The sequence below is a fragment of the Panicum hallii genome, chromosome 9 (assembly GCF_002211085.1).
Source record: "Panicum hallii strain FIL2 chromosome 9, PHallii_v3.1, whole genome shotgun sequence".
Lineage (NCBI taxonomy): Eukaryota > Viridiplantae > Streptophyta > Magnoliopsida > Poales > Poaceae > Panicum > Panicum hallii.
Window position 1 is genome coordinate 5,702,866 of NC_038050.1, and position 138,862 is coordinate 5,841,727.

General features: G+C 48.0%; 16 protein-coding genes, 2 long non-coding RNA genes and 1 pseudogene across 22 annotated transcripts in view; 6 read left to right on the forward strand and 13 right to left on the reverse strand.

Moving 5' to 3' along the window:
* Positions 1–7,627: 7,627 nt before the first annotated feature.
* LOC112876195 (50S ribosomal protein L7/L12-like) lies at positions 7,628–8,448 on the reverse strand. Its single transcript, XM_025940247.1, has one exon. It carries the CDS (start codon positions 8,372–8,374, stop codon positions 7,871–7,873), a length of 504 nt encoding a protein of 167 aa, XP_025796032.1. The 5' UTR covers positions 8,375–8,448; the 3' UTR covers positions 7,628–7,870.
* Positions 8,449–10,356: 1,908 nt separating this feature from the next.
* On the reverse strand, positions 10,357–10,902 carry LOC112877882. The gene has a single exon (XM_025942257.1). The coding sequence runs from the start codon at positions 10,854–10,856 to the stop codon at positions 10,593–10,595; it is 264 nt and encodes an 87-aa protein (XP_025798042.1). The 5' UTR covers positions 10,857–10,902; the 3' UTR covers positions 10,357–10,592.
* A 1,241-nt stretch (positions 10,903–12,143) lies between these two features.
* LOC112877224 lies at positions 12,144–12,791 on the reverse strand. The gene has a single exon (XM_025941457.1). The coding sequence runs from the start codon at positions 12,623–12,625 to the stop codon at positions 12,332–12,334; it is 294 nt and encodes a 97-aa protein (XP_025797242.1). The 5' UTR covers positions 12,626–12,791; the 3' UTR covers positions 12,144–12,331.
* Positions 12,792–15,764: 2,973 nt separating this feature from the next.
* LOC112876594 lies at positions 15,765–46,372 on the reverse strand (annotated as a pseudogene).
* Positions 46,373–48,169: 1,797 nt separating this feature from the next.
* On the forward strand, positions 48,170–52,796 carry LOC112877967 (folate transporter 1, chloroplastic). The gene is made up of 11 exons (XM_025942342.1): positions 48,170–48,467; positions 48,558–48,637; positions 48,951–49,027; positions 49,231–49,324; positions 49,580–49,673; positions 50,305–50,378; positions 51,064–51,174; positions 51,554–51,625; positions 51,717–51,737; positions 51,855–51,922; positions 52,424–52,796. The coding sequence occupies exons 1-11, from the start codon at positions 48,338–48,340 to the stop codon at positions 52,554–52,556; spliced, it is 954 nt and encodes a 317-aa protein (XP_025798127.1). The 5' UTR covers positions 48,170–48,337; the 3' UTR covers positions 52,557–52,796.
* A 275-nt stretch (positions 52,797–53,071) lies between these two features.
* On the reverse strand, positions 53,072–53,643 carry LOC112877968. Its single transcript, XR_003225617.1, has 2 exons — positions 53,444–53,643; positions 53,072–53,353 (listed from the first exon to the last, which is right to left on the reverse strand). It is a non-coding gene; the product is annotated as an uncharacterized LOC112877968 (long non-coding RNA).
* A 971-nt stretch (positions 53,644–54,614) lies between these two features.
* On the reverse strand, positions 54,615–55,433 carry LOC112877250. The gene is made up of 3 exons (XM_025941493.1): positions 55,358–55,433; positions 55,108–55,275; positions 54,615–55,018 (listed from the first exon to the last, which is right to left on the reverse strand). The coding sequence occupies exons 1-3, from the start codon at positions 55,431–55,433 to the stop codon at positions 54,798–54,800; spliced, it is 465 nt and encodes a 154-aa protein (XP_025797278.1). The 3' UTR covers positions 54,615–54,797.
* Positions 55,434–55,824: 391 nt separating this feature from the next.
* Positions 55,825–56,539, reverse strand: LOC112877551. The gene is made up of 2 exons (XM_025941878.1): positions 56,422–56,539; positions 55,825–56,314 (listed from the first exon to the last, which is right to left on the reverse strand). Exons 1-2 carry the CDS (start codon positions 56,465–56,467, stop codon positions 56,103–56,105), a joined length of 258 nt encoding a protein of 85 aa, XP_025797663.1. The 5' UTR covers positions 56,468–56,539; the 3' UTR covers positions 55,825–56,102.
* Positions 56,540–57,411: 872 nt separating this feature from the next.
* Positions 57,412–58,527, reverse strand: LOC112877790. The gene is made up of 2 exons (XM_025942158.1): positions 58,440–58,527; positions 57,412–58,305 (listed from the first exon to the last, which is right to left on the reverse strand). Exons 1-2 carry the CDS (start codon positions 58,483–58,485, stop codon positions 58,106–58,108), a joined length of 246 nt encoding a protein of 81 aa, XP_025797943.1. The 5' UTR covers positions 58,486–58,527; the 3' UTR covers positions 57,412–58,105.
* A 10,695-nt stretch (positions 58,528–69,222) lies between these two features.
* LOC112876727 lies at positions 69,223–70,047 on the reverse strand. The gene is made up of 2 exons (XM_025940895.1): positions 69,919–70,047; positions 69,223–69,742 (listed from the first exon to the last, which is right to left on the reverse strand). Exons 1-2 carry the CDS (start codon positions 69,971–69,973, stop codon positions 69,540–69,542), a joined length of 258 nt encoding a protein of 85 aa, XP_025796680.1. The 5' UTR covers positions 69,974–70,047; the 3' UTR covers positions 69,223–69,539.
* A 2,793-nt stretch (positions 70,048–72,840) lies between these two features.
* On the forward strand, positions 72,841–77,079 carry LOC112878295 (endoplasmic reticulum oxidoreductin-1). The gene is made up of 10 exons (XM_025942743.1): positions 72,841–73,188; positions 73,292–73,423; positions 74,376–74,631; positions 74,729–74,839; positions 75,324–75,442; positions 75,533–75,637; positions 75,756–75,958; positions 76,046–76,169; positions 76,515–76,679; positions 76,761–77,079. Exons 1-10 carry the CDS (start codon positions 72,856–72,858, stop codon positions 76,770–76,772), a joined length of 1,560 nt encoding a protein of 519 aa, XP_025798528.1. The 5' UTR covers positions 72,841–72,855; the 3' UTR covers positions 76,773–77,079.
* A 26,487-nt stretch (positions 77,080–103,566) lies between these two features.
* On the forward strand, positions 103,567–106,861 carry LOC112876339 (GRF1-interacting factor 1). The gene is made up of 4 exons (XM_025940428.1): positions 103,567–103,889; positions 105,340–105,416; positions 105,929–106,013; positions 106,120–106,861. The coding sequence occupies exons 1-4, from the start codon at positions 103,797–103,799 to the stop codon at positions 106,552–106,554; spliced, it is 690 nt and encodes a 229-aa protein (XP_025796213.1). The 5' UTR covers positions 103,567–103,796; the 3' UTR covers positions 106,555–106,861.
* A 928-nt stretch (positions 106,862–107,789) lies between these two features.
* Positions 107,790–112,233, forward strand: LOC112874906 (zinc finger BED domain-containing protein RICESLEEPER 2-like). Of its 3 annotated transcripts, none has more exons than XM_025938491.1 (2): positions 107,790–107,982; positions 109,399–112,233. In XM_025938491.1, the coding sequence occupies exon 2, from the start codon at positions 109,433–109,435 to the stop codon at positions 111,737–111,739; it is 2,307 nt and encodes a 768-aa protein (XP_025794276.1). In that variant the 5' UTR covers positions 107,790–107,982; positions 109,399–109,432; the 3' UTR covers positions 111,740–112,233. The 3 variants fall into 3 exon arrangements, with proteins under 3 accessions (XP_025794276.1, XP_025794275.1, XP_025794274.1); XM_025938490.1 differs by having other exon boundaries at positions 107,791–107,978; XM_025938489.1 differs by lacking the exon at positions 107,790–107,982 and adding an exon at positions 108,003–108,217.
* Positions 112,234–113,091: 858 nt separating this feature from the next.
* On the reverse strand, positions 113,092–114,636 carry LOC112877056. The gene is made up of 3 exons (XM_025941260.1): positions 114,498–114,636; positions 113,546–113,644; positions 113,092–113,449 (listed from the first exon to the last, which is right to left on the reverse strand). Exons 2-3 carry the CDS (start codon positions 113,637–113,639, stop codon positions 113,307–113,309), a joined length of 237 nt encoding a protein of 78 aa, XP_025797045.1. The 5' UTR covers positions 113,640–113,644; positions 114,498–114,636; the 3' UTR covers positions 113,092–113,306.
* Positions 114,637–115,208: 572 nt separating this feature from the next.
* Positions 115,209–116,232, forward strand: LOC112877229 (STS14 protein-like). The gene has a single exon (XM_025941461.1). The coding sequence runs from the start codon at positions 115,332–115,334 to the stop codon at positions 115,938–115,940; it is 609 nt and encodes a 202-aa protein (XP_025797246.1). The 5' UTR covers positions 115,209–115,331; the 3' UTR covers positions 115,941–116,232.
* Positions 116,233–117,881: 1,649 nt separating this feature from the next.
* On the reverse strand, positions 117,882–118,646 carry LOC112877302. The gene has a single exon (XM_025941552.1). It carries the CDS (start codon positions 118,644–118,646, stop codon positions 117,882–117,884), a length of 765 nt encoding a protein of 254 aa, XP_025797337.1.
* Positions 118,647–122,907: 4,261 nt separating this feature from the next.
* Positions 122,908–123,501, reverse strand: LOC112876480. Its single transcript, XR_003225332.1, has 2 exons — positions 123,169–123,501; positions 122,908–123,086 (listed from the first exon to the last, which is right to left on the reverse strand). It is a non-coding gene; the product is annotated as an uncharacterized LOC112876480 (long non-coding RNA).
* A 2,618-nt stretch (positions 123,502–126,119) lies between these two features.
* On the forward strand, positions 126,120–128,316 carry LOC112876127. The gene is made up of 2 exons (XM_025940177.1): positions 126,120–126,375; positions 127,942–128,316. Exons 1-2 carry the CDS (start codon positions 126,221–126,223, stop codon positions 128,015–128,017), a joined length of 231 nt encoding a protein of 76 aa, XP_025795962.1. The 5' UTR covers positions 126,120–126,220; the 3' UTR covers positions 128,018–128,316.
* Positions 128,317–132,685: 4,369 nt separating this feature from the next.
* LOC112877513 (BEL1-like homeodomain protein 4) overlaps positions 132,686–138,862 on the reverse strand; it is a 9,967-nt gene continuing 3,790 nt past the window's right edge. For all 3 annotated transcript variants that reach the window (XM_025941831.1, XM_025941830.1, XM_025941829.1), the window contains 3 exons: positions 138,597–138,862; positions 137,296–137,356; positions 132,686–133,771 (listed from right to left, as the gene is read on the reverse strand). The exon at positions 138,597–138,862 is cut by the window's right edge and continues 120 nt beyond it. In XM_025941831.1, coding sequence (XP_025797616.1) covers positions 133,247–133,771; positions 137,296–137,356; positions 138,597–138,862 — 852 coding nt within the window. In that variant the 3' untranslated portion in view covers positions 132,686–133,246. The remainder of the gene's footprint in view (positions 133,772–137,295; positions 137,357–138,596) is intronic.

Consider the following 138,862-nt stretch of genomic DNA (forward strand, 5'->3'; position numbering starts at 1 on the left):
CCGCCCTTGCCATGTGTACGGTGCTAGCACACCGACGCCCGGCGTTTCATCCCCGTACGTGTGGACTCCGTGGAGGCGCTGCTGCGACTGCTGCGCTGATCGGCTGCTGGGATCAAGGACGAGGAGCTCGGTTCGTGGGACGTGATCGACTACTTCCTCTACATCGATGCGCGACTTCTTCCGCTGCGCTGCGCGTCTAGTGGTAACGATCTATGATCTTCTACTCGCAAGTATGTTGGATATATGCGGTAGTGATGCTAGCGTAGCCTGCCCGTTAAGGGGAGATACATTCTCGATAGTGCTGTTACGCTACACGAGGTTCTGCTTGAAATGAGACAGAAAAAGCTGAGAGGTGTGGTCTTGAAAATTGACTTCGAAAAAGCCTACGACAGCGTTAGATGGGACTTTGTGGAAGAGATATTGGACCGCAAAGGGTTTCACCCGACATTGCGAAACTGGATCGTGCAGCCTGTGAGAGGGGGCAAAGTTTGTATAAACTGTAATGGGGAAAATAGTCCATACTTCAAAACCCATAGAGGTCTGCGGCAAGGGGATCCGCTGTCACCTCTTCTCTTTAATCTCGCTGCTGATGCGCTTGATTGTATATTAGGAAAAGCAAAACAAAAAGGGCACATCAAGGGGGTTGTGCCCCACCTGTTACCTGGAGGCCTAACACACATTCAGTATGCGGATGATACGGTCATCTTGATGGATCTTGAAGATGTTACTATTAGAAACACAAAGTTTTTGCTATACTGCTTTGAGTGGATGTCCGGATTGAAAATCAACTAACATAAAAGTGAGGTTTTGGTTTTTGGGGCAGATGAGGAGGAGAAGATGAGGGTTGCTAGTATGCTTAACTGCAAGCTAGGTGTCATGCCTATGGTGTATTTGGGCTTACCCATCAGCAGCAAGGTGGTTTGGTTGGGGGGGGGGGGGGGGGGGGGGGAGCTTTCGATGGTATGGTGACCAAAATGAGGAATAAACTACAACCATGGAAAGGGAAGAACTTGTCTTCGGGTGGTAGGCTCGTTCTCATCAATTCCTCGCTTAGCAGCATGCCCATTTATTCGATGGGAATGTTCTTGCTGAATGAGGAGACCCACCATAAGATGGATTCCATTAGATCTAAATTTTTTTGGAGGGGGGACAGAGACAAATTTAAGTATCATATGATGAAGTGGGAGAACGTTTGTCTTCCAAAGGACTTCGGTGGCTTGGGGATGACGAACATTAGGATCCTGAATGAGGCCTTGCTTTTGAAATGGGTGTGGAAGTTATATAATTCAGAGGGGGGCTGACCTTTGCTGCACTATCCTCAGAGCCAAATATCTTCATAATAAGACCTTGGCTAATTGTAAAATGGGTGTGGGCTCTCAGTTTTGGCGTGGCCTAATGAAAGTCAAAGAGAAATTTTACTTGGGAGCCACTTTCCAAGTGGGTAATGGGGAAGACACGAGATTTTGGATCGATACTTGGAACGGGGAAGTGCCCTTGAAGCTCGAGTTCCCCAGGCTGTTTGCCTGCTGCAGGGACAAAAATATCACGGTGAGTGATTGCTGGGGGGATGAGGAGTGGGATATTGATTTCAGAAGAACCTTTGGTGCAGAAGAAGTCGCTGAATGGGAGCAGCTCTTGCTGAAGCTAGGGGGTGTTCAGCTCAACGACCTACCTGACAAGACCATTTGGAGACTTGAGAAGAAAGGTATTTATACCACCAAATCGATGTACAGATTCCTGACTTTCGGGGTGTGCTTGATAAGAGAGCAGCAAAGCTTTGGAAGAATAAGAGGCCAATGAAGCTGCGAGTATTCGTTTGGCAAGCATCCCATAATAGGCTGCAAACTGGTGAAGCTCTGAAAATGAAAAAAGTGGAGAGGGGATGCCAATTGCCCACTGCGTGGCACTCTTGAGACTGTGGATCACATTTTCTTCCAGTGTGCCATCTCTCGCTTTATTTGGGCTTGCTTCAAAGAGGCCTTGGGATGGGATAAACAACCTCATAACCTGGGGGAGGTTTTCAGGGACTGGATCCCTTTAGGGGTGTGCTAACTATGACTTTAAACTGTTTTCCTTCGCTATCACTTGGTGGGCTTTGTGGCTAACAAGGAACAGGGGGCGGATGGAGCGGATATTTCCCAAGCATCCGAGTGACGTTTTGTTTTTGATTCCCTCCAAATTGCAGAGGTGGGGGATTCTACTGCGCTCGAAGGAGAAGGAGCTCTTTGACGAGCAGAGATTGAAGCTGGAAGCTTGGGCGAAGGACTTCAGCAAGACCGTGAGCATGGATGTTGGAGTTTAAAGTTTTATGCTCCTTTCTCTTTGGTGTGGTCTGTTTCTTTTTTTTTTCGTGGAGGCTGCGTCCTCATGGTGCTACTGTTCTGAACTGGTGTCCCCAGTTGGAGTTTTGCGTGCGTGAGTTGTACCCCTGGATATTTGCTTTCTTTTAAGAGCAGGATTAATTCTCCTTTTTTTTAAAAAAAAAGAAGTCAGATTCAAAAGAGAATGAATGGGTACACATCCACATGGAAAACATCTTGAAATCGACAACAGAGCCAGAGCCTTGCTCCAAGAGTCAACAGTATCGTTATGTGTCCGTATACTAGATCATCTACAATTCCTTCATCTCAAACAGAAACGTGCCATGAAACCGTCTATGGCGTATAGTAGTCTAGTAGCACGAGCACACACAGAGATGCTCTGCTAGTTCAGTGTTCGGGATGGAGCAGACAATGAGGGAACTCTGTACCTGATCTTCAGTGTTCGAGTAGTGATGATATCCATTGCTTGGAAATTGGAACCAACCAACCAACACGTTCGCCCCATATGCATGGGTGGATTTGGTTCCCGATCATTATTATCTTCAACAAGATAAAAATATCATCTCTCACTCTCTCATGCCCATCCAACAAGCGTGCAAACCGTTTACAAACCAGACCTTTTTTCCCCATATAAAACAATACCATAGTGAGAAGTAAGACAGATCGAGTGGATGCATCACCTTCCAGTATAATCTGTTCCATACCATGGCCAAGACCAGATGCATGAGGAATTGAGGATGCACTCAAAATATAGCTGAAGCTATTACTCACAACAGAGGGGGGGGGGGGGGGGGGGGAGGGAGGGAAGAGAACATCCACAAATTTGACCATCTGACCAATATATTCAGCTGCAGAAACATCTATCGTACGTCCCAATTACATCAATGGACAGCCCATCTAAGAGCTGAACAGAGGTGTAAGTGCGTCTGCAAGTCCTTATCTGCTTTCTAGTAGTCTTTCCTTACCTGCTGAACAATATCTCATCTTCATGTGTTTTAGAGTTTTAGCTCGCTAGGGAACACCGCCTTTACCTTTCTTGGACTTCCCATGTGATCTTCGTGATCGCGTCCACGTGATCAACACAAAACCAAGGAACTCTTGGAGTTTGAGATGAACAGTTTTTTGAAAAAGGATCAACCCTGCTTTTGTAGAAACCATATAAAATGTTGGTACAGCAAGATGAACAGTATAATGTCGCAGGTATATTCCTAGAACCATCTGATGAAACTTTTGTGCCTTGCCTGTGATAATGGCGGCGATGGAGCAACCTGCACTCTCCCCTGCACTCAAGTTCTATGCATGATGCATGTGTTACTTGCTTCAGTAGTTCAGTAAGTTTTTTTCGGCACACTGCAATTTCAGAGATCTTCAGATGAAACAGCGTGCGGAGCCCGAGAGCAGCATGCTTATCATTCAAAGAGCCGCCTCCCATCAGCAACGTAGTTTAGAGTTTACTGACGAATTCAGAGCAAGCAGCAGCGAGCTCCAGCATCGATGACGATGAACGCGAGCACAGTATGCTGTTACGATTGGCTCAGTGCCGCCAAAGGTCGATGCCTGGCGCTGTGACGCCGGGAACGACAGGCTGACTGCAGGAAATCCTCAACCCTGAACTGGCCTTGCTCTCGACGGCCAGCAACGCGAGCGAGCACCACATGCGGCACAAGTGTGCAGACACCCCCGCGATGGCACCACCCGCCGTACAATGACAGGCACGCCGAAACTGAACTAGCCGTTTCGTCTCGCACGCCCCCACTGACCTGACGGGGCCACGGGGGCGGCTGGTCGGTGACTCGCGACATCGGAGCCGGGGAATCTCCTTTGGACCAAGAGAGGCGGAGAGGCAGGGTTTGAAGGGGACGGGATGGGATGGAAGACCTTTGCGATTCCACTGCACCGGAGGTGCGGCGGCCGTCGGCGCCGGCGAATCGTCGAAGGGGAGAACGTAAGTCGAATGGAGGAGGAAGAGGGCTTCGTTGCAAAAATATCTATACACGATAGGGGGTTTATGAAAAATATCGGATCGCGATTAATAATCGCGATCCAATTTAGGGGGTTTTGTGAAAAATTTTGGACCGAGATTTGGATCACGATCCAAATAAGGGGTTTTTCTGTAAAATATCATCGGCCGGAAAAAATGGCCGCCGACGAGGCCGCGCTGCCACCGCCGGCCGTCATCCCCAGCCACTTTCCTTCAGAGAAGGCGCCCGTCCGCGCCTTAGTCCCCAGGCGCGTCGCTGTCTCCTTGCAGTTGGCACCGAGCCACCGCCTTTCAACGAGAGCCGCTCTCGCCTCGACGCCACCATGGACGAGAAGTAAGAAGCGACAGGGAGGCAAGCAGCGCATCCATCACCATGGCGGCCCTGATGTGCACCTATCTGATCCGTGCATTCAACCTGTCCCGCCGTCCGAAGGTGGAGAGCACGGGTTGGCCTCCTTCAGAAATTTTTCGAAGATTGCAAATTCAGAGTTCGGAGATGAGGCCCAGATTTTGGCCGTTTACATGACAGGTTCCCGGCGGTAGAGAATTGCATGTTCAAACCCACCTCAGGAAAGCTCTGCTGATTCAGTGTTCGAGATGGAGCCGACAACGAGGGAACCCTGTACCTGATCTTCATTCAGAGTTCGAGTGGTGATATCCGTTGCTTGGAATTTGGAATGAACCAGCATCGTCGCCATGCGTGTCTTCCTGAAGCTTTCCATCAAGCCTTTGAAGTTTGAGTCGATCTGAATCACGCGGCGAGTTGTATTCTCTTTTTTGTTTTGAGGAAAAGAGTTGTATTCTCTTCACTAAATAAGTATGGCATTGATGTTTTTTCTTTCTGAAAACTCGTGTCCGTGAATTGATGCAAGATCTACAAAGGAAGAAAAGAGTGGCGATTATTTGACTAGACCATCTTGGATTCATATTTCACTTATGTGCAAAGTCAAAAGGAAAAGCCAGCAAAATAGACGCAAGTTAGATGCAAATAAAGCCAGATTTTCCTGACTTGAGTACTATGACCCACCTTCACACAAGTAATAGATCGTCAATCTTTTTTTTTTGTTTCCTTTTGTGCTACTGCAGGTTTTGAACAAGCATCTTATAGATAAACTTCACTCTTGCAGACAGACCACATGAACAGAAGCTACAGAACATGGCCACCATCAAGCTTGCTCTTCCAGTGGCTCTCCTGCTGCCTCTACACCCTCTCTTCTTCCTCTGGTTTGCTCTCTTTCTCCATTATGAATGGTGTTCATTTATTCATGATACAGGGCTCATAGTATTGGCTCCGTTCCGAACACGGACGCGAAAGATGTGTACCATGCTCTGCCTGGACGCAAAGTACATGACATGCCCGTCCACAGGCAGCGAGCAGCTGAAGCCGGCATGCCACTGCTGCCTGACCAACGAGAATGGCTGCACCATCTAACTTTAGGGCGGGGAAGAGTGAAGAAAGCCCTTGAAGAGCCTGATCAAACTCTTGCATGGCCAAACAATAGGATAGGTGTTGCTGTTGAATAAAAAGGTTTTGCAAACCATTATTGGAAGTACATCTGTTGAATGGACGTTATCTTGCCAAAATAAACGAATTGCATAATAAACATAGATTCAGTAGTTGCACATGATTCCATGGGATTGAAAGGCTTGAAGGTACGTTGCAGCATTTCACGGCTACATTTACATGATCACGGAGAATGAAACCAAAAATAATGAAGCTGCAGAGCTAATTCTGCTTGAAAATTAACTTCCAGCTCGATACAGTTGAACACACATCACATTGCTACCAAATCCCATAACTTTGCAAATTGCGACACAACACATTGCTAAATGATGGCAGGTCACAACCAGAACATACACAATATACAACAAAGGTGCAGTCCACAGAACTTTATTCAAAATAGCTTGTTGATCATGATAATTCACTTGGACCATCAAAATGTTATAACACGATACAGCTGAGAGCATAACTCCCTTTATTCAACAATACCCAATTCTTTATAGACATTTAAATCTCTTTGCCACATAGAAGATCCAATAGACCAATAGAACAAAGTAATATTTTTCACGAGTATTCTCCAAATTTAACTCACAGTTTTCAAATAGAAAAACTGTGAGATCTACAATCCTAGTTATTCTCATGTCAGAAAATTTAATTTTGCCTTCAAAGCAAAAATGTATCAAGGCTACTATTCAAAAGAGATTATTTTTGTTTGCCTAATCCTGCAACCTACCAGGTAGTATGGTAAATAAATGAGGTTTGAGGGCACATATTTATGTAGGATCAGAATAGCGTATGGAGAATAATAATCACCACATTAAAAAATCCAGTTAGCAGATCTATATTAGAGACATCTCACTTCATTTGATTCATAGCTTAAGTATGAATATTTTCTTCAGAGTTCACTGTTCTATACAATGTTGTGGCACTTGCAATTTTGAAATCTTGATGGGCAGAAATGGTTTCTTATATGTTTCCCCTTAAGATGCTAATGTTCTGCAATCTATCTACTGAAAATTTCTCACATGCTGCTCGACCATGCACTCTAAGGGGGCTTTTTTTTTCTCCAGCGGCATTCTCACCCCATTATCTGTGCTGAATCTTGTGAATCATTTCAGAAACTACATGGCACTACTGTATACAGAAGAATTAAGAGGCCTTAACAAATAACAGCAGCAATTTCAATATTTCTGCTAGAGCCATCAACTGGATTCACAAGCCATTGTCGTAAACCAACCAAAATTTATTGTATAATAAATTGAACCCTTTCAAGCATACTGAACATACATGATCAACTGCTAAGCAGTAAGCATAACCATTTCCTCTACATTCATAACACTCACTTGGAACTAGCCTGATCCTCTAACATTTTCAGAAGTTGCAACCTTAGCAAAATCTCACTTTTAACCACAACATAGCAACTTCACATTCATATGCACACTTGACTACTTTAGCTGAAACATTTCAAAATCTCATAAATATCTTAAACTGTGGTGCACATCAAAGTAGTCTAACTAGGACACAACCATTTCACTAATTACTCCCCTCTAGATCTTATTTTTTATAGTGATCCAAATTTGAAAACAATGATGCGAGCAATGTTAACAACTCTCTAAAGTACCAGTTTTGCCCCACTGCAAACAAACTTTACACCACCCTGGTCACTGGGTTGCAAAAACTTACCTAAAACTACCCCTTCCCCTTTTGCCCAATCGCAACAGCCACACACTGATAGGTGAAAGCCATATCACTGCAATCCTCTTCTCAATAAATAATATAATCCTAAGATAAAACTGTAGTGTTCATCAACGAATTGCTCCATTTCGAGTAAAAGAATATCTTTTTTCATACCATAAAACAAACAATCAAGATACAGAGCTCGAAGCAATATCGCTAAATCTAAGACAGTATTCCCCAAAGCCCAATTGGCATTTCCACTGGCAATGAAAATATCTCCACAGTCAATCTCACTAATTATTGCTTCCTTGTTCCAAAATTCTATCAGTTTCTTCGTACAAGAAAGATAAAACAAATCAAGAAACGAGGCCATACAGAGCTCTCGTCGTCTCACTCGAGAACGATCTTGGCGCCGACCGCTCGCATCTTCTCAGCTATACTCTCCGCCTCCTCCTTGGGCACTCCTGCCTTCAGCACGGCCGGCGCCTTCTCCACGAGCTCCTTCGCCTCCTTCAACCCCAAATTCGTAAACGCCCGGAGCTCCTTGATGATCTTGAGCTTCGCCGCGGCGTCGAATCCCTCCAGCTTCACATCGAACGCCATCTTCTCCTCCTTGGCCTTCGCCTCCTCGCCGGCCGCCCCGGGTCCCGCTGCGCCGCCGGCGAGCGGGACGGCGCCGCCCGTGAGGATGGCCAGCGGGGGGAGCTGGTCGACGCCAAGGCGGCCGCGGAGGGCGTCGGCGAGGGAGGAGGCCTCGAGGAGGGTGAGGCCGCAGATCTCGTCGACGATCCCGGAGACGCGTGGGGTCGGGGTGACGGCGGTGGAAAAAGCGGCGACAGGGAGGGTGGGGCGGGGAGGTAGGAGGCGGCGGAGGTGGAGGAGGCGGGACGCCATTAGGGTTTTCGCGGGGAAGAGAGCGGACGCCGTCACGGCGACCCGGCCGGCGTGCAGCAGATCACTTGAAGCGAAGGGAGGACGTTTCGTCACTTGAAGACGTGAAGGCGTATTTTCGTGGATTACGTAATGAAGTCAAGAAGGCACATAAATTTATTAATGACCAATCCTCGAGATGTCAAAGTTTTACGCTATTGATATATTCTCTGGAAATACGAAGTTTTGGAAGATGTACAGGTGCTTTTACTACTTTACGATATTAATCCAGGCCTAAATGTAATATGTCTTAAGGGTGTGTTTGGTTCAGCTGTGAGCTGTGAAAAAGCTGCTGTCAGATGTCTGCTGTGAAAAAGCTGCTGTGAGATGCCTGCTGTGAAAAACTGAAAGTCGTTTGATTCAAACTGCTGTGAGTTGTCGACCGTAAAAAAGTTATATATTGTTTTTATGCAAATTGACAGTATACAATATTTTTTTGTGATGACCAAATTATTTTTCCTTTAAATCTTTATTTTTATATATATGAAAATATTCGGAGTTAAATTTTTTGTATTCTTTTTTATTTTCATTTTCTTATATATGAAAAATCTTTATTTTCTTATATATGAAAAAGAATTGAAAGGATATATATGTGACCAATAGTAGGTATGTAGTTTTCACAAATTCGGAAAAGCTGCAAAAGCAGGGTACAACCTGCTTTCAAAATTGTAAGCAGCTTTTTCAAATCAGCTGCAGAAAAGCTGAACCTCTTTGGTTCAGCTTCTGCTTTCTGAAAGCAGAAGCAGGTTCAGAAAGCTGAACCAAACATAGCGTTATAGATATTTGGAATTATTGAACACATATGATTTACTTCAGTATTTTAAATGACGGGTTGTAGTCGTACTATAACATTTGCAGACTACAATGGACTATAACGGTGCTAATAGCGGTTGAGAACCCGACACTAAATCTTATAACTCGCTATTTAAAATATTATTGTTCTATGGTAGGTCCAATTTTGTATTCAATATGCATGGTCATCGGATGGATCTAGGATTTCAAGTTAGGGATGATTCATCCCCTTCTTCCTCCCTTCTCTCATTTTCTTAATCGTCATTCTTTTTTTCTTACTCTTCATTTATGGTTGAAAATTATTGGAGAAACTTGAGAGACTCCATTCGCCCCATGAGGGTAGGAGGGGTTCCAGTTCCCCTTCCCCCACACTGAAGTTGTCCCTGATGATTATAGTTGGTCTAGCAGAAGTGCAATGGTGCCAAGCGATGTAAGCACGAGTGCTAAGGTAGCACGGCACCGATGCTACAGTTGCTATTGGTGCTAAGATGAATCCTAGTAACAAAATTCGTTTGATTTCAAAAATCTTGGTTAATATTTCGGTGTTTAAAGTTGTGAGTTGACTTTTGCGACAACTAACAATGGTTGATCACTTGATCTGTCATCAGACTGTCATGCAGACGATTTAAAGCGGTGTCATGGCGCCAATAGAATGAGAGCTGGTATGGTATGGTTGAGTGGAAGCACACAATGTGTTGCGTGCCGAAATGCGATTAATAGATTATGAACGTTGAAAATTCTCATTACTTGATCGGAACAGCGATGATGCCGTTAAACTTTCATCTCCTTCCCTTTCCCCTCTGCTTCACCTAACGCGATTCAGAATGTTTCAGCAATGTCCCCGCTGGCGTCCATCTTGGTCAAACAAAACAATACTGTTTATAATCTAGACTTCTGAACCGTCAACCTTTGCAATTAGTCCGCCCAAAACACGCACCGTACCCAACTTGCGCAGCCATCGAATGTTCTCGTCATCTAGGTCCAGTGACTGGTTCACTCGCTAGCTTCGTTGAACCTGTCCCATGCCTCCATTCATATTCCAAAGAGCGTACAGGTTCCAATCTTCCTAGGTGTCGTGTGCAAAACTTCCAAAGTTTCAACCCGTCCATGGTTGGTCCAGGCCTCCATTGTAGAGCAGGGGCACGAGCATAGCATCACTTCTAATCTCGAGTCACCATTGCAATTTCGTCCAGTATAATAGTCGAATTCTACGATGAACCAAAGAATAGAACACCCATCGTCATCATATCATTAGAGTGATCTTTTCACGGACTTGATCGATTCCAAGTTCCATTCCAAGTCCAAGCCGTCGAAGAATCGAGCGTATGTCTATACTACACGTATCATGTACTGCAGGTTTTCCCAAAACTTGTCGCAGCAGAATCTCTCCTCAGATAACCTCGTACACGACGGCCTGCGCGGCGTCGGCGTCGTGCAACTGGGACCCCGCCGAGCGGCCGCCGGCGCCAGCATCCGCACGGAGACCGCCGGAGCTCCGTTTGGCCCTGGCGTCGTCGCCGGCCGAGGAGGAGGACGACGTCGCCGCCTGGGTCTGCGGTGGCTTGTAGTACATGCGCGCCGTCTGCGGGCAGTGCGAGTGGAACCTCGCCGCGACGCGCACGCCCATGTCCAGCATCTCCGCGTACCGAGACATCTCGATCGGTGTCTTCTGTGCCGCCGGCCGCCGCGCACGTTGTGCTCTGTCGGGAGCGCTTGGGGGCACGAGGAGGGCAGGAGGATTCGCGGCCCGGCTATATACCTGGCGGGCCGCCGGGCGCGGCGCGAGGAGCTCCTGGTCCTGGCTGTGCGACTGGGTGGCGCTTCCTGTTTCGCGTGGCTTTCGTGCGGGTCTGGGTTTCCCCGCGGCGAGGAGTTGACTATAAAAACGTGCCCTTCTGCGTTGGGGTCGGGGTGGCTTCCGTTCCCGTGCGTGGGCTGCTGGCGCGCTAGCTAGCTCCGCCCTCGTGGGTCCTTGCCGGCGACCACGTAAAAAATGGTGGAGGAAGCGTGGTCGCAGCGCCAGCGCACGCACTCGGCTGACGGCCGGAGCGGACGGAGGATTTCGTGGCAGCCATGGGGGGCGGCCGAGCGCGACCTTTTTGTTGGGATGGCCGGGTGGGAACTAGCTTCATGCGGTGACTGTGAAGGGCAGTGGATGGACTGGTCGTTATCCTGCGTCGCTGACAGAAAGATTTCAGGTTTCAGAGCAATCGATCGTATCGCACGGGCACGCTACTCTGAATCTCTGATTTCCTGACTTAACAATTTGTGGTCTCGTGCCCGCATATTTGTGTCCCGCTCCTGCTCTCGTGGGGATCAGAATGTGTTGTCTTTGAGCACTGGAGCTGGTAGCTAGCACACCTAGCAGTATCATCTTTTAGCCCTGAAAAAAGAGGGGCCATTTCCATCTTTCTGTGCACACAGGAAACTTTTCCTAACAAAGAAGATCCACGAACAGTAACAGCAGTCAGCAAATGCTCTACTGAATTGGACTTTGTCTTATTCTTCCGATCCGTTTCCCTCCAACTGCACCTGACGCTCCAATATAATGCTGCCGCTGCTGATCTCCATCTTGGTCTCAAACGCTTCTAAACTCGAATGTAAAGCATATTGAATCAGCCTTGCGGCCACCCAAAACACGCACCCAACAAACTTCATGATCCACCGAACTGTTCTCGTCGTATAGCAAGGTTCAGCAACTCCGTTGAACCAGTGCCGGCCCGTGCCTCCATCCAAACAGGCAAAGAGCATCCAAGCTCGAATCTTCAGTCCATTCCAACTTCCAAAGTTGCAATCCATCCCTTGGTGGTTGGACCATGGTACCGCATCAGCATGAGCGTAGCATTGCTCTGAACTCTGATCCGGTTCAACTTCGTCAGTCTATTCGATCGATTTCAGAATACGAACCAATCAACCAAAGGAAAATATAAAACACTCATGATGTTTGTTCAATGAATGATTTTTTTTCCGTGTTGAGTGAGTGTTCCTACACAGGCTACAAATCAAAGAATAGACTACTACACATGTACAAATTGTTTTCCGTTCTCCAAAGATCTTATCATCTCGCAAGAAACCTCTCGCAGCACTTGCGGAAAGCCGGAGACCTCGCCCTCTAGCAGCCTCCCTCCCTCATATGACCTCGTACACGACGACCTGCGCGGTGTCGAAGTCGTGAAACTGACGGCCCGCCGGCCGGTCGCCGGCGCCGAGGTCCGCGGCCGCCGCGAAGGGCCGCAGGACGGGCGCCGCGCGGCGGCCGCCGGAGCTCCCGGCCCTGGCGTCGTCCTCGGCCGCGCCCGACGACGACGACGCCGCCTGGCTCTGCGGCGGCTTGTAGTACATCCGCGCCGTCTGCGGGCAGTGCGAGTGGAACCTCGCCGCGATGCGCACGCCCATGTCCAGCATCTCCACGTACCGAGACATCCCGGATACGATGGCCGCCGATCCCTTCTCTGCCGCGCGCCGCCGGCCCGTCGTCGGAGAGAGTAGCCTTGGTTCAGCTGGGGTCGTGTGCTCCGTGGGGCACGAGGAGAAGGGGAAGAATCCGCGCTCGGTTATATAGCTGGGGGCAGGCAGGCAGCGAGGCTTGGCGCTGGCTCGGCGTGGCGGAGGAGGTTGGGCTGGGTGGGTGGCGGTGGCGGGGCGACCGGGTGGTGGCGTTTCGCGTGGCTTTCGTGCTGGGTTTCCGCGGTGGGGATCGGAGTTGCCTGGGAAAACGTGACCCTCACTTTTCGGGCGCGGTTGGGTCGCCGCGCATGGCCTTCGTTTCGTGCACGCGCCTTGACCACGTAAAACAACGGAGGGAGGAAGCGTGCTCGCAAGGCACCCGGTCGCCGGAGTGGACTGCAGTTTTTTTTTTCTTTTGGGAGATTTTAGGGGGCGTTTGGCCACCCAAAGCGACCTTTCTTGCCGTTCCCCTGCTTAAGTGCTTCTGGCCCTTTCACCGCTCGGTGGCCGGCGGCCGAGGATGTAAAGAATGTGTTTCTGGCTGTCCAGCGGCGGAGCTGGCAGAAATTCACGCCTAGGACCACTAATCAAAGCACTAAAAATACTTAAACTGGTGCACATGCTGATAGCTACAATAGCAATAGTCTAAAAGCGCTTAAATTGCATGATCTAGAGTACATCCCCAATTCCAAGTCTAATTGTACTACAAGCTCAATAAAAATGATTTCAATTTCCTAGGCCTCATCATTGAGTAATTCTAATATACAAAATGGAGCTTAAATAAGCTAATCTGTTCGATTCGAGAAAAAGAAGGGATTGCCTCGCCGGATTAGGAATCCAAACTGAGTAACTGACTATGTGCTCCTGCTATTGTGCTTGCAGCCTTGAAGGAGCTCCAGGATGAGCCTCCGGCCCCGTGCTCCGGCTGCAGCCTGCTGCCAGAGGAGCCGCCGCCTAACCGCGCCGGCCTCCGGGCACGGAGGTGCCGCCGCCCGCCGATCCGTCTAGGGACTGGGAGCCGAGGGATTGAGATTCTGAGAGACAGAGAGAGGAGAGATGCCGCCGGCTGCAGCCCTCGCGCCAGGCCGCTGGCGCCGACGCGCCGCTAGCCCCAGCCGCTCGCCCGCTCGCTAATCGCCACCTAGGGTTCAGGCGCGCGTAGCGAGTCGAGGCGAGAGCAGGGAGGGGCGGGCGGCCGCTCGTTCGTCGGGCAGAGGAGGGGCGAGCGCTCGGCCATGCTTTTCCCAGGCCCAGGAGGACGCAAGCTCGAGAGGGGCGAGCGCGAGTTGCTGGGCTGTGAGCCCGTCATGGAGTTTGGGTCGGCGGCCTGCTGATAACATGGGCCGTTCCACAGAAGTGGTTGCTGAACCATGGAAAAAAAGAGGGGTATAAGAGGTTATTTGGGCCACGGCCCTAGTGGCCCAATGCCCTGAACCCTATCCGCCGCCCCTCTGTCGTTATCGCGCGTCTCACCGAATCGCAATCCACACGAACGCGTGTCTGTAGCTTCACGGGAAAGCAGCTGCTTGCTGACAATATTCTTCTCGTGCCCGGCGCGTGCTCCTGCAGTTACGTTAGGTCTCTACGTGTCGCCGGAGCGGTCTGAGCGATCGATGGTGACGTCGCGTGGGACCCGCTCGAGAGGGGATCGATCCGATCCGAGGCTAGGTGGTTGAGTGGGGCCAGCGGTCGGAGCGGCGCTTTCGGCTTGGGCGCCGCTGTCGCGTACGCGTAGCGCGTCGCGGTGCCACGGAAACGGAGGAGCGAGGTGCGCGCTTGGCTGCGGTGTGGTCGTGTGACGGCCAACGTCGCTGGACGCCTGGGCGGCTGTTGCGGGCGGGCTGGCGAGGACAACGGCGTTTCGACGGCCGCGGACGGGAAGAGCTGCGCGGCGGGCAGGACATAATATTTTATATAATTAATTTATATTTATATTAAGTACGCGACTAACTTGCTCGCCCGGCCTGATTAAGGAAAGCATAGATGCCCTTCTTTGCAGATGAATGTTTCGGGTTCCTGCACGCTAGCCTTTTCTTCAGATCTAACTTTTTCTTGATTTGCTTTTCACACGCACCTGGCTGTGCCATCAAGGCAACGGATGCCGGAGGTCCTTGATTTGCTAGATCTCATGGTGAGCCTGAGGTAGCCGAATCAGGTGGGCAAGCCGACGGCAGCAGTGCAGCACAAGCCATGGGGAAGGGCTCGGGGAAGAGTTGTCGTCGTGAATGGGATGAGTTTGGGTAGATGGAATTTCACGGATAGAGTCACCCCTCATCCTACAACAGCACAAATCAAATCAATGTAGAACCGGGGTCAGTTACATTCATTGGAGATGCTCTAACGCAGGCAACTTGGAGTAATATATAGCAACGAGTATGGTTTGTGTTAGGGTTGAAAGTGGTGAGGATAATTTCCGCATCCAATCCGAATTTGAATTTTGCAGAAATGGGGAAGCTTTTTTTTTATATCCAACTGATATGGATAATCCAAATCTGATTGTGCGCGGATGCGTAGTAGGATATGATTTTAGAGAAATCCGACGGATATGGATTATCCATAAATGAACGCGGATTATCCGAGGTTTATAATAGGATATCCGACTATTAAGAAGAATAAAGAGGCTTAATTATGAATCATTGTTTTTGTTTTACGTGCTCGTTCTATACTCTTAAATACTATAAACTATTCTCTTAGGTATGAACTGATATTACAATAAATTTTATTCAATGTCAAGTCTAAGTATCAGTATGGACCACTAAGATCACTTTTGATATGATTTTTGAACCATAAAGATGAGCATTTTTTGTATTATGTTGCTACTTTATGATTTTATTTGGGGGATTAATCACCATAAAAAACTACACAAACATGTATTATTTGACTATTTTAATCCACATTTGCTCCGACACCGATTCAACTCCGCACCAGTTTCCGCATACGTAACCGCATTCGTGTAATATCCACTAGGGTCCGCATCCGACAAAAAAAAATGGATGAGGATGTGGAAGAGGTATTATCCGCTCCGATCCGATCCGCTTGCATCCCTAAATTATGTTGCAAAACGAGCATGGTTTATGTTGCAAAACCACCAAACCAGGTAATGTTCATTGGCATAGTCATTTCAGAAGTTCAAAAAGTCACTAGACGTTTATGATACCAGGGCAACTAGAGAAGTTGAATTAGCTTTTTGAATGGGAAATTATTGCCTGGCTAAGGTAACTATGTTCTTGCGCAAGGGTAAAAACATATGCCAATAATTAAGAATCCCATATTATAAAAATAAAGCTGTAGCAGGAGGAAAAGCAGGCACCACCACCAATCCACCAAGGTACAGGAGCCGTTTACGCCTATCATAATGCAAGAAGAAAAGTCCGTGACTATGCCAACTAAACCAATCTGATAGAATATAATAGTGGAAAACACATGCACGATGAAGTATTCAGATACAAGACACATGCCTAAATAAGTATATAAGCAAAAGACAAAAACGGGGTTATTTCAAGGTGAGGTCAGAATATCATTTGGTTTGCTTTGGTGAACTAATTCCAATGAGCATACTAAAAATATCCTTGTACAACTTCTGGAAGAACCATGTCAGCACCGTGTTTTGACTCCCCAATAATACAAACACTTGCAAATACATCCTCGCAATAAAAAAAAACTTTTGCTTTCTCTTTGCCAATTAAGTCCAGCGCTAACAAACCGAAAATCTTGCATGATGACAGCTCATCGTGATTGCAACAGGGGTAATGTTGCGATCATAAATAACAACCAAGACTAAATTTCAAGCAGCACTAATTGTGGCTACTATGCTTTGCAAGGCAGTAAGAAGACAGCGCTTTCAAACATAGATGGTCACCATGCTCAGGCAGAAGGATATGACTGATCAAATTGTGCTGTAGTTTCGTATCAAGGTCGTTACTCCTCCTTATGTAGCTCTAACCCTGCATCTAGATGGGTGCAGCTAATATTGCATACGGTTGGTTAAGTGCAAATGCAAAGCTGAACCAGGAAAATTTAAAATTCATCACTGAGTACATTTCTTTCGTAGCCCAAAAAACACTAAATGTAAATAAAGTAACCTAATAGTTCATCTTATGCATTATAACAATATAGCCGTCACTAATATAAATAAAGCCCTTTTTACTATTTCATCAGAAAATGGGCAATCACCACAAGTAGTGAATACAAAGACCAGTCTAGATGCGAAACCAGCATAATCATTTGGTTTGCTTTGGTGCGCAAACTCTGCAATGAACATCCTAAAACTATCCTTGTACAACTTCTGGAAGCAACATGTCAGCAGTGTGTGTTTGACTCCCCAGCGATGCTTATATTGCAAATACCTACGTCGACCGTAGCCAAAATACATTTGCTTTCTATTTGCAATTTAAGTTCAGCACTAACCGGCCAAAAGTCTCAAAGGTAATACTCATAGTGCCATTGTAACAGAGACAGCGTAGCAACTACAAATGACAATGGCAGCTAAATAAATTTAAATGATTACTAACTGTGGCTGCAATCTTGGAGTGGTAGCTAAGAAGACGGGTGCCCTGAACATAGATGCTCTATACACTTAGGTGGAAAGATGGCTGATTGAATTGTATAGTTCGAGATCAAGGTCATCAGTGTTACTTTCATGTTGTATTGGTTACAAATGTTTTCCATGAAATTTTAGTCCTACTTTGTAGCTCTGTGCGAGCACTCGAGCAGCTGTGATGGGACTAACAGACCACAGGTGTGAACGTGTGGTGAAAAAGTGCAAATACAAAGCTGAACCGGGAACATCTTATCTTCCTCATTGGAAACGTTTCTTTTGTAGCCCAAGACGACTTACTAATTGTAAATAACTTGACCAAATAATTCATGTAACACTATTACTATAACTGTAACCAGCAATAAAAAAAATTAGTATTCCTCGACAAAATAGGCAATCACCACTATTAAATACAGACAAAACTTGTAGCAGCTTACCAAGTTTTACACACCCCACACTACCAGAATCTACGAAGGTACCGAGTGCTTCAGTCTGCGCCGAGTGTAAATTATCGGGCACTCGGTACAGATCACTGTCTACCGAGTGTGCTCGGCAAACCGTTTCACCTCTCGGCAAAATCCGTCTGTACCGAGCGCTATTTTGTACACACTCCGCTCATTAACTGATACTCGGTAGCAATGACCTCCTAACGGTGCGGTAACGTGACAGCCGATATGTACCGAGTGTTTATTTGTGTAGCCACTCGGCAAAGGCAGCACACTCGGTAGATATAACCATGTACCGAGTGCTTCCTTCCCTAACACTCGGTAAAGGTATAACACTCGGTATATGTAGAAGTAATTTTATATCCAAATGGTTTCAAATATTTTTTGTGTAGCATGGTCCAGAGAGTTTAGAAATGTATCCAAGTTTTGTAAATTTTTAAGCAATTTTCCTATTATTGCAAATTTAAACACTTTTCTTTGAATTATTGTATTTAGTTCCAATTTGTACTACAAGCATGATAAATACTTATCACTTCTTTCCGCAAAATTCATATATGAGGACAACGACTATGTACCTACTTTCATTCCAAGTGGGATTTAAAAATTAATATATTTGTATACTCTTATATAGGTTTTAATTTGTCATCAAACGTTTCAAAAATTTAGTAATACACAAATATTGTCAAAATATTATAATTTTTTGAGTGTTACCAATTCATGTTGTAATAATGTCCCCATAAAAATTAGTTGATAAAAATCGAAAGTTATCTCAAAATTGTTTGATTTGGTAATCATATGAGTGAGTAGTTTCATGAACATATTCAAAGACACCTCATGATTCAATAAGATGATACATTTAATTTTGATTTTTTTGCAGCAATTTTTTGTAAGCTACATTTTGCATTTATATTAGTACATGTATTATTTAATTCTTATTTTTCCTTGTTAATTGTTTTTAAAATTATTTTTGAAGTAATTTTCAAATTACTTTACCGAGTGTTTTGTAAAATAACACTCGGTATGGACTTTTCACTCGGTACAATTCTCTTCACGGGCTCTAACTCGGCGAAATTTCGTTCCGCGGGCTGAAGCTAACGAAATTTTTGTTTTCGCGGCCCAACACATGCTGCAGGCAACGTATAGGGTTCACCTGCACACTCGCAAACTCCAGACGCCGCCCCACCCACCCGGCGCCGAAGCTCCGCCCCCCCCCTCCCGCCCACACCGGCGCCGGCATCGCGGGAGCGCCCCCCCTGTCCCCACCCGCCGACGCCACCCCCAGGCGACGCTCCGCCCCGCGTCCCTCACGCTCCGCTCGGGGCCCCGCGTTCCCCCAGGCCCCGCGCTCCGCGCGGGGTCCAGCTTCCCAAGCCGTGCGCAGCGGCACCGACCCCCCCCCCCCCGGCGACGCCCAGTCTCGGCGCGGGAGCCCCTGCCCGCGCCTGAGCCCCCCCCCCCCCCGCACCCCCGCCAGCGACCAGGCTCTGCGCTGGAGGCCCCCCCAGCTGCCAGGCAATCCAGCTCGATCAAGGTACAGTACATTGAATTAAAATTGCTGTGAATGCTTTGATTTTTTGTGATGAATTAGTGGTTTATTTGCATAAGTTACCATCGATTGCATTAGGATGAATGAAGATCGTCGTTGGATGTACACTGGTCGTAAAAGCAAACATGATATTTCTTCCGAATGGGTTGAGAAAACAACTGAATTTTTGGATTATGCTTTTGCAAGAGATACTGGTCATTATGGTGTTATGTGCCCTTGTAGCCTATGTGATAATATGCGACCACAAATTAGGTCAAAAATGATAGAGCATTTGGTCAAGCATGGATTTAGACCAGGCTACACCGTGTGGTTACACCATGGTGAGCGTGGCCAAAGTCGATCAGATGTGTTACGCCAGCGCACTAATAATGATTGGGGTGGTTACAATGAGAATAGGATTCCTAAAATGGTTGATGATGTGTGCAATGCATTTGAGATACCTTTAGAGGAAGAACCAGAGCCAAGCACATAAGCTTTTTTTGATATGCTGACTGCTTCGAACCAACCATTGCATAGTCACACCAAAGTGTCCCAACTAGATGCTATTACACGTCTACTTGCTGTGAAAACTCAGTTTAGTGTAAGCATTGCTTGTTTTGATGCATTCTTGTCAGTTATTGCCACCCTTCTTCCAGATGGTCACAAGCTGCCCTCCAACATGTATGAGTCAAAAAAATTATTGAGCGCACTTAAAATGCCATATGAGATGATACATGTGTGTCCAAAACAGTGCATGCTATTTAGGAATGAGCATGCCAACGACAAGTATTGTGTTAAGTGTGGCAGCTCTAGGTATATTGAGGTGGATAGTGGTGATGGTAACAAAAAACAGCTAACTGTGCCTGTGAAAGTCCTTCGCTATCTGCCTTTTCTACCTAGGCTGCAACGGTTGTACATGTTTGAAGGTTCAGCCAAACAAATGATATGGCATAAGCATGGACACCGATACCATCCTGAGAAGATGGTCCATCCATCTGATGGTGAAGCCTGGAAGGCCTTTGATTTGGAGTATAAGGACTTTGCTAGTGATGCTAGGAATGTTAGAGTGGCAATTGCAACGGATGGGTTCAATCCATATGGTATGGGGGCTGCATCTTATAGTTGTTGGCCTGTTTTCATCATGCCACTCAACCTTCCACCTGGTGTTTGCATGCAAAGGCAGAATATTTTGCTCTCTTTAATAGTCCCTGGACTTGAATACCCTGGAAAAAACATGAGTGTGTACATGGAGCCTATAGTGGACGAGTTGATGTTTGCTTGGGAAGTAGGCATATTGACGTATGACCGTGCAACAAAGCAGAACTTCACTATGAAAGTTGCATGTCACACATCTTTGCATGACTTGCCAGCATATGGATTGTTCTGTGGCTGGTGTGTTCATGGGAAGATGCCATGTCCGGTCTGTAGGGAGGTTTTGCGTTGCCTTTGGCTAAAGAAGGGGGGAAATTCTCTTTCTTTGACCTTCATAGACAATTCCTGCCAGCTAGCCATGAATTTAGAAATGATCCAAATGGTTTCAAGGCTGGTGTTGTTGTGCATAGTGAACCGCCTCCTCGACTAACAGGCCAGCAAATCCATGATCAATTGAAATCATTGAAACCTAGTCCCGATGGAAAGGGTTTTGAGGGTTATGGGGAGGAGCACAATTGGACTCATGTTCCTGGATTGTGGCGTTTGCCCTATTTCCATAAGTTGCTGCTTCCTCATAGTATAGATGTCATGCATAATGAGAAGAATGTTGCTGAAGCAATTTTTAGTACAATATTTGATATTCCTGAAAAAACCAAAGACAATGTGAAGGCCCGAGTTGATCAACAATCACTTTGCAATAGACCAGCTCTAAATATGCACCATGATGTATCTAGAGATAAGTGGCAGAAGCCAAGAGCTAATTTCTGCCTAAATAGGGCTCAAAAGAGGGAAGTTTTGGAGTGGTTTCAGGAACTTAAGTTCCCTGATGGCTATGCAACAAATTTGCGTAGGGGTGTTAATTTTGAGACTATGCGCATCAATGGGATGAAGAGCCATGATTATTTTATCTATAGCCATTGGATTGAATTAGGAGGGGGCAAGAAGCGTAGAAATCCAAGTGGTGTTGTCACTCTACTTTTAAAAGAATGCTTCCCTGGGCTTGTCAACTACAATGGAAGGATAGAACCTCCATGGACATGGGAGCATTATGCTACTGCTCCAGATGCTCCTGATGAGCATGGAGTTGAATACAACAATTGTTTAGAGCGGGTGGAGGAAAGATTCTGGGTAATTTTTTGCTATCTCTACCTGCTTTTCCTGGACAATTATTTTTGCAAACTTAGCAATAACTGATGAGTATTTTTCTACTGTTATGCATGTCCTTCCTAGCAATATTATCGATGGGCAACTAATATCGAAGATACTGAAGCTGAAAAAGCACGGAAGGAGCAGGAGGCTAGGAGAGTTTTGCGTAAAGTTATCGAGAACAAGATGGGACAACTTTACTATGAAGAGCGTAAAACAGTTGTGGTCTTTTATTATGCACGATTTAAAAAGGAGAAAATAACTAGGACGCAAGCTTGCGGTATAAGATTGGCTAAAACTCAATATATGCAGGTAATTCACTTGTTTCTACTTAAAAGACTTGAGAATTTTAAATGGCTGCTTACTGCAACAATCACATTTTAAATTTATATGCTTCAAATCAGATTTAAGAGTAGGGAATCTGCTATGTTGCTAGGTCCATGTTTCTTTAATGACTATTTTCGTTGCAAGTCATATTTAGAGCTGCAAAGTTTAAATGGCCGCTTACCGTAACAAGTATTTGAAATCTGCTATGCTGCTAGGTCTCTGTTTGCTTAATGATACTTAGCTGCTAGGTCTCAAATTTTCTAATGATACTCCTCAATCTGTAAATAAGTAATTATTACTCTCTTTTTTTTCAAATCTATGTCAATTAGGCAATACCATCCTGGGCAGCCCCTTACTCTGATTGTTGGCTTCAAATTGTGCGACAAAAATGGTGCAATAATGAATGGCACGAGAAATCTAATAGTTGCAGAGGACGAAGATCCTTGATGAGTGGGCCAGCACATCGTCAGGGAAGTTGTGCCTTTCCTCGTTACAAAATAAAAATGGTAAAAAAATTACCTTCCTGCTGTATGACTTATTGCTTGATAAAATGTTGCTTCATCAAAGTATCTTTATCATGAAGGCGGAGAAAGAGAAGAGACCTGTGGCAGAACCAACCTGAATTATACCGGCTCAAGTACGCGAGTCCACTTCCGAGGGCTCCAACGTGCTTCAAACGGTATGATCCCTTGGCCTGTCGGGTAACGTCCCGATAAACCACCGATACACAGGATCAAATAAGGTTACCTCACACGAAGGTGAGTCCAGAGATACAATCACCATCACATTTTACATCACAGAGGAAATTACGTTACAAGGGTTTCCAAAAGAGGTACGAAGATTTAAATTCAGAGAAAATATTACAAGTTGTTAAAAACTATGGTTTTTAGCAGCGGGCAACATACGCGATGATTACAACTCGTCGATAAGACGGATGTCATGCTAAGCCCGAGCACGACATCGCTCGATATCACCAGTGCTGGCCGGGAACGGATCCTATTCCACGGACCAAACTTCTGAAAGAGCACAGGGCCAGGGCAAGGGAAGAGTAGGGTCTCCAAGACATTACCTGCAAAACATATAACTAGCAAGACTGAGTATACTAATACTCAGCAAGGCTTACCCGGGGTTGGGTATACTTAGCCCATAACTAGACTTATGAAAGCTTATAATGGTTCTGGGTTTAGTTTCAGCTGAAAAGCAACAAAGAGTAGATCCTTAATTTCAAGTTTTAGCTTTCTGATTCTAGTTGATAATCTATTCTAGGTGAGCACCTATAACTACTCAAGCATGGTAAGATCTTTTGCCAAACATCATCTTTAATAATCATAACATTGCTCTTGTTACTCTATGTGGTAAAGGGATCAAGCAGTCTCAATCTTCATGAGAAGCGGATGATTCGAATCGAATTTAACCTTCCAAGGTGAAGCGTCCCCCCATCAGGGAAGACTTAAAAGTGTTGATTTATCAGTCCCAGGAGGCTGATAACACTTTTATTACATCAGATGGTACATCACCGTACAACTCTACGCGGTAATGGGCAGTGAAGCGCCACTATCGCGAGGATTACTACCAGAACCCACACAACTACACTAGCTACGAACAAAGGGTCATCAGAGTCTTGCGCCATGCAGAATCCAACGGTGGCCTCAACCACAGGCAAGACTGGGTGCAGGACGAAACCCTACTCGTTGTCTTCGGGGATGTAGTCTGGGTCTTCCACTGTAAAAGTAAGAGAGGGGTGAGTACAAACGTACTCAGCAAGTCCAATCACACCCACGGAGGGGGGGTATAACAGTAATCATATGCACAGGACAGTCCAAGGATAGGTTATGGTTCATTTGTGAAAAACTCATTTGTATGCAAGGGTTCGTTTAAAAACAATTTCCAAAACGAGTTTTCTGGCACCGAGAACACACGATGTTGATCCACACAGGATCCAAGTTTTAAACTGCTACCGGACTCCCCGTCCGCCGTAGCACACGGCACAACTGCCGGACACTTTCCAAACAACTCACACCAGCCCATACATTCCCAGAGATAAACACTAGTTATGTGACCACACCATAACTTGCCCAATACCGTGGGCACGGCTATTCGAATAGATTTTCAACTCTGCAGAGGTGTGCAACTTTACCCACAGGTGGGGTACCACAGCACGAACACCTTAGTGCCGGTGCAGATCCCAACAAAGCCATTACCCACCTTAGCTAGACCTGACTAGCCACCACGGGGTCCATCAAGGGGTCATTCGACCTATCACCGAGGTTTAACCGGGGTATAAGTCACACAGAGCTTATCCCGTCTCCTTGATCACCCGTTGCTCTCAGCTCTCCTGATGGCTATCAGGCTAACTAGTGGGATTTATGCTAAGCCGTTGCCCATACAACGGTCAAGTGGTTCGCACGACAAGAAGCTAGGTGAGATGTCACATCAACTCGGTCCTTAGGGGTGACAGGATGGATATCTCCCTTCCTCGCTCAACCACACAGGTACGAGCACACCAACGGCAATTCACACAGAAATGCCATCCATCCCGTCTAACTCGTCTTTCAAAACCACCTTGTATCCCTTCCCACACACACACGTTTTCTTTATAAAATCAGGTGATCAAGGTAGGGTTATCTCAAACAAGGGTGGCTATCCTACCATGTTTTCAGCACGCAAAACCATGCAATTTTATAAAACAGGCCACTGGGTTGTGTTTATAAAAACTAGGACAGAAACATGCATCAAAGGGCGGAATTGAACTTGCCATCGTCAAATCCTTGCGGGAGGTCCTGATCGTAGCACTGTCCCTCGGGCTCGGGGTCGCAGAACTGGTCCTCGTTCGCTTGGTCACAGTCGGAACCTTCCTCGTTCACTCCGTGTCCTACGACGCAAACAAACAGGCACACAATCAAGCACGAGAACTAAAAGCTTTTATCGTCGAGCTTGAATCGGAAATAATTTAGTTACGGAGGTCGGGGCAATATCTCTGGGTGGTTTCTTAATGGCACGGCTAAAACTATACTAGAAAGGGCGTGGTAAAGTTTCGGGTCGATCGGAGGTCGTTTCGCACATAAAATGACGAGGTAAAGGGAGATCCAGGGGTCAAACGGGGAATCCAGGGCTTATTTGTAATTATCTAAAGGGGGTAAGAGCTTATTTGCTAATCCTAGAAATATACAGGCACGCTAAAGGGTGTCAAATACAAATGGGCTCGTGTAATGGAGGGTTTATTTTGAATTATTAAAAAGGGCGAGGTTTCTTTTGCAAAGAAAGGGTGGATAGCTCTTAAGGGGGGGTTTTCTTTGGGAATTGCAGGGGAGGCCAGGGGGTTATGGGCAAAATGCCCTTTCTTCTTCCTCCTACCGCAGGAAACAGAGAGGGGGGGGGGAGAAACAGAGGGCTCGACGCCGGCCTAATTCCGGCGGCCGAGGCCCGGGGCAGCTCGGGCGCGTGGGGGAAGAGGGAGAGGGGAAGGAGGGGGTTCGATTCCCGCCTTCACCTTGGGCCGGGGTGGCGCGTGGGGGCCGGTCGACAGCGGGCAGTGGGCGGCGGCGGGGCTACGGGCGGCGGCGGCGCTGCAGCTCGGGAAGGAAGGGTCCGTGCGGTGGGTGAGGTCGTGGGGAGGGGCGGCTGCGCGGGTGGTCTATTTATAGGCCAAGGAAGGCGGTGGGCGGTGGTGGCCGGTGAGGGGCCATTAATGGCGCCTCGGTCGCACGCTGTCGTCGCGACGCGGCGTGGCGGGGAGGGCGCCGAGCTCCGTATGTGGTGCTGTGCCGGCACAGGAGCGGCGCGAGCGGCAAGGCGGGGTGCAACAGCGGCGGGCGGCGCGGCCTCGTGCGCGTGCGGGGCGGCGTGGCGCGGCCAGGGGCGCAGCGCGTCGCGCGGATGGCGTGGCACGGCGCGGGCCAGAGCGGGGCGTGGGCACGGCGCGGCGCACGGCGCGGCCAGGGGTGAGCGCGTGCGCGGCACGGCAGCGCACGGCGTGCGGCGCTGTGCGGCGCGAACGGCGAGGGCGGCGTCAGCGGTAGGAGGCACAGTGGCGCGCGCAGGGGAAAGGCCGGGGCGGCGCAAGCCCCGTCGTGTGCACGTGGGGCAGCAGCTCGGTGCCAGTGGCGGGCAGCGCGACGTCGCGGCCGAGCGACGCGGCGGTTGACGCGGCACGCGGGGCGCGCGGGCGGGCGCGTGCGCTCGGCCACGGCAAGCGCGTGGCCGGGTGGCAGAGGAAGGAGGAGGAAACAGGGAGGAGAAGGAAGGAGGAAAAGAAAAGAAGAGGAGAAAAAGAAAAGGGAAGAAGGAAATAGGAGAAAGGGAAAAAGGGAATAGGAAAAAAAAGGAGAAAAGAGAAAAGAATGGAAAAGAAAACAGGGAACAAGAGGAGGAAAAAGAACGACGCGTGCCGGCGGAATTCGCGGCGGCGACCGCGCGGCGAATTTCACGGCGGTGACCGCGGCTGGTCGGTCACGCGCGCGCGGCGCTCGCGCGCTGTACGAGGGGAAAAGATGGCGCGACTGCGATTGGATTCGGGTGCCGGGAAATTTAGGATTTCGGTGGAACGGTTCTCGAAAACGAAAATCTTAGCGCGTGATTTCTGGGTAAAATTTTCAGGATGTTACAAACCTACCCCACTTAAAATGAATCTCGTCCCCGAGATTCGGCTAGCCCCTAAACAAATGGGGAAACTCCTTCTTCAGAGCATCTTCGCGTTCCCACGTCGCTTCCTCCACTCCATGCCTGCTCCACTGAACTCTGCAAATCCGCACTTCGGAGTTCCTTGTCCTTCTGGTGATAGTGTCTAGAATCCTGACCGGCACTTCCTGGTACCGCAGATCCGGTTGCAGGTCTATTGTTTCTACCGGCACGTGTTCTCCCTCGGGTATTCTCAGACACCTTCTTAATTGCGAGACATGAAATACTGGGTGTATATCCGACATCTCTTCTGGTAACTCCAGTCGGTACGCCACGGCTCCGACTTTCTTTAGAACCCGATACGGCCCAATGTATCGAGGGGCTAATTTTCCTTGTATCTGAAATCTTCGTGTCCCTCGAATGGGTGAGACTTTGAGATAGACAAAATCTCCTGGATTGAAACTTATTTCCCGTCTCTTCTTGTCTGCGTAGCTCTTTTGTCGGGACTGAGCTGCTTTCAATTTCTCGCGGATTTCCGCTACTTTTTCCTCTGCTTCTTTTATGAGTGCGGGTCCTACTAGGGCACGTTCCCCAACTTCCGACCACATCAATGGAGTTTTGCACTTTCTTCCATAGAGAGCTTCGAATGGCGACATGCCCAAGCTGGCTTGGTAGCTATTATTGTACGAAAATTCTGCATAAGGCAGACTTTGCTCCCAATCGTTTCCATAGGTCAGGACACATGCTCTCAGCATATCTTCCATAATCTGGTTTACCCTTTCGGTTTGACCATCCGTCTGTGGGTGGTATGCGGAGCTAAAGTCTAGCTTAGTACCCATAGCTTTATGCAGGCTTTTCCAAAACCTAGATGTAAATTGGGTCCCTCTATCCGAGACAATTCTGCTGGGCACTCCATGTAACTTCACTATATTTTCCACGTAAAGTTTTGCCAACTTTTCTCCGCCATAAGTGGTCCTTACGGGTATGAAATGTGCCGATTTAGTGAGTCGATCCACAATTACCCATATGGAATCGTGTCCCTTTTGTGTTCGGGGCAGTCCTACTACAAAGTCCATCCCTATCTCATCCCACTTCCACACCGGAATAGGTAGGGGTTGCAGTAATCCTGCCGGCTTTTGATGTTCGGCCTTTATCCTTTGACAAGTGTCACAATGAGCCACGAATCTTGCGATATCTGCTTTCATTCCATTCCACCAGTATCTTTGCCTTAGGTTCAAATCCGGTTGGGTGAAGATATATTTCAAACTCTTATGGTCGGTGTAAATTTCACACTTATTTCCAATCAAATAATGTCTCCAAATCTTAAGGGCATGCACTACGGCTGCTAGTTCCAAATCATGGGTCGGATAATTCTGCTCATGAGTCCTGAGTTGGCGGGAGGCATATGCAACAACCTTTCCGTCTTGCATCAGTACACACCCTAATCCTTGTCGGGATGCGTCACAATAAATGACAAAGTCCCGATGAATGTCCGGTAGGGTCAGCACTGGGGCGGTTGTCAGTCTTTGCTTCAATTCTTGAAAACTTCTTTCACAACCTTCCGTCCAGGCGAACTTCTTCTCCTTCTTAAGAAGTTCCGTCATGGGTCGGGCTATCTTGGAAAATCCCTCGATAAATCTCCGATAGTACCCGGCTAACCCAAGGAAGCTCCTGATTTCACTAACGTTAGTTGGTCGCTGCCAGTTGGAGACTGCCTCAACCTTCTCTGGGTCCACGGCTACGCCTTCCGCGGTTAGGATGTGCCCAAGGAAAGCTACTCTCTCCAGCCAGAATTCGCACTTGCTGAACTTGGCATATAGCCTATGTGTCCTTAGCTTTTCCAATACTACTCGCAGATGTTGCTCATGTTCCTGAATACTCTTGGAGTAGATAAGTATGTCGTCGATAAAGACTACAACAAACTTATCCAGTTCGTCCATAAATACCTTGTTCATGAGGTTCATAAAATAGGCAGGGGCATTGGTTAGTCCGAAGGACATTACGGTGAACTCAAATTGCCCGTAGCGAGTGACAAAAGCTGTCTTAGGGATGTCACTTTCCCTAATCTTGAGTTGAAAATATCCTGACCTTAAATCGATCTTGGAAAAGTACTTGGCTCCTTTTAGCTGATCGAACAGGTCATCAATCCTGGGGAGGGGGTACTTATTCTTAATGGTAACTTCATTCAGTGCCCGGTAATCCACACACATCCTCATGCTCCCGTCTTTCTTTTTGACAAACAGAACCGGGGCTCCCCATGGCGACGAGCTTGGTCTGATAAAACCAATCCGTTGTAGTTCTTCTAGTTGCTTCTTTAATTCCGTCAATTCCGAGGCCGCCATCCTATAGGGTCTCTTGGCTATAGGGGAGGTTCCGGGGTTAAGGTCGATGACGAATTCTATATCCCTGTCTGGTGGCATGCCGGGAAGTTCCTCGGGAAAAACATCTGGGTATTCGTTCACTACCGGGACTCCTTCTAAGGGCTGGGCTTCCATGCTAAACACCATGGGGTCAAATTTACTATCCCGGGTATGGCAGATCACTTGTACTCCTTCAGGGTTTGTTAGGTGTACCACTTTGTCAGTACAGCCTATGAGACCATTGTGTCGGCTTAACCAGTCCATCCCAAGAATCACGTCTATTCCCCCAGACTTAAGTACTACCAAATCTGCTAGAAATTCTACCCCACTTAAATTGATCCTTACCCATGGACAGCCTAATTGACAATTGATGTCGCCTCCAGGTGTCCGGGTTAATAGGGGTGTATTTAGTAGTACTGTGGGTATTTTGTGTTTTTCCACAAAGCTTGAGGATATGAACGAGTGCGATGCTCCAGAATCAAATAATACTGTTGCTAGGGCTGAGTTGACTAGGTACTCACCGAGCACTACGCCCTGAGCTTCTTGAGCCTCCTGCGCGTCGATGTGATTGACGCGGGCTCGTCCAAATGATTGCTGCTTCCCCTGCTGGCTGCCGTCGTTGTTGCGGACGGGCACTTGGTTAGCACCGGTCAGGGCCGGTCTGGGTCCATTCACCGAGTTGGAGAAGGCTGATGTGGCCGGCTTGTTCTTGGCATAAGGGCAATTGGCAATATAATGCCCTATCTCACGGCAGTTGAAGCAGGCCCTAACATTGTTGTTGTCGGGGGCGACCTGGCTTGTATTGCTCTGCGGGGCCCTTGTGGTATTCTGGCTCCTGGGTGGGGCCTGTGATCCTGTCACCTGAGACTGGGTCCTATACTGCATCGGGGCCTGTGATCTTGGTGTAGTGTAGCTGGAGTTTCTCGGCTTTTGGAAACGGTCCTGCTGGCGGGCCTTGCTTTCCAGGAATTTGCGTTTGTTGTCCTTTCTTTCTTCAGCCTTGGCCCTTTCCGTAAGAATGGCCTTGTTCATCAGAGTGTTGAAGTCAGGGTAGATCTGAGGGGTGAGCAAGGTCCGGAGTTCTGGGCTCAATCCTTTCTTAAACATATCTTGCTTTTTGTCGTCATCGTTCACCTCTTCCGGCGCGTACCGGGCTAATTCTATGAATCGGTGGGTGTATTCTTCCACCGACATACTTCCCTGTTGTAGTGCGCGGAATTCATCCGCCTTGCGCTTCATGGTAGCCGAAGGAAGGTGATAGCGGCGGAACTCCCTTACGAATTCTGCCCAGGTGATGGTAGAGGCATCTTCGGCTGCGGCACAATAGTTTTCCCACCAGGATAACGCTGTTCCGGTGAGCTGATGGGCTGCCAGAAGGACTTTATCCCGGTCCTGACATTCGAATGGTTCGAGCTTCCTCTGAATTACTCGCAACCAGTCGTCAGCATCCAACGGGTTGCAGGATCCGGCGAAGGTAGGTGGCTTGGTCCTTAGGAAGGCCGTCAGCTTGTCGTTCATATTATGCCCTCGTGGCTGCCGGTTAATGAGGGCATTCGCCAGTGTCTCCAGAATGAGGGTCTGGTTATGGATGATCTGCGCCAGGTCTCCGAGAGGTGGGGGTGGTGGTAGTTGTTCTCCTTCTTGACTTCCCCCTCGGTTCTGGCTTACTTCCTGTTCTCCTTGGGGAAGATCTTGTTCAACAGGATGTGCTCCGACACTAGCAGCTACGGGGTTCCGGCCACGGGAGGCCCTCGCGACGTTCCGGGGGGTCACCTGTTGATTGGGTAAATCGGGGTTACGTTTATGTGATGTTTAAGTTGTTTAATACGTATATGCGGCGGAATCTACTTCCTGCCAGTAGTTATATAAACAAGCAGCACACAACAACACAGCACACAATCATCACAAACAACAGGCACAAACACTTTATTACTGCGGAAAGGGGGTACAGCTTGGGGTAGGGCTAGGTCTCTCACTACTCGTCCAGGGTCATGCCCGAGGGCACGATTTAAACAAAAGGGGCTGGGGTGTACACCGCTAGGGTGGCGTCGGTCATTCTACTCGCGGGGCAGGCCTTCCTCTGGGGCGGAAAGCGTGAGTGATCCTTGGTCGCCATCCTCTGGATTTCCATCGGTCGAGGGTTGCGCCGCCGCATTTTCTTTAGCGGCAGCAGCGGAACTTTCAGGGTTCTCGGGTGGGGCTTGTGTGTTTCTGAAGAGTGTCCCCCATCCTATGACGGGTGTCCCGAGTAAAACATGGTCTTCCCCAATTGCCGGGACTGGTGTTCCACTTTGGGTCCAATCTTGCATACGCCGGTCTCGGGCCTGCCTGAGGCTCTCTTGAGCGACTGCTTCGTTACTGACCGCGGCTGCGGCTCTTGCCTCGGCATGGGCGGCTCGGATCTGCTGTATCCTCACCGCGAGCTCTGCTTGCTCGGCTCGATGGGTCTGCTCCCTTAGAAGGTTGGCTTGCTCATCAAAGAGTTGGTCCAGGGCGGCTAGGTAAGTGGCCACTTGGTACAGGGGGCCTTCTTCGTGGCGTCGTCGCTCCAGGTTTCTCATGCGTGCTTCCCAGACTGGGGTCCTGATGGCCGGCGGGAAGAACTTCGCTGGCGTGGGGGCGAGGTGTTCTTCAAAAATCCGGCACAAATAACGGAGTGCTTTTCTGATGGCCAGGGGGTAGGTATCTTGGTGTCTAAATCCTGTGGCGGTCGCTCGCCAAGGCTGGGTGTCGGGGTAGCGGTTGCTCCTGGCGATGACCAGGATCACCCTGCAGCGGAGGGTACCATGGTGCTCGTACTCTCGGCTGTAGTACCTTGGACGCTCCGTAACGCCAAGGTCTTCCAGGGTGTTGATCAAGAGGCTGGGGAATCCAGGCGCAGCTTGGCAATCGCCCTGGGTCCATCCTTCCTCAGCCATCTGAAACAGAAGTAGGGTAAACAGCCTGGTACAGGTGCAAAAGAGAGTAGATGATATTTATTATTACAACAAGGGTGGTACAGTTTTCATGGATACGTGGTCATTAGGGTAGGGCTTTTGCTAGGGGTGCTAATCCTATCATGGGGATTCTTCCTCGGTCCTGATGGAGCGCTTCTTTATTGGAAGGAACCGATCCATCTCGTTTTCGGTCTGTGTACCCTTATCCCAATGGGTCTCCATGGGTTCTTCTTCTTCTTCCTCTATCCATCCACCTATTCCGTTGCGGGTCTCGTATTCTTGCATCTGGACTTGGAGGGCGGCTAAGGAATACTCGGCGGTTGCAGCTCTTGTCCGTTGTTCCTCCAGCTCCTGGGTTATCTTTTCAATCCCCTGGATTAGCTTCTTCAGTTGTGCCGACTGTTCGCGGCAGAGTGCATCCAAGCCAGTGAGGTAGATGGACAGGTGGGAGACCGTGTCTTCCAGGTCTTCTTCTTCTCGTCCAAGTCCCCTCATTCGGGCAATCCAAGTGCGCCCTCTTCCCTCAGCGGGTGGGAAAAATCCCATAGGAGTCCGCTGAAGGTGGTGCCTATAGAGCACACGCAGTCGGCGTAGGGCTTTACGGGCGGCCTTCCGGTAGGTGTCGGGGAATCGGAAGCCCTTTGGTGGAGATGAACCAAGGGTCCACATCAGGGTGGCGGGTGCTTTTCTCCACAAAAACCATTACGTCGCACCGAAGGGTGCCTCCGGCGATGTACTCACGGTAGGCATACTCCGGTGGTTCCATAATCCCGACGCGTTCCAGGCTGAGCAATAGTAACTTGGGGAGGCCGGGCTCTGCGTGGCAGATTCCGCTAACCCATCCATTGCCAGCCATCTGGAACAAGGCAAAGACCAGTGGTGAGTGTTTGTGCAGAAAGTTTCTAAACCAGGACAAGTTCTAGGGCCTAAAAAGGGGTCTCGCTCCTAGGGTCACATCCTACGGCCAGCCTACGGCTCTGATACCACCTGAAGCGTCCCCCCATCAGGGCAGACTTAAAAGTGTTGATTTATCAGTCCCAGGAGGCTGATAACACTTTTATTACATCAGATGGTACATCACCGTACAACTCTACGCGGTAATGGGCAGTGAAGCGCCACTATCGCGAGGATTACTACCAGAACCCACACAACTACACTAGCTACGAACAAAGGGTCATCAGAGTCTTGCGCCATGCAGAATCCAACGGTGGCCTCAACCACAGGCAAGACTGGGTGCAGGACGAAACCCTACTCGTTGTCTTCGGGGATGTAGTCTGGGTCTTCCACTGTAAAAGTAAGAGAGGGGTGAGTACAAACGTACTCAGCAAGTCCAATCACACCCACGGAGGGGGGGTATAACAGTAATCATATGCACAGGACAGTCCAAGGATAGGTTATGGTTCATTTGTGAAAAACTCATTTGTATGCAAGGGTTCGTTTAAAAACAATTTCCAAAACGAGTTTTCTGGCACCGAGAACACACGATGTTGATCCACACAGGATCCAAGTTTTAAACTGCTACCGGACTCCCCGTCCGCCGTAGCACACGGCACAACTGCCGGACACTTTCCAAACAACTCACACCAGCCCATACATTCCCAGAGATAAACACTAGTTATGTGACCACACCATAACTTGCCCAATACCGTGGGCACGGCTATTCGAATAGATTTTCAACTCTGCAGAGGTGTGCAACTTTACCCACAGGTGGGGTACCACAGCACGAACACCTTAGTGCCGGTGCAGATCCCAACAAAGCCATTACCCACCTTAGCTAGACCTGACTAGCCACCACGGGGTCCATCAAGGGGTCATTCGACCTATCACCGAGGTTTAACCGGGGCATAAGTCACACAGAGCTTATCCCGTCTCCTTGATCACCCGTTGCTCTCAGCTCTCCTGATGGCTATCAGGCTAACTAGTGGGATTTATGCTAAGCCGTTGCCCATACAACGGTCAAGTGGTTCGCACGACAAGAAGCTAGGTGAGATGTCACATCAACTCGGTCCTTAGGGGTGACAGGATGGATATCTCCCTTCCTCGCTCAACCACACAGGTACGAGCACACCAACGGCAATTCACACAGAAATGCCATCCATCCCGTCTAACTCGTCTTTCAAAACCACCTTGTATCCCTTCCCACACACACACGTTTTCTTTATAAAATCAGGTGATCAAGGTAGGGTTATCTCAAACAAGGGTGGCTATCCTACCATGTTTTCAGCACGCAAAACCATGCAATTTTATAAAACAGGCCACTGGGTTGTGTTTATAAAAACTAGGACAGAAACATGCATCAAAGGGCGGAATTGAACTTGCCATCGTCAAATCCTTGCGGGAGGTCCTGATCGTAGCACTGTCCCTCGGGCTCGGGGTCGCAGAACTGGTCCTCGTTCGCTTGGTCACAGTCGGAACCTTCCTCGTTCACTCCGTGTCCTACGACGCAAACAAACAGGCACACAATCAAGCACGAGAACTAAAAGCTTTTATCGTCGAGCTTGAATCGGAAATAATTTAGTTACGGAGGTCGGGGCAATATCTCTGGGTGGTTTCTTAATGGCACGGCTAAAACTATACTAGAAAGGGCGTGGTAAAGTTTCGGGTCGATCGGAGGTCGTTTCGCACATAAAATGACGAGGTAAAGGGAGATCCAGGGGTCAAACGGGGAATCCAGGGCTTATTTGTAATTATCTAAAGGGGGTAAGAGCTTATTTGCTAATCCTAGAAATATACAGGCACGCTAAAGGGTGTCAAATACAAATGGGCTCGTGTAATGGAGGGTTTATTTTGAATTATTAAAAAGGGCGAGGTTTCTTTTGCAAAGAAAGGGTGGATAGCTCTTAAGGGGGGGTTTTCTTTGGGAATTGCAGGGGAGGCCAGGGGGTTATGGGCAAAATGCCCTTTCTTCTTCCTCCTACCGCAGGAAACAGAGAGGGGGGGGGGAGAAACAGAGGGCTCGACGCCGGCCTAATTCCGGCGGCCGAGGCCCGGGGCAGCTCGGGCGCGTGGGGGAAGAGGGAGAGGGGAAGGAGGGGGTTCGATTCCCGCCTTCACCTTGGGCCGGGGTGGCGCGTGGGGACCGGTCGACAGCGGGCAGTGGGCGGCGGCGGGGCTACGGGCGGCGGCGGCGCTGCAGCTCGGGAAGGAAGGGTCCGTGCGGTGGGTGAGGTCGTGGGGAGGGGCGGCTGCGCGGGTGGTCTATTTATAGGCCAAGGAAGGCGGTGGGCGGTGGTGGCCGGTGAGGGGCCATTAATGGCGCCTCGGTCGCACGCTGTCGTCACGACGCGGCGTGGCGGGGAGGGCGCCGAGCTCCGTACGTGGTGCTGTGCCGGCACAGGAGCGGCGCGAGCGGCAAGGCGGGGTGCAACAGCGGCGGGCGGCGCGGCCTCGTGCGCGTGCGGGGCGGCGTGGCGCGGCCAGGGGCGCAGCGCGTCGCGCGGATGGCGTGGCACGGCGCGGGCCAGAGCGGGGCGTGGGCACGGCGCGGCGCACGGCGCGGCCAGGGGTGAGCGCGTGCGCGGCACGGCAGCGCACGGCGTGCGGCGCTGTGCGGCGCGAACGGCGAGGGCGGCGTCAGCGGTAGGAGGCACAGTGGCGCGCGCAGGGGAAAGGCCGGGGCGGCGCAAGCCCCGTCGTGTGCACGTGGGGCAGCAGCTCGGTGCCAGTGGCGGGCAGCGCGACGTCGCGGCCGAGCGACGCGGCGGTTGACGCGGCACGCGGGGCGCGCGGGCGGGCGCGTGCGCTCGGCCACGGCAAGCGCGTGGCCGGGTGGCAGAGGAAGGAGGAGGAAACAGGGAGGAGAAGGAAGGAGGAAAAGAAAAGAAGAGGAGAAAAAGAAAAGGGAAGAAGGAAATAGGAGAAAGGGAAAAAGGGAATAGTTAAAAAAAGGAGAAAAGAGAAAAGAATGGAAAAGAAAACAGGGAACAAGAGGAGGAAAAAGAACGACGCGTGCCGGCGGAATTCGCGGCGGCGACCGCGCGGCGAATTTCACGGCGGTGACCGCGGCTGGTCGGTCACGCACGCGCGGCGCTCGCGCGCTGTACGAGGGGAAAAGATGGCGCGACTGCGATTGGATTCGGGTGCCGGGAAATTTAGGATTTCGGTGGAACGGTTCTCGAAAACGAAAATCTTAGCGCGTGATTTCTGGGTAAAATTTTCAGGATGTTACACAAGGTAAACCTAACACACATGCTTGGAACACCACAGGGTCATTCCAAAGCAACCGTTTGCCTCTCATTCCGACTCGTGGATCAGAGCCACCACAAGCGACTGCAGGAACATACGCACACCCAATGTGTGCAGGACATACGTCTGTAGCGCGACTACAAAACCCGTATTCCTGGTTGCCCTTGCAACACGTATTTCCCCAGTCGAACCAAGTAACCAGAAGAACCAAATACATGTGGTGGGAGGTATGTCCACTCCTCGGTCCGATTGGCTACTAGGCTTACCGCTTACCCATAACTCACGGCATGTGGCTAGTACTTTCAAACGCTTAACCTGCACTACCACACACTGCGACCTTATCAGATTCATCAACACAGACGGGGTATCATCTCGACCATGATACCTCATAAAACTCCCGTCCGGCATCCTTATAGTGGTAACAGGAATGTAAACATTACAATTACTATATCGCGCGAGTGACAGGGAATCACCCGACTTCTACCGGTCCTATTAGCGGAGCACCTATTCGTTAAGGACTCGGGAACATTACATTGGATTCCTAGGATTCATGCATCTAGGGTTTCACTTCAATTCCTAGACTTAATGCAAGATATAATATGATTAAACATAGATTGCAGTGTAAATAAGGTAGTGGGATATGTCCGGGGCTTGCCTTTACTGGTGGGGCTGGGGTTAGTCAAGTTAATAACGTCCGAACTTTGGTTCGGGCCTTCCGAGAGTTTCTTGACGAAGTTCTTGAGGTCTTCAGAACAACCTTCTTCTGGTTCCGGGATCTGTAGGAATTTCCACGGCTCGATCCACGATCAGCTTGTAAACACCGTCGGCAAAAGCAGTCGGATCTATATGATATGCAAGAATATAAAATTAAAGAATGTATAGTCTTCTTACTTTATTTTACGATAAACTGCAATCCAGAAGGTTAACACTCAAGAACTCACGATACAAGAGGGAAACCTAAGCCTTGGATCCTAAACATTCAACTCATGACTAACATGACTATAGCATTGATTTAATTGAAAACAAGGATTAAGATATTCAATTTAAATTAAATTCAAATTTGAATGTGAAGCTTGGACAATTAAGGTTATAAAGTTTTGAAAATTTAAACACAGATCAATCGCATACTTAACAGATTCTAACTAAAAGATCTAATTAGATAAGCTTTACCGAATAGACTAGATTTAGCTAATTCTACTATAAAACAAATTGAATTGATCAACTTAAAAGAATTTAAATTACAAAACAAACTTAGGTTTGAAAATTCCATATCAATTCATGCTTAATCCGTAGGGATTGCATACCAAAAATCAAGATCAACACAGTTACCATGCAGGAGATATGGATATTACACTTTCTTATCTTGGATTTAACATAGATTCAAAACTATTTGGTTTCATATCAAACTCATTTAATAAAAGTTGTAGAGCTTAAAATCTAGTTTCTAACAAAACTGATTTTGCAATTTTTGGAATTTCCTACTATTTTCTATTGATTTTACAAGTCAGCAGCATCACTTCACATGAAATAACAAGCACCTTTACACACAGGTCCTCGAACTTTACTGTTCCTGTGGGTCTAGACTTCGCAGAAAACCCCCTGAGCTTGTCTTAATTGCTGCACGAGGTCCCTTATCTGCAAACAAAACAGAGGAGGCGCTTGGGGTCGATTCCATGGGGAAAAAAAAATAAAACAAACGGAGAGCTGCGGTACTGGGAAGGTGAAGCTCAGGGACGTGCGGCTGCGGAAGCTCCTGGTCACCGGGTTCCAATCGGTGGAAGCTGCAAGGTTGGAGCCCAGGAATCGCGCCTCACCAGAGGGTCGTCAGGGAGGGTCTGACTCACGAAATTGGAGGCAGGCGAGGGTGTTTCGCCGGGTCGGAAGGGGAGGGACGGCCGCACAGGGGAGGGCGACGCGCCAGGGCTAGGCGGCGGACCGGGTAGCGCGCAGGCGGCCTCGGGGTCCAGCACCGGAGCGGGGATGCAGGCGCACGGCAGACGCACAAGGCGGAGAGGGTCCTGGGGCGCAATAGAGCGAGGAAGAAACTGGGGCGCCGGTCAGCAGGGGCCGGCGGCAGCTCTGGGCAGGAGGACGCGCTGGAGGGAGGTGGCGTGGGGCGGGTGGCGGCGGAAGCAGTGCGGCAGCACAGGGATGCGACGGGGTACGGCAGCACGGCAAATAGCAGAACACCTGATGTCGTGCGCGGTGGTGAGGATAAGGTTGCAGTGGAGGTTGAGACGATGAGGAAACAGCACAGCTGCCTGCGGAGGGAAATTATGGCGCACGGGGACTTGCAGCAGGAGGTGGCAAGGTGGTCCGCGATAAGCTGCAGAGCAGAGAGCAGAGCGCCAGTGCGGTGCCAGAACAGTAAAAACAGGGGAGCAGAGAAGATTAACCAGAGGAAGAAGAAGGAAGGTTGGGGATGACTGGACCAAAATGTAATTTTTCAAAATTCCAGGGACCTGTCTGTAAACTAGTGATAACTTTTAAGCTAGAGCTCAAAAGGAAAAGTGTTCAAAATGAAAGTTGTACAACTTTTCAAGCTCTACAACTTTGTTTTAAGGATTGAAATCAAAAACTCGAAGTATGCAACTTTATTTTGAAACTTGGAACAGACTTTAAATTTTATAAAGGTTTTGTCCTCGTTACATCTTTTACACACAACTTGGGCCTAGATGCAAGTTTTCAGAACTTTCATGATCACTTGCATTCTTATAATTTTGCCCCTAGTAACTTTTGAAAATTACTTTTGTAACTCGTGCATTTTGCACAAAAGGACTCATATTTTTATAAAATTACACATAGGGTCTTATTTCTACAAATACATCCAACCTTATACATTTCAACACATGCATTACATCTTATACATATCATGGTACAATTTGACACCTAGGGTGTCACAAGACCTGTGTCTGATTTGGCTGCATACGTAGCGTCTAGAAATGGATCTGAAAATGGTGTATTGTGCAATGATCGGGCACAAGAAATCTTGGTAATAATAGACTTGCATCAGTTATTTTCTTTGTGTGGTTATATTTCTCTTTTATTGTGTCATGGTGATAATGTTTCTAACAGGAAAAGTATACTGAAGTTGCAAAGGAGAAGCATGGTTCAGATTTTGACGTGATGAATGAACCACTTGATCCGGATGTTGTGTACAAGGTTGGCTGTGGCAAAAAACATGGACGCCATGTCCTTGCTAATGGCTATATTGACTCACGGGTAAGTGCTTCTCAAAGTCGATCATCAATGAGTTCTGGATCATTTGAAGATGTGCGTCCTTCAAGACGGATAAAGACATCAGTTGATAGAATTGGTGAACTTGAGAAAAACATGCAAGAGATACGTCAGATGCTCATTGTAAGTTCTTACAATATCATGATTTTGTTACATAACTAATTCTGTCCACTTTTACTTAGCTTTTTACTCTTGCCAATTGTAGTCCCTAGTTCAGAATCAGAACCAAAATCTTGTGGCAAACAATGGCACATCAGGAGGTACTCAAGCGAGCACTCCTGTAAGTCTCTTCACTCCTAGAGCTCTTTTTATCCAGTCTACAGCTTGCTGCATGAAGCACTACTGTGGCTTGGTACTTATAACTTTACATGATTGTTGCTTATAGGGAACTGCAGCTTCAGTTGGAAACAACACTATTGCCAATTTGAATAATCCACAACAAGAGCATCAGGATGAGTGCAATGATGATGGGATGATGTAATACGCAGATTTAATGCAAACACATATCTCAGTTTCTATTTGTGATCTTGATGAACTGCAAATCTGTTGGTATGACAACATATGTGTGTGTTGGATATTTACAAATTACTTTCTATGAAACTACTTGAGTGAGAACATATATGTATATGAACTATTTGTATGAGATTTGGCTTATGTGTTGGATTGTGACAATTTCTAGTATATTTGATTCTGTTACTTAATTTATGGCTGTCATATTTGAGCTGAGCTGCAGTTCTGTTACTTAATTTGTGGCTGTCATATTTGAGCTGAGCTGCAGCAAATAATATTGAATTAATGTACTGAAATGGCGAGTGAATTGTGCCGAGTGCATCTTTAAGAATGTACCGAGTGCATCTTTAAGAATGTACCGAGTGCACCGAGTACAGCTGGTACTACAACCATGAGTTATATACCGAGTGTATTGTGCCGAGTGTTTACACTCGGTACACTTTTAAGTGAAACGCCGAGTGGTTTAGTACACACTCGGCACAATCTGATGTTACCGAATGCCGGTGTTAAATATGTACCGAGTGTAAAATTGTACCGAGTGCTTACAAATTACTCTGTATATATTTTCTGTACCGAGTGTTGCACATTTACCGAGTGTAATATAGATCTGTACCGAATGTGTTTGTTCCGAGTGCATTGTACCGAGTGTTGCACTCGGCACAATCTGTACCGAGTGTTTTCTATCTTGTACCGAGTGTTTTTGGCACTCGGTACATTTACAGATCCTGGTAGTGCCAGTAGAGAATTGCATGCATATCTATTGTCACATAACTAATTAAAAGGATTCCTACTGATTTGGGACTGTGCACAGTATGATGTCACTTTAATACTCTTGAAACACCAAAGAAATTAATTAACGGCACTGAGCCTTTGTGGTGGAGGGAAATTGTGCCATAGAACATGCCACTTGTTGAAAGAAACCAAACAAAAACTGATCTTTGCTACTAGACACTATACCTTTGTGTAAATTTGCTTCTACATAGGAGTATGACTTAGTGTCCTCCAGCCAAAAGTTCAAAAAGAAAATCTCCAAGGACAAGAATCTGTGTGTAGCAGAAAATATACACGATTTTATAAGTTTCAAGTAGTAAAGTTCAGTTTTTTTCTTGAACACAGTAAAGATCAGTTTTGTTATGTCTTTCAGCAAAAGTGACATGTTTTTGAATGTCCTGTGGCAAAATCCCCCAGCAGTAAATGTAGGGCAAGCCAAAAATGCATAAACTACAACAGAATTATTGCAACGGAGGTAAGACTTACCCCCTGTCGCCACTTTCTCTTCACCCTCCACCGCTTCAAATCCCCATGGCGGATTATCTGTCCTTTGTTCCTACAGCAGAGAGGAACAGGGGACCATGAGCTTACTTGGCAACATAAATTGTTACGGTGAAATGAACAATCGCTATTGGGAAGAACAATGATGGAAAAACAAAACCAGGTCACTAACCAGTACTCACGAAAGCAGCAGGTAAAGATATGGTAAATGATGCTGCAAGGACTTAGAATAGCAATCCCTGATCTACATCCATCTGATGCTGCTGATAATGTGCCACTATTGAGATGGTATTGAGCAAGATAATTTTCCATTGTATGGAAAGCAACAATGGTGTCAGCCACGATGGTAGGAAACGCCTCAGAGCTGACATGCAGACTCCTGTTCCTAGAAAGGAAGATGGTGCTGCCATCGATACATGTCAGCGGGACAGTCCTTTCCAGCATCAGATCAGCTAATCTGTAACATGAATATTGCTTATTTTCGCCATGTCTTGAGGCGATCACCAAAATCTCTGAGTTGCATTCTACCAGATCATACAAAGGGGGATAAATTTCTGTGCTTCCTGGACATTTGGCAATCAACTTTGGTGGCGGCAACGATGGCGAACCCAAGTTCATATCTTCCTGCTGGGGTGGGTCGACCTGTAAGACCTGCGGTTCACTGTTAACTTCAGGAATATGCAACATATAGAACTTTCCTTGGAACTGCAATGGAACAGAACGCGTGTCACGCCACCAGCTTGAGATCCTCCAATGCTGATCCCCAGAGGTAGCAAAGCTAAAATTCTGCATACCGGGTAGGGACATCATTACTTTGACGGCTCCATCTGCACCCACACTGATGCAGGCAGCACCGATATTTCTGAGATAACACCACTTGTTTCCCGGCAACCATCGGTTCACATATGGCAGGAGGTCTCCAGCGGTGGGAACTCCGCGATGTCGCCAGTGAAAGGATGGAGGAGACGGATGGCGGTGTCCTGGTCCCTCTGCAGCAGGAGGATGCCGTCGACGGAGTCGAGGATGCAGTGATCCCTAAAGAGCGGGAGCCGGACGCGGACGAAGGCACCAGTTGAGAGGTTGAAGAAGCGGACGTACCCACCGAGTTTGCCGTGGCCCGGGTGGAGGCGTGGCCCTCGGGAACAGCATCCACCGCCGCGGGTGGAAGCGCGGGTCGACGATGCCGCGGCCACGCGGGCAAGTGGTGCTGGACCGCCAGTGGGGGCACACTGCGCGGAAGCGGATGTTGTAACATTCCATGTTTGTACCTTAGGCTGTTTAGATAGCAAAAATTGTGAATTTTAAAAACTTTTGTGGATTATCTTAACTTGAGATTGTTGTTGGATTTTATTTGATTAGTTTTCAAATTGCTTGATTCAATTGAGTGGGATTCGAATTTGAATGGGCTATTCAAATTCAAATCCAAAGCTTTAACCTCCTAACTCCCTCGGACCTATAGCCAGAGACCGGCCCAGCTCGTGCAGCCCAAGCCAACCCACGTGCGCAGCCCAACACACACACACACACTCACACACACACTCTCTCTCTCTTTCTTTCCCGCGAGCCGGCCCAGCACCACGGCCTAGCCCACCATCGCGAAGCGTCGCGACCCTTCACTTTCCATCCGCCCGGGGCAGCTGACGGGCGGGTCCCACCCGCCAGCTTCCCCCTTCCTCCTGCAGTCGCCCGCGACCCCGGCTCACTCTCGCTTCCCTCCGCCGCGTCGCCCGCTCCACGACAGGGAGCTCCAACCGCCACGCCTCCCCTTTTTCTCTTTTCTTCCCCGCCGTGGCCCCGCTCGCTTGCGTCACCCGCCAGCTTGCGCGCCGCCCCGCTCCGCGACAGCCCCGTAACCGCCCACGCGCGCGCTCCCTTTTTCCCCCGCGCCCCGGCCGCTCGCGCCGCAAACCCTAACCCCTGCGCCGCAGCCGCCGGATGCGTGCCGCGTGGCTGTGGCACGGACGCCGGGCATCGCCGCTCGGCGTCCGGGCCCGCGCCGCAAGCCCTAGGGTCGCCCCATAAAAACCCCGAGGTCGCCGCCCGAAACCCTAGCCACCCATGCCCCTTTTCCATTCCGCCGTCGCCGCACCAGAGGAAGAGAGAGGAGAGGAGGAGGAGCAGGAGGAGAGCCCGAGGAGGAGGACGCCGCCGCCACCGCCGGAGCAACTTCCCCGAGCCAGCGCCCCGATCGACTACACCGGCGGACCTGTGCTGCCCGGCCCTGCTCCGCCTCGCCACGGCATCACCTCTCCACCGCACCGAGCACCACCCCCTTCAGCCCCGCCGGTGAGCTCTACCGCCGCCGTTCCTCTTCTTTCCCCCTCTACTGCCGGCGATGCCGATGAACCCTCCGTAGCCCAGCCATAGGACCTCCCATTCCCCTCCGGCCGCCGTGCCGTCTTTTCGTGCAGGACCCATCGTGCCGCCGTTATCCCCGTAGCCGCCGTCGCCTCTCTGCCGCCGCGTCGTGCCGCGGGCCTGGGATGCCGGTGCCCCGCGCACGGCAGGGCCACGCCGCGGCCCTGGGACGCCAGGACCCGCGCGCGTGCGTGCGCACCCATGCCGCGAGACCCAACCTGCCTCGCCATGCGTGCGTGCCCAGCCTCGCCATGCCCGTGCCACGGCCTCGCCGTGCGCGTCGACCCCGCGACGTGGCCGCGACGTTGCGTTCGCGTCGCGGCCAGGCCTTTGGGACTTTCCCCCGAACACCCTCCGGGCGCTCGCACCCGTACGCGCTCACGGCGCCCACACGCACACGCGCACGCCCGCCTGCTGCACCGGATCCGGGCCCCGCCACACCGGATCCCGCTGAGACTAACGCATGGGGCCGGGCCTGTCAGCGTGAAGAAAGGGAGCAGAAGCAGCCAGCCTGCAAGGAGGAGGAGGCGAAGAGGGAGGAAGCCGCGAGCCGCCGCGGCCCAAGGAGCAGCAAGGCCCAAGACGAGCCACCCGCGAAAGACCTAAGGCCCAAGCTGGCCCACGAACACAGCCAGCCCGAAGACGAGCCAGCCAGCCCGAGGAACCGAGCCGGCCTGCTGAGCTGCAGGCCGAGCTAACCACGAAGCTTAAGCCGAGCCTAGATGGGCCGTGAGTCGGCCCAGCACCCCTTTTTGGCCCAAAACCGAGCCGACCCCTTTTCTTTTTCCTTTATTTCCGGCCTGACCCGAGGGACCCACCTGGCAGCCTCAGGGTGAGGCCGGCCAGCGGGCCCCACTGACTTTGATCCGTTGACCGGTCAACACTGACGTCAGCAGGGCCCACTGCTGATGTCAGCAGCCCCGGACCCCCCTGATGACGTCATGCTGATGTCAGCAAGCCACGTGGCACGCTCTGGTGCTGCCACGTGTCTCTGTTGACTGACTTTCTTTTCCGAAAATTCTTTATTAATTTCAGAAATAGGTTTTTCCTTAGAAAATTCATAATAAATCAACCGGACCTCCGAAAATTATGAAACCAGTTCCATAATTTTTCTAAAATCATAAACCACCCGTTAGAGTAGGCTTTGTGGTGATTTGGATCTTATTTGTAGAGTTTTGTGCATTTTTGCACTTTGGTCCCTACTCTTACTCGTATTTACGAATAGAACCCGACCACGAGGAGTTGACTGACGGCCAGGACTACCCGGAGGCCCAGGAGGACTTTGAAGAGACGCCAGGTTCACGCCCATCTACGATTTGAATTCCTATTAGGCATTGCTTGTAGATATGCTATCGCTGTATGTGTAATTACATCGAGATGAACCTGCATGGCCTATTTTATGTACCTTACTCCTTGCCATCCTATCTCACTTGTTTATTATATGAAATGCCTTGTAAATCCTTGAGTGTGTATGTGTGGGAATGGATGGATAGTCTTGGCGTGTGTGAAGTGATACTCTTCAGGAGTTGGTGATTAGGGTTTTAGCCGGGAGTGGGCAACCTAACTCGATCGTGGATCGAGGGCTTGGGGCGTGTATCTTGGCACACCCTACGGAGTATCTGTGGCGGGTACAGTTTTGGTTACGAGTTTGAGGTGTTGGAGGCACCCGTTAAGGGCGCAGTCGCGGACCACCGTGGTGGATACGCTTTTGACGAAGATGCCCGCTTCGGCAGTTAAGGACCGAGTGAGAGTAACTATGACTTGTGGGAATCTGTTAAGCGTGCACACCACTTACCCATTATGAGGGTGGGCCCGGTCCGAGGTTAGCAAGCGCGGTACCAAGCCGGTGGGAGGATCGAGTATCAGTGCAGGGGAAGGAGGTGCTAACCTCACGTTCCCTGAGACGCATGGGAGGCTTCATAGTCTCGGGGCGACCTCCCGTGGGAGGGTGCGCCCAAGACCCGGGAAAACCGGATGGTGCCGTGGCTCCTAGTTCCGTTTCTGTAGACCGGTGTTTCGTATGCTAGTCGGCTGATCTCCGGCTAGTGTCGATTCGAGTGGGTCTAGATATACAACCCCTGCAGGGTGAAAACTATATGTATAGCCGCGTCCTCGGTCATGGACATCCCTACTCCTCTGTTGCTCTTATTAGTTAGTGTTACTCGTGATTTCTACCTCCCTCTAGAATGACTTCCTGCCAGGGGGCAGTTGAGATGCGAGGAGAGGGAGTCCTCGCATCGACTTGGAGGTTTTGGAAGGTGTGCGTTGACCGGGAGTCTGGGATGCCGGAAAGGCCCGAGTCGGGAATGGGAGAAGATGTGTATACTTGTACAGATATATATTGCATGCATAGGAAAACCTCAGCTATACTCTTGAGCTTTGTTATATCCATAGTATAGACCACGTTAAAGCTTGCATTCAGATGGTGATGTGAACCTATCCCATTCCTTGGGGATAGCCTGGTACGATGCATGATCCGATCCGGAGTTCGACCCCAACGACGACGGTTGGTACGACTGAGGCCCGAGCTATGCTCAAGTCGCCTGTGGAGAAGGTTCCTGAAGATGAAGGACGGCCGAAGACCTAGCTACCGCTTTGCGCCTTCTGCTTATTCATCCTAGCCGAGAGGCTTGTAATAAATTCCGTACTACAGATCCTTTGGATTTATATAATAATTAAACCCGTGTTTGACCTTATGCAAAGTACGACTCTGATATTATGCCTGAAATGAGTTCTGTATATGATAGCGCTTGATCCAGAGACTATCACGATGATACAGGGAGTCAGATTCCTCGATTTGGGAATCTGGTTCGTTTCAGATGTAGTCCCGCAAATCGCCGGCTAGCACTCGGCACCCGATTAGGCTGACCAAATCCTCGTGTAGAGATGCCCACGAAGATGAATCCCGGGTGGCGGCGGCGGCGGCATCAGCGATCTTCCGCCGCCGGCGCGAGCTGCAGCGCGCAACCAAGGCCGCTGGGCGCTTGCTGCTGCACTCAACCGAGGCGGCTGGGCGATTCAGGTGCCTTGATGACATCCCGCTCTACCAAACAGCAGATCTGGTTCACCGAACTAAGGGTCACAACATCGACTGAAGTGAAATCGAGTTCTACCCTCGCCGAAGGAACAAAAATAGAACTTTCACGCGGTAGAAATCGAGTTCTAAATGGTATAAGTTATTTTGGTAATTGTTATGTATATAGATATAGATATAATTGTATATCTAATTAACGTATCTAGGTTGGTTAAACCGATCTACAATTTGGAACGGAGGAAACACTGGGAAATAGAATAGGGACATGAAACAGATTATTTAGATGTGGGTACGGGTTAGGGTTATGAGATTGTTTTTCCTTTCCTTTATTTAGTATGGGGTGGGTTTAGGTTAGGAATATATTATTTTATGATTGTAATAATCTCTTTTAAAGAGTTTCATTCACATACTGAGGGTATTTTTATAATTTCACACCATATTGCATCTTTATCCAACCATAATCCACCCCTTACTTTAGGAATGGATTGGTGGAATAACAAACTCTCATTTTTCTTTCCCAACCTCAATCTTTTTCAATACCCTATATCCAAACATGGGATAAAATCTATCCCACCTTTTCATATCCCATTTCCTACCACCAATTCCCAAAATCCAAACGCCATCTCAGGAAATCACCTGGCAAAGACGATTACCGGTGGCGGAAACGTGAATCCCGCCATATCCAAATGAGGTGATGGTCAGTTGGTTTCATGTGTAGAGGGTTGGTAAAAATATAGGAGCTAAAATAAGGGTGGAAATTGAATAGGTGCCATCCTTAAAGATGACAAATAGTTAAATAAGAGATGGCAATGGGCTATGCTGCATCAATACGGATACATGTCCCGATATGATTACGAGGATATATTAGTTTTCTGCAAAAGTTAAGGGTATAAAGGTGTATCAGATACGAATACGGATGTAAATACGTAATACGGGATCATGTTGAAGTATTGGGTAACATAGGCAAATGCGTACACCAAATCCTAGTTATTAGGACCAGGACCGGCGGTCCGACCGAGAAAACCGGTACCGGAGCCTAGCCGATTCGGTCCACGAAAAGATCGGCCATGCATACGAACCAGATTATACCGTTTTGTTTATTTTCCCCGAAAGAGGCTCTTGCTGTAGCAGTCACAGGCAAATGAACAGTCGCACGGCACTAACTACGAAGGGCTCATGGAACCTCCCGTGTTCCACGCCTGTGCGGTATTTTTGTTTGCGAGAGCCTATGGGCTCTCGTGATTTGATTCGGAAACAACAGTTCTAGAAGTCTAGAACCACCAGGACCATTCCGTTAAATTCCCCACAAAAGGGGAAAGTTTTTTTATTTAAACGGGGAAAATCGGAAAAAGGTCAAAGTTAATTTTACTCCATGTTTGAAAGATGGGCTCAAAGCAGAGGCGTAGCTCCCCGTACAGCAAGAAGGGGCAGCTGCCCCGGCTACCGAGCAGAACCCCCTCCCCTCCCCCATGGCGTACTAGTCTCCACTTAAAAATTCTATTTTTCTTATTGCCCAGATCTGCATTAGACTTATACTGCAATATTGTATTGACTAAATTATATTATTATTTATTATTGAATTTAAGGATTCAGTGCTTCTGCTTGCTTGACGGCAATTAACTTGCTTGCTGGCTAATTTAAGCTTCTGTTGCTAGATGAACTAGGTGTTTTCAGTACCATTTTTGTTTGTAGGGCAAGTCTGCCCCACCTAAAATTCCGAGCGAGCTACGCCACTGGCTCAAAGTGGGGGTTGGCCCGGCGGGCTACAAGATGAACCGTCGTCGACCTTCCCGGTCCGGCCCAGCCAACATTGTCAGCCCAAATGGAGACACCTTTTCAGCCCAGGAATCAGCCGCCGCCCAGTCGGGGCACATCCAGACAGTGAGAAGAAAAAAACTTTGCAGCGCCCGCTGTGCTGTTCGTCCACGCACGCGCAGGCGGCCGCGACGGCATCGACTTCCTGAACAATCTGGCGGCGCGCGGCGGTCGCGGCTCCCGAGACCACGAGGCGAGAAGCGCAAGGGAGGAGGCCACCTCTCGAGGGAGATGCAGCGGGGGACCTCGCCGCCTGCGGCGGAGGCGTGGACGTGGGAGAACGCCGCGGCCGGAGCGGCCGCCGGGTTCGCCACCGTCGCGGCCCTCCACCCGCTCGACGTCGTCCGCACCCGCTTCCAAGGTAACCCCTCCCCTCGGACCATAGGCTCTAGGGCTTCGGAGACGCGGAGCGACGACCGGTAACCGTGTTCTGTCTTGTATCGGCGTGCAGTGAGCGGCGGGAGGGGTTGGTCCGAGGTGCCGCCGTACAGGAACACCGCGCACGCCGTGTACACCATCACGCGATCTGAGGTATCAAGTCCTACCACATTTTTTTGGACGATGCGTGAAATCTGTAAGAGTCATCGTAGTTTACAGTTTTGCCTGACAGAAAAGTTTAGGATATCCATGTCCTAAACTATTTATGTGATTCTTCCCAAAAAGTTGGATTAGCACTTGCCTACCATGTAACGGTGAAATCGCTCACCTGTTGCTCAATTTCACTCTAATTTGATTGAAAAACGAGTTCTAATTCGTCAGGCAGGTGCTTATTTAAGAAATTAGGCTGTTCAGAGCTTTTGATTTATCACTATAAGTTATTTCTGATTTAACTGGCTCCTTGCAGGGTCTGAGAGGACTTTATGCAGGCTTTTATCCTGCAGTTCTTGGATCAACTGTATCCTGGGGGCTATATTTCTTTTTGTAAGTTACATTATTTCCTTTCTTTGAACAATTGTTGCATGGTGTGGTGTGTTCAATGTGTTTCTTTCCCTAAATTAAACTCGGGTAAAAATCTAAGTTGCTGGTTACCAAATTGGAATGCTTAATTTTTAGGAATCTGAATGCTCCTTGCTATATATGTTCATTAGTATTTCAATTGACATTGATTGCATTTTTTTGAACAGTTATAACAGAGCTAAACAAAGATACTTACAGAAGAAGGATGACCAGCTTCATCCAGTCCAACATCTCATCTCAGCTGCAGAAGCAGGTGCTTTGGTTCGTACATTGACTTTTATCTTTTCTAAAAGGATCAATATTATTGGATCGCTTTTGTTTTTCATTGTTCAATCTAAGATTCAAATCTTACTATTAAATTGTCAAAATGTAACTGGGCCTTTTATAGTTTGCATTACCTTTATGATCTTTCTGACTACTGACATTGGTAGTGTTATTTATTCACTGATCTTTTATTTCATCATTTAAGCGTGCCATTTATTGATGAAACTATTTTTATTGTTATACACTACACAGGTGTCCTTGTTTACAAATCCCATATGGCTGGTGAAGACAAGACTGCAACTACAAACACCTAAAAATCATACTTCAGGATACTCTGGTTTTTCTGGTAATATGCGCTTCCTCGAACTCTTTAAGTACTTATGTTTATGCTGTATAAGTGCTCATGTTGTTGTATATATGTGTGTAAGCCTAGTCTAGTAATTTGCAATAACACGTTATACTGGTTGTGCTCTGTTCATCAATTGAGTAGCCTGTGCTCATTGTCAGTTATGGCAGATTCTAGAAACTATGCCTATTTACATGGATTAAAAAAGGGAACTGCCATTTCTAATTCAGCGAAATATCCGATTGAAGTATAATCCATGTGATGTGGAGTTGATTGGAATTGTAGTGTAGGGTGTAGCATGTGGAGTCTGCTTGAAAATAGTGATTTGAGTAGGCCTCCTTGTATGGAGGATTCTTCTAACAGTTTTTATGGATATAATAAACCTAAATATTAACCTACTAGATAAGATACCAAATAATAAATTCATATCCTAGGAAACTAACTATATCTTGCCCACTGTTATCACTGTGGGACTAGTAACGCTACCCTAATGCAAGTTAACTACCTTTACAGATCAGCTGCTGCAACACAATTGACGCATCTTTCTAATAATTATTCCTGATCTTACTTATTCTTCATACTTCCTTTTTTTGATATTTGGTTTTATACATTACTTGTTTGTTAAAGCCAGATGCTTTGAGAACTATTCTAAAAGAGGAGGGGTTTCTTGCACTTTATAGAGGAATTGGTCCTGGGCTTTTGCTGGTATGTAATTCTTGTTTATCTGCTGCTAGCTGAGGTTATGCTACATTTCTTTGTAAAACTACAACTATACTCATAACTGCTAGGTTCTGGAGTGCAGTAGCATTTTGTGTTTGAAGTTTCTCTTCTCTCTAGCATTTCTTAGCTGTGTGCTCCAAGGGTATGATGTTTCCATAAGATAGCACTAAATTCATAATTATCACTTGAATTTTGAGATTTTAGCCTCAATTTTTTTAAGCGGCCTATCAAATATAAGTGTGCTCAAGATAAGATCCTCTTACTGATCCTCAACTGGATGATCAGTGTTTGTAACTTCATATTATTGTACTGATCAGTGTTCGTAACTTCATATTATTGTACCATGGATACAGATCATCCTTAGTTCTGTGTATGGAAAAAAAATCAAATAGTTGATCTAAATCATATTTTGTTTGTTTGGTATGCCGGTCGTTGTCAGATTTCTGCATCAAATCCCTCTATTGATGCTAAAGTAATTTGGTCTGTAAAGTTTAAATTTCTTCGAGGAGTTTCTGTATTAGACATTATGTTTAGACTAGTTGAGAATTAGTGATATTACATGTGTGGAAGAGTGTTTAGAATGATTACTTATTCCTTTTCTGTTTTACAGACATGGATTGTCAATTCTAGTCTATGCCTTGATGTCTGTTTATTCTGTCATGCATGAAAGGTTACCCATGGTGCGATACAGTTCACGGCCTACGAGGAACTTCGCAAAGCTATGATATCTATGAAAACTACACAAACAAGGACAGAAAATAGAGGAGGCGAGGAGTCATTGGTATTAACTGATCTCTTGTTTAACATGGTTCAGTAAACTTCAGTTTCTCTGGATAAATATTTCTGGCATTTAATATTTTTCTTTTGCCTAAACTAGGATGTTGATGCTATCTATGCCAATCTTTTTATGTCATTTTCACTCATTTGGCACTCTATCATGTAATTTGTTAGCTATCAAAAATTAGTTGTGAAGATTAAAAAGGTCCATATATTGATTTTACACTGTATCTTATTGCACAACTTTCTTACATTTGATTGGTAGACATTTATTTCTCATAAGATTAACTCTTTTAATAGAAAATCTGTATCCACTCATCTGTACACAAATATATCTATTATCTGTAAAACTAGCCTGATATGCCTTTATCTACTCTTAACAGAATTCTATCGACTTCGCGGCACTAGGAGCTGGTTCAAAAGTAGCTGCTATTTTACTTACCTATCCTTATCAGGTAAATTTTCTGCCTTGTGCTTATTCGTATTTACTTCATAAGTGTAATCTTCCTTCTTATTGATAAACATGTTTTTTTTTGTAAATTTCAGGTCATCCGAGCCCGCTTGCAGGTATCAGATTTGAAACTTTCATTTCCATACAGTGTACCTTTGTTTTTATGTTCCCATTTTTATATTTTCTTGACTTCTCAACAATTACAACTCTGAATTTCTGATGTGTTATTTCAGCAACGGCCTGGGAGTGATGGTACTCCAAAGTACTCGAATAGCTGGCATGTAGTGAAGGAAACTGCAAAGTGAGACTGACTTCTATTAGCGTTGTTAAATCTAAAATTACAATATTGCCACATCATAGTCTAATACTGAACATTGGTCAGTCCTTTTCGTGCCTTTTGCAGTATATATGCATTTTATTGTGTTGGAACTTGATTGCAAATAGAAGTTTCTTTAGACTTGTCACTCTTCAGCAATTACCATATTGGAAAACACGAAACATATTTAGAGAAGAGTATAGAGAAGTCTAAAGTGGCAGTAAAGAGCAACAGGGAGTTACATTGTTCATAATTTTCCCACCTTGGCACCTAATATTGGAATTTGAATGTCCCTGTCTACTTAGTGTAATGTGGCATCAAAGCGAAAAATAATTATGCTGAGTTTGCCATTTTTGAATAGTGCCTTTTAATTTCTGAATTTAATCTTATTCTTGGACAGAGGTCAGTTCTATTATTCTTCTGAATATAGCATTTGCTAATGGATTGGTGTTCTGACGTGCTCACTGGATAATTATCCTGTTGAAGGTATGAAGGTGTCCGTGGATTTTACAGGGGCATCACGTCCAACCTACTGAAAAACCTTCCTGCGGCTTCCCTCACGTTTGTGGTGTATGAAAATGTAGTCAAACTATTCAAAGCAGCCAAGGAGAAGACGTAGGGAATCCAAGTTAAACAGAGAAGGGAAGAAAAAGAATACTGAGATTGTTGTAACACTCCCGAATTCATGGTGATACCATATAGTTTCCACTTCAGGGCCGAGTCCATATCTCGGTCGTTTAGCATCCAGACTACAGATGTGCAGCAGTAGAGGTTGTGGGCATTGTGTCTAACATGATAAGTGGAAAATTTTGTTTCGAGGAATTTGCATTTTGTCGAGGAAAAGGAGCATTTTCTGTTTCTCCCAGGCGAAACGGTACACTGCTATGTCCGGTCCCACAGTTTGGACCCTTGTTGGTGCGCACTTGGGCATTAATGATCGGTCTCATGCCTGTGCTAACGTAATCAATGTACTTTGGCTCAGATTTATCTGTAATGTCTTATTTGAGCACTGCAGTTGTATCTTCCTTTGCCCCGTTTGATTCCTGTAAATTCCGCCGTGCAGTGAAGATTTTGGCACCATTTTCCAGTGATACACTTATTTTCGAAAAGGTCTCCTATTCGGCTATTCCCATAAAATACAACTGAAATGTTGTTTATTCGACAGCAAGATCTATCTCACTTTTGACCATACAAGATGGATTCACGATCAGGCTCTTCTTACAAGATGGACTTCACTTCATGGGCATTTCTCCACTCCCCGTTGCTCAGGTAGATGGTGCAGCCTCTCTTCTCGGCGACGCAGCAGTTACACGCAGGCGGCAGCTGCTCGGTATCCTTGGGCGGGCACGTCATGTACTTCGCATCCAGGCAGTACATGGCGCACATCCTCCCCGGCTTGGCACCATGAGACCTGCACTATTCAGGAAAGAATGCCATTCATGGAGGAGAGCCATGAGCGAAAAGAGTTGGGAGGAGGAAGACGAGGGAGGGGGTAAGGACAGCTACCACACAGCAGGAGAGCCACCGGAAGGGCAAGCTTGATGATAGCCATGTTCTGTAGCTTCTGTTCAGCGTTCACGTATGGTCTCTCTGCCAGGGTATACTTTTATAGGCTGCTTTGGTCAAGAGCGCGAGCTTTTGTCCTCGCAAAAAGAAAAGGAAAATAAAAACTGAAGCTCTATTATTTGGATCTTGTGAAGGTGGGATATGGGCACCTATCAAGTCGTCAAAATCTAGGTTTGACTCTACCTTGCGTGTACCTTTGCTGACTTTTCCTTCTGACTTTGTTGGTAAGCATTGTGCAGTGATCCACTGTTCAAGAGTGCGCTCTGGATCCAAGATGGTAAGGTCAAGTCAAAAAAATCAGCACTCTCTGTTTGTTTCTTGAAGTGCTGTTCAACGATATGCTAGCTACACCCATGACCTGCTGCAGGTTCATCGCACAGTACCGTGCAAATTAAGTACTAAGTTCTTCCAAATGCTTTCACAAAAGACTACAGCATACTTGGAAAAGAAGCTACAGAGGTCTGTACGTAACACAGCGCTCTTACAGTCTTACACAAGTTTGCATCTCGTGATCGTTCATCTTGCTTCAATTGCACAGAGATTATCATTCTAATAATTAGTTTATGCTGCCTTTTTATTAATGCATTTTTACAGAAAATAACCGACAAAATCAAGGCAGGTTTTTTATGTATCAACCTTCACAAACATTGAAACCGGAAGCTATACATGGTATTCCGTTCCAGTGAAAGCAGCACAATCCCATTAGGCATTATACATTTATATTGTACCTGGCACAGAGTGATCAATCAAGCAACACAAGTGACAGCGCAGCTGTCAAGCAACATAATATAATCTGACGCGTCACCGTCTTCTTACAAGTTAGGTTGAGAACAACTACCAAACAGTTACTGTGACCACACCGATCTAGAGATAACGACCTCTGTGACTTCTGAGCAGAGTCTTTGACGTATCCCCAGTACATTCTTTCCTGAAGATCTATGAGCTAGAACAATATGGTAAAACGCCCTGTGACTATGCTTTAGTTACGTTACTCATCTTCCATACCTTAGGCCTTACATGCTCCATGATGGCCTGCATCTATCTCACAAAATTTGCTCTCAGAACGGAGCACTTAATCACACGACTTCAGGGGGGAAAAACGCGCTCCGCAAGAGGCCAAGATCAGGCATGCGCATTCTTGCCAAAAAGATGCATCCGTTCTTGTTCAACTTTTCCGCCGAATACAACTCCGACGTTGATACACATGCGGCGGCCTTATTCTAGCCAGACTCTCTAAGCCTGAAACTTATTACATCGACGGAGGCAAGCATGGCGAGCGTAGCTCGGCTACAAGCTACTCCGACTTGCCGCACTCCTGTCTGGAGCCGGACTGGAGGTAAAGCACGCAGTTCTTGCCGTTCCTGGGCGCGCACCCGCAGATGCAGCCGTCCAGCTTCTGGCCGGGGTAGTTGTCGCAGACGATGTAGCCGCCCTGGATGCACCGGACCAACGAGCAGTCCACCCTGCTGGGCGTCCTGGCCGCGGCGCCACCAACCTCGCCGAACACGACGAGCCCTGGAAGAACCCATCGAGATTAACCCCCGTCAGAACGCCACCACTTCGTTACGGATCACCCGGGGCTGGGGCGAGCGGGGTGTACGTACCGGAGAGGAGGAGGACGAAGGCGAGCGAGAGCTTCATGGAGGCAACGGCGGCCATGGCGATCGGTCGGTTGGCAGGAGCGCCGTGCACGGTCAGGCCGGGTGTGTGTGCGTGCGTGCATATATATACGAGGAGGAGATGCAGATCACGAGCTGCCAGCCTGCCAGCCACTCATCATCATCAGCCGCCGGCCGCCGTGCGGCTTCGGCGAAACTGTCCGGAGCCGCAGCCGCTTCATCTGACCCGCCGTACGCGCCACACGGACCCACGAGGGTTTGACGTGAGCTCGCGCGTCGGACGGATAAGCGAAGCGCGGAAGGGTAGCCATGGTCGTTTGGCGTCGTCAGACTGTAAGCTTGCTGCTTCGCTGCAAATTTAGTATGGAGTATAGATCAGACCACTTGGATTAGTCAAGTCCTCGAGTTCACACTGAATCTAGTGAGCATTTATGTTACTAATTAAAATACGGTACATGACTACATGTTACTAATCCCGATCGACCGATCAAACTCCCTCTGACCACACGAACATATCACGCATGACATCATCATCACATCTGAGGACTAAATCCTGCGTCGATGCAACAGATATTCAAAGAAAATAAAAGAGGCAAAAAAAAACTTGGGAAGTTTGTCATTTTCGTTGAACTTGTACAAAATGAGTTTGCATCCTAACTTTTGCCGCTCAGTACATCTATAATTTTTGCTATGGACGCATCCTTTCATTTTACTTTCACTTAATATTTTTTTCAAAAAAGTTTACAATGGATAAGTAACCGAGGTACAAATTAAAGACGAAACCAGGGAGACTACAACAAAGCCAACTCAAGGACCGGTAACCAAGCGAGGCATATATATCACACTGCTACTTTATTATTCCGCAACATTATTCCATCACCATTCACGCATTTCTTCCGAGATGCTACGGTATTGTTTCTCGGACACCAAGAAACACGAACTTGTGGGTCGGGCTCTCCTGGTCCAGGCGGTAGCTGTTGCTACGCCTGATGCGCCACCGTGCAGTTGGACGTGGTGCCACTGCTCAGGAGGTGGAGCACGCAGTTCTTGCCGTTCCTGGGCGCGCACTCGCAGGCGCACCCCTCCAGCTGCTTCCCCGGGTAGTTGTCGCAGGTGATGTAGCCGCCCTGGAAGCACTGCACCCCGCACGCCTTCGCCGCCGCCGCCGCAGTCCCGCCGAACACGGCGAGCCCTGCACGCACGACCGCATCAATCAGAGGGCAACACGATCGTACATGCTCGAGATCGAACCCGTCTCAAGAGGCATGACACAGGAGGTCGATGCCGGCTGAGACTTACCGGAGAGGAGGAGGAGGAAGGTGACGGAGAGCTTCATGGAGGCCATCTTCGGTTCGCTTTGCTCGCGGCGTGTCCGGCCCCAGCACCCTGCAGATCGACGGGTTTGTATTTGTATAGGGGAAGCTAGAGCAAATGTGATCGCAAAGCGACCGGAGGCTACATTAAAATAGCATATCCTGCAGATCGACGGTTCCGCTGCAAACACATGGATCGTATATTCACAGTAGATATCGAGAGAAAGATACGCTGTTGGAAGCATTGACTTCTTTCCATGATTAGTTTCTAAAGATGCTATTTTTTAAAAAAGAGGAGGTTCTGGATTAATGTTATTCCTTGTTCTCTGAACTTAAGCTTTTTAGGTAAACTAGCAGGTAAAACCAGGAAATTAAGCTGAAAAATTAAGAGCCGAGTTAGATCATGAAGGGGACATTATGATCATGATTCGTTATCATTGTAGACATAGGCGGTAGCTTTACCCGTTGCCTTTGTGTCTAAAATATATGAGGTTCTATCTGTGTTGGTAGCAATCCAATCTAGGGGTGTGCGAGGTACCAGATGTTGGATTTGGAGGATTTTTCTAGCTGGGCTATTCTCCACCATAGTCCCTTTCTTCTCTTTATTGCTACACTTTGCATAATAGTCCTTATACTTTCACTAATTACAACAATACACCAACATCACATAAGTGAACGTTTACTTGCCGGTGCTGGTGTAGATGTAGAATTTCACAAGTTACTCTGGTGAGTTTTTACATGTTCACATCTTGCCCCCGTCCGTGGCCATCTGACGAGCATGACATCGCACCTGATCCCGCAGTGCAGAGAAGCAAGCGATACATTTCCTGACAAACTCAAGCATTACCGAGCAGGTCATGATCCAGTAACCATTGTGCGGCAACATTTTTTGAGAGAAACAGGAGGGGCGCGCCCCTACTGTGCTATATTAAAAAACATGGGAACAAAGTTCAAAAAATACAGCCAGGGGAAGGAAAAGGAAGGAAGGAAAAAAGTTCAACAAGGAAATAAAAAGAGAACCGGAGGAAAGAAAAACTAAATGGATTCCAACCAAGTTTGCATTGCCGCAACACAGCTTGGTTTGGCTCGGTGAAGTAACAGCGTGAACTCTGACTTGAATTTCCTTTTGCAGCTATCCACAGTTGGGTCCAGATTGTTAAAGATCCAATCGTTTCGTGATGTCCAGATACTCCAAGACGTACATGAGTATAATGATCTCCATAAAAAAGGAGACCCCTAGGTGCAACTTAATTGTGCGGCAACATTACTCTGTTCAACTCACAGTCTCTCAAACATCAAACCCACGGTCACACCGGACATGATGAAATTGCTTTATGTTACTGTATCACCCCTCCATGCCAGGATTTCCCCGGCGTTGGTCGCCGGCGGCAAGCCATGAAGTCACACGCACGAACACAAGTGGAACACGTACGATGGATCTTGTGCTGCAATGAAGCTGCAGCGTTTTCGGGTTTGCAGTTTGCTTCCTCCTTTTATTCACCGACGCTTGCACAAACGAGAAACGCTAGTGTGGGCGATCTATCCCCACGACCCGCGCGACGTGCAGCCGCCCGTGTGGCGCGCACAGGAGGACACGAAACGAGCAAAACGACCTGACTATGATTTGTACAAGGTTTGGTTAGCACTCCATGGGCCATGGCTGATGTCTCCTACTGCGCCGGGCAGTTGAACGTCCTGCCGGTGGTCAGGAAGTGGAGCCTGCAGTTCTTGCCATCCTTGGGCGCGCACTGGCAGTCGCACCCCCCGATCTGCTTCGACGGGTAGTTGTCGCAGGTGAGGTAGGCCGCCTGGACGCACCGCGCCGGGCACGCCGCCCCCGTGCCGCCGATCTCGCCCAGCCCGACGAGCCCTGCATGTCACCAGCGGTCAATCACGGGCGGCAGCACCAAGGTTGGCCGAGCAAGAACCGAGAACCTTATGGTCCGTTCTGTGCTTGATAGACCGGGGTAGCTAGCTAGCACATGCCAGCAGCTAGCAGCTTACCGGAGAGGAGGAGGATGAAGGTGAAGGAGAGCTTCATGGAGGCCATGATCTCCCACTGATCTCTTTCTTCTTCGCAGCTTGCGTCTGCGCTCGTGTTTGGGTTGCAGGGCCTGAGGGCCGATGGGTTTATATAGGGGGAAAATATGAGCTGGTGAGCACCGGCGCCGCGCACACGCATGCATCTTATCGGAATGTCATGTGTGTGGCTCGCGGTGCTATCTCCTACGGCTGTACTCGCTCGTCGTGCCGTGGCATCGATCTCTCCTGAAGCGTCGTATAGCAGTTGCAAGTCAAAAGTCAGGGAACACGGCCGCTGATCGGACTCGATTAAAATGTCAGGGATTCAGAGAAAATGCATGCCTCGTCAGATTATCAGGAGCAACTCATACTTGCTTATTTGAAACATTATCCAGGTTTTCAGGTCATGGGGTACCCTGTCAGCTCAATTTCAGTACTGAAGAGCAGATTGCAACATTCCAGATCATTTCAGTGAAAATGCCAAGGACAGTGAAAGCTGATAGCAAGCAAGCTGATAGCTCCTCTTGCTCTTTATTATTGCAAGAACACCATCCACCATTTCAGAAACGTAAGTGCAAACACACGAGACTGGCTGGAGGAGAAGGCGTCAATTTCAGCCCCGCGGCGTCGAGCCGCCGGCGAGGTGGACGACGCAGCCCGCGCAGCCCGGCGGCGCGCACTGGCCGCAGGCGCACCCGGTGAAGTTCTGCCCGGGAATGTTGGCGCACGTGATATACGTCCCCTGCGCGCGCATGAGAGTGCAGACGGCTTCGCTGGACTCAACTGCCATCCCAAGTATCAGAAGCCCTGGTTTGCATGGCACAAAATTCTCTGATCAGTACAAACAATTTAGGAGGATTCTAGCAGCCAAGCGCGAAGAGATGAAATGAAAAAAAAACTAGAGCAATGAGGAACAGAGTTCATGAAATGGAGCAGAGATATCCACCGAAGAGGAGGACGGCGGCTGCGAGGGAGAAGTTGATTGAGGCCATGCTGGCTGAAGGCTCTTGTTCACTACTAGTACACTGCGCTCTCTGAACTTCCTCAGATCACAGAGCTTGGGCTTCTTATATAAATGGCAGAGAAGGTGAAACCTTTTCTGAAGGAAATAAGGTGAAACCTTCGCTAGATGTACACTGCATTCTGCCAAATTTTGTGTAAGTTTTGTGGCATTGTTCATCCCAAACTCCAAGAGTTTCTTGGTCTGTGTTGAGCTCACCGTCATGGTCACATGGACAAGATCACGAAGATCACACGGCCTAGAGATACAAGAAAGCAAAAGGCGCTATCTTCTCTGAGCTGCTACAACAGGGAAGAGGATACAGTCGGTAAAGAGACTGGGCGAGCAACAAAGCATTGGGCCATTGCACCAGTCCACAACTTAGTAAAGGAAAAAAAAGGAAAGTGTCTAATTTGCTGTCATGAATAATCCAATTTATCCAATTAGTCTTGAACAAAGTTTAGACTCAACGCTAACTATTCCAGTTTGTTCTATACACCCTCTATTGAGATTTGTCTTTTTTTTCTTTTCATTTCTCCACCTACAAATTGAGTTTTGAGTTCAAATTTTGTTGCATGATCTTTTGGTAAAAACAATTTGTTTGTTGATAGACGATATTCTTTCCTTTGTTATAAAATATGTTAAGAGAGATCGCCGCTGTTTTCCACGAAAGTTAGGAGCATCTAATGCTAAATTAATCATAGGATGGAAAAATGCAAGAAAAAATAATGTTGATGTGGACATTAACACTACTGTAATGAATGATAATTTAGATGCAGATTTAGGATATACTTTAGTTTATTTTTAGTAATGGCATCTGTGGGCAATGTTGATGCAAATTTAGAGGGTTAGTTTAGATTATTTTTTTATAGTGGCACATGCGGGTAATTTAGATGAAAATTTGATGGTTACTTAGGTTATTTTTTTAACAATGATAGGGGGTGGATAATTTAGATGTACTTTAGACTACTTTCATTAACGTAGAGGTGGCTAATTTTTTAAGGAAAAAACATAAGAAATTCAATAGGTAATGTTATCAGTGATTATTAGAGTCTACCGGGATATGGTACATCAAACAGAAAGAATTGTGCATTATAAAATTATTTTCATGATGAATGAAATGTCTAAAACCCATCTTGTAAATAGAATTTTTTTATTGGCCTCCTCGTCGTAATTCATCTCTAGAATGAGCTAGCGCGGCCAATCATGAAGTTTTGGGCCTCGTGGAGTCTATGAATAGGAGCGCTCGACCAGTACTTGTTACTTCAGTTTCATGTCCAAAGTTTGATAATAATGTTCTGATCCAATTTGACAAATTGTTTATAGTACGAAATGGATATAATTATTGAACAACAAAGAGATCTGGCTACAGAGTTCCCTTTTAAAGGTGGCAATGGGTACAAACCCACCGGGTTTACCCACCCCAAACCCACACCCACGAAGGCAAATCTATACCCACGGGTAAACCCATATCCATCCACGGGTATAGTTTTTTCCCCATACCCATCCCCACGTGGGTGACGGGTACCCATCGGGTACCCATACCCGAATCAACATTGAACAGAAAAAAATTAAATAGATAGTCATTCAACAAACCATTCTCCAGCAAAACAAAAATCATTCAACAACAAAATTAAGCAAACCATTCAGCAATAATAAAATTGATATAGTCTCAAAATGCTAGTCTCAAAAGTCAAAATGCTAGTTGCACAAACTTATTACAATTAAAGCTGATATAGTCTCAAAATACTTAAATACTTGATGGACTAAACTTTAAGTTCCTGAAGACCTTCTTGAATATCTTAGAGACAGGATCAAAACGAAGCAGCATTCTTATCTTTGTCATCAACTGCAACAGCCAACAGCCAACAAGAAATGATTTATTAGTTGCAATCATAATGAAAAAAACATGAATTTGATAATGATATATACTTACCTCTGTACTTGTTACGAAACCAATCCTGTGAGCACATCAAAGCCTCTGTCATCTGAGGGGTTAAACTGCTACGATGATTACTAAGAACTCTTCCACTTGTACTAAAAGCAGCTTCTGAAGCAACTGTAGTAATAGGGATTGCATAAATATCCTTAAACTATCCTCCTCAAAGTTGGGTAACGAGATCGAACATTAAAACCCTTGGTATCTAATGGCACTAGTCCATCCTCTAAGTACCTCTCTAGCTCAGAATTATACATCATGGACTCTGGTCTTGTGCTTGCCACACGTACACTAAAGGATGATAAGAACTCCAAATTACTAGTAGAAGGTGCTGCTGTGGTTTCTTCAACTTCTACCACTTCGACATGGTACTCAATCATTAGATCCCATAGCAAATCCATGACTAAGGCAACCTTATCCTCACAAACTTGTCCGATCATACCAAGTAACCACTCAAGACACATCAGCAAGCTCAAAGTTTTAAGCCGAGGATCAAGAACAGTTGCAGTGCCCATTAGCCCTTAAATATCAGACTAATACTAGTCAAACTTGGCAATCATATTAGCTGACATTGCTTCTAGTAATGGGTTGCCATAAGTGGACCATTGCCTAATTTTTACTCTAATCTCACAGATCTTCATGAAGTAAATGTTTGCAGTAACATACTGAGTTCCAGAGAATAATTCAGTTATATCGTTAAATATGCGAAGCCTTTCTACAACTTCTACTGCAAAATTATATTCTTCCTCACTTGGCAAACAAGTGTACTGCTTATCAACACGACTGGCTCTAATGAAAACAACCTTATAAGGCAATGCAATGTTAAGCATGTTGAAGGTTGAGTTCCATCTAGTCTTACAATCAAGATTGATCTTAGTTTTCATATGAACTTTGACAAACTTAGCAATCTCCTCAAACTTCTCAATTCTTTTTGGTGTGGTTGTCCAATATGCTACACTTTCACGAATATTCTCAATTGTATTTTTCAAAGATTCTGGACCATCCTTTACAATCAAATTGAGGATATGAGTGCAGCTACGCATATGTAAAAGTTTACCATCATTCATAAGTTTACTCTTTCCAATCTTTCTCACAAGAGAAGGAATTACCGCATCATTTGTAGTGCAGTTGTCAAGAGTCACAGTGGATATCTTCTCATCAAGGTTCCAATCAACCAAGGATTCATATAATTCTTCACAAATCACATCAGCGGTGTGAGGGGCAAGGACATAAATGAACCTGCGTAATCATATAACAATATGTTACTTAATAAAGATGAACTTATATGTGAATACCAAACAATATGCTACAACCTTCAATAAGTTACCTCATGATAATGCTTCTAAGAGTCCAAGATTCATCAATGAAATGACCTATGATGGCCATATAACCTCTCTTTTGATTACCAGAGGTCCACAAATCTGTAGTAATAGCCACCCTAGAATCAATTCCAGCCATATAGTCAATGGCTTTCTTCTTAGCATTATATTGCATCAATATGTCCTTTCTAAAAAATAAAATAAAAGACCATCGCAAATGCATTTCACAATACAGGTAAGCATAAGGACAGTAGCATAATGAGCAACTTAAATAGCTGATTGTATTTCTAGTCCCAATCTTGAACAATGGCTGAAGAGAGCTTACAAACCTTCGGAAACCAGCATGATCAATCATGCTCAAGGGATACTCATATAGTACTATCATTGCACAAAGTTCTTTCTAGCTGTCTCTTGATCAAATGTATAATTTTCAACTGAAATTGCCCCCGACTTCGACGAACCAAACCTTAAAGAAGTTTGTGAAAGTGACTTATTCCCAGCCATCTTGATTTTTCTCAACGTACAGATCTTGAAATTATCATGAAGGTACTTAATTCCACTGTCTCCAGAGAGGTACTTTGAACGGTGCATGCACTTTGCCTTTACCACACCTCTTACCATAATTCTACTAAACTCATTCCAAACAGGTGAAGTTAGTTTTCTCTTGGAACCACATTTAGCACCATCAATTTCCTCTTCTACAATTTGAGCCGCATCTTCATCATCTATTTCAATCGGCTTTGAGTCACTGGCAGATTCAGACTAACTACTTGGACCTTGATTACTATTGGCACTAGGTGCAGCCATTTTATTAAATATGTACATAAATTTAATTAAACTTTTGCATACTAATTTTGCACAGTAATAACATACAATTTTGCATACTAATTACACTAACTACAGAGACAATAAGAACTGCGATGAACTTTTTCTTACACAAGAGATTGCAGATTGTTGCGATCGGTGGTAGTGGTCGAACTTGGACAAATTGGGGGCCGCTTGTTCTTTTTATTTGTTGGTGGCCTCAACTTTGACAAATTAGACTTTGAAACCTTCATGGTGTCAGTGGATCCAGCTCCAGTGCCCGTCTGCTCAGTGCTTGCAGTATTCACAACAGGCTCCGCCTGCTGTTTTCTCGAGTCCTTGCACTTGGTGATGGTGTCCCTTTGAATGGGACTTGGGAGGTTAACTGTCTGCAACTGCCATGGTGAAAGACGTCAAAGAGGATAAAAGATCACCGGCCGGTGTCGTCGTTGAAGCCTGAGATCCCCGCCATGTGCACGTGCGTCGCCGTCCGTTGTGCGCCTGGATCGGAAACGTCGCCGGCGGCTGGGAGCGGGCCGCGCCCCGGCGGGATGGCGCCGGCGGAAGCCTCGGAGGCAGCCAGGGCGGTGGCGTGCGTGAGAGGAGGCGGCGGCTTGCGTGCGTCTTCTGCGTGAGGACTGAGGAGGTGGCCGGCGGCGTGGGCGCGTGGCTGCGCTGCGAGCATGAGAGGCGGGGGCGCGGGGCGGCTGAGACTGAGAGGAGAGAGATGGCCAGATGGGGGGGCGGGGGCTGCCGGCTGCTACCTACAGCCTGCATGAGCATGAGTGCGTGACTAGGGTTAGGAGTAGGAGGTGAGGTTGGGCACTTGGGCTGTTGAGCTGTTGGGCTGCAAATTTCTAAATGGGTATGGGTTCATGGAGAACGAACCCGTACCTACTATACCCGTTGAGTCCTTCTTTTTCCCTGTTAGCAGACCTGTGGGTCTAACATTTTGCCCAAACCCGTCCCCTAATAGAGTTTTTACCCATTACGTCTTGGGTTTCAGGCAACCGTTGCCACCTTTATTTCGTTTCTGTTCCATCATCTCAAGACAGAGAGGGAATTTTCAGTAATGAACTGCAATCCGGTAAACGACAGTACGTGAAAGGCTAAAATAAGCTGGCGATCAAGCTCTACGCAGACCGCCGTAAGAGGCAAGGCCTCTTGCTCTTTATTACACAGCACCATACACCATCATCATCTTGTAGTTGTAGCCTGTACGAGCTCGCACGCGAACACGAAACCGGAACAGAAGGAAGCCGCGATCATGTTCAGCCCTGCAGCGTGTTGCCGTCGGCGAGGTAGACGGCGCAGCCGGTGCAGTCCGTCGGGGCGCACTGGCAGGAGCACCCGGGGAAGTACTGCCCCGGGGTGTTGGCGCAGGTCATGTACGTCCCCTGCGCGCACTCGATGGTGCTGCAGACCGACGCTTCCGCCGGCTCGGTCGTCGTCCCCAGGATCAGAAGCCCTGGTTTACACAGACACGAAAGATTCATGACCACCTATAATTCAGAAGGGTTTTAGGAACCAAGAGCTATGAGTACGATGAGATGCAAAAGGTAGAGAGCAATGTGGGAACTCCATGAGTTGGATCAAGCGTCTACCGGAGAGGAGGACGGCGGCTGCGAGGGAGAAGTTGGTGGAGGCCATGGCTGCTTTGCAGTGTACACTACGCAGCTATATAACAAGCCGAGAAGGTTTCGCCTTCACCAGATACTAACCATTCTCCCGATCTTCGTCTGATTCGTGAGCGTTTGCCCCTTCCAAACTTCAAGATTTTCTTCGCTTTTGTTAAGGTTGTCGATGGCCTCGTTCAGCGCCAGTCACATGGACGCGATCAGGAAGATCGCGCGGGTGATCCAAGAAAGATAAAGGGCCTCTCCTCTAAGCTGGTAGCGAACGCAACAATATTAGGGGTATAGTAGATGTATAGTAGTAGTTCAGTTTCAGTAGCGTATATAGTACTTGCTCAAGTTCCACAAGATACATAGTTGAAGATAAGAAATAATTGACACAATTATTTCTTATCTTCAACTATGTTAATAATTGGGCTTGTTGAATGCACATATGTGGCTGTGCCTGTGCGTGAAACCTGGAAGTATAAACATTTCCGTCCTGTTCTAAGTCAAACCGTTGTTACATCTTGACTAAGCTTATAAAAAAGAATAAACTTGACCAAACTCTTATATTTTAAGACAGAATTAGGAGTATTACTGTACACAGCACATGGAGTAATCGGTAGACCACTCAACTCTGGTCAGCGGCTGGTGCAATTCAGCCTGAACCTGGAAAACGGAGTACATGCATGCATAGTTACTGTTTCACCCGCAAAAAAAAATGTATATTACCGTTTCGGGCGTTGACATTTGGCTAGTGGGTGTCTATGCAAGTTGCTGCCTGGTATTATACGACGGCCAGACCAGATCGGTGATCGGTCCGTTCTGTTCGGAGAAGAACGTACCAATACCTGATGGATCAGAAAAACGATCAAGCACGCGCGATGCACCTGACATCTGAGTCAGAGCGCGTGAAGATTTCACGAGATCACAGCATCTGATGGTAACTGCTGGCCTACCTTGCCATCTGATGGTGTAACAGCATTTGTTTGGTTATTTCAACGAACGTATTGCAGATCCGGGAACGTGGCGACTCTTTCCATGCTCGCATTCCCCCTCAAGGCGACGGGTCGAATCGTTAGCAAGCAACCATCCAATGCAAGTTGAGATCAGAACTGGAAAATCGTCTAGGATGAACTCCAAAAAGAAAAAAAAATCAGAGATTGGGTTCCTAGTCTTCATCAGCAGCGCTGCAGACCCGTGCCGTTGGCGGAGTAGACGACGCAGCCGTGGCCGTTGGCCGGCTTGCAGTGGCACGCGCACTGGGTCAGATTGCCCTTGTAGTTCCGACATGTCATGTATACCCCTTGCACGCACATGACAGTACAGACGGCTTCAGTGCGCTCCGTCGTCGCCCCCAGTATCACAAGTCCTGGTTTACAGATATTAAGGAAGGGTTTTGACTCAGGAATCAGGAGCTACGAGTTGAAATCCAAAATTAGTTCTTTGTTTTGCAAAGAAGAGGAGGCAAAAGTCAGAGATGTTAGTAGTGCGCAGAAATGCATGAGATGAACATCATATGTATGTACCGGAGAGGAGGACAGCGGCGGCGAGGGAGAAGCCAGACAGCGGCGGCGAGGGAGAAACCATGGCGCTACTAGGTGACTCTATGTGCACACATCAGCACGCTGCTGTACCTATCCCCAGACTTGCGTCAATATAGCAAGGCGAGAAGGTTTCACCTTCACCAGATGCCAACACTGTGCCCAACTTCATTTTATTCCTGCAGGGTCAATGCCTTGGGTTTAGCAGCTCGATCAGCTTCTGGTCAACGCTCCATCTATCTATCAGTGGTGATGGACCCTTGGTCTATTTTCATAACAAGTCGATCTTCGGGTCACCCGAATACATCTTCGGGTGTATGAGCAGCGAACCCATCACGCCAGCGCCTCGCTCCGTCGCTCGTGACTGCACAGGGAAGTTCTCTATACCATTGGTGAAGACGTGTATCAGTTTCCTCTAAAATCTCAACTCATTTGGCAAGACACATGATGAATTTAGTGAAGTAGCATGGGGAAGGCATAGATAGCTATTAGCCGTGTAAATGGTGTAGAAGTATATATGAGGCACAGAGGCAGGATGGCAGATATAGGACTTCGGTTAGATCAACAACGTGGTTTGGGAGGAAGAAAGGTGTGTTAGTCATGAGCACTAACATCGACGGCATCACCCGTTCACACATGTAGAGTGCGCAGTTAGGTTCAACGAATCAGACGGATTTCTGGCACAGATACTGAACAGCTGAACCAACTGATGATTCTCGTTTCCCCACAGCTCAACCTAATCTTCAGAGAGGTGTAGTACAAGCAGATGAAGCGTCCTGCTGGTGGTGAACACAGAACAAATGTCAGAGCAAATCAAGCAGTGGCGGTCCTGACATGTAAATGCTGTCGAGCTTGAGCATTTTTACATTCTCTCGCTCTTCACATCGATGGTGAAGAACGCCTGCGCCTCGCTCATGGCGCGCGAACTGCCCCGCCGTAAAGCACGTCGCGGCAGCGGGACGGAAGAAGTGAGAATTGTGGTTTCCGACGACGCGGTTCGCCGGACAGCGCCGGCTACCGTAACTCGCCGTCGCCGTCGCCGTCGCCGGTGGATTCCGGCCGACCACGACGCTCCGTCGCTGGCGTCGAGTGTTGCGGGCTGTTGCCTGCTTTTAATCGCAGCGAAGCAGCGCCACGGTTTGTATCGCGTTTGCCTACTTTTAATCTGGACCGCAAGATCCGGGTCGGACGGCTTTCAAGTGCCCAGGGGGTGGACGGTAAATGAAATACCGTCCACCCCGGACGGTAAATCAGGTAGCGTCCACCCCCTGCGCCGGCGAACGGCGGCGAACGCCACCCGCCGGTGAGCTGGAGGTGACGAGGGAGGCTAGGAAGAGGCGGAGGCGCGGAGCCGATAGCACAGCTGCACAGGTACCTCCGTACCTGGCGGCGGCGGCACCGGCACCACCGGGCGCGGTGCGAGGACGACGCATCGCTCGCGGCAGGCCCCTGCAAGTGGCGGCGCGGCGCAGCCACCACGGCTCCGACTCCGAGTTGCCACCGTCGCCGCGGTGACCGGAGGCGCCATTCTGGAGAATTTCAACCTAGGGCGGTGGCCGGTGTTGCATTGCAGGCACGCATATGGTGAAAGGGACAGGAGAGCTGCTGTCATGGTGCGTCAGCGCGTGAAGGAGGTCGATCGGAGGCGATGGCGGCGAGTCGAGAGTCTCGAGACTCGAGAGCTCCTCTCCACGGACGCCGCGAGTGCAGGCCGAGGGCTGGAGTGAGTTGATTGTCAATTCGTCATGGGCGTTCCACGTCAGATCGATCAGGTGTAAGCCAGGTAGCTGGCAGTGGCATCAATATTTCGCGAGCATCGAATACTTGCATCGTTACTGATCGAACATCAAGAAAGATGTGTTTACGTACCGGAGAGGAGGACAGGGGCTGCGAGGGAGAAGTTCATGTCTGGCCATGGCTACTGTATATCCACACAGCACTGTCCCTGTCCCCAACCTTGCGTTGAGTTCCCGGGTATATATATGGCAAGCCGATCGAGAAGGTTTCACCTTCGCCAGATGCAAACATTATGCTCAACTTCACTTTATTTAGGGGCTGTTTGGTTTCATGGATTAAATTGTAGTCCCGTCACGTCGAATGTTTTGACACCAATTATAAGTATTAAATATAGACTACTTACAAAATCCATTGCATAAATGGAGGCTAATTCACGAGATGAATCCATTAAGCCTAATTAGTCCATAATTTTGATAATGTTGTGCTACAATGAACATGTGCTAATGAGATTAATTATGCTTAATACATGAATTAATCTCCATTTATGCAATTGGTTTTACAGTAGCTTATATTTACTGCTCCTAATTGACATCCAAATATTGATACGACCCGGACTAAAAATTAGTCGTCGGATCCGAGCATCCCTACCATGCCGTTGGTTATACCGAACTTCCAGCAGCTCGATCAGCTTCCGGTCAACGCTAAACGCCGGCCATGCATCAGTGGTGAAGGGCGGGCAAGCACGTTGGCTTGTGTTGACTTGAGGTGGCGATGGATCGACCAGTTAGATTCTGAAGGCCATTAGATTCTGAGTTAAGGGCTATTAGATTCCGAGTTAAGAAATCGGATGATGATCCATCACCAGTCCAGTCCACACCCCAAACCAAAGACCAGGTACAGTTACAGATCCAACTTATTCAGGAATCACTTGAGGCCATCGTTGGGTGCAAACAGCAGCAACGATATCGATCACACGTACGTGCTACTTCACTATTACCATTTGTTTTTACCAAACATACTTCGCCAGCAACATTCAGGCACACTATTATTCAGACGATCACAAATGCCACGTAGAAACCACGGGCAGCATGGGCCGGTGAGCTCGCGAGGCTCCAGCCAGAGCCTACGCCTTCGCTGCTGAGCAGTTGAACGAGTCGCCGGTGACCAGGAGGTGGAGCACGCAGTTGACGCCGTCCTTGGGCGCGCACTCGCACGCGCAGCCGTCCAGCTTCTGGTAGGGGTAGTTGTCGCAGGTGATGTACCCGCCCTGGACGCACACCACCGGGCACGGCTCCGGCGCCGCCGCCGCGCCGAACACGACGAGCCCTGCCATGATTCATCGGAACACACCGAGATGAAGCTCGATCAAGAACGATTACCACAAGAGCCAGTAGCTAGCCTTGAATTGTAAGTGGTATTGTATAGAAAGAAAAAAGTTCAGAATCTTGGATGGATCCATGTCCGATCGGTAGCTTGGCTAGCGAATACGACATGCAGCGTACCGGAGAGGAGGAGGAGGAGGATGCAGGTGAGGGAGAGCAGCTTCATGGAGGCCATTTCGACCCTTCGATCAGTATGCTTTGCTCGTGCTGTCTGTTTATCGATGGATTATATAGGGAAGATGGCAATGCGAAATTGCCAGCATGGCTAGCTGAAACAGATAGGGGTAGGTTACGATGAGTAGGTGTCATGGTGAAGCCTACACGTCTCTCCAAATTACACGGCGGCTTGCAGGCCAGCAAGTCCGGTAGCAAACAGAAGTCAGATCGTGATCAAATCTCAGAACAGAAAATCTTTTGCTTTGGATGCCGCCATGCCGGAATACTGAACGACGTGGACTGCACTAATATAGCATATCCTGTCACTGCTTCCATAGCAAGTCGATGGACCGTTTCAGAGCTCCATGGTTGGTCAAATCCCTGATTTCACACTTAAGACGGAGCCCGGAGGCATTGAGAAGTCAGGCCCATACAGTTGAGCGAAGTAGCAATTTTTCAGCCAAAATCTGGTGCTGTTTTGCACAATAACCAACGATTTCAGTACCTTCCTTTTCCCTCAAAAGAATTCAGTACCCGTTTTTAAAGTGTTGATTCAGAACGGACTGGTGACTCCTTTAATTATGTGCTGCACCTTGACATATATAGCTTGTCCCTCAAGCTGAGAGAAATCATCGTGACCTCAACATAAGAATTCTACTACTAATTTCTTTTTTAGCCTTATCCAAGAAGTTTGGATCAGAACTTAGTCTCAGAAGTCCAGGTCTGAACTAGCAGCAGTTTCCTGGAAGCTCCATGTCAAGACTCAAGACTGAAGGGCATCCATCACTTCAGAATGTTCAGTAAAATGTTAGTGGTAGCAACGCAAGCAACAAACGTGAAATCCTGGCCTCGCTGTGTACAACAAGAACACCACAATCATTGAAGATGCAGACTGACGGGCATGCATCTTGCATCACTTTCGAGAATGTTCAGTAAAATGAAATGTTAACGGTAGCGATGCCAGCAAGGGATCATCTGCTTAGCTTCTTCGTTCATCTCTTATTGGGCAGAGCTGCAACCAGAGGAGGACAGGAAGAAACTGGAAGATGGTGCGGATGCCCTCAGGGAGGCGGCGCTGTTCTTTCATCCGCGTGAGGCTCAAGCAGGGGATGCCGAGGTGGTGCTCCTCCGCTGATCTACTTCCGGAAAAGCTGCTGTTTCTTCAGGATTTGGCTGCCCCGTCGGGCGTGCGTGTCTTGGTTCTTTCCTTCTGGTGTTCTGTGTTTAGCATTCTGCCAGGTCTTCGGCCTAGTTCTAAGGAGGGTTCCAATAGACTGTGTCGCTTTATCTTTTTTTTTTTTGTTTCTGCTTTTGCTGTAAGACTGCACTCTCTCAAAACTGTGTAATTTCCGTTGCTTTTAAGTAATGAAATTCGGGCATGGCCCAGGCTGGGGAAAAAAAAGCGATGCCAGCAAGGCAGCAGCAAAGTTTTTTTTTTAGGAAGGCAGCAGCAAAGTAAAATCCCGGCTTGGTGCGTGCCTGCAATTGATGGGCTGGTGGGCTAGGTTCATCTATTGATGGGCTGATCCGAGCATCGTGGAAACGGTCCCGTGGCCCGCGAAAAACCTAGCCCACCAATTGATGGCCTGGTGGGCTAGGTTCCATATACAGCGCACGTACAATGCTGAATTCGGCCGCCGTACAAAAGAAGACTTTCGAGTCCTGATATCCTTTTGCTTCTTCTAGATGCTAAAGGCGCGTGGCCCGCGAAGAAATGCCACCGTCGCCGTCAACTGCTCCGGGCGACGTACGTGTAGCACTTGACGTGGAGAGGGATAGTTGGTCAACGCCAATGGTCAAAGCTGCGGCCCACGGGTCCACAGCCACGTCAAATGGGACGCCCCTAGCTGTCCGATCTTCCGTAGGCTGACGCGGGCCGTTGGATCCGTGTCCGCGTTTCGGGAGTGGCGGTTTCCAGCATGTCGCGCACGTGTTCCCACGCTTAATCGCGTGGCGAAAGGCTATGTGCACACGGTGGATGGGGGAAAGGTTACACATGCAAGGCCCAGCCGACATAGCTGTGCTTTGCAAGAGAATAAAATGGTAAGTTCTTCTATTATTCCCTCATTTTCTTGATTCACCTTGATCACAAGTAAGTCCACCTTAATTTCTGAAAATTTAAAATTCTCTAGCACTGCCTAGCAATATCTATTGTAACTTGTCAATCTTGTGTTGTCAATGCAAATAGATTTTTAGATATTGACGGTCAAAATTTAAAATATTTGATATAGAAAAAACTAAATTAACTTACATTTACAATGAAAGAAAGTAGAAGGCTTATTTCATTTTATTACGACACAACTCTAACAAAAAAATAACTTTATTAACATATTTTCTCATGGTTGTTTCTAGCACATAATGCATCGATGTTTAGTTGAAATCTTTATCCTAACAAAATGAAAAATAGGATTCACTTTTACAGATATAAAGAGATTATTTTCTATATATACCTACAAAATATGATTCACTTTTACAGATATAGGTGAATGATATGCACATAGAAACTGTTGTGTTAGCATGCTAAAATTTACACGCTGGCACACTGCTAATATGTTGTTCTAATGACTTATCATATAATAATGCTTTTAATGAATTTCCTACGCTATTCGATATTTTGTCATATAAGTAGATACTAAGTGTTTTAGTTGAGTATTTACTCACATACTAACATGTAACCATGTATTAAAAGATAGTTTGCTATCATTATTACTACTCAAATACTCCACTTCTATAGGGCTATCACCAAATGACATTAAAAGTAGTAGTATATGTGTTAATATAAAAGTGGCACAAGATTACATGGGGTGCACCTAGCAATTGCCTCCCAAAACAACAGGTGCTAATCCGCGTGACCCACCTCGCAGGGACACACGGATTCCCCTAATCAAACCCCTGTATTAAATGTCCCCACCAATATACCAACACCCGTTAAATTCCAACGCCCCAGACCATCCCCACACCATCGCCCCGACTCGAACACGGGGCGAAAATTCCTTCGAGTCCTCTCAGATCTCGCTTCTGGAAGCTTCCGCGCCGGCGCGGGTGACGACCACGAAGCCCGCTCCCATGGAGAACGGCGCCGCGGCCGGCGTCGGTGGGGGCAACCGCCGACGCGGCGGCCGGTGGCGGTATGCGGCCGCGGGTGCCCTCCTCGTGGCCCTCCTCGCCGTGGCCGTGAGCTCCCGCAGCTTCCCGGGCGCCCCCTCCTCTTCGCCAGGAGGCTGCGGCTGCCCTGTAAGAACTTCTCCGTTGACTTTGCGATTTGGTTGGCTTGTTTTGGGCTTTGATTTGATTGATGTGGTTCTGACTTCTGAGGTGGTGGTGCGGTTCGTTTCAGGCTGCGAGGAAGTACACGGGGATGGTGGAGGACTGCTGCTGCGACTATGAGACTGTGGACTCTATCAATGAGGAGGTCCTGCATCCGACCCTGCAGGAACTCGTCAAGTTACCCTTCTTCAGGTACTTCAAGGTGAGGATTGTGGATATTGTTTTTTAATTTCAATGCCTTCATCAGTGATGTTGGCACATTAGTGGAAATGTGTGTCGTGATGTTCCCGTGAGGAGCTAGAGTTGTTAGAATTTGGATTCACGCATGCTTGATTGGAGAATTGGGTGCATAACTGTGTGATCCCTTGTCAGATTATTATGTTTAGTTACTTGAGTGTGGCTTATCATTTTTCTACCATATAAAGGTGAATGTTTCGAACCTTAGGATCAAACTAACTCTGCTTGTGTGATTTTTTTCTTTTGATTAGTAATGATTCTAACCAACAATAAATCATCTGTGCTGGATATAGAATCAAATTGGTATTTGCTATATATCCAGTAGGGGATCTCCCCCTCCTGTTCCCTTAAAAAAAAATGGTATTTGCTTGATCAGAATGTAAAGGTTGGCATACCTTATTTAGGGAATGTGATGCAAACAATGCACATTTCTAATCTCGAGGATCCTAATGGTACTTGTTAGCTATCCTAATCGGGGCGCTTGGTTCCAGTATCTCGTTAATTTTTGCCTTCTGTTCATGCATTCCTTTCTGAAATTTAGCTATATTGTAGGAAATTTGTAGCAGAGAATAGTATCAATCTTTGTTGTTATTGCTGATGTAGCCTTTGTTTATTGCAATAGTGGAATTGATTGGTGTTGCTACTATATTGTAAATTTGTATTTTCATGTCATATGTACTTTGATTACTTTCACCATTTCATGCGAATACATTGAGGAATGGAAATGAAAATCTATTTGATGACATGACTTTAGAAATGTAAAATTTTACATAATCGACTACAGTTTGAATTTGTTAGTCTGCCTACTGTATACGTTTGCTATATGTGATTCCACCGAGGTGCTCAGATTAAAAATAAAATTTTGAAACAATGGTTCACCTATTCTAAGTAATGTGTTCTTCCTTGTCTTTTGTAAGGTTAAATTGTGGTGTGACTGCCCTTTTTGGCCTGATGATGGAATGTGCCGGCTTAGAGACTGTAGTGTCTGTGAGTGCCCAGATAATGAGTTCCCTGAACCATTCAAGAAGCCTTACAATGGACTTTCTCCAGATAGTATGATATGTCAAGAAGGAAAACCACAGGCTGCTGTTGATAAAACCCTTGACACCAAGGTTTTCAAAGGATGGGTTGAAACTGACAATCCATGGACATCTGATGACGAGACTGATAATAGTAATTTATTTTTTATCTTGATCTTGTACATTGCACGCTCTTTGTTTCTTCTTTATTAACATCCATAACGATTAGCAAACTGTTGTACCCATTTCAGATGAGATGACTTACGTGAATCTTCAACTGAATCCTGAACGATACACTGGCTATACTGGTGATTCAGCGAGAAGGATATGGGACTCTATTTACAAAGAAAACTGCCCAAAATGTATGCATATGTGCTCTTAGATTATTTTCACATGCTCATTTTGCTTAGTTATATTAGTTTGATCAAGTATGTCAGGTGCCACTAATCATTTGCATCTGAGCTGCCTATTTTATTTCATGCCAACTCCATTTTTTGTTATGTTAATGGCTTGGATTTTATCCTGTTCATTTTTTTTTAATTTGTGCCTGTGTTTATACTTATCATGTCATGAGTTCAAATAATTTTAAATGAATCGGTAATGAGCTTATTGATCGAATCCATTTTTTCTGCGATATATATCAATTACACCGAGCTTGTCTTCTAAAAAAAACCCAACATGTATGGCTTATATTGGCCCATCTGTTCTTTGTTAGTACTGTGTAGTGCTGTAGTTGCATGTCTGTGCCATTAGATGTCCTACATGATAGAGAATCCTATTTCTGCACTTCAGTCCCGCATCAGTAAAATTATTGACACAAGTTTTCTTAATTGCCTTTTTGTTCAGATCCCTCAGAAGAACTGTGTCATGAGAAGAAGGCATTGTACAAGCTTATTTCAGGGTTGCACTCCTCAATTTCAGTGCATATTGCTTACGATTATCTTCTTGATGAATCTACTAACTTGGTATGTGCCAAAAAGAGTACCTATCAGTTTGTTGTTTATTGGGCAAAGTTTCATAATTGTTTTGACCATTTCTGATGTAAATGATCACAGTGGGGACAAAACCTTCCTTTGCTGTATGACCGTGTCCTGAAGTACCCAGAGCGTGTCCAAAATCTGTACTTCACCTACCTGTTTGTTCTTCGAGCAGTGACAAAGGTTCCTTTCTTCCTTATTTAATTCATTTGCTTTACACACTACTGTGAAAGATTAAACTGTTAGGTTTCTTTTTCTTGCAAGCTTGTATCATATAATTATTTTATTTGGTATCTTTCAGGCAGCAGATTATCTTGAGCAGGCTGAGTACAATACTGGCAATCCTGAAGACGATTTGAAAACACAATCTCTTGTGAAGCAATTGCTTTACCATCCCAAGTTGAGATCTGCATGCCCAAAACCTTTTGATGAAGCGAAACTCTGGCAAGGCGAGAATGGTCCTGAGCTAAAGCAAGAGATTCAGAAGCAATTTAGAAACATTAGGTTTGTGGCATATTTTCACTGTTTTTAGTTCATAACATGCATGTGCGCCACTTGATTCCTTACCACCGCAACATTTTTTTTTATTAGTGCAATTATGGACTGCGTTGGCTGCGAGAAGTGCCGACTATGGGGAAAGCTCCAAGTTCTTGGTCTCGGAACTGCACTGAAAATTCTTTTCTCCGTTGATGGAGATAACATTTTGAATCAGCCAGTATGTGATTCATATCCCTGTCTAATACTCATTACCACTTTTGCAACATGATGTCATGAGAAATAGATGCTGTACATTTGTTGGTCTTTGCAGAAATAACTGTTCATTTTGAAATATTTTCATCATGTTGAGTTCCTAATTTGTGGTCGCTTACATTTCCCAGAAATGTGGATCGTCTTAAAAAAAATTTAGGAATGTATTGTGAGTTCTGTGCTAAATTGCTACTAGTGCCGACGGAGGAATATTTGATTTTATTCTAAAACCATTAATATACCCTTTGAACTCATTTTGTATGTTTACAGTGGTTATTTGTTTAATAATATTTCCTTCTTGGTGATTGCTCAGTTGCAGCTGCAGAGAAATGAGGTCATTGCACTGTTCAATCTTCTGAATAGGCTGTCAGAATCTGTGAAGTTTGTACATGAAAAAGGATCATCAATTGAAGAAGTCATTAAGGAGCAGAGCCCTCCAACTGTTCAAAAGGGTGCTTCCAAGCCGAATCTTAAACTGGTAATCTTTTTCCCATCAATACCACATTGTTATTTTCTACATTCACCCCTCGTAAACTTGCATTATTTGATTCGCCTGCAGGACTTCCTCTGAGATGTAGGAGTGTAATTTGTAGTTAAATGCACATGCCGGCCATGTACCCAAAGAGCAACATGTACATGTTGGAAGCAGTTTCCTATGTGGTTCTGCTGCAGCCCTATACAAGGCAATGAGATACAGACCCTTGGGAGCTAAATACAATGACAGAGTTAACCCAGTTTTTCTCTTCCATTTTGGTGGGCTCCGGCCCTTAAATTTTTCCATGTATAGTTTGCCTCATCTGTTGTAAGGATCTCACCGTCTTTGCATTCACCATGATGAAAAGAAGATAACCCGACATACACTTGTCACTTCTGTTGAATTAAATGTCATGACACAACCGCCGTTGAATTGAATAGGGATAAGTGTGCGTGCGTATTTGTGAAAAAATGAATGGATCCCAAAGAAAGATGAATTAATCCTTTAGAAAAGATATGCTGTAGTCCCCGACTGACTACTGCATGAGGTATTCAGAGAGACGGTGTAGTTGTATCAATTGCACAGTACAGAGAAGAGAGAAGGCCAATAAGCTGGAGATTCAGGTAGCTAAAGACTTCCGTGGTGCTGGTGCATATACGGATGGAAAATGTTTTAGCTGCTGCTGTTCAGATGATCGATTAAATCTTCTGTGCAGAGCTGTAAATCGTATGCCGGGCATGAACATGATCATATGTTTGAGGTGCTTGAAGTGCAGACGTTGATGCCCCAGCCCCACCACCGGCAGCACAGTAGATTCCTTCTGAGTTCAAGCATGGCAATGGACCTGGCACATGTCGGCTGTGTCGCAGGGGTGCTAGTGGGTTACACAGTAGTCAGTCATGGCGCAGAAGGCATCCTTGTATATGGCCACTTTTGCACAGATATGACTGCCACTTTTGCACAGATATATGTCACATCTGGGGCAGAGATAAACATCACTGATGCAGCCCGTCGCAAAGGACTGTTCTGAGAAATCCCTTCGCATACATTATTCAGAAAAAAAAATGGCTGCACTGGTATTCTGGTAATGGCAGAACAGTATCAGTTCCGGAAGTCGCAGGAACCAGCAGGCAGATGAGGGAGCCGGACGGCGACAGAGCGTCGCCGGTGCACGGCCGGCCGGCCGGCGGCCGCGCGCGGCGGGAGACCAGCCGGACGGTCGCCGACACGGGCGACGCCGCGTTGCCCAGCAGCCGGTCAATGGCACGGCCCCTCCCCTCCCCTCCCCACCGGAGCGCGTGTCGGCGCTGCGGGTGCGCCCGCACGGCGCCTGTGAGGCTGTGACCCCCCTGACGACGGCCCAGCGCTGCTGCCGCGCGCTCACGGGCGGCGCCGGCCAGCCTCTCGTACGTTCGCGGCCGTGCAAGAGCCAAGACACCCGGCCCGTGGAGTAGGCGTGCTGGCATCGACCGGCTGCAGGTCACAGTCCTACAAAACAGCGGCATTGGCAGCACGACGCAGCGCTGCTGCCCGTGTTTGACAGGAAACGAACTAACAGTCACTCGAACCACAAAATTATTTTTTTTCTACATTGATTTCACGATTTCTATATTATCCACAAGAATCCTTCAAACTCCGAACGAATTGTCACCTCAGCACTCAAAACTGTCACGGGCTCGGTGCCAGGATTGCACCCAAAAGAGAGCACAGAGACGCCGGGTGCCATCCCACACCACGCCACCGCGGCTGAGCCTGAACTCAGCTGCCCACACCACACCGCTTGGCAGCTAGGTGTGCTGATGCATGGAGCTGTGCCCCTGAAGTGGTTAAAATACGCTAGATCCCCCGGGCCCCAGCCCAGGATCGTCATGGGCGGTGATGTTCCGACGGACTACTCGGTGGACCAGCATGTTTTGGTCGGGCTCGTGACATTGACAAGCCATGGATGGAAGGCGACGGCTCATGCGCCAGAAATAAAAACAGTTTTGCTTCGGATGCTACGCCACAAAATGGCGCTCTCGCCGTGGGAGCACAGTGCTTTTGAGGGAGGGGGAGATCTTTTCGCGACGAGAATGCAAATGGTAGGGCAACGTGATCCATGTCCTGATACCCTTGGAGCTGGAGTTCATGCAGAATCTGTGGGCCCACTGTGTGTGTGTGCGCCTTTTCCCTCTGGGGCACAGGTCTCCGGATGGCTATCCTATGCAAACAGCAACGTATCCTGTGCTACATGCCAGAAGCAAGCAAGTTGTGAAGATCCTTTCTCAGTGTCATCGTGCCCTTAAACTGCATTGTTTATGCGGGGATTCTTGTTGTGGTTCTCCAGCTGGAAATTTCCCTCGTTTTTTTTTTCTACTTGTTTGGCCTCTTGTCTGGAGCCCTCAAGATGTGATGGATCGGTGATGCTATCTCGTGTCATGGGCGCACAACTTCGAGAGGAATTTCTCGGGACTTCTGTGCGAGCACACGCATGAACAGCGTGCTCGGAGACTCTAGCGACGACACTGACTCAGCGCGGCCACGTGGTTGGTAATGCCTCCCCTCAACATTCCATCTGGTCTTGTACAAAAGATCAAGAGGTAGACTACTCACAACTAGATTTGCAACCAATTCCGAGAGTAGTGATCAAAGTGGCCGACGGGACTAAGTAATTGCATCAGATTTTGTTGGTCGGGAATTGTTACTCTGGGAATCACTTTCGCTCTTGGAGAATCATTCAGCTACACTAGATCACCATCGGCAACTGTAGTAGATAATAATAAACAAAGCAATCCCCCTCAGCCACATGATGAAAACTCTCAGTAATACTCACGGTTCTAGTCGCACTAGTACCGGTACTAATAGACAAACCTATTTTAGTGTGCGGAGCATGGTGCGCAATGTACCATTCAATACATCTTTTTTTGCTAAAAAGAATTCGTCCATTTTTGTTCACATTTACATTATACATTTTTATTATCTCAATTTCTAAAGCAAGCAACGATTCTTTGATCCGAAATTCTAATCGAAATCCGGACAAATCAATCGGAATCCAGACAAATTAATTGGAATCCAAACAATCAATGCCTCACGCAGTCATGACACAACTTATACACAGAGTGAAAGAGCATAAAATTGATGGTCCTATATAGATCTGGGTAAAATTTATACTACCCGTAGCAACGCACGGGCAATATGCTAGTCCTTATAAAATTACAAATGGAAAAGGGTTTAGACGTCCAACAGATTAATGAATCTTCTATATATACAGGGAGCAACTAGCTGCAAATGGCAGGTTCTCCACAGATAAATTACAATAAACTTACAGGGTCCGTAAATTTACAAAAGAAATGGACATATATATTACAGGTGCAACAAATAAACACCACGCACGTTGGTAAATTACAGAGGAAGCGAATTTACAGCTGCAACAAATCAACCATAATCATATCTGATGTAGCAGCTCGATATGCTATGAGAAACACTGCGATTTAATCTCAGGCAGGTAGTTTGACGATGACGGGACCGAGAGTGATGTATTATATCAAGGGCAGCGCCTTCCGCTGTTGTTCGGGTTGAAGGTGCATCCAGAATGCCCCGCCGACGCCTTGCTCCCCACGGCCAGCTTCGCCGACGACGCCACAAGGCCACCGTTGGAGCTGTGCAAGTGCTGCTCGCCTGCCGCCGTTGGGGCCCCCTTCGGAAGCCTCGAGGCATCCGAGCCGTCCGATGCCGACGCCACAAGGACCACGACAAGCAGCAGCTTCAGGCCCGGCCCCAGCTTCCCGACGCCTGCCATGATCCTCCGCACCTCCTGCATGCTGATCGGGCTTCTCGCAGTGCAACAGGCACGGGATCGTCCGGCCGGAAAGAACAAAGAAGCAACTAGCTAGTTGCTCTCTAATATAATGGAGGTCTGTAGATCGGCGTGCTGGAAACCTGCGAGCTTTGTGCGTATAAATACACTCGTACGGCCTCTTAGCCAGTGTCAACACGTAGGTTTTCATGCCAGCTGCAGTGAAGTTTCCCCCGAATCCTGCTCAAAGTCAACCGGGACAGGCCAGGAATTGTCAAACTGGGACTTGGTCTGTGCGTGCGTTGCACTGAACCGAGTGGGATCGGAGTTGCCTCCGTAGCACGGCGTACGGGCCGCGGGCGCCCAGTTCTTCAGTTATCAAGAGCGAGCAATTCAGAGCTCGGCGGCGTTTGCTGGCCCCAGGGTGGTGGAGCGTGTAATTTCCCTGTGTATAATTAGCAAGGTGCCGCGCGCAAATAACGCGGGTACCTAGTTTTTTTCTAAACTTTTAGATTTCTTTTACTTTAGAAAAGTTGAATACAAATAGTTTTATTTAGTTGTATCTTTATAATTATTTTGTCCTTATAGTCGTGGTCAAGATACAGGTGCAATCTTTATTTTTTTCATGTGATATTTTGTGCTATATTTTTGGATAATAATTTAGAATAAAATTGATCTTTTGAATATTTACTGAAAGTAACTAAATATTTATATATTTGATATTGACATCAATATTACTTTTTCAAAAATACTTGGGATGTACAATTTTTCTTAAGGGTTCTAGTTACCATGCATAATAAATAAATTATTCCTAGACTTGTAGAAGAAGATTTAGGTAAGTGGTTCAATATAGATACCACAGAAGTATAATATATTTTCTATTCATTATCCTTCAATCACCCTCTGATATAGCCCGGTAATGCATGCTCACATATTGTCTTTGGTATAGCTATCTCCTTTATACTTCCAAGAATCTTTGCCCGCTATAGCATGTAATCGAAGATGCATCACTATTAGAGCACGCCATTACTTTTGAACACTATCCATGGCTTGCTATGGACGGGCGGGCATGTCAAACATCAATTTTTAAGTTGCTTTGTTCTATATCAAGCATCATCACTCCACAAATGGTTGTATCATCTATCGTTCCTTTTCTTCTAATTTTTTTTTTAGCTCTCGACCATCAACAAATGATAATACTACATAGCAAAACATCACTATCTCGGTTATTCTCGTTGTCTCTAGTGATGATCGCCATGCATCGGTAATAGAGACAATGCAATCCATGTTAGAGTAATCATCAACCATGTTAGAGTAATCATCGACTTGGTGACTGAGCTAAGATTATATTGTGGCTACGATATGGCTGCACCACCGTGCAATCATTACTATGCCTCTTTCTTAGCCACTTTTCTATCTTCTAATTATGCAGAGTATGCTACTATTCGACGACTAAGCTTCTTCGTGGCTAACTCATCAACTTTCTCTTTTTTTAATTATTATGGTAATTTTTAAATCCTATCATCGAACGTAATGGCTTCTTTTACCACTTTATTCAAAAATTATATACAAATTAACTACTAATTTTATTAATTATAATTCTAAATTTAGCTATTTATTAACTATATTTGACATGAAATGTTGTGAACTTGCAGTCCCGTTTATAGCTTAAATTTAGCTATTTACTGATCATATTCGGCATTGACTCTTTAGTCATGTCCTAATGATCTATCCTATTTATTTAGTGCCTCTTAATCACTATACAAATTAACTACTTATTTTTTTCTATATTTTAATTCTTGCATTTATTTATTTATTCATTATATTTGATATGGACTTTTTCATCAATGGCTAATTTACTTATATTTTTAATTTTGAATTTAGCTGTTTTGATAATATTAAATGTTTTATCAATGCTAATGCTAGTTTTCTTATTTTTATAATTCCGAATTTAGATATTTACTAATTTTATTTGAATGGATTCTTTGGTTAAGTTCTAATTTTTTATTTTTCTAATTTTAAATTTATCTATCTACTAATCGTATTCGGCCTGCACTCTTTAATCATGTCTTAATTTTTCTTATTTTTTAAATCCAAAAATAGGTATTTATTGATCGTATTCAATATGGACTCTTGAATTAATCTAGATAATTAGATCTTCATAAAATTCACGGTATAAATCCTTCTCTTTTTTAGATTAACGTGGAAATTTCTAGACTCTCTCGGCGAATGTGGTGACTTATTTTAACACTCTCTTATTAATATAACTAGCAAGATCACCCGCGCAAATAGTGTGGGTAGCTAGTTTTTTTTCCTTACATACGTAATTTTATTTTTACTTAAAAATTTAGCTAGTTTTAAAATTTTAAATTTAGCTATTTACTAACGGCATTCAACTTGGACTCTTTGTCTTATCATATGCTAATTTTATTATTTATTTAATTCTGAATTTAGCTATTTACTAATTGCATTCGATATGTTTTTGATCATGTCTGTTTTTTCTTATTTTAATTCAAAATTTAACTATTTACTAGTTGTATTCGGCAAGGATTTCTATCAAATCCTAGTTTTCTTAATTTTTTTAATTCTGAAATTATATATATGTATTAATGATATATGATATGGACATTTTGAGTTAATCTTGATCGTTAGATCTTTATAAAATTCAATGGTGTATATTTTTCTCTTTTAGAATAACGTGGTAATTTCTAGCCCCTCTCGATAAATGTGCTGGCTTTTTTTCGTACTTCTTTATTTGCCGTGCTTTGGAAAGGTTGATACCGTGATGGATGCTACTGATCTATGCACATGCTGTTGTTGTTTAATCATCTAGCTATGGAGTGTTTGTAGCATTCCCCCAACTCCGAAAGTGCCGATCAGGTAGTAAGTGCCGACGACCATCACCCTTGCAACAACAATATTGAAGATGCACAGCCTAGATATTAGCCTGTTGCCGTGTCGCCCATGAAAAAAGTCAGGTCATGTCATGTCAGGCTCGTTGGCAGCTTGCGTGAGAGGACGGGCTGCACGCTGTTGAGGAGGATGGTGAAGGTGGGGATGGTGAAGGTGAGAAGCGCGGAGAGGTCGTGCACGGCGGCGAGCACGACCTCGCTGGACGTGAAGAGGGGCGTGATCTGGCCGTTGAAGTAGAGGATCAGGCACCAGAAGATATAGGGCGATCACCTCGTCGTGATGGAGACAATGATGGCGAAGCGCTCCTCTTTGCCGCTGCCGGCGCCGATTTTTAATTTCAAATTTAACTATTTACCAATCGAATTTTCTTAAATTTTTAATTAGTATTTGATTTGGACTCTTTAAATTAATCTTAACCGTTAACCGTTAGATCTTTATAAAGTCTGACAGTGCAAGTCCTTTTAAGATTAACGTGGAAATTACTATACACTCTCGATGATCACGTTCGCACTCTCGATAATCTCAGCGAACGTGGTACCTTCTTTTAGAACTCCCTCATTATTAATATAATAGATAGGTAACGAAATACGAAAGGAAAACTGATCATCCGCAGACGCATTTCGTGGTAGTTTCCTGTGGATTTCGACGATGTTTTCGTGGAATTTTCCAGTTATCTCTGTTACTACGCCAGTGATTCGTCTCATGATCTGAGCATCTGCGGACAACTAACGCCTCGTCTCAGCATCTTTGATTTCGTTCTTGAGCTGAGAATAATTTGTTGCCTGCAGCGCACTGCACGTGCGCGCATCAGCGCAAGCATGCGTGCAGGGGTAACCTGTTGTGATCGCCGTACTTGCTGTGGTGCATTGCTGCTGCTTGTCTTCACGGACGTGTGGCCCCCGACCGTGCACACGAACGGAGCGCGCCACATGGGGGCATGGCCTGAGCTCCGAGCCTGACGCGTTAGTAGTCCAGCTAGCTCGTGCATGCAAACGGATCAAACGTGTTCATACGAGGAACATCCTCGCTCGATCTGGGCGTAGCGTACGGCCCGGCCGGCCGGCGACACCGCACTGCTCTAGCAAGGCAGGGCCACGCTGAGTGGTGGATGATCGAGACATGCGCGCGCTGATGCGCAGCACGCAGGGATGGTTCGGGATCCTGATGCTCGCGTCCCTGCGCAATTGTACCCAAAAAACACTTTTTTTTTCCCTGACTGCGTCTTCACGAATCTTCGCGCTCACGGTGCAAACCGAACGCGAGGTTGGGAGGAACGCCTGGTGCGCAGCTCCACGCCAGCAACGAGCCGAGCCAGGAGATAACAGGAGGCATTCGTACGAGCATGTTGACTACAAGTCAACGCACAGAGATGAGATGGCTGGCTGGTAGTCGTAGCCGCGTGTGGTGGTGCCTACACGCTCGGTTCTCTACTCCCTGCTGCTTCGCTCGCTCCACACGCTGACACGCAACGAAAGGCACAGTAATACGATCCACAACTTCCCCGGCTGCGCTGTCTGCATTCAGCTACGTACCGGGCGTCCGGGCCCACGCAATGCATGCACCAGCAAGACCACACCAGTGACTCGGTGAGCAGTGGCCTAAACGCGGGAAGGAGCTCGCGGGCGGCGCAGCATCACTGTACATCCTGCGGCCTGGCAGCTAGCCTATGACTATGAATTTCCATCGCGGCCGTACGCGGACACGAAGAACCCACTCGATCGCTTGCTGTCAGCTGAGAGTAGGCGCGTAGCTAGGTCGACCTACGGTCGCTGCGCGTAGGCGGCAAGGCATATTGGCATGCACATGCACGGGCACCAACACCGGACGTGACTTGACTGCGTGACGCTGACAGGCGCAGACGCAGAGGGAGGGGTCCGGCGAGCCGTTGGCATGCAGTCAGCTGCCCATTTCCGTTATGCATGCCTGCCTAGCCAGGGCTAGGCTCATCCCAGCCGGGCCGGCCGGCACATACCGCTACCGCTGCTAGCTGCTCAGCTAGCAGGCTAGCCGCGAGCCCCAGCCTCTACGACTACGAGCACCCAGTTCCGCCGGTAGCTGCTAGGGTGATGGCGCCTGCCGCCTGAGCTGAGACGGGCATGGCGCGCGCGGCAGCGGGCAGCACCAGCGAGCCATGGCCCTTGCGGAGTACGGCCGCGGCCATGGGAGGAGGAGGTGGGGCGCGGTCAAAGATTCGGTCTCGTTTTTCCGGGCGCGGGCTCAAGACGAAGACGACGGGATGGGGCCCCGGCGCCTCTGCATTCACACTCACTCACTGCACTGGCCTCTGGGCGCAGTCCGGGTCTGCGCCTGCCGCCTGCGCGGCATGCCATGCCATGCCATGCCACTGGCATTGCCCCCGTCAGCTCATGTCCTCCTACGCATGCAGTGGCAGTCAGTCGCAGCGCAGAGAGCAGAGATAGCCAGAGCGACCCTATCGCTATCGCCCTCCGCTCCTCCAGTCCTCAGTCCTCCCGTGCTAGTAGCTTTTTCAGTCAGGGTCAGCCGGTCAGGCACTCAGGCGCAGGCTCAGTGCTCAGGCGGCAGGCCCTCCTCTTGATGGACGATGATGATGCCGCTTGGCGCCATCCAGAACTGGCTTCAATGCTCCCACACGCACGCACGTACCACCACCGCTCCACTTGTTTACGAACCCATCTTAGTTTGAAACGGCCATCGCACACCTGAAGCTCTCTTCAGCGTTCAGCCTCACTGCTGCACTGCACGCCGGTCACACGCGCGAGGCCGTGGTCACCGGACAGACGGCTCGCAGGTCACGGCCTGCAGGCCTGACCAAACCCAGCCGTCTTATCGGAGCACCATCGAGACGACGACGATGATGACCGCATCAATGGCGGCCGGCATTGCGTGTCACATGGTGTACAACCCGCGAGCCAAAGCCTGGTCCAGCAGACACCTAGCTTTGGTCCCGATCAGGGGGTGCTAGATTGTTAGTGGCCTGTGCCTTCTCCTTTTTGTGATGACTGGACTTGCTAACCACCGCGCCATGTTGGTGGCTGGCCCTGGCCGACTGCTTGATCGATCGATCGGACGGTCAAAAGGACCGCGCGCCCCCGCGGTGCCCCTCGCGCCGGCAGGGCAGGGACCATCGCAACTCAGGCCGCACGTCCCTTTCAGCTCGATCGATCGAATCCAGCCGAGCCCCGCCGCCGGATCCACCATCACCCCGGCTGCCGGCGGTGGCGGGCGGCCGCGGCTCGTGGCCTGGCCGCTCGCATGCTCGACCCACCTTCGTGGGGGTCTCAGCTCGGCCTCAGGCTTTTTCCTCGTCCCGGGCGACGGATCAGCGCGGCCGATGGATGATTGCGCGTTTGAACCGAGACGCTGCGACGAGAGAAGAAAGGCTGGACGACGTTGTCCGACCCGGGCGCTGTTCACTTCGCCCTCGTGACAGTACCGGAACTCATGCTCCGGCAGGAGGCGCTCGGCGGCGGCAGCTGCTGCTGCGTCCATGAGCCTTGGTTTGGCTCGCGCCGTCCGCGAGACGGCACACAAGAAGGCCAAAAGATCTTTTCGTCTGGAGATCCCGTACCTTTTTTACCGCACGTACCGCCCGGAGCGCAGCCGTAAAGTGGTAACTCGGAGGAGAGGTGGGAAACGACTCCCCGCGGTTTTTACCGCTTTTTAAATTTGTTCTGCCGCCGCCAGCTCGCCGTGCGCGGCCGCGCGAGGGGAGGAGTCAGAGGTGACGCGGCAGGGTCTCTCGCCAGCTAGGGGCAGAGGCGTATGAGAGAGAGGTGAGATGGCATGTGACCGTGACTGTGTTGTGTGCGGCGTCTAGGGGAGGGGAGCGCTAGGCTGTAACCCGGCTGTAACTTTTGGTGCCAGGCTGCGAGTAGTTTTCCGGAGGAGTAAATAGGCAGCGGGGGATACGACAAGGCCGCGAGATTTTCCACGCGCGTGGGCGTGGGCGTGGTGGCGTCCGGTCTGGCGCCCGCGACGGCCTGGCCGGCGACCGCAGCAGGCACGGTGCCGTTGCCGCGGCCGCGCGAGCACGAGGCGGCCGATCGAGCCGCTCCCGGCGCGCTCCCCCGGCGCCCGGGCACGTGGAGCGGGTGCCCCGTCCGAGCTGCTTCTGCAGTTGGAGAAAGAGCTGGCATAAATAAAATTAAGTTGTGCTAAACAAGGTGTGCTTGTAGCTGCATTCAGGGATTAGACACATACTCATTATCAAACCGATTTCCCGAAGAGCAAAAACACACTGTAAATCTAGAGCAGTATTTCGCTAAAAAAATCTTGAGCTTAATTTTTGCATGATCCGCTGCGCTATGCATTTAGGGTGTGTTTGGTTGGGCTGTGGTTTTGGAAAAAACTGCTGTGAGCTGTGGGCTGTGAAAAAACTGAGATGGATGTACGAAAAAGTACAAAACCGTCTGATTAGAGCAGCTGTGAGCTCTGGAAAACTATGTGCTATTGGTGAAATGCCTGTAATACTGAGACTTTCTATATACCAAAATACTCGTACAAGCCTAATATGTTCACTGTTTCGCATGTAAATGTATCTTTTAGAAAAAAATATTAAATTTTCTGATCAAGTAAATAGAACTGTAGAAATTACATAAGGTAAATGGCTTATAAAATTACGATATATGTTAACATAACTATCCTCCTCTCGCACTAACCAAATTATCAGCGATCTTATCACGAATAGTTTTCACGGTATCCTCATTCTCTACATCTTCACTTCCATCTTGTGTTTGTGCCGTGCCACTTATAGATGGTACCAAGTACTGCTCATCAACATCACATCAGTTAAGCTCCTTATCACGCAAAAGCTACCACTGATAAAATTATGCAAAGCAAAACAAACCATGATTATATGCTTCTGAGTACAAGGTTAGAAACTTAGCATGGTCTTCAAAATACGCCACTTCTGCTTCAAGACTTCAAAAGACCTTTCAATCACATTTCGATGGACGAATGCAAGAAATTGAACATCTCACACTTCCTTGAGGAGCTGGCCACGTAAAATGAAGGAAATTATGTACCATGCATATCTTAGAAGGCACGGAAAATGAAGAAAAATTTATCAATGCATGATTGAGGATACGCGTATCATGTGCAGCACCTGGCCAACCAGCAACAACAAAGGTAAATCTCATGTCAAAGTCACAAATTGCTAGCACATTCTGAGATGTATATCCATGACGACATGTGTGGTTAACCACTTCGTCCACTGGCACTACCACTTTCACATGTGAACCATCTATTATTCCAATTGCACCTTTAAAGTATGGCCAAAAACGGTTCTCTCTCACCCTTGCATGGTCCGTAGAAAAAGTAGGATCTCTCAGAATAATATTATCTTTACCTAACTTGCGCATACACTTCAATACTTCATGAAACTTCATGTGAACTGTTCAAGCGACCGAGTGTGTCAGACCCGGGGCCACCGGGCTGGGCACATAATGTAGTTTAAAGAGATTAAGTCTGTCTTATCTCTTATTCATTTTGTTTATCTCTTGTTTATCCTGTTTAAATAGGAGATAGAGCTAACCAACACGGAGGGGATCTACTCGAGATATGTTCTGATATGATTTCTCAGCGGAGGTTGGTTAGCATCTTTGTAACTCTGGTCTCTCGGGTATATAAGTGAGGTCAGGGACCCCTCTCAAAACAGAAGATCACTAGGTCATTCTACACCAAAGGCAATACAAACCACCATATAGGACGTAGGGTGTTACGCATCTTGCGGCCCGAACCTGTCTAAGCTTTGTGTTCCTTGCACCTTCGAGTTCCTGATCTCGGCGTTCCTTCACCCAAAACTTACCACCTTGGGTATATCCCACGGTGGGCAGCCGGTTAAACACCGACAGCTGGCGCGCCAGGTAGGGAGCGTGTCGAAGATCCACCGGCGAGCTCGATGGCATCTTTCAATTTCATAAGGTCAGTTCCCACTCAGGGTACGACATTCGTTTTTGGCTCGTGGGTCTGCGTCGCAGATGGTGCGGATAACTTTCGGCGATTCCTCGTCGACATGAGGCCAAAAACCCTCGCTGCGGATCCTCGCAGCGGCCTCGACAAGTTCGTCGACGAGCTCGACAACTTGCCGCTCCATACTTCCGCAGCACAGGTCGAGATGGAGTCTGCTCCAGGCTCGACTTCTTCTGGTGTTACGACAACTTCCCCTGGTTTGGACTTTTTCCAATCTAGGGATCCGCATTGTCGATCTCAACTCGGCTCATGCAAACCGGCCACTGATCTTCAGGAGGCCAACGTCGTTGGGTCCCTCTCCATGTTAGAGAAGGATCTGGACTTGCTGCTCCAGGACGGAAAGCCTGAAGCCACCGCGTGTTGGGGGGCTTCGGGTTGTTCCGGTCCCGGTGATCTGGTGATCACCTCTCTGCCAAAGGGGCGCATTGTGCGTTGGAGTGGCATGATGCTCTCCGATCTACTCGAGGCAGAGGGGCGGCTTGTGGCTCACCTCGAGCCATTGCCCTTCCAAGAGGGCAGGCCATTGGCCACCACGGTGGAGGGGTCGACTGAACTAGTCGACGAAAGCTCCCACGACCTTTCCTCCCGCCAGGTGCTGATGGCCGAAGAAGGCGAGGACGATGGGGATCTTCCCATCGTCAACTTCGAAGAGATCTCCGAAGATGAGATCACGGCCAACGCTGGCGACGAGAACGACGCCGATCGAGAGGCGCGGAGGGCCAGGAACAGGGCCCGCACAATCCGGCGGAGGAGGGCCAATGAGCGTAGGCGATCTATGCATCGTGAGCTTGACCCTGAGTTCGCCGCCGTAAGCGAGCGGCGTTTCAGGACTCCGGTGGCCAACATCGCTAGGGTGACGGCCATCCTCGAGCGCAGCCACGATCCGGAGGTACGTCAAGCACTCCTCTACGCGCAGAGGGCTTGGATCCAGCTGGACCAACACAACCCGGCGCCCACCATCTGGGAGGAGCGCGTGGGCGAGAGTCGAAGTCAGGCTCACAGCCGAACGGTTAGCGGCCGTCCTCGACATCAGATCGGCAGCGACAATGCGCGTGGGAGCCAGGCCCCTGGCAGGAGGCAACTGCCACCGCAAGGGGGTCACCCGCGACAGGCTAATCATCGACCTCCTTCGGAGGACCTGCGCCAGCACATCAATGAAAGTCGCGACGCGCGGACCGTGATCTCCTCCAGGCGCAAGGTCCGCGAAGTAGTCGAGACTGAAGGTACTGACTGTAGCGATTGATTCCCTGCTTTTTCTGCTCATTTCAGCAGCTACAAGTACCTAGAGGACTTCAAGTCGATCGGCATCACCAAGTACGACTGCAAGCAAGCCCCTCAGCAGTGGCTACGTTGCTACTCCACGGCCATTGAGGTCGCAGGGGGTTCAAACATCACCAAAGTCGTCTACTTCCCGATGGCTTTGGACCCTTCACCACTCACTTGGCTGGAAAGCCTCGGCAGCAACTCCATCGACTCCTGGGAACGACTTAAGAAGGTCTTCATCGACAATTTCCAGGGAGCGATTGCCCGTGCAGGTACTCGACACGATCTTGCCAAGTGCAAGCAAGAACGTAACGAGCTCCTGCGGTCCTACACGCGTCGCTTCTTCGACGTTCGCGCTACTATCGCGAACATTTCAGAGGACGACATCATCGATAGCTTCTACAACGGCATCACCGACCCGGGCATCTACAGGGATTTCGGCGGAACAGGCCAAACACTGTTGTGGGCTTTCGTGATATGATGCACGATTGGTCCGAACAGGAGGAGAAGATGCGGGAGGGGTTCCCGCGGTGTCAGGACGGCAACCTGAGGCGTCCAAACAATAACCGCAACGACAAAGGCCAGCGGGACTTTTCGGGGCCACCCCAGAAGCGAAAGCCTGATGATGTCATCGCGGCTATCGATCGTCCTTCGCGGGGCAAGAAGTCGACGACACAGGAGGAGTTCGAGAAGCTCCTGCAGAAGAAGTGCCCATGGCATCCGGGCGCCAGCCACGCCGCCATCGACTGCTATCACCTTCGGAGGACGTTCAGCAATTTCGGTGGCGGAAAGAAGAACAAGAAGCCTGCTGACAAAGAACCCGAAGATGATGATCAAGAGGACCACGGGCGCAACCCGAAGTTTCAAGACGCGTCAAAAGTTGGCAACGTCATCTTTGGGGGAGACGAGGATTTTTGCTCCAGGCGGGATCAGAAGCTGCTCCTCCGGGAGATTTTGTCCATCGAGCCGGCGGTACCACGACCACTCCGTTGGTCGGAGGTTCCCATCTCGTTTTCCCGCGATGACTAGTGGATGAGCTTTTCGGAGCCCGGTAAGTTCCCTTTGGTCCTGGACCCTGTGGTGGCGGAGTTCCCTTTGGTCCTGGACCCTGTGGTGGCGGAGGTCAAGCTCACCAAGGTCCTAATCGATGGCGGGAGCGGGCTCAATCTCATCTTCGTCAGCACTTTGAAGAAAATAGGCCCGGATTTCAAGGACATGCTGGTTCCCAGTAAGTCTCCCTTCTACGGCATCGTCTCAGGTAACGCGGCACACCCACTGGGTACGGTGGTCCTCCCCGTCACCTTCGGCAAGCGGGAGAACTACCGTACCGAGTTCATCAAGTTCGAGGTGGCTAACTTCGAATCTTCTTACCATGGTATATTGGGTCGACCGGCACTCGCCAAGTTTATGGCAGTGCCATATTACGTCTATTTGCTTCTTAAGATGCTAGGACTCAGTGGGGTACTCACCCTCCGTGGCGACCTGAAGAAGTCATATGACTGTAATCAGGAGGCGATCCAATATGCTTCGACTACTCGCGTGCCAGGTGCTTAGGGAGAAGTACTCGCGCCCGCGCAGTAGCTTTCCCAATCCGGGCTGGAGATTCCTTCCAAGAAGGCCAGCAAGTCGAGCATCCAGTCGACTGATGACGTGGCCCTCAAGTCGATCCGGCTTCACGAGGGAGATTCATCTAAGACCGCTATCATCGGTGCCGGCTTAGGTGACAAATAGGAATTCACGCTCGTCAGCTTCCTTCGGACTAACCGAGACATATTCGCATGGAAATCAGCGGATATGCTAGGGGTGCCCAGTGAGTTGATCGAGCACGCTTTGAATGTACATCCGAAGGCTACGACTAAAAAGCAACGCCTGCGGAGGTTTTCCCACGACAAGCGTGAGGCCATTAAACGGGAGATCGCTAAACTTCTCGCGGCTGGATTCATTAAAGAAGTAATCCATCCAGAGTGGGTCGCGAATCCCGTTTTTGTAAAGAAAAAGAACAATGAATGGAGAATGTGTGTCGACTACACTGATCTCAACAAGCATTGCCCAAAAGACCATTTTGGACTGCCGCGCATTGACCAAATTGTCGATTCGACGGCTGGTTGTGTCCTTCTTTGTTTTCTTGATTGTTACTCAGGTTATTATCAGATCGCGCTCAAGGAGGAGGACCAAATCAAGACTGCCTTCATCACCCCGTACGGGGCTTACGCCTAACAAAACAATATCCTTCGGGTTGAAGAATGAAGGAGCAACCTATCAGCGTGCGATCCAAATGTGTTTCGCGGATCAGCTGCACCGGAATGTTGAGGATTATGTGGACGACATCGTCATTAAGATCAAGACATCCAGCGACCTAACTGCAGATTTGGAGGAAACATTCAGCAGTTTGCGCAGATTTCGGTGGAAACTCAATCCCACCAAGTGCGTCTTTGGAGTGCCTTCAGGGAAATTGCTCGGGTTCATCGTCAGCAACCGGGGCATTGAAGCCAACCCTGTAAAAATCACGGCCATCACTGATATGGAGGCTCCTGCCGCAATCAAGAATGTGCAGAAGTTAACAGGTTGTATGGCGGCCCTGAACAGGTTCATCTCCCGTCTCGGGGAGAGAGGACTACCTTTCTTCAAGCTCCTGAAACGCCAGGATAAGTTCCAATGGACGGAGGAGGCTGAACGGGCCTTGCAGGATCTGAAACATCATCTTCAGTCTCCTTCGATCCTTACAGCACCGTTGCCAGGGGAGGATCTACTACTTTACATCGCGGCAACAACTCATGTTGTCAGCAGTGCTATTTTAGTCGAACGAGGCAAAAAAGGCCATGCATTTGGAGTGCAGAGGCCTGTCTACTTCGTCAGCGAAGTCCTCTCCGAATCCAATGTACGGTATCCAGCTGTTCAAAAGCTCTTGTATGTAATCTTAATCACATCCAGAAAGCTACGCCATTACTTCGACAAGTACAAGATCACTATGATCACGGACTTCCCGCTGGCGGATATTCTTCATAATCAAGATGCCACGGGGCGCATATCTAAGTGGGCAGTGGAACTGGGGGCTTTGTCAATCGACTTCAAGCCACGCACAGCAATCAAGTCACAGGCTCTAGTCGACTTCATGGCTGAATGGAGGGAGAATCAAGTCCCAACCCCGGTGGACAAGCCAGAGCACTGGACCATGTATTTTGATGGGTCCCTCAAGCTCGACGGCGGTGGCGCTGGTGTTCTGCTTATTTCTCCACGAGGTGAACAGTTGAAATATGTCCTTCAGATCCTGTGGGCAGTATCCAACAACGAAGCCGAGTATGAAGCTTTGATTCACGGGCTCCGTTTGGCGATATCACTAGGGATCAAGCGACTACTTGTATATGGCGACTCTCTCCTTGTCGTTCAGCAGGTCAACAAGGAATGGGACTGCAACAAGGAGACAATGGATGCTTATGTACAGGAAGTGCGCAAATTGGAAAGCAAATTCTCCGGCCTGGAGGTTCTTCATGTATTGCGGGAGCACAATGTTGGCGTGGACACCTTGTCCAAACTGGGGTCCACGCGTGCCCAGGTCCCGTCGGGAGTCTTCGTCCAGGAGCTCAAACATCCATCCATCAAGTCTTCTCTGCAGGTAACCATCGACGTGGGTCCCCAACAACCCGATCGAGAGGTTATGGTGTTGCAGGAGGACTGGCGAGAGGTTTTTATCGACTTCATTCGAGACCAACGGCCACCAGCGGGAATCGATGCCAAGAGCGCAGAAGCTGCACGCGTCTTACGACGAAGCAAGGGCTTCATCCTGGTCGACGGCAAGCTCTATCGGCGTGGCGCTCGGTCAGGAGTTCTCATGAAGTGCGTCACAAAGTAAGATGGTCACGACATACTGCGGGAGATCCACGAGGGCGTCTGCGGCAACCATGCAGCTTCAAGAATGCTGGTGAGGAAAGCATACAGGGCCGGTTTCTGGTGGCCCACCGCAGTGACTGACGCGGAGGATCTCGTGCGCAGGTGCCAAAAGTGTCAATTCTTCGGCAAACAGACTCATGTTCCCGCCCATAGCCTCATCACTATACCGCCATCTTGGCCCTTCGCTTGTTGGAGTCTCGACATGATCGGGCCCTTCACGACGGCGCCAGGCGGCTTTACCCATGTGCTGGTGGCCATCGACAAGTTCAGCAAGTGGATCGAGTACAAGCCGATAGCCAAGCTCACGCCAGATCGGGTCGTCGACTTCATCTCAGATATTTTGCATCATTTCGGCTTCCCCAACACCATCATCACGGACTTGGGATCAAACTTCACGGCAAACCAGTTCTGAGAGTTCTGCGAGAATGCTTGCATCGCAGTTAAATATGTCTCGGTTGCACACCCAAGGGCCAATGGACAAGTCGAAAGGGCGAACGGCCTGATCATTGACGGCCACAAGAAGAGACTTTATGATGAGAACAGCAAGAAGGGAGGCAAATGGGTGCACGAGCTATCACACGTCGTCTGGGGGCTTCGGACTCAACCGTCCAAAGCCACAGGCCAAACACCTTTCTTCCTTGTGTACGGATCTGAAGCCATTCTACCAGCCGATATCATGTGGAGGTCTCCAAGGGTCGAAACGTACAACGAAGGCGAGGCGGACGAGGCGCGGCAGTTAGAGCTCGATTCTGTGGAAGAAGCTCGTTGCACCGCTCTTGTCCAGTCAGCTCGGTACCTGCAGGGGATCCGGCGATATCATGATCGCAACGTCAGGGAGCGGTCATTCAATGTTGGTGAGTTGGTCTTGCGTCGTATTCAAGACGAATCTGGCCTACACAAGCTAAACTCAAGGTGGGAGGGCCCGTTCGTCATCAAGCAGGTTACAAGGCCAGGGTCTTATCGACTACAATTTCCAGAGGGTCACGATGTCCCGAACTCCTGGAACGTTCAGAACCTGCGCAAATTCTACCCTTAAGTCGAGGCCCGGTGATCGCTAAATCCCCGAGGGCTCAGAAGGTCTCCTTTCCCTGAATCAATTTGGAGTCTATGAGCCACATGACCCGGGTTGTACATTCCTTTTTACTTACACGACGGCCATGGCCGCGTGCAGACACAACTATAAATCGACTTCTTGTCGTGAATGATGCAGGGGCTACGGCCACGATCATCTCCTTTTGACTCCCGTTCCTAACGGAACCCTCGGCTCCGGCCAACCCCTCTACATATCGAGTCCCGCCGCGACCTTGGATGGTCGCACGCGACAGCAGTCGCATTTTTCCGACACAGTCGATCCGCTCGACTGGCTTACACCCAGTACGCTGGAAAGGCTCGCATAAAGAGCTATCTCGAATACATCTTGAGTGGCCGCACTCAGAACAGTCTTGTTTCTGCCAAAAAGAATGGCAAACCTGCGGCACCGCCCGCACCTGCTCCTAGCAAGCTCGATCCGTCCGTCCGGGTCCGGCCTAGCTTACGGAGCACGCTCACAGTAGGAGCGACTTTTGACTACACTCAGAGTCGCCGCACTCGGGGTAGTCTTGTTTTTCTGCCTTACGCACGGCAACCTCGCGACGATGCTCGCGTTCTTTTCCTAACAAGTTTAGACCCGCTCGATCGAGTTGTGGCTAATCTGTTAGACGAGTATTAGCTACCCTTCGGGTCATTGTACCTAGGGAAGCATCTACAACTGGAGCCTTGTAAGCCTGGACCCCAATTCAGCTAAGCACGCAAACAAGTAGAGATATCGAGTGAAGTATTTATATAAGGGAATGATTACTTGTTTCTCACACCCTAATCCTGCAGTACATTATGTACAATTCGCTCAGCTACAGGTAGAGCCTCTCGCAGTACTCGTCGAATTGTTCATCCGTGCAGTCTGCTGCCATTCCCTACGCAAAAATGTCCAGCTATGCGTTCGGCAAGAAGGATTTTACATACGCAAGGGCGTTGCTAACGCATGCGACCGGAGCCTCAGACAAGAATTTGATCACTTTTTTCGGGGCTTCACGGAGTCGCTCGAGCAGGGGCCGCGGGCTCGCCTCGCCTTCTTCTGGGGGATTCACCATATCCACTAGCTCCTGGGCGGCCCCCCTGAGGTCCCCTAGCTCCTTCTGCTGTCGTTCGTCCTTCTCGCCCAGCGTTTTGATCTGCTGAAGGCAGTCGACGAACTGCCGTTCAGTGTCGCCGATTACCTTCTGCAGCCTTTCAACATCATCTGTACAGCGATACAGCATATTCTTCACATCAGTAAGCAGCTCCTCTTTGTATTTTATTATTTTTCTAAGCTCTGCGGCGAGGATATTTCAGCAACCAAGGGAAATTACTAAAGAAAAAGTACTCGAGGGAGGCAGGGGCCTACCTTGGTGCGCCTTCTTCTCTAACTTGAGCTGCTCCTGGTACTCCGCTTGTTGCTCCTTGAGCTGTTTCTGGAGCTCGGAGTTGGCCCCTTCGAGGTTTTTCAGGTCATTCTTGAGCAGCCGAACCTCTCGAGTTCTTTCCTGCTTCAGTATATCAAGCTCTCGCTGCAGATAGCAATTTTTCATCTTCTTCTCGGTGATGCGCTTGTCCAGGGCAGCTAACTCCTTCGCATCATTCACAACTGCGCCGAGCCTCTCCGATTTCTTCTAGGATTTGGTGATTACATGGTGCGCAACGGGCGGAAATCGGGTCAAAACAGCCCATCAATGTGCACAACTGGAATATCACTCAAGTCTTACCATGGAGAAATCGTATAGTTCCTTGAAGGTGCTCTTGAAGGTCCTCAAATTTTCAGCCGACAGCAAGGTGTCGTCTACCAGGTCGGTGGTGATGACGTTCTTGTACCCCGGCCCAGCCCTCAATACCTCACGGGGGTTCCTCGAAGACCCTGCGATGTCTTCGGGCGGTGGTTGCCGGACACCTGCAAGTGCAAAAGTTGTCAATACACTGTGCCCAGGCCCGGCAGTAGGCCACGGGCGGGTAAACGCTTGCCTGTGCCATCAGTAGGAGCGGCATCAGGGGCTTCGACTTGTTCTCCACCACCGGTTTCGGCTTCATCATGTCGGAGCTCGGGAGGCGGCAAGTCGAGGAGCGTCGCATCCGCTTCGGGGGCCAGCTCCGGGGTGTCGGTTCTCCAGGCGCCGATGGCTCGGATGCTGCAGCAGCTGGGGCCGGTTCCGCACCGAAAGGATCAGCCCGGGTTAATAGCTCTAGGGCTGCAGTAGCCGTGCCCGGGTCCAGCTGAAGCTGCACCGCGCTCGCAGCCCTGATGACGTCGAAGTCGTTGTTATACAAGCTGGCAAGAGCAATATTTTCAAGCGACCGGAGGTAAACTTACAGTGTAGATTTCTTTTTGGCAGCCTTTTTCACCGGCAAGGCCCGTCGCGGAATCCCTGTCGTCGGCGGCGAGGCTTGATCGGCCGATTGAGTGGTCCCCGCCACGGCAATGGTCACTGCAGCGACGGCAGATGGGCCTGTTTCCACCTCCTTGGGTTCGGTCCCGGGCGGCGGAGCAGGAAGACTACAAGTGGATACTGTCAGTATTCAATGCTATTGACACTTTGCAACTCATCAAAACAGCAACTCAGTACCTGGATGACTCGACTTCTAGCGCCTTGCGTTTGCGCACTAGTCGATGGCCCTTTGGCACCGGTGGTAAAGCGCCAGTCAACTCCACGCTCTGGTCGGAGGAGTTGTCCCGGCGCGGTTCTCCTTCGGCTTCTTCTCCCGCCTGCGAGCCCATGCCTTCGGTGGACTCGTTGCTGCATTAAGCTGCAGCAAGGCGAGCCCTCTTGGCTGCAGCGGCAGCAGAGGGGAGGAGGTGATCTGGTCGGGGGACGTCAGGTCGTGGCGGGTAGCTGCGGTACAGCTCCGTGTGTCCCTGCAGAAAGTTCTTCAGTTAAGCAACGGTGCAAAACCGGTTATCTTCAGCAAAAAGAAAGAAGTCGAATACTTACAGGGCTGGGCGGATTTCGTGCGGAAAACAACGTGGGCACGTACGGCACGGCGTCCACGTCTAGCAGCACCCGCTGAACTCGCTGGAGTGCGACTTCATCCGGCAAATCCTCTGTGCACATGCGAGAAGGATCAGCGGGGCCTGTGTACTCGAATCCCAGGCGATGGCGCTGCTGGATGGGTTGAACGCGGCGTTTGTAAAATGCGAACATGACGGAGGCGCCGATCACTCCCTTCTTCTTCTGTGCCTCAATGACGTCCAGCAGCTCTTTGACCTGATCCATCTCCCCGCCGGAGGGTTCAAGGTTCCATTCCCCCCTCACTACAGGTGGTCTGTTCGACTTCGTCGGAAGAGGGGGAGCATGGTTTTCGATGTAGTACCAATGGTTTTTCCATCCAGGAAAGTTTGAGGGGAATTTGTATGAAAGGTATTTTTCGCCGGCCTGCTGTCGCAGTTGGATGCCGGCGCCCCCTACTACAGAAAGTTTCTTCGTGGTAGGCTGGGGTTTGACGCGGAAGAGGAAGCGGAATAGATCCCAGTGGGGTTCGATTCCGAGAAAGGCTTCGCAGAAGTAGATGAAAATGAAAATGTGGCAAACGGAATTAGGGTTGAGGTGATGGAGCTCAAGCCCGTAATAATAAAGAAAGCCACGAAAGAAGGAACAAGTGGGGAGGGCCAATCCCCGTTCGGCAAAATGGAGGAATGTGACGATTTCGTCGACATTCTCCATGGGGAAAGGTTCGCGGTAAGAGGGACGCCAATTGACAAGATTCTTTTCTTGCAGCAACCCCTTGGAAACTAGTTTGTTCAGATTGTTGAGGGAGCACTTACTGTGTGTCCACTCCGTGGTCGATGGCTCCGCCTCTTTCTTCTTTTCCTCGATCTCTGACTTCTTGGACGTCATCTCCGATGCGCTGGCCACGAGATGCTCGGGGGCTGCGGGGAGAGGGGCGGGGAAGTCAGAGCGGGAGAATCTCCTTAGGGGGATGGCGGCGGTGCTTGGCTCAGATTGGGGATTCTTGGTGGCTTTTGACGGAATGCGGATTGAAAGCGCGGTTTTTTCCTACTGTTACCGCGGGGTTAAATAACCAGCGGGGTGGGGACAAGTTACTGTTCCGAAGTTCATGAGTCACTTCCAAGAATATTCCGAATCTGAGGGGTCATTGGATGGATTGTTGGGACTAAATATTCGATTAACCATTTTTTCAGGGTTAGTTAGCCCGAAAAAAGGGGTTTTTCGAATTAATAATCTAATACCCATCATCTGTATCATCATTTTGGTAATTTCGCAAGTTGTCATTTTTAGCCTCCATGCCACGGTTGTTGGATCCTTATCTCCAAATTTTGTGGGATTTGGATTCAAGGCTCGGGGGCTGCGGGATACGTGGCATCGACTACTTGTTTTTCAAATTTCTTTGAAAGATAAGGAGGATTACAGACTAATGGGACCCTCAGCCTGATTCTCCGATTCAACCTAAGGCTCGGGGGCTACTCCATATGGAGTGCGATTTTTAAAATCGCACACCACAACAAAAATTCGGAGCATGAGCACCTCATAGCTTCGATGCAGCCAAGCAAGTACTCGAAGAAGGACTTCAAGACGAAGCTTCAGAAGAAGTCGAAGACTGCTTCGAAAGTACTTGATAAGCCTGCAGTACTCAGCTACGAAGAGCTCAGGGGCTTGTCAGATCCGGGGCCACCGGGCTGGGCACATAATGTAGTTTAAAGAGATTAAGTCCGTCTTATCTCTTATTCATTTTGTTTATCTCTTGTTTATCCCGTTTAAATAGGAGATAGAGCTAACCAACACGGAGGGGATCTAGTCGAGATATGTTCTGGTATGATTCCTCAGCGGAGGTTGGTTAGCATCTTTATAACTCTGGCCTCTCGAATATATAAGGGAGGGGAGGGACCCCTCTCAAAACAGAAGATCACTAGGTCATTCTACACCAAAGGCAATACAAACCACCATACAGGATGTAGGGTGTTACGCATCTTGCGGCCCGAACCTGTCTAAGCTTTGTGTTCCTTGCACCTTCGAGTTCCTGATCTCGGCGTTCCTTCACCCAAAACTTACCACCTTGGGTATATCCCATGGTGGGCAGCCGGTTAAACACCGACAGAGTGAGATGATTTTTCGCTTGTGAAAATGATTGTGGTCCTCCGACAATCCATAAGAACATCGCTAATGACTCAACAGATGAAACATTGTTGGTAGAGGTCAATCCGTTGGTAGAGACTAGCAAGACATGAAGTGCCATAAAAATATCGACGCTCATCTGAAACATCTTATAAAAATACCTTGGACGATCCATGCACCTCATCACTCATTGAATTCCAGTTTCTATATCGTTTCCCTATAATCATCTTTGTGCAAATACCGTTCATTGTACAACTCCCCTATTTCTTCCATAATAGCAGCATGTTGGGCTAGTTCAGCTAGCATCAACAATCCCTTTTGCCCTTCTTTAGCGACATCTGCTAATTTTCCATCCATCTACATAAGAACAACGATATTTTTGGTTCAACACAATATAATAATAACATAATTATAAAAAGTAGTATTTTACATTCCAAATTGGTTCAGATCTTTGAATCATGATAATGGTACATAACCTTGATATAATAAAATATTTCTGAACATGAAAACATTAAAATATTAAAATATGAAAACAAGAAATCACTGGCGTGCATCATGCTCTCTGTTAATGAAATCGAGCCTTCCCATAATTATTTCTGAAGAGCTAAAAACCTCCCTAAAATTTGGCTTCATAATAAGTGAGGTGGTTGTATACATTAGAGCAGTTTTTTCTTCCACCCTAAATTCTTTCACCATCTTCATAGTTATTGCTATGGTAAGAACATGGTTGGTTGGAAAAGCGGATGATGCTTCAACACTTGTGAATATCTTCTCTGCAGCAGTTTCTATCTTCTAATAAGTGCTCTTACACAAACTAAAGAAAGGGCTCTTCTCATCCTTCTCCTCAGCACTAGTAGATGCCCTCTTGCGTTTCTTTTTTTCTATGTTTCTTATCTTCATAATATTCTCTATGGGTTTTGGTACCATATACTCATCCTCATCACTTGCATCATCAGATGATATATCTCCAGAATATGATGTGGAAGACCCACTAACATGTGCTTTGCCAAACACATAATGCATATCATCCAGAAATTTTGGGCCTTATTTCCAAAAATTCAAATTCAAATGAGAGCAATTGATTGTTTTCTCTTTATTGTTGCATCTCTGAAATTAAATAAAAAATAAAATCAACAAGGCACAATATATAACAAATATTAGTGGAAAAATACCAATGTCAGATTATTCCACTTACAACAAGATGTTCATCCCACCATTTATTCGAACAGTCCACAGTTTGTTTAGCCTCATTCCATCCAAGTCCAGTTTCAAGATTCTTGAACTTCATAAAAAATGTATAATCTTTTTTCAAAGCATCTATCTTGTTCTTCAATTATTTTTTGATACATTTATCACCAGATTTTTCTGCAAATTAGAATACAAGATTCTTCCAACAGGTAGTAGTGAAAATTTTCAACGACCTATTCCCAGCGTCTCTCTCTTCTTTGCATGCACCATACAAATGCCTAAAAAAACATCACCCCAATCTGCCTTGTCACCCATTCTTGAGCCAAACAAAAATTTTCCAATCAATTTGCATGCAGCATGATTAAGTTGGAATTGATACTGATAAAATATACTTGCTCAAATATTTGTTCAAAGTGAAACCTAAATTCAAAAGTTCTAGATTTCTAACATATAAAAGATGTACTTGCTAAGTAATACTGAACCATGATTCAGAGGCTACAGTTAACTGACACATTATGATGACAACCGATAAGATTGGCCATAAGAATACTAGAAAATAGGAGAAGGCGTGCATTCTTGTACTTCACTAGTTCACTTCCCAATCGTAGAATATGTAAAATGCAAGTAAACACTCTTAATCATAGATTTGGGTTCCAGACATGTCTTGAAATAATCCCAAGTCATGTAATCTTGTAACTTACTTAACTCTCAACATCAAATCTTCAGAAATCTTCTAAAAGTGCATCTATGAGACTTTGAAAAGTGAAAGCATTGATGATTTCGAATGGAAGTAATATCATATGAATATAACTTGCAGCACAACAACATCACATGCCTTGAGCAAATGCAATTACCCATATCTTAATGAAGAAAAATACTCACGTGACGGCGACGGGCGGGGCGGGCCGGGGCGGGGCTGCGCCGGGGTAGGCGGGGCGCAGCGGGGCCGGGTGGCGAACGGAGCCGCCGGGGTGGGCCGGGGTGGGGCGGGGAGGCGGGGTTGGGATGGGGACGGGAGTGAGACGGGTTGTGGAGATTAGAATGGACCGTTTTTTTATAACCAGTGGCAGGTAGGTAATTTTTATCCAAAACCACTAAAAGCAGGGGAGATAATTTTGGTTCTACGATAAAAGCTACTTTAACTAAGACGTTAGCTTTTTGGTTGGTTTTAACTTGTGCAAAAGAAAAGGCAGGTTGGAACACATCCTTAAAAGCCAACCAAACACACTAGGGATGCGCATCGGGCGCAGCGCCGGTGCTTGTCTTAATCAGCCGCATCACCTGACCACAAATCACCCAGATTACGCAGTCCCTGGACTGGGCCTCCAGAGGAGAGGAGCGCCGCTGCTTCGGCAAACAATATTAACTCCATGCCAGCATGACAGCGCTGTCACGCCGCTGCCAGCCCAGACATAAATACTCCCCGGGCGTGCAGCCGCGCGCACATAAATTACGCGCACAGACCCAACCACAGCAAATACGCTATGCTCCGATCACTTTTTTTTTTTGCCCTCTAGGGCTCTAGAGTAGTGGTCATTGTTAAAGAATCAACGCTCGCCCAATTCTTTTATCACACAGGTGCTGCCCTAGCGGCGCAGAAAGTTACCGAGCTTTTAGGCTGCAAAAGTTACCGTTAGTAAAAAGTTTTACTGGATTCAAAAACTTTACTACTAGTCCAGGGTTGAAAAAAAGTACGCCGCTTGACGTCAAGGGGAGCACTCCTCCTCCCTCTTTTTAAAGAAGGGAACCAAAAGCACAGCACAAGAAGAGGGAGGAGGGCAAGCGACCGGCCTGCCCCCAAAACCCCTGCTCTCATCTCCGCCAAAACCCCAAGCGAAACCCTCCCTCTCCAGTCTCCACCTTTTCGCCAGCCGCCTGCTCGAAAGCAACCGCGGAGGGGAAGAGGCTGCGGCGCAGGAGAAGAACCGGCGGCGGCGGCGGCGGCGGTGTGTAGACTGCTGGAGGCCGGACAGGGCGCAAGCTTTTGGCAGCGGTGGTGGTTTTCGAATGCAGCAGCAGCAGCACCTGATGCAGATGAACCAGAGCATGATTGGGGGCTACGCCTCCCCTACCCCAGTCACCACCGATCACATCCAGCAGGTCGTGATCCCCGCAACCAAATCTCCCCCTCCCTCCCCCGCTTTGCATTTGAATCTTCTCCTTTTTGTTTAGTTCCGTGATCTTGTCTCGCCCATCGCTTTTGGATTATTCTGCCTTCTTTGGTGGTTCATTCAATCGTTTCTGATTTTGTTCTCTGCATCTCTTCTTTCCTTGTGCTCGTTTTCCTTCCATTATTCATGAGAAAGCGCGTCGAGACATCGGAGGCGAAGCAAAGTTTCACTTTTTATCTGTTCCTTTATTTGATTTTGTTTCTCTGCTGTATCTTTTCTGCCGATTCTTTTCGGTTTTGGTGAATCGTGAACCCCCCAAAAAAGAACTCCTTTTCACCATCTGATCTTGCTTGATACTCGAGAGCAATACCGGTTCATGGGGTGTTCGCCTGTTCGGTTAGACTTCAGTCTTCCAACCTGATTCTTTTATCTCTTCTACTCTAGTGTTGTGCTTATTTTATATCGTTGTATGTATTTCAGATGGTCCCTGACTTCTGATTCCTCTGCATTTTTAGTTCAAACTGCTGCAGTCTTCTTGGTTCCATTCTTCCCCTCGTGTTGCCCCCACGATTTGAATACCACCATTATCCCCTCATCTAAGTCCCAACCATTTGTAGCTCGGTCCGGTTGGTGATCTGCTGTGAATGATCATACCTCCCCACTGCTGTTTTTCGCAAGCAGTAACGATGCCAGACCTGCTGCCCGCGCCTGCCTCCTGCCAAGCAATCTTTAAAGCCTGCACAGGCGCATCATGTGCGACATTCCATCAATGGAAACATAGAAAGGCTGTGAGATTTGCATAGATATTGACTGTTTGCAATCTTTAAAAGCTACTACCAAATATCTTGCATGCTCGCCCTTTTTTAAAATTTTCAGAAATATTTTTTTGAGTAGCAGACACTGACTGGTCACAGCCTCACAGGCCCCTCATTGGCAGAGGTGAGGCGAACATGATCTGGTCCATATGCATGTGGGTAGGAATGTAGGTTCGCTTGCGCTGTCGCCCATTGGAGTTTGGCTGTTAGATCCTTAAAAGGCTTCAACCAAACGCCGGTATGCTAACAGCCAAGGGCCCGGACTGCGGGCTACCTGTCCTGGCCTTGTGCGATGGCCTATGTTTGCATGCCCCGCTGTCAGTCAATGATTGATCTTTAGATTGGGAGAGCGTACGCTTGTAGTGAGAAACCAGCGTGTATCAATCATTCAATATCTAAGCCAGTTGATTGGTGATGAACTGCCGCCATGTTTTTCAGTCGTGGAGCAAATGCTCCACTGACGAACTAAACACTGCAAGAACACCCAAGAGTTGGGCACGGATCTGCGAAGAGTGTGATAGTTGGTTGATTTTTTTGGATTGCCTTGGTGGTTAGTGATGACAGGGACATGCATCTACTGAAATATTTTGACGTGCTAACACGTTTTCACCCTGAACTGTGCAGTACCTGGATGAGAACAAGCAGCTGATCCTGGCCATCCTCGACAACCAGAACAATGGGAAGGTGGAAGAGTGCGAACGGTGAGTTATTCTTGAGTACTGTTCTGACCTCGCTATAGATGTAAGAGCAGCTAGGCGCTTGCAACTGTACTGTAGAAACACTTGTGTTAACATGAACAAGAATGCCCCTTCATCAGTGTAGCATCAAGCAAGCCTATTTTGTGGATCGGTAGCTGCTACTTTGATTCTGTGTTGTACGTTTTAGCTCATGCATCGATTAGTATATTTGCCAAATGTTCACGTGATAAATCAAGTGATTAGTTCTGTAGTACCAACCATTCAGACTACAGTTTTTATGATCTGTAATGTCAATGTCACACATCTAGGAACTCCTGATGTTTCTTCTCAATCATCATTCCAAATAATGGCATGCATGTTCATCCGTTTACTGCTTACTTGTGACAACTGATAAAAGACACTTCTGTAATAGTATCTATCAACAGTCATGCATGGTTACGTTGTGCAATGAACTATACAGTAGGTATTATGTAAGCTGAGTGTTCCTCTTGCGTCTGCCACTTGATGTCTTGCAGGCACCAAGCTAAGCTCCAGCACAACCTCATGTACCTGGCTGCCATCGCCGATAGTCAGCCGCCACAGACGGCACCGTTGTCACAGGTACTGATGCTCGTCGGCTTGGCCCTTGCGGACCTAACACCCGAGCCTTTTTCGTTAGTGAAATCAACATGGCACCGAACTCACTTGGCATGTCTGAAATCCGCAGTACCCGTCCAACCTGATGATGCAGCCGGGCCCGCGGTACATGCCGCCGCAGTCGGGGCAAATGATGAGCCCGCAGTCGCTGATGGCGGCGCGGTCCTCCATGATGTACGCGCACCCGTCCATGTCGCCGCTTCAGCAGCAGCAGGCGGCGCACGGCCAGCTTGGCATGGCCTCGGGCGGCGGCGGCGGCGGCACGACCAGCGGGTTCAACATCCTCCACGGCGAGGCCAGCATGGGCGGCGGCGCGGGCGCCGGCGGCGGCAACAGCATGATGAACGCCGGCATGTTCTCGGGCTTCGGCCGCCCTGGCAGCGGCAGCGGCGCCAAGGAGGGGTCGACCTCGCTGTCGGTGGACGTCCGGGGAGGCGCCAGCTCCGGCGCGCAGAGCGGGGACGGCGAGTACCTGAAGGCCGGCACCGAGGAGGAAGGCAGCTAAGGCAGTGGCGCCAGCACGGGCGCCGGCGGCAGGAGCAGCAGGATTAGCAGGTAGCTTTGAGGACCGAGGAGGGTAGTAGTGGTAGCTAGTATGTGGTCGGTAAGCGCTAGGTCTGTTCCATGGGAACCTGGAGGTGGTAGTGGCCAGCATCAGCATGCATGCTGGGTCACTTGTTTTGGATGTGCGTGGCAGGTTCTCTCGCCCAAGATGATGATGTAGTATGGAACGTTGCCGGTGCACTCCTGCGCTGACACTCTATCTTGTGATTGTTGTTGGAACGCCTTCAGTCTGGAAGAAGCTTTTGAAACCGTCCGGGCATGAAACGCTGGTAAACCGCCTTCAACTTTTTCGAATTTGGTTTTCGAAGATTTCGCGAATTTTTTGTTGGTGGGCGCTGGCGTGAGCGAAAGGGGTCGCGGATCCAAAAATGGAAAGACATAGACCGGGTGGAGCTAATTTGCGGGTCATGGGAAAAAAGACACGCACCTTCGTGTCACCCACTTATGGGCCCCCAAACCCATGTCTGCCACCCACTTATGGGCCGCCTTGCAGCCATAGCCCACCTCACGCACGAGCTGGGCGGCGATCATTCGTTCTCGGCAGACCAAGGCTTACGAGATGTTGCATTAATCTTACACAATCTCGGTTCTCAAATGTGTAACGTTCAGGACTTGTTTTTCTATTAAGCAAAATATGAGGTTTTTATATGCAAGGACTGATTGTTTAACTTAATAAGCAAAATATACGGCAAGCTCAATCCGAAAAGAATCTGATTATTTAATGGAAAAGAATCTAACTTGCCAAAGGCCCAAAACGCTACTAACGCGGTAAGTTGAACTCGGACCGTACAATATGGATCTGACGGTCCGTATGAAAACCCTAGAAACAACAACTTCCATCGTTGGCGGCCGTCCGGAGGCCCAACCCAAGACGCCATCGAAATCCAACGCCGGCCGTGTTGCGGCCGCCATCACCAAGCCCCACACGGGCACACCTCGATCCGAATTCGCGTACGCAAACAAACAAGCCGGAAACTCCTCACGAGATAAGAAACCGCCCAAAAACAGCAAGGACCCAGCAGCGGCGTCCCAGCCGGTCCACGCGGCGGGGAGGCCCCCACCTGGCCCACCGGCAGCGTCACCCATCGCGCCAACCGCCAGCGCACGAGGCCCATCGCCGTGGGCCGCGAGCCCATAAAAATCCCCGCGCCCGCGGCTCGGCGCCCGCAGACCACACCAGACACCTCCCGTTTCTCTCTCTCCCTGCCCCTCTCTCTCTTCCCGTCCTTCCCCCAAGAGGATCTAGGGTTTGCGCTCGGCCTTCGTTCTTCTTGGGCCGAGCCCTAATCCTGCTGCACCGCCACCGAGCCGAGCCCCTGGGTGGTTGTTGGATCGCCTCCGCTGCGCCCCCTCTGCATCCTCCCCGTACGTAAGCCCCCAAACTCCCAAACCCCTGCTCTCCTCCTCCTCCTCCTCCAGCTTACTCCGTCGTCTCCTAAATCCGTGCTGCGCGTAGCTTCGTCGATTGGATTCGTTTCGTGGTGTAGATCCGGTTTGCGGTTCGAATGGGTCTGATGGATTCTGCTTTCATGGGCTCGATTCGTTGGATCTGTAGGGGAGCAAGCGCTTCGCTGGCGAGAGTTCCTGGGCATGCCTTTGAATAGGTTTGAATAGACGGATTGTTTGTGCGATTTTTTGCGGAGAATTTTCTTTTCCAGTGGCCTTACCAGTGCTATAGCCGACACTTCAGATTATGTGCGCTATATTATGTGTTTTTTTGTTTGTATATTTTGTTACGAGTAAATTGTGGCGTGTTTTAGGGACTCCATAATGTGGCACTATCAACTGTTTTCCTCCCTGGGAGAGAATCATCAGGGGGGCACTGCTCGAGCACCTCACGGTAGGAATAGTCTTTTCGATTTTCCAAGGGAATTACTCAAGGTTTTGGCATGACTTAAATTGGTGTGGAGTAGTAGGACTTAGTTGTCGTCTATGGAGAATCCATGGTAAACAGTTTGACTTCGTTGTTAGTGAAACAGTACCCGTCTGGGTGTCAAGTCTTGTTCACATATTGAGGTAGATAGTTAATCTTGTAGAGTTTCATGTAGAACATGAAATTCTGCAGAATTGGTAGGCATCATGTAGACCTGCTAGGTTCAATGCATATCTGGTTTCTGCTAGGAGCTTGGCTTGTGCAAAGGATGGGCATAGTTGCATTTCTGCATAAATGTTGTGTTACCGGTGGTATTTTATTCTTTAGCTATTTATGTGCAGTCCCTTGTGGTTCTGCTGAAGGGAAGTGCCTATCCTTAGAATTTGTATTCATTTTCTGTTACAACTTACAGCTCTTTAGCATATTTAACTACTTGCATTCAGCATTTGCTCTGCCTGGTTTGGTGATACTGGTCCACTTTTCTGTTGTATGCTAATGCTATATTCATACATGTGTAAAAGCATAGCTTTGTTGCTTGCATCTACATCTTTTTAACTTCGGTACTTGTTTGGATACCATCTTGATTGAAAAAGTTATTATTACATCATCTAGTTTGCTATAAGTAATACAATCCTCACATAGCTTTTGGAAAAAAGTCTGCATTCTGGTGGTCTCTGAATCTTGCCTTCAAAATTATTATCTGGGACTGCTGCCTTAAACAACCAGATCTTGTCATTAATGAAACCGTGTAAGATATCTGCTGTCTATCCATTTTGCAATGACATATTTGACAGTTTTAAACACCTATGAGATTTTATTTTCACGGAGTTCCTTTTTTATTGGAGTAACCAACGTGCTTTTATGTGCTCAGTCACCTCACGTGATATATATTTTTTAATTTCAAATTGACAGGCATTCTTGGGTTCTGTTGGCCTGTTTCCCCAACATGGGTGAGCCAAACAGCAATGACAATGCAATGGTGCATGACAGTGAGATGGTCGATGGCAACGGGGTGATCAATGGCAATGGGATGGTTCACGGTAGTGAAATGATTCATGGTAGTGAGATGGTCCATGGTGATGAGATGATCCATGGGGATGAGATGATTCAAGGCACTGAGATGATCCATGGTAATGAGATGGTTCAAGTTAATGATCTCATCCATGGTAATGAGTTGGTTCAAGTTAACGACATGGTCAATGGTGATGAGATGGCCCATGGTAATGAATTGATCAATGCTGAGATGACCCCACAAACCACATCAAGACGTCGGAGGAAGAAATCGCTGGTCTGGGAGCACTTCACTATAGAAAACATGCCAGGGGGAAGCTCAAGAGCATGCTGCAATTTATGCAAGCAAACCTTTGCGTATAGTTCTGGTTCAAAAATTGCAGGAACTAGCCATCTCAAGAGGCACATCACCCTAGGTTCCTGTCCTGTTATGAAAGACCAAGACAGGAAGTTGGCACTGCCACCACCAGGAGGCCCTGGCACTGATAATGATGGTGAGGGTGCTGTAGAACGCCCTTCTAAGAGGCGCTACAGATACACTGGTTATGCAAATGCTACTTTTGATCAGGAAAGGAGCTTCTTTTATCTGGCGAAGATGATTATTTTGCATGACTACCCACTTCATATTGTTCAACAGCCAGCCTTCACTACTTTTATTGAGAGTCTGCAACCCCGTTTCAGGGTTGTAGATGTTGAGACAATGGAGGGAGAGGTATATGCTGTTTTTCAGAAAGCAAAGGAAAACCTGTTGCAAGCATTCAGCACCATGCCAGGAAGGATCAGCCTCACTATAGGACTGTGGACAACCAGTCAGACTCTAGGCTATGTTTCGCTCGCTGGGCAGTTTATCGACTCAGAATGGAAGGTACACCGAAGAATGCTCAACTTCATGATGGTGTCTTCTCCTCATTCAGAGAATGCACTTAGTGAAGCTATTAGCTCGAGCCTTTCAGAGTGGAATATGAAGGAAAGGCTATTCACTATCACTTTGGATAATGATTGCTCTTCCCATGATATTTACAGTGCAAATCTGAGGGATCACCTCTCCAATAAGAACAACCTCATGCTTAAGGGACAGCTGTTTGTTGTGAGGTGCTATGCACATATCATGAATATAGTTGCTCAGGATGTTATTGCTTCGATTCATGGTGTGATTTACAACATCCGTGAGAGTATCAAGTTTATAAAAGCTTCTCCAAGCCGCGAGGAGAGGTTTGCTGAGATTGCTCTGCATCTGGAGATTCCCAGTACCAAGACACTCTGTCTAGATGTTACGACCCAGTGGAACACCACTTATCTGATGCTGCTGGCTGCCTTGGACTATAAGCAGGCTTTCGCTACACTAGAGACATGTGATGATAATTACAATGAAGCTCCTTCAGCAGAGGATTGGAAGAAAGTTGAGGCTACCTGTAATTACCTGAAACTGCTATATGACTCTGCACATAGCATCATGGCTGCAGCAAACCCTACGGCAAACATCTTTTTCCATGAAGCTTGGAAAATTCAGCTAGAGCTAGCAAATGGTACAGAACATGAGGATCCCATTTTCAGCAGCATTGCCAAGGATATGCACGAGAGGTTTGACAAATACTGGAAAGATTGCAGCCTGGTGCTTGCAGTTGCTGTTGTCATGGATCCACGTTTCAAGATGAAGCTTGTTGAGTTCAGTTACTCTAAAATTTATGGTGCTGAGGCTGGGAAATATGTTAAGGCGGTAAATGACTCTCTGCATGAGCTGTATAAGGAGTATGTGGCACAGCCACTCCCATTGACCCCTGCCTATGTTGAACAAGGGGAAGCTAATAATGTGGCTGTCAATGCGAATGCTACTCAAGGAAATCCTCCTTCCACTAGTGATGGTCTTCTTGATTTCGATATGTACCTTTCTGAGATTCAAAGTAGCCAACCTGCAAAATGTGAACTGGAGCAGTACCTGGAGGAATCCCTCACTCCACGTATCCCGGAGTTTGATATCCTTAACTGGTGGAAACTTAACACACTCAAGTTTCCAACTCTATCGAAGATGGCCCGGGATATCTTGGCCATCCCAATGTCGATGGTTAGCAGTGGCAGCTCTATATTCTCAGCTGGAACTGGGAACCGCATGCTTGATGACTACAGAAGTTCTCTTCGTCCGGAGATTGTGGAGGCACTTGTATGCGCGAAAGACTGGCTCCAGTATTCACCAGCTCCAACTGAGGTGCCAGTTTCTGCGATGGTCAAGGCGGAAGCATCGTAGGTTCATTGTTCTTACCGCTTCCCTGTTGGAGCAGGAATAAGGTTGTGGTATCTATGAGTGTAGTTAACTGTAGGCATATTTTAGGCAGCGATTGCAGACAGATTTTGATACTATTATTTATCTCCTAGAGTCCTAGTGTAATTTGTTGTGTTGAACTAAGTTTAACTTGCCGCAGTGTTCTTTAATGTATTGAGTTTAGCTGTGGTCTGAATCTGCACACTGTGTGTGTGTGCAGTTTGCGGGATGTATCAGGTGGTAACTTCCAGATTTTGGCATTTGTTGCGCTGCCGTTCTTTTCTTGTCTTTACCTTTGTATACTCTATTGTACTTTTTTTTGCTAATTAATCATCAAAGCAGATAGGTGTCTACTTGGTTTATACTTTAGTAAAGCACAGAAGCATCAACATTGCCTCTGTTTTGTACCGTCTTCTATGTACAGCGGTTCGGTATCAGTTTTGAACATGCAGCTGTAAAAATGGCTACATTATTTTTAATATGCTCATCATCAGTTTTTTTTTTTGAAGAACTCGTCATCAGTTTTCTGGTAGTATGTTGCCCTTTGTGTTCAGATGACTTTCAAGTCTCAACCATTGGTTCTTGCATCCGACCCCAGTTAAGGTGATGTCAGGCTTATCCCCTGCGATCGACAACTCCATCGAGTCAACTCATGGTGACCAGCATCGACGGGCTCCAAAGATGCTGGTGCTATGTTGTTGCCGCATCCAGTTGGCTAAAAAAAAGGAAGGATTGGCACTTGGCACGGTTGTCACACATGATTCTTCTGAACTACAATGTGCTAGTCTATTATTGGTACTTCGAAATTCGAAGAGGCCAAATTCCTCCAAAGGAGATCAACGAAAACGTGCCACCATTTTTGTTCAGACTGAGAAGGCCTAATCCCTGCCTCATTACCCAAAAAAAAAGACTCTTCAAGTTTACAACTCAGTTGATTGTAACAAACACCCTCCATATTCTGGTAGCCTTAAGCTTGCCGGACCAGACTAGTGCTGAAAATTTTCTGACGCAGCACAGTTGCTACAAAAACATGCATGAACAAGACACCAGAACAACTCGAATTTTGATACCATACAACAGTCCAGAGCCAGAAACTTGTCAAAACACACTCCAGGTCCTCTTATCATTTTATTCCACAGGACGAATTGAACTCCCAATGGTTTTCTCCTTCGGAAATCTTAAACTATCACCATTGTCTTGCACAGCACAAACAACATAATTTCAAGCAATACAGTGCCAACAAAGTGCACACATGACAGCACAAACTTGAACAAAGAATTACCAAAACAATATCACAGGAAGCTAAAGATCAATGATAGAAATATATTAGAATGCAACCAAATGGTAATAAGAAAACAATGTGGTTCTTTACAGGAAGAGAATCCGTCAGAAAACAAGTAAGCTGAAAGCCTCAATGTTTGCTCCCGGAGAAGCAAAAAACCATCAATAATCATGACCTTAGTTCATCTTGTTTATTTTTAAGACCTATAGAGGAAGGGGAAAAAACTCAGTTTCATGGTGCAAAACAAGACATTGGACCAGCTTCTCTATCCTATTCAGTGGACTTGACAATGAAGTTCTGGCGGCTGATGGGGTTCATGATGACTGGTGGTCCAGCGGTGCGAGGCCAGGCCTGGAACTTGGCGTCCGTGGTTTGCCACCACTCCTTGTCAGAAACAGTCTTGGGAATGGTACCTATTTCCAAAGAATGAAGCGAGTTAGATGAAAACTTGCAAGAAGTTAGACACAGGCCCAGTAAACAAGCTCGGCAAGACGAGTTTGTGAACTAACCGCCAAATGCTTTCTTGTCAGAAACAAATGTGTCACACAGGTATGCAATGCCAAAGGACCCAACCAGCGAACCTACAATGTAGCCAGCCGCCATTGTTTCTGCATAAGAATGAATTGAAGTACAAATGAACAAATTTGGCAAATATGCAGAAACCATCCGCGAGACTGAAGGCAGGCCTGAACCTATTCTGGCAACTGGCAAGTCACTGCCCAACCGAACTATAAGACTGAATGCTTTCTGATAACACTGACACATAAAGCAGGAGACAGATAATTAGATCAAAGTCCTGCAACCTCCAAATTGACAATGCTGAAGGTAATTAAAGGCAAACTCTATGCACCATGCGCATGCACAGTGATAACATATCTGTTTTCCCCAGGAAAAAAAAACAATGACCACCAGCTACGCAGCGGTACACAAATTGCTAAATCCAAAATCAGAAGTGACACTATGAACTCGCTTGGCTTAACGTGACAGAAATATATCCACATTACAATCTCAATCGATGATTATCATAAACTTAATGGTAGTTATTTCTGTTTGAATATACGGCACCGCAGTAGCACATTTTGGGGTAAATGGAATTGATGGGGTGAACGGAATTGATCCGTCGTGTATGGCATATGGACATCTGAACCTGTAGTTCTGGACTTCTGGTATAGGTATAATAAGAGGCAATGTATCCTGTTTGTTTGATCAGATAAACAAACAGCAAACGGAAATGATCAAACACCCCAAAACCAAAGCTTGAACTCTACAAACGCATCCACAATCTTCCCCCTAGCACCGAATAAACCCGCGATAAATGTGATCTGCGGAATCAACGAACAGCTAGGGCCTCCTCACACCTCAGCGAGATAAAGAAAAAAAACAAGACAGGCTCGGATGCACCGCATCTCCAATCGGTTCCACGGAGGTAAAGACAACGAGGTGAGGCGGAATGAAGGATACCTGAATCTGGATCCGGATCGACGCGTGCTCGGCGCAGACGGAGGCGGTGGGGGGAGCCTGCAGAAGTTGTGGGAACGAATTCGGTGACCAGCCGCGAGGATACGGAGGGGAAGAAATGGAGGCCGAAGGTGCGGTTCCTGGTGTGTGGACGAGTCAACATGAATCTTCGCAAATTCGGCCCAGACCATCCTGGACCAAAAAAATACAGGTTTTGGCAAAGCCCACTACGTCAGGCCCGCACCATGACTAGCCCAGATCGCGACATGAGTCCAAACAAAACCAGGCTTGACCATTCTCTCAATGGGCATGTCACCATACAAAACTCGCTGGATGAAGCATTGAAAACTTGTGTGGCGGCGTTCCGGCGGAGGTGCACGGGTGCTGCTCGTTCTTCACACCCGCGCGGCCGCGGCGTCCCAATTCCGCACCAAACTCGCGTCGGTCTAGCTCGCAACAAAAACAGTGGCGATCCAGATCTTTCAGGGACAGGAAGATCGCATCCACGAGGCGACGATTTCGAGCGCTGACACGCACCAACAACCCCCACTCCGCCACCCCCCCCCCCCAACCCCCGGATCTCGCCAGGTCTCGGCGATCGGACGAACTGGCCCCCCGCCGCGCCATCACGGGACACGCACGCCGCGGCGGTCGGCACCAAGTACAAGGAGGCCCCGCCTGCGGGCAGGCGTCGCCATCTGCCGGTGCCGGCGCTCGGCTCCCTTCTTAACTCGCTTGCCGACAACGCGCCGAGCACAAGCTCGCGTCGCGTCGCGCGCGCACTCGCACTCACGCTCATTCACTGAGCCATTACTCAGCTCACCTACTCCAGATCTCATGGCGCCCTCCCGCTGCCACCGCCTCCTCCTCCCCACGACCATGGCCCCGGCGTGCTTAGCCCTCGTCCTCGTCCTCCTCCTCGCGCTCTGCGCCGCGCCGGCGCCGGCCCACGCCGCGCGCGCCCTGACGCCGGGCCGCGCGGGCGCGGTCACCAAGGCGCAGCAGGGCGGCAGCAACGCGACGGCGGCGGCGGCGGACGAGTACCTGGCGCCGCACAACCAGGCGCGCGCGGCGGTGGGCGTGCCCCCGCTGCGGTGGAGCGCGGACCTGGCGTCGACCGCGGCGGCGGTCGTGGCGCAGCAGCAGCGGCAGGTCGGGTGCGCGTTCGTGGACATGGGCGGCAGCCCCTACGGCGCGAACCAGGGGTGGGCGAGCTACCGCGCGCGGCCCGCCGAGGTGGTGGCGTCGTGGGTGGCGCAGGGGCGCTACTACACCCACGCCAACAACACGTGCGCGCCGGGGCGGCAGTGCGGCACCTACACGCAGGTGGTGTGGCGCCGCTCCGCCGAGGTCGGGTGCGCGCAGGCCACCTGCGCCGCCGGCGCCACGCTCACGCTCTGCCTCTACAACCCGCACGGCAACGTGCAGGGACAGAGCCCCTACTAGCTTACTAATAGCTCGGTGGCGGGCAGGCGGGCCGGCCGGCCGATCAGGTTGGTGGCGCTCCGTCCTGTTGAGCCGCCGACGCGGATGCCGGCGTCGGAGCGCGATGCAGCATGGTTAGTGTAAGAGACGCCCACGTAGCTCTAGTCCTTTCCGTTACGGTCACGGTTTGCTTTGTGTGTCTGTGGTGTGTGATCCGGTGGCGTTCTTGGTGTTCAGAACTGCTTTGGTTAACACTGTGTTCAGAAAACGCTTGTGATGTGATGCTTGTTCGTTATGGTGTTGATCCGCGTTAGACTCGCTGGGCTGCGTACAATGGCTGCACTAGCAGGCGCACTCAGCCCTATGAGCACCTCCGAGACCGAAGAGAATACGAGATGGATCAGACTGAAGAGCTGGATCAGGTGACTTCCATATGAACCGGAGCTAGCAATCGAACAGATGTGCGGCAGATCAAACGGCATGCTCCTCACGGATTTTTGCTTAGTGAATGGGGCAACCGACACACTAGCAAAAGCGAACTGATCGTCCTTTTTCTTTCAGGCGAGTGGATTGCCAATTGCTGGCGTTTCTTTCGTGGCTTTGGCGTTACTATATTGTTAAACCCACAGTTTTGGCAAATCTGTGCTGCCTTCCAGGTTGTTCTGAATACTCGCACACAAGAAAAAAAAAATAGTCAAGAACACAGAAATTAAACACGATCGACAAGAATCAGTCTCAGCTTGCCGTCGGCGCGCCCCCTGCTATCGGTCGGCTTGAGGCCTCTCGAGCTTCACCCATCGGCTTGGCAGTTGGCACGCTGGCCACATGGCTTGGCACGGGCACGGGCACGGGCACTAGCACGGCGCGCCACGGACGCGGGAGCACGCGCCGACGAGCACCGTGGCATGGACTGTGATCAGGCGGGCACTACGCCAGGCCAGTAGCATCCTCCATGACGTTCCGCGTTAATCTCGAGCTCAGGGTTACGTTAACGAACAACAGCGGTTTTCTGGAACTAGGAAAAAGGCCACGAGAAACTTTTTTTCTTAAAAAAGACAAGGACTTCCCTGAAACAAAAAACAGAGTTAAAATGGCCGGTGCTCCCTACAGCGCGCAGCCACGCACGGCGCAAGTGACACTACACGCTCGCCATCGGCCCATCTCCTGCCGTCCGGCCACAGCCGCACAGGAAATGCTAGTGACCGTTTAATCACTCCCTCCTCTTCTCTTTTTAATCAAAACGATTAGTGGTTTACCATCGGACTGAATTCTTTCAAAACTGCACTAGTATGGTTTGGTTTTGTTTTGGCCCATTTTTCTCGACTCAACCCAACATGTTTTGACCCAAAAGGGTGTTTGTTTGGGGGGTTACTCTGATTATCTCTCCTTTTGGATTTGTTTCATGTCATATTTTGATTAAGTTTCATCTGCAAATAAATTATTGCCATGATAATATGGTTTGACTATTTTATGACTTTTCAAAATTATCAATGGTTATTTTAGTCTTCTATTGTTCTATGGTGTGCTTTAATTTATTCCATTTAATTTTAGTGTTTACCGTGTACAAACTATTGTTATACCTTTTCCGCATATGCGCATTTAACATTCTAATTAATTTATATTAATATTTTTGCATCGTGGAATATACTTTGATAGTGAATATATTTGGTAGTATAGATGTTGTTATATTTTTCTGTGAATTTGATCCAACTTAGACAAGTTTGAATTAGTATCCTGCTGTGCATACTGCGCCGAGTACTGCGGCCCGTGTGTTCGTCGGCGCCCTCGGATGCACACACCAGCCACGCGGCCACGGCGTGCAGGTCGGGCGTGTATTCTTTCTCCGGCCGTCTCGCCGTCCATGCGCATGCGCTAACCAAAACCTCATTATGCAACTTGTTACCTCGGAGAGTTTGTTGCCGCCGGAATGGATCCCAACCAACTCTGACCCAAAAACCCTATTCAAACCTCTCCTTCCTCATATATAGTGCCGTTCGCGCCAGGTCCCCGGAACGTGGGCGTCACACGCGAGCAGCCATGCCGCCGGCCGTCGCGCCGGTGGAAGACGGCGCCGGGGACGAGGCCACGTACTACAGCTGCCACGTCGCGTGGCTGGCGTGGTGGAACAACGTCCGGTGCGTCCTCGCGTCCACGTTCCTCCAGTGCCCGCCGGCGCCGGCGACCGCCAAGTCCGCCACCGTCCGCGGCACGCTCTTCCTGCACTCCACGGGAGACCGCCGCGTCCGCCTCTTCCTCCAGGACCACGGGGGCGCCGCGGAACCGCAGCCAGCGGACGACGAGCACTTCCTCGTGCTCGACCTGCCTTCCGGCCTCGGCGGCGCGGACATCGCCGCGGCGGGCAGGATCGTGCTCGAGTACCAGCGCCAGTGGACGCCCGCCGCCGCTCCCGGCGCGCTCCTCGCGTCGCCCAAGTGGCTGGTGTACTGCAACGGCCGGCGCGTCGGGTACGCGGCGAGGCGGGAGGCGCCGTCGGACGCGGAGGGCTGGGTGCTCGAGAAGCTGCGGGCCGTGACCGCCGGCGCCGGCCGGCTGCCCGGCGGAGGGGTGGAGTACCTGCGCGGGAGGTTCGAGAGGATCGTCGGCTCGCCCGACGCGGAGTCGTTCCACCTCTTGGAGCCGATCGGGTGGCCGGAAGTAAACGGTGGCGGCGGCGGTGACGGTGGCCTTAGCATCTTCTTCCATCGGATTTGATCGAGGTGTAAGCATTTCGATCGTGTTAGTGTCAGCTACTGATGTTGCGTGTGTACAAATTCCCAAGTCCCAAACAAGAAGGCAGCTAGTACTAGTTCAGACTACGGTGGATCCTCTTATAAATTAAATCTATTTAAATTTTGATGATGAACTTCCTAAAGAAGTGGCCTGCTTTAACACCTCTCCTTTTCAGAATACAGCCAGAGTTCGTTCTGAACATTTTTCTCTTTTCATTTCCAGGGTGGTGCTTAGTAAAAAGCAACGAGTTTATTTTTTTTACCACGTGACGCGAGGGCATTATCAATGCTTCCTATGTATGCAGATGATAGATCTGGTAATTTAGGACGTGTTTGGTGGAGCTTCCGCTCCGGGGCGGGCTGGGCGGCGGAGCGGCTTCTGCTGCCGTGGCAGAGGAGCCGGAGCCATTTCTGCTGTGCATGTGGGAGCTGCCGAAATCCACTCCCCGCTAGCGGCTCCGGCTCCGCACATGGAGCTGCGCGTGAGAAGCCCCGCCAAACACGCCCTTAGAGCATTTTGAGAAAATCTGAAGCTGACAAGATCACGTAAAAGGACTTGGGTGAATAACACCTATCAGGTGCATATTCTTGGACAAGGTTAGGCACATTTTGATTGCGAAGCTTCAAATCGACCTGTTCTGTCATCATGTCGAAACCACCAACCGAATCCACATAGCTGTGCACGTTGCAGTCAGGCGTGAGGTTGGATATATGTTGGCTACTGGCTACTGTGCCTTTGTGAATCCACAGTGACGCAATCACGGCCTAGATGGTAAGTATTGATCGACCTCATTCATTCATTCATTCTTTCTTTCTTTCTTTCTTTCTTTCTTTCAGAAAGAGGTTTTCTATGTGTGGCGGGTACGAGGAAAAAATATTTTGCTACAAAAATTTATTCACAGCTTAAAAAACTACTGTCAAAGCTAACAAATTCAATCAGCAACTTCTGTTCATCTTGAAAGTAGAATAAGATCAGTATTTTGAACGAATGCATACGTGAGCTTTGAACTTATTCATCTGAACTTTCAAACTGCATTGTTATATGAAACTTTTGAATTCATCAGGTGAGGTAAAAAATGATGGTTGGTGTTCAATATAATGTTCATGAGGTTAACACTTATTAGTACGTCTTTCAAGCCAAAGCAATTCTGCCAGCATGACGATTTTATCTATAATATATGCACCAGACTAGTGCCTTTTTCATTCCCTGGCCCATCATTTCCATCCTCCCAAATCAATTAGCAAGACAACATTGGCGGGCACCTGCCTGGATTGCTGTTGATGCTGCATCCATTGGTTCAGACCCATGATCCGTCTTATATATTCTCTTCTTTAGTCGAGTGAGACTTGAATGGCAGCAAGTGCTGCTTTCAAATAGACTGAGCATCACAATTTGCACTATCAAGCACCAGTAAGACCCTGAAGAGACAGAGTCATAGAAAACAATATACCATCTAGCTAATCAATTCTTTATTTAATTGTTACGGATGCTAGAACAAGGCTGTTGTGTTTAACGCTCGTGACTTATTTCCTATATATTCGCCAAAAGGGGCAATCTAATAATTAGATTTATGATAGTGATAGCAGCAGTATAACAAAAAAAAAATCAAGACAAGGAGTAGGGATAAACTAATTCAACAAAGCACGAATATTCATATGCTAGCTAGAGTGTAAGGATCAAGCAATTAAGATAAAGAGGTGCAGCCGCAATACACAAGTTAAATCCAGCAAGTCCGAACAGCACAGTTGATATGCTAGGTACTGTAGATTAATTGTAACAAACAACTAAGGCACGATGAGCAGCCATACAAAAATTCAGCAGATGTAGTAGTGGAACAACCTGATCGAGCAACTGCAGGCCTGCTCATCAGCAGCAGATCCTGCCTGACGATGATGCTTGGTGGCTTCCTCTCGAGTCGAGCGTTGGCAGCTTCCTCTTGCGTCGAGCAGGATAGCAATCCTTGAAGAAATCGGAAGGCAAGATTACAGGGCTAATGACATGGTAGTTGCAGATGTATCAGAACGGGGTACCGGGGCTCCTGGGGCCGCTGCACGCCCTTCAACCTGGCATTCATGGTGCAGGCCTTCATCCAGAGTTCTTCCCAAGGGCAAGTTAAGCTCTTGTCCTCATTCCACTCCCGGCGATCCAGGTCCAGAGTCCACACCTTCACCATCTTTTTGCCAGGAGGGGTCACGCCATGGTCGATGCAGACGAACTTGATGGACCCCTGAACGCAGGCCATGGTCCGGCTCATTTTCGCCGGCGGCAATCCCTGCTGGAAGTCAACCTGCTGGTACCCGTCCGGCAGCTTGATGAAGACGAAATCCACGACGGATCCGCCCTGGCGCAGGTCGCTGTACGCGACGCCTTGCGAGAGATCGGCCCAGAAGACCTTGTCTCAAACAGAGAACTTGACATCCACCGAAAAGCAGAGAAAAGCAGGGCCCAGGAAGTTCCGGGAAGCGGTGCACCCTCATCTTCCACAGGCCGGTGCCATCGGGCGCAGTGTTCTCCCTCGTCGCCGGAGTGCACACGCAGAGACGATCCGGTACGTTGCCGAGTGGGAAAAAGACCCCGCACGCCGTGAGGGCCAGGCGGCCAGCTCGTGACCCCGGCCGCCGGCGGGGGACGCGAGGACGGGCGACATCGTGAAAGTGGCCTGGATGCGACCCGGAGCGTACGGGATCATGTAGAGCGACGCGTCCTATACTCACCGCGATCCGTCCGATGTGAGTTCACACGGGCCTTGAGGACACGCAAACAGCGTCGGCCCATTTGACCAAAATATTTTTGGGTCCACAAAATTGTCGCCCATTTCATACAAATAGTGGCTTCCTTGTTTGTACTTTGCACATGTTGTTTCTCTGTTAAGTAGTTTTTTCTAGAAATATTGGACAATACTCTACAATATTTCGTGGGACATCATCACTTATTTATGACTGGATGTAGTTTGTCCCCATGAAAAATTAAAGTTTGTTTCAGAATCTAAGCAATGATCTGAGGTCTTGACTGCTCATTAGTCCATAACAAACTTTAGTTCTTTTCTTCTGAAGCATTCATCACATTTTTTTTGAAAGACCCTTCGTCATCACATTTTGTCACAACTATGATATGCAAGGTTGATGTTTGGAAGCGTTTGTTTGGTTTCTATCCAAGATTCCAGGCTTTTGGGGCAGGAGTGCACATACTAGTAGTGTGTTACAGTGTTAGGTTGGTCAGCCAACTTCGCCCTTTACCAACACAATTGAGCAGCGAGAAATTTTGTGCGAAATTCATAGCTATTTACTATTATCTCGTTTAGTCATATATCTAGAATCGTTGCCTACTTTGGGTTTTCGCTTCATGTCCACACATCAAGACGTATAGAGTTGTGGCAATGCTTGATCCTGCAGTTATGAATTACTTGGCACTATTTTTCTACACCATAAATTAGACTAGCTATGCAATAATGCTTGACAAAAACAAGTCATGCTGAGAACCAAACCTGCCTGACGGGTACAAATGATGGCTGGCGGGCAATTTGACCCGAGTCATCTGTCAACAGTCACTATATGTACAGGATGTTGAATCACTTGTCATCTCATCTCAATGGTACACCAAGCTTTGTAAACCAATTAATGATTACTAAATCGAGATGTAGCTGTGTGTGAAAGTAAGATAAGGATGCGTGTTCTGCGATGCAACATGGACGATTTTGTTTGCATTTAGTTACACGACACGGAAAATTAAAATGTTTTTTTAATTTTGTTCCATTTTTGGTGCACAATTATTGGACATCAAAGTCTTCAAATTAGCTAGGGAAAATTGAATACTAATCAAAAGAAGTTTTTTTATACTATGGCAACTATCTAGTACAAGCTAGGTTAACTTTTTAGCATCAGTACCGAACTGGGGGTACATACCCTATACTACTTCTGTACAAACGTCTGCTGCTCCACAAACTCCTTAGCTAACCGGCCCAAATGTAGTATTGATTTACTACATGCCTACATGTCAAGTATTTTCTACTATACTTGTTGAGTACGTCATATATAGGAAAATGGTTTATTGTTGTTGAGTTGTAGTTTGACTTAAAGATATTTTGCCTACTGTTCTAGAGAAGTTGTGGTTTGTAATTACTTACGGAAGAAAGCGAAATGGTAGCTAGTTCGACATGCACTAGTTCAATTTACCACGAGCGCAGATTACAGTCCTCTGTATATCGTCATCTCAAGAACACAGGAAAACATTTCCTTATAATACCGCAACACTTTGATATAAACCATCATGTGTCATCTCTTGTCTTAGTTATGCACTTATATAAATAGCAAAGATAACCATCATTCGAAAACCATAGGTCGTCGTCAACTAGACAACTTCTGCCAGCTATACTTGTAAAGTTGACCTGATAATGCCAGCAACAATCTCTCTCTCTCTCTCTCTCTCCTAGTCTCCTTGCTGTACAAAGGACTTGATGCAACACCAAAACTTAAATTTCAAGGCGTATAGGATGACAAATTTTGTGCAAATGTTTTCATACCTTGAGAAAGTAGGAGTAGCACGCGTAACTATAGGCTTGGGAAGTTTGTGATATTGGCACGGCTCAATCAGATCAAAGGACGGGAGCATCCGCAAGGATCGCCCGATTTGATTGAACCATGCCAACATCGCAGGCTCCCAGCCAACCCTGTCCAAAAGCAAACGCCACCGCCGCCTCCTAGCCGAGCCGGCCTTCTCGGTTCCCTGCCGCCGAGCTGATCCCCCACCGCAAACCCAAGAGAGAAGAAAGCAACGGGACAGGCAATAGCAAGGCAAGCTGCTGCTGAATTAATAGGCGCGGCGACGAACATACGAATAATGGACGTGTACGTAAGCCGAGAAGAAGAAGAAAAATAAAATGAAAAAAAAAAGATAGAGGAAATGGTTGAGACGTCGATGTCTCGCCGAGCCTCATGAAGGAGCCACGCATCGCACGGGCGGAAATATAAATGCAAATGGCAGCAGCAGGCCAAGGGGCAGGACGTCAGGAAGAGAGAGGGGGTGAGAGGTAGAGGAGGAGGTGGGCATGGATGGCCCCGGCCAGCCAATGGCAATGACTTGCCTTGCCGATGCGTCTTTCCTCGGGGTAGTGGTTGATGACTTGCGGCAGCGAGCGAGCGAGAGCTACCGTCTCCGTCTAGCCGCCGCCCCCCCTGCCGGCCTGCAGTATTCATGCGTTCCACCTGCCTGACCGGCCGGCCGGCCGGTAGGACGGGAGCACGCAGCCACGCACCACAACGGCCAGTTTTTCAGCGGGATCGCCTGCCTCCCGCGGTGATATGGCCGGCCACGGCGGACTGACCCTTGACCGGTTCCTGCATCGGCAGTGTCTGTAACAGACTGGTTCTGGTCAGGACATGACAGGCTGGGGAAGAAGGTGAGGCTGCTTGGGTGTTGCTTGCTTCGTCAGCTGAGTGCGTGTCAATGTGTTGCTTGTGAAGTGTGATCTGTCAGGTCAGTTGGGAGACAGTGCAACGAGCATGGGTACAATGGGTTTGATGGCCTGTACCTCGAAAAGAATTGGTATCTAGAGCGCTGGAGATAGCTTAAACTATGGCGGCGCCTTTCCAACTACCCGTTAGCTGCTCTCGTTTGATCACGACATGGTCTGTGCATCCTTTTCATCCGCCTGAGAAAGTTTAGTGAGCTTTTGATGTCTGAATACTCTCGTAAAATGTTCTGATCTATGAACACTCGATAAAAGTAGTTAATTGTGAATCAGGAGCAACCACGTACGCAAGCATGAGTTGCTAGCTATCCTACTGAGATTCGAGACCATGGATCGTCTTGTGATCTGGAACCCCGCCCCCATGCTAGCATTGAACACGCCATACACCGTACAGGGAACTGTTCCATGGTCTTCTTGGGGGCAGTACGATAACGTGCTCGATTCTTGTAGTCCATGACCATGCTAGTTGAATCTTCAGCATAGGCTGGTCACATCGCCAGTTTTAAGGCGCAGCAGGAGCTTGAAAGGGATAGACAGTCAATGGCGCACTGCCAGTACAAGTGTCAGTCTTGGTTCGAGCGTCGAATTTCTATGCATCGATGGGGAGCACAAAGGTTGAGAATGCACAAACCATTACAAAAGCGCGAAACTATTAATTGTCTAAAAACCGTCAAAAACGATACTCTTTTTTTTTTGCGAAACTAAAAAATGGTACTGGATATAGGGATGACATCTCAACAGAAGAAATAAAGAGCCTTCGAAGACTAGCCACTAGAAGCCTCCATTGACCAGATAGTAGAATCAATCATGGGTTGAGAAAAGAGAATCAAAGTTGGTAATTGGGTAGAGTGGCTCATAGCATCATGCTAGTCATTGTCTAAAAAAACAGCATGATGATTGTACGTACGTGTGCTAGCTGTTTGATAAGCAATCATGCATGGGTTGAGAATCTAAACGAAAAAGGACACCGAAAAAGGCTAGGTGGGGATTGTTGAACGAAATCGGTTGTGTGTACGACTTCTAATGCCAATATGTGACAAGAGGCCAAAGACAGGATTTAAAAAAAATCTCATGCTTGTCTCATCGTGCAACTAGTCAGGAACTGGATTAGGAGAGAAACGCCAAGCTAGGCGAAACAGATCAGTATGCTGCCGCTGCTTATTTAATTAAAATGATTGATCTATGACGAAATGCAAATTATATTTCTGGTTGGTTTTGTACGAGCGTTGTTGAGCCCTGGCCCGGCTGTAGATGTCTGAGTTGGTTGAGTTCTTCTTTTTCTTCAGTCATCAATTAAGTTTCTCCTTTCTCTAAGGTGCGTAGGTTGTGTTTCCTATATTCAAACTCTTCTTATTCTTAATGAAATGAAATGCTTGTCCAAACAAGTTCTTGGAAGAAAAACAAACCACTCATCACCTTATCAGTCTAGCTGGCTAGGCCGGTGAAGCCTAATGACAAGACAATTTAGCTAGAATTCCTTGATACCCCAGTTGAGGCCGTCGCATCCATAGCAGTTAACATTACGTCCAATCGCCATCCATCGCGTATGATTAGTCACCTGAACATGTAACGGCACATCACCAAGGAACAGCAGAGAGAACCAATGACCAATGTAACAGTGCCATTACCTGTTGTTCTGATGGGCCGTGACATGCCATCCACAGAGCGATCCAACCTGCTGACATTCTCTGTTCTAGTCTGCCTGAAGTCACATTGCCCCGTTTGAGGGGAGCATATCCGGAAAACAAATTGGATCTAAACGTGCAAAAGCTACTCTGTATGTGGCCCCTCGAAATTTGAAGAGCAGATTCCACGAATTTTTTTACTTTGTTAAAAAAAAAGAACACGGTTAGCTTTTAAGATTTTCCCCTCACATATTTTGCAATGGTTTGCTTATTTTCGTGGAGCATACACCCACTTTCGGGCCGATGCAACCGAAACTCATGGAGCCCACCTGCTAGAAAATATACGCAGCCCAGGTCACGCCGGCCCAGTCACACCGCGGAGCACAATTCCTTCCAGGATCCCCCAGGTAGCTAGCCGTCACACGCCGGTGTAAGCGCCGCCGCCGGCAGGAACACCCCCCGATCTCGACGGGAGAGCGATGGCGCTGACCAACTTCATCGTGACGGTGGCGGTGGTGGGCGCGGGGATGCTCCTCTTCACCACCGACATCCGCAGGTCCGGCGCCCTCTTCCGCCGCAACGCGCGCCAGCTCCGGCAGTGGCTCGAGGAGGACACCGCCTCCGCCGCATCCAAGTAAGTCGCTTACGCGGTGCGCCCTTCCTGCTTGGCGTTGCGTTTCTGCTATGCACCGTCTGATTTATATGGAATGCGAGGTTGATTTGCTCGGGGCTCTCCAGTATCGAATTCGCTGTTTAGGTTTAGGGGTCATTTCAGGATCAAAGTGCCCCCTATTTCCTGACATCGGAGTGCGCCAAGAGTTTGATGCGCCGAAATTATGGGCGCTGCTGATTCATATGAAGTTGCTTGTTCTATTAGACGATTGAGAATTTGGAATGGCTGTTTGACTGGCAGATTCTAGTATGATTGTCGCACATTGTCTGGCAATCATGGATTGGATACTTCAGTAGTGGATCAGAATTGTAATGAGCTGAGGACCTAGACAGTTTTGGTGTATTTGGAAACCCTTTGTGGGGTTCTGTATGGTCTATTGGAAGCATAGCACATCTCATTACTGGGTTTCAGAAAGTTTGGGTTTGGACTACGACTGTGCATATCAAAACATTGTAAATCATAAGAAGATTGATCTGGATTTTGGAGTGTCTTTTGTGAATCAACATGGTTTATTTGATGCCCAGTGCCAACGATTTTCCTGTCCTTTTTTTTAACAGTTCCCTATCAAATTCCTTGATGATTTTTTGCTACTTCATCTATTTTGTGATTGTGCATATTCTAGTAACACAAGGTTTTTTTTTTCATTTGGAGATTCACATTTTTTTGCCATTTGATCAAACAAGTGGTAGCCATCCAATTACCAAGTACCCCACACTACACAAATGTTAATTGGTTCTAATTAGGCTTGGGCTTTGTTTGGCACAGCTAATGCTGGGTACAGCTTGGGTTGGGCCAAGGGTTTGACCCACCATATGATTCTGGTCGAATCATCAAATGATATTATATATGTGTGTCCTGACACTTACAAAAAAAGAGCACTTAATCTTATAATGCAATTTTATGAGAATCCAAAGATATATTGAAGGTTCCTGTTTTTATCACATTCTGAGCTATGCATCTGGAATATGTACGCAACATTGCACTCTGAAATCTGAATACATTAACATGTGTAGTGTTTGGTTTTTTTCTCCCATGAAAAAAAAACCTTTGTACTGGTGACTGGGTGCTACACCCTTCTTTCTTCTTAATATATTAATACGCAGCTCTCCTGTGTGTTCGAGAGAAAAAAAACATGTGTAGTGTTATACTGCTTGCATATTTGACTACCCCCACTAGAGAGTGAATTCCAGTTACCTGTTTAACTTATAGCTAGAGTTGCTCAGACCATTCAGAAAAAGAAAACACAGCAACTGCATTACTGCATCGACTTATAAAAAGTGTATTGTCCTACTGCTGTGGGACTGCTGTATGATGTAGCTTTGATGTTTGAAAGAATCAATGCCTTTGCAGTAGCATGGAGCGATTGTTTCTTTTTTTTAACCTGATTACCAACAAGATCCATACTACTTGAACTAACATAATAGTTACTGTGCATATTAGTTATGTTTTTTCCCCCAGTTTTTAGTGAGTACCAGGATGCTTTCAGATCTTGCTTTGATTGCTTACATAAATCAAACAATGCTGCAGGTCTGCAAAAGAAGCAGCTCCAAAGAAACTTGACTCGACGATCCCCAAGGAGAAGCCAAAGGAAGACAATCACTGATTGAAGTTGTTTATGTGAATGGTATAACCTTTCTTAAAAGTCCAAGGCTCTGGTAGTCTGTTACCAAGTACTGTGATAGAAACTTTTAGGTCCTTACGTAGATGCACGGTGAAATTATGTTTTCATTTGAACATAAATAAACTAGGTCTCTGTGGAGCAGCTAAACAATGTTCTTATGATTTCCTTGTAAGGATATAAGCTCCCTAGCTAATCTACATGTTTGCTGGTAATTTTGTTGTTGGGATGCCTTATACAGTAAAGCAGACATAACTGTTTCCTTACATGAAGCATCTTTGCTATCTGCCATTTTACTTTCAGCAACAATATACTCCCTCCGTCCCAAATTATTAGCCGTTTTGGCTTTTCTAGATTTATTGACTTTTTTATGGGTCTAGATATAATATATGTAGATGCATAGCAAAAACTATGAATCTAGAAAAGCCAAAACGACTGATAATTTGGGACGGAGTGAGTAGCTATTTGATTCCTTCCTCTAATTAAACATTGTTACTAGGTTCTGTATAAGCACAGTAGCCCAGATCCTGATACCACTACATAGTTATTGGAGAAACAAATACTTGCTTTCAGATGCCACAAATGTTTCAAAATGTAATTCTGGCAAGAATGAAGTTGGCCTTTGCGCATCAGAATATAACCAGATTAACTGAACTGTTCTGTAACACATGTAATTCAAATACGGCTGGTTTACTGTACTGACATTTTTTGCAACTGTCGCGCCAACTACTGGTCTTCCGCCGCCTGTTCAATCGGAAGCGTTCAACTGAAGCAGACCTTCAATGAAGGTGAGCGTGCTTTTGAACGCAAACCTGTTGCGAAGTCGTACTCCTTGGCGAAAAGCTTGAGCCTGGCTAACCCATTAGATCTGTACCACTACCATCACACATTGCCCTTTACAGAAACATTATCAAGGAAGTTACATGCCTATTTGGAAGTTCGGTGGTCAGGGTGTACCGGGCAGTACTGCCCAAACTGGTAGGTCCTGTGCGACTTACTGCTTGCCTAACATCTGCCTGAGTGGTTACTCTGAACAGGAGAGAAAATCGGCCTCTGAATCCGATAGAGGTGACGCAACCTGCGACAGGTACCGGACCGCTCGGCTGGAGGGCCCGCCGATTGGTGGAGAGGTGAGCAGCGGCCGTACCCCGAAGGTCATTCTGGTTGCAAAGTTGCAGAGGAACAAGGTGTAGCATCATCCAGTCATGAGGTAGTACCGTCCATCTCCGAGGTGTTGTGCGAGAGCGACGTGGAATCGTTTGAGGTCGCATTAGCATTCTTCAGCGCGGATGGCGCGCCGGACAAGTTGGTTGTTGGTTCGCAATTATCGTGCCGATGGTTGCGGCCCTCGCAGATCGCCGTGGATGCGTGGGAGCGGCGAGGACGGGCGGGCGGGTGTACGACGAGACCCGTCGGACGAGCTGCCGGCCCCCCTGCCCACCTAAGCAGGAGTAGTGCATGGTTGGCACAGCAAATCTGAGGAGATCGTGCCTTGCCGTTCGGAGCCGGGCAAGCGGGTGAACAGAGGGGCGCTCCGCTCTTCGCCGGAGGTAGCGTCAGTGCGCAGGCTGTCAGACGTGTCATTGGAGGCGTCCTTGAATCTGACTAGCACCAGAGGGTCGCTTCAGTTCAGAGGATTGTCTCGGACATGGACACAGTGCCATCGTACGCGGTAACCCATGACATGCCACCTCTCACAGGATCAATCAAGGACAGGTTTACTAACCCTAACCCCCAGGTGTTTAGCGTGCGCGCTGAGCTCCGTTTCCCTGTCGACAGTGGCACAGGACAGCCAATCCTCCGGCGCCTCGCCTCTACCGTCCAATCCATCGTCTGATTCGCTGTCCAGGCGCCCCCAAGGAGGAGGGCGAGCGAGCGAGAGGCCCGCCCGATCCGCCTACTGATGGTCCCTCGCGCTCCGTCTCCCGGCCGCATTGATGGGACGGCTCCGCCCGTGCTCATCCTCCTGACCTTCTCTGGCAACAAAATCTACTGGCATGCGCGCGCGCGCGCACGCACGCGTCCCTGTCCGCGCCGCCCCGCCCCGCCCCGACCCCGTCGCCGCGCCGAGTGCACAGGGCGCCCAGCCCAACCACCATTTCCAGCATTTAACCGCCCAATCATGCCCGTGCGGGTCGCGCGCGCGGCGGCCGACGGCCGCGCACTGCCACCCTCGCCACGCCACGCCACGCCTCCTCTCACGCGATCGCGCGCCCGCGTCCGGCCCGTGCGAGCGACGGAGCGAGAGCGAGGCGGCAGGTGACCAGCGGACGGACGGGACCAAATGATTGGGCTCTGCCACCGCGCGTGCCCGTGTGCGAGACTGCGAGCCCGGCTCGCTGCTGCTGCTGCTGCCCTGTTCCTTTCGGCGTTGCCGGTGGCGCCCTTGCGGTCAGGCCTCACGGGTAGCGGAGGGGAAGCGAAGATTTTGCTGGTGGAAGGAGAGGACTAGGGGAGAGCCCGGCCAGTGCCAGTGGGCGGTGGCCACCTACCAATGCGCGATTTGTGGGGAACCCACGTGTCGTTCTGTTACGGGTTGCTGGCTGGTGTGACTAAAAAAGGATTAGACTGTCCGCGTCGCGCCTCTTTAGCGCAGCGCCAAACCACTTTGGCGGAAAGACACCCGCAGCGCTGCACTAAAACACACCTCAAAATTGGCGTACTGTGCACCACTACACCAAATCAGACGCAATTGGCAGGTTGCGCCATGCCTCCCCAGCGTTCTGTCCAACGTCTCCGAATTGATTTCGCGGCTTCCGTGGGAAATATCCGTTGGAAGGAAGGAACGATTCTATCCGTTGGAACTTAGAAGTAGTTGAATTCTATTTGATTAGCGCAGTGTTTGGCGCAATGACGCTGCAGGCTGCGCCAAAAATTGCTGCACCAAACCCATCCACCTAACCAAACAGCGTGGGCCCATTCTGTTCGGCGTGACAATTAGCGCATAGCGCGATGCGGATAGTCCTATAGTTTGGCTTGGTGTTTGGATCCAAGTGTTAAAATCCAAAAGTGCTAAATTTAACACAAGCTCCTCCAAATAAAAGTGCTAATGAGGTGGGCTAAACTTTAGCTAAGGGTGTGTTCGTTTCACCTCTCTAAAATCCGAAACATCTAAACTTTAGAGGTCCGGCACCGAACAGCCCTCTAATTCAGCCTCTAATAAGACTGCGATTCCTCTAAAGATTTTAGAGGGGGGAAGCACTCTAAAGATTTTAGAGGGGTCTAATGCCAAACGAACACACCCTAAGACTTGGAACTTTAGCATGAGGTATGAATGCTAATAGATGCTAAAGTTTAGCATCCAACTTTAGCTTATCCAAACAGCCTTACGTGCTGATTGATTGATCAGGACAACCAGTTGCCCTCTGGAATACTGGGAGGAACTTGTAGGAAACCTACGCGAATCACTATGTACTCGTCCGTACAAAGTTCCTGCCAAGGTCATGCACACCATACTAAATTCATCTAGAGTACTGTTTTAGTGAAGCGGCGATGTGGATAAATACCCAAATTCGTCTCCAATGTCTGCGTACGTTGCTTATGGAGTTCAATAATCGGCATTCATGCAACATTTACATCTAAGGCATGTGCCGAGCATCTCTAACAGATTACTCATACCTCATACATAAAACATACTTTCTCTCCATTACCAATAATTATTTTAGTGTTTCTGGTAGTAGCTGCTGCAGCATACTATCAAAATCCAATCACCAAAAATAAAGTAGAGGGATGAATCCCCTTCATCTAGGTTTAAGGGAGGTGTATTTTGGTAATTTAGGTAATATGGGTTGGATTGGTAATCTGCTGAGCATCTCCAATTATAAAATATTAAATTTAATATTGGAGTGAGGAATAAGTAATTGGAGATGCTCTATTAGACGCATAACGTAGAAATGAGAGAGAAGTTCTCCTATAAAAAGACCGACAGTCGATTTGTTGGGCTCTAATAATTATTGCAAAAACTATCCAAAGTACCCCTACTATCTGATTATAAGTTACCCCCATACCTTATTAGAAGAATTAACCCAAAGTCTCCTGATACCCGCTCACCTTTATCATTGTAAAAAGTAATTAAATAAAGAATGTGAATACCCATTTCTAAATTATCCACAGATGCTATTATAACAAAATTACAAAAATGCAATTGTTCCGCATCGCTCGTAAACTTTTCGCAACTCCATAAAGAAAACATCACGCCATTGCCATGGATGACCACATACTATTATCCATATATTTACTAAAATATTGCAAGCCACTGTTTTGTACACGGGTTCATGATCTAACAGTTTATTTAATAGGAAATTCTATAAGATTCTTTCCATAAAAGACAGCTCTCCTTTTTAGTGGATCTCTGAAAAAACAGCTCTGTTTCCACAGAAATTAGAAGTTTACCAAGGCCAAAGGTTTCAAAGTCTTGCAGGTGTCCTGCCTGAACATGATTTGCAGTGTTTTTACGCTGATAGGAAAGGAAGCTCCGATCCATCCCCGACATGGCATCAATGGGTTTCCCCAAAGATGGGGCAGAAGAAAAGAGACACGCACAATTTGCACGTACATGCCAGCCAATTCTCTGGCCACACTTGTACTGGAGTATATGTTCCTCTTTTGGCCTGTATAGCCTTTTCATATATCTGAGCATATACATGCTATATGTATCCCAATATTTGCCAATATATGTATTTATACGTATGCATGTATGTGTTTCTCTTATGTTTAGTTACAGCGAGGGAAAGAAACAAATGAGTACAAGAGGAAAAAAAATTGTACACCAGAACCAAAAACGGGCAGATGCAAAACAGAGAACCAAAAAGTGTGACTAAACAATTATACACTTCCTATCTTCCTTTGCTGTATACAAATTAATTAATTATCCTTAACCCCCCCAACAATAATGCCTAACAAAAGGAATTAATCTGCTAGCTAAGTAAATTAAGAATCATCTCGGAAGAAGGCGAAGAAGGATCGGAGGAGGAGGTTTGTGAATGATCTCATATTCATATATCCCATCCCACGCATCACCTCCAGGCACCATGCAAATTTTCTCTTTCTAGATGCTCATCTAGATCTCTCTGTCTAGTTCCCTCCCCCCCTCCCCCCCTCTCTCCTGGTTACTGTTCTCTCTCTCTCTCTTGATCTTTCCTCAGTACTGTTCCAAATGCACGATAGATGCGCGCATGCATGAGCCATGAAAGGTGATGTAGCGATGTGTAAGCATCAACAACCGCTATAGTCTCTCAAGGAGAACCGGTCGGTGCCGTCGGGGCCCGCGTTGCCGGCGCCGGCGTGCTGCAAGCCCAGCGTCAGCGACACGTCGCCGGCGGCGGCGCCGGTCGCGCCGGGCCCGTACCGCATCCTCACCCCGGGCTCGAACCGCCCGTAGAGGTCGTCCGCGCCGCCGCCCACGTGCGCGTCGCCGCCAAGGAGCTCCACCGGGTCGATCCCGACGAAGGCCGCGTCCGCCGCCGAGGGACCCGCGGCGCCCGGGTCGGGCTTGTGCGGCATCATGCCGGGCGCCGCCGTGCCGTGCTGCTGCTGCTGCTGCTGCGAGAGCTGTTGCACCGCTACTGCGCCGGTGGTGGTCGGGGAGTGCGTGTCGTCGGCGCCCGAGGGGTCGTTGCCGGACTCGGGCCCTCCGCCGCCGGCCGAGGAGCCCTCGAGCTCCCGGCACTCCTGCTGGTACATCTCCTCGATCATGGGCTTCCATAGCCGGACACGGGCGTTGATGAACCAGTTGGAGACCTGGAGTTGATCCAAAGGAAAGCAAACAAATTATTGCAGGGACAGGGGTCCATGCACGGCCTGTGGTGCCATGCATGCATGTATGCTAGCTGCAGGTACGTATAGGGCAACTAGGCAGCTGCTTATCTAGCTCTAGCTACCCGGTCCTCACCGTCATGTCTCAGGTTTATCCTGCCATTGTCTTGTTTCGTTTGTGTCCAATGTTTTGGATCTAGCTACTTCTTTTTGTAATATTGCACAGGCTTCCCTTGTTTTGATTTCTGAGTATGTACATGTCTTGCATAAGGTTAAACAAAGAGCTAGTAATACATAAAGTAATTTGCCGTGGTTACATAATAACCTAGCTAGCATACATGGGTTTATAATGCCGCACTCTTAATTTCATCTTACAGTTCAGAATTTGGATGAGAATCCCTATACTCTAGTTTCTTCTCTTAAGCTCCATTTGCTACAGTTTTATGTGCGAATATCAACACTGATAGGTTATTTTGTAGCCATGCCATATACTAATTAGTAATGACGCAATAATTTAACAAATTGAAACACTCCATGTTATAACTAAGTCAGCTATTAAAGTATTAGATCAAATTAGGAATCATGAAATTATTTTAAAATGCAGAAAACTACCAGAACATTCTTTGTTTTAGCGATTTTCTTGTTCACTCTCATATAATTCTTAGCAAAAATATTGTGAGCTATATGTACCTTGAAGCAGAATGTTTGTTATATGAAGTAGTGTTTTTTTGCTTGCTGTATGTACTCTCCTATGATGATTTCGCTAATACTTGATAATACTAAAAACAATATCATAGAAAAAATAATTTTGTAACGATTTGATCAATATGGTGTTGGGAGGTATATATGCATAGATGGTGGGCCATATCCAATATTCAGCAGTTAGGTCCACGCAGGTGCAAAATGGTTGCAAAAGCTCCAAACCGACAATAATTTTCACTGATGAGCAGCATGCATGAGCTGATTTTACTTTTCTTTGGAAATGTTAGCATTGTGCATGAATCGTCAAAATAAGGATAGTGAATCAACTTAAAATGGGTTCAGGGTGAAATTTTTTGCTCAAGTTGTCAGAAATGGCTTCAAACATATATTTAAAATTTACTCAAAGAAAGGATTTAGTCCCTTTGTTTTGAAGTTCCCAAATCCATATCATGCTACAGAATCTAGGAACTGTACCATTGATTGAGCAAGAAATGATGAATGATCCACACCTTTGTAATTTTTGAGACGTATTACTTATATATATAGACACTACAATTATTCTAAAACTGTATAACGAATACATCACTATATATATTCTTAGCTATAGTGTTATAGTATATGCTTACATGCATGAAGAAATTGCATTTGACTTAACTGCAGATTATAAAAATACATATAGGTTCCGTGTGTAAAAAATCTAATGAGTTGCACCCGAACAAAATTCATAAGATGTAGTAGGATCATGCAATCTTTATCTGATCCAATTAAATCACTTTTTTTTGTCAATGTAATGTTTCACTATATACACTTCAATTATTTGAAAACAAGAAATTTAGAGACAAGATTAGGTCGCATTAAGGCATATATATACAAAACGATGAAGATAGGGACATTTTAGCTTTTATTTTGCTTCAAGATGAAGGCATGTACAGTAGTTGGTTACATGAAAAGGTACCATCATTAGGTGCACGTTAGTTTAAATGCTCTGTTGTTGGTAATATATAGATGTGTAAACAATGTCAACAATGTTGATACGATCAATGATAGCATCTTAAAAACTACGATAAAATCCGCTGAGAAAGTTAGACCAACTGATAAATTTAATAAGGAAAAGTTTTCTGTATATATATGGATCAAAGTAGGTGAACTGGCCAATTACTAGCTACTTAAATTAACAAGTTAGCTAGCTGATAGAAACTTTGGAATAGATGGTGTACCTACAGATGGTTGGATACAATTGTGGCATATAGCATGTACATACGGTGCAACCAAGGGGTGATCCTCACTCAAGAAATGGCTAGCTATTGTTTATACCATGTGAAGTTGCTTTCCATATAGACAATAATATGCCGCATAAAGCATAAAAAATGGATGGAAAATCATATGTTGTGTATATCTAGGTAGCATGGTAGGTTATTTTTTAGATGATTTTGAATGATAGAATAGTTTTCACCACGTAGAAAGCAAGGAGAAACTTAGTTTACCCATAACATTAATAGACATATAACCATTAACGGAGCTACTGGAATTTTGTCCATGAGGATGGTGTCAAAATCTAAGGTAAAAAAATTGTTCAAGGAGCGGGCCCAACGTATGTGTATTATTGTACCCCCCCCCCCCCCCCCCCCTAGATACATGAAGCGACTATATCTAGTACAAGTCCAAATTAATGTTACAAAATCACCATACGCATAGATTTCACTCAAGATGCCAGCAGGAAGGGATAGAGGGACAAAGGGAGCTGAAGAGGGACCAGGTTTGCGTTGTCACATTGGGCAAGAGCTGAGGAGGAAATGTTTCTACGATGCAGCCATCGATTGATAATGACCCAGTGCCCTTAAGTTGGTAGACATGAGGGGCACTTGTGGAGGGACCACGTAGGTGCATGCAGGAAAGAAACAAAAGAGACTAAGAGAAAGAGGTGAAGTAAAAAACATAAACATGAGGAGCTGGAGTAGGGTTCAGCCGAATGCATCGTGCATACTAAATATGTGGACACTCATGCGGCATTTCAATAATTTTCTATAGCAATTTAAAAGAGTTCTCGATATAGTTAAGTTCGAGTATTTTCTACAATCATATGCTATGTAGCATCTATATATAGACTAGGATATTATATGTATTTCTATGTATGTGCATGCATATATTTGTAAGTTTCTAGAAACTATCTGAAAATAAATCGGTCTTTTTTTTGTCGATTTTATAAATTTAGTCAGTTTATAAGAAGTTGTTGCATGGGGTTATCGACTCACCCTGCTAAAATTTTCCAATCTATTTTTTTTCTGTCATAGGCACAAATATTAATGAAACCATTTAATTTCGAGCAAGGTTGCCGAAGTGGCATATCTCTAGATGTTGACAAGGTGTCAACAAATTATTACCAGTCCGTGCATATAATTACGCCGAGCTTTATCATGCCTCTTTGGAGTATTTTATTCTTGAAAACTTGCAACTAAATGCTCATTTGAGCTATAGCTTTTTATAAATACGAGAAGAGATGCTATACTATTCTCAAGTAACTCTAGCAGTTTTCTACTCATCTCTGAGACACGCTCTGTACGCATAGGACAATGCGCAAGCAGCCTGCCATGCATCTCGAGTCGATGCCAAAAAGAAGCGCATCCAAATTAGCAAGAACAAAGAGCACAACAAACAGGTAAACCACTGCCGCGCTCAACAGTAGGCGATAGACACTCATGCGTGCGTGCGTGTGCGTACGGTACGTATCTCCAGCAAACAACAAGCAAGCGAGCTAAGGCTGCTGACTCTACACTGTGCATGGGCCGGGCGCAAGCGTACAAACTCACCTGGTTCCTGGACAGCCCCGTCTGCCTCGCCAGCAGGTGCTTATCGGCGTCGCTCGGGTACCTGCAGAGAGAGAGGCAGCAGCCATGAGCGCACACACATATGAGAGAAGAGAGAAGAATCATTCACATTCCCATACCACGCACTGTGGCGATAGAAAAGGACCAGCGCTAAGGCTGCTGGCTGCTGCTGCTGGGCAGCTGCACACTATCTTCTGCCTAGCCTAGCCGCTGCGGCGGCCTGAACCTGAAGGCAGCAGGCAGCAGCAGAAGCCGCAGGAAGGAACAGCGCCGCTGCGTGCGCGACGTGCCGGCACTGTTCACCAATCATACGCGCATTATATTGCTGCGCAGCTGGTTGTGATCGTATGTTTGTGTGTGGACGAGCGCTGATACCCATGCACGCAGGCACCAGCGACCTGCATGCATGCAGATGCAGCGGCGGCACGCCAGCCAGGGGGCCAAGGGAACCGGATTCCGAGGCCGATCGATATATTCCCTCCCCTCTGAAGCTCTGATCTCCCGCAGGCGGCAATGGCAGCACGGTAGCGGGATCTGGGATTCAGATGCGCGGCATGGAGCGAGAGCAAAAGGAGCTGAGGCCGGCCGGCCGCTGGCTCATCGGCTTGCTCGCCGCCCATGCGTCGCGGCAGAAAGGCTCCTCGTTGATCCGATAGTGCAGAGCGGCAGCAGCGCGTACTGGCTTTTGCGTCCGCGCGAAAGCGAGCAGCCGAGCAGCCTTCTCTCCAAGGGCGGAGGAGGAAGAGAGCAGAGTTCGTGAGGCGAGCGGCCGGCAGGCAGGATCTCGGCAGGCGGCCGGCCTGGCACTGACCGCAGTAAAACCAAGAAAAGGTAAATTTCTGCAATGATGGGAAAGTTCACCCCGGCCCGGAGGGGGGCAAAAGGGGGGGAATATACACAGGCGCACAGTCCCCGGCATGCATGGCGGTTTTTTAGCGTGGATCTCGAAAAAATTACTGCTTTTGCTAAAGCACAGGTAGCAGCGAACCGGCAGCAGCGCCCAGCCAGACAGGGCCGCCGGGGTTCCCAGCTAGCAGAGGGCCGGGCCGGGGAAAGCAAAGCAGAAGCCGCCCGTGATGACTGCTGAGTACTCCCAGGAGGAGATCCACTAGGAGAGCACTGCTGGCTGCATGCCCTCGTCGATCTCGCGCCACGCCATCGCCGGCCGGGCCGGCAGCTGATCCCATGCACTCACTGCATCATGCACCACGGATCGACTAGCTAGCTGCTACTACTACATGCATGGATCGAGTCATGGGGCGATCGAAGAAGAAACGACGTACGGGTGTAGGAAGTGCTCGAAGAGCCAGGATCGTAGGATGTTGACGGAGCGCTCGGGGAGGCCGCGCTGGGGGCGCCACGCCTCCTGCTCCATCATGCCCATGTGGTGGAAGGCGCGCTGCTGGCGGAGGCTCTGGTCGATGGCGCGCAGCCGCGGGGTCTCCCCCTTGGTGAGCCCCGAGCTGGTGCCGGCGTCCTTCTCGCCCAGCAGCTCGCAGGTGTGCCGCAGCTGCGACGCGATGGCGTCCTTGAGGCACCGGAAGTGCCG

Coding starts and splice junctions, on each gene's coding strand:
- LOC112877551 (XM_025941878.1), bottom strand. CDS start 56,467: ATGGCCTCCATGAAGCTCTCCGTCACCTTCCTCCTCCTCCTCTCCG. Junction 56,315..56,421: donor CTTCCTCCTCCTCCTCTCCG/GTAAGTCTCAGC, acceptor TCGTGCGTGCAG/GGCTCGCCGTGTTCGGCGGG.
- LOC112877967 (XM_025942342.1), top strand. CDS start 48,338: ATGCAGCGGGGGACCTCGCCGCCTGCGGCGGAGGCGTGGACGTGGGAG. Junction 51,175..51,553: donor GAGGAGGCGAGGAGTCATTG/GTATTAACTGAT, acceptor TACTCTTAACAG/AATTCTATCGACTTCGCGGC. Junction 51,626..51,716: donor TACTTACCTATCCTTATCAG/GTAAATTTTCTG, acceptor TGTAAATTTCAG/GTCATCCGAGCCCGCTTGCA.
- LOC112877882 (XM_025942257.1), bottom strand. CDS start 10,856: ATGTCTCGGTACGCGGAGATGCTGGACATGGGCGTGCGCGTCGCGGCG.
- LOC112876727 (XM_025940895.1), bottom strand. CDS start 69,973: ATGGCCTCCATGAAGCTGCTCTCCCTCACCTGCATCCTCCTCCTCCTC. Junction 69,743..69,918: donor CCTCCTCCTCCTCCTCTCCG/GTACGCTGCATG, acceptor GAATCATGGCAG/GGCTCGTCGTGTTCGGCGCG.
- LOC112876195 (XM_025940247.1), bottom strand. CDS start 8,374: ATGGCGTCCCGCCTCCTCCACCTCCGCCGCCTCCTACCTCCCCGCCCC.
- LOC112877302 (XM_025941552.1), bottom strand. CDS start 118,646: ATGCTTACACCTCGATCAAATCCGATGGAAGAAGATGCTAAGGCCACC.
- LOC112877250 (XM_025941493.1), bottom strand. CDS start 55,433: ATGGCTACCCTTCCGCGCTTCGCTTATCCGTCCGACGCGCGAGCTCAC. Junction 55,276..55,357: donor CTCGTGGGTCCGTGTGGCGC/GTACGGCGGGTC, acceptor GATGATGATGAG/TGGCTGGCAGGCTGGCAGCT. Junction 55,019..55,107: donor CTTCGTCCTCCTCCTCTCCG/GTACGTACACCC, acceptor GGGTTCTTCCAG/GGCTCGTCGTGTTCGGCGAG.
- LOC112876339 (XM_025940428.1), top strand. CDS start 103,797: ATGCAGCAGCAGCAGCACCTGATGCAGATGAACCAGAGCATGATTGGG. Junction 103,890..105,339: donor CCACCGATCACATCCAGCAG/GTCGTGATCCCC, acceptor TGAACTGTGCAG/TACCTGGATGAGAACAAGCA. Junction 106,014..106,119: donor AGACGGCACCGTTGTCACAG/GTACTGATGCTC, acceptor TGAAATCCGCAG/TACCCGTCCAACCTGATGAT.
- LOC112876127 (XM_025940177.1), top strand. CDS start 126,221: ATGGCGCTGACCAACTTCATCGTGACGGTGGCGGTGGTGGGCGCGGGG. Junction 126,376..127,941: donor ACCGCCTCCGCCGCATCCAA/GTAAGTCGCTTA, acceptor ACAATGCTGCAG/GTCTGCAAAAGAAGCAGCTC.
- LOC112877056 (XM_025941260.1), bottom strand. CDS start 113,639: ATGGCGGCTGGCTACATTGTAGGTTCGCTGGTTGGGTCCTTTGGCATT. Junction 113,450..113,545: donor TGACAAGAAAGCATTTGGCG/GTTAGTTCACAA, acceptor CTTTGGAAATAG/GTACCATTCCCAAGACTGTT.
- LOC112877229 (XM_025941461.1), top strand. CDS start 115,332: ATGGCGCCCTCCCGCTGCCACCGCCTCCTCCTCCCCACGACCATGGCC.
- LOC112878295 (XM_025942743.1), top strand. CDS start 72,856: ATGTCCCCACCAATATACCAACACCCGTTAAATTCCAACGCCCCAGAC. Junction 74,632..74,728: donor TGATGACGAGACTGATAATA/GTAATTTATTTT, acceptor TACCCATTTCAG/ATGAGATGACTTACGTGAAT. Junction 75,959..76,045: donor AAGCAATTTAGAAACATTAG/GTTTGTGGCATA, acceptor TTTTTTTATTAG/TGCAATTATGGACTGCGTTG.
- LOC112877224 (XM_025941457.1), bottom strand. CDS start 12,625: ATGTCTCGGTACGTGGAGATGCTGGACATGGGCGTGCGCATCGCGGCG.
- LOC112877790 (XM_025942158.1), bottom strand. CDS start 58,485: ATGGCCTCCATGAAGCTCTCCTTCACCTTCATCCTCCTCCTCTCCG. Junction 58,306..58,439: donor CTTCATCCTCCTCCTCTCCG/GTAAGCTGCTAG, acceptor GGTGACATGCAG/GGCTCGTCGGGCTGGGCGAG.